The sequence below is a fragment of the Magallana gigas genome, chromosome 4, assembly GCF_963853765.1.
Source record: "Magallana gigas chromosome 4, xbMagGiga1.1, whole genome shotgun sequence".
Lineage (NCBI taxonomy): Eukaryota > Metazoa > Mollusca > Bivalvia > Ostreida > Ostreidae > Magallana > Magallana gigas.
In genome coordinates this window covers 18,828,732-18,939,022 of record NC_088856.1, presented here as the reverse complement: position 1 = coordinate 18,939,022, position 110,291 = coordinate 18,828,732, and the positions used below count along the sequence as shown (strand labels likewise).

Below are 110,291 nucleotides of genomic sequence, written 5' to 3'. Positions count from 1 at the left end.
TAAAAAGTTATTAAGCATTGTACGAAGCCCTATTCTATTCTTACTTTCTAACTCTCATTGTCTCTCTCCGTCTCTGTCTCACACAAAATTTACTGATATGTTAAAACTGAAGAATTTCTTGTCATCAATACCATAAATATAAAAACTTATGATTTTTACTATGACAACACGGTAAAGAGAAATCTCAATAATTTTGGAGACATGGTGATATTGTAGAAGTTCATTTTCAAAGCAAACATTGAATCCTAAGGGAAGTCAGAAGATAGCTTAATGCGAACATTGACTTTTAGGGAAACCATTCAACAGCAAATCCTTTTATAAGATAGTTGCAACATGTCTCTAGACTATTTACATTGTGCAAGAAATCATTGAACAGATCAGGTTCGTTTGTCCAATCATATCCCATGGGACAGTTTGAATAATACTCTGTTACAGCGATATGAATTCTACATATTCCGAATCTTCTCAAACAATATCAAATGGGTAAAAATCTGCATTAAGAAACTGTATGTATATAAAAGGAAAAAAAAGCCAAATGTCTTTTGAAACGTTGATCTCTGATTAAATAAAAATATAACAGAAAAAAAAATCAGACTTTTTTTATTCTGTTTTCGGTTTTTGTGATTCACGTAAACTTGCTTCATGCAAGATAGCTTTCTCTGATTTATACATGGATGATGAACAGCACTGTTTCTGCAAAATCATCAACAAGGAACAATGGAAAGGCATTTTTAACTAATTGTAATACCAAAAAAGGCATTCTGTATAACTTCAGCACTGTATGTTTAAGTAATTAACAAATGGTTCGGTCATCACATTTTCTTTTTACTCTTAAATTAGTTATTAAGTTATGAAAAAGAATATTTTTAATCTATGAAGAAAATCGTAGAAGTGAAATGTTCGACGTTTGTTCCGTAAAGACTCGTGAAGATGCAATTCAATATATTTCTAATATGGAACTCCGTAATACCATAACATTTCATTATATGATGATACTTTTTCTGAAGTGCTGATTATCCTGACATTATTCAAACATTGTTTCTATTTAGTTTTTAAAACATCCAGATCTGTATATTTGACTGAGAAGAAAACGTTGTTTAAGCACGCGTGTAAGGTTAGCACCAAAAAATGGCTCATCATAATATCAGGTAAGACGAATTTTAATACCCATCGGTCAACCTGGAAAATGTAGAACTCTTAATAACTATTAGAATTTTTGATCCCTCGAAGTTTTTCCTCGGTCCCTAGGACTTCGAGCCATCGAGAGTCACCTGTATTTCATTAATTAAGGATACTTTAACATGGCTCTTTAGCATGATTCTTTTCTTTTATAGGTTGTTGCTTTGGTATTAATTACTCATATAAAAAATTGGCAATTGTAAACGGAGTTTAAGAATGTGGTCCACAAAACTTCTTACTATAACATGTGGAATATTTGAAGCATTTCTTAATTTAATGTACGTATAAACACTACATCAACAAAATTTAAAAGTGATTCATACATATCTATAGAAAAGTAGAAATATATTAAACCACTTAAATATTTTAGCAGGACCTTCAGCATTCACTTTTAAATCTTGTGCATATACATGAAAATTAACACACTTGGATCAATGATGGACAGACTTTCAGACAGCAAACTGTTGTTGAATGAATTCCAAATAATTAGTACAATATCTACATTGGAATCTAATTCTTGATGTCTTGCCATCAACGAAAAGAGTGAATTCAAACAGTGTTTTAAATACTAGAACAGTAGCATGGGTAATGTCTTAAAAGTCGACACTCATAAACATCTAGAACAAATTTATCTAAACTAATGAAGCAATGATGTAATATGATGCAATTTCGAATTGCTCAGCAAACGTAAATTTCGATTCCAAACTTAAGAATTTAATGTACGTTAAATTCTATTGCAAAGTTCATTATCCGGTGCAATGATAGTTCGGCGGCAAGCAAATGCTCCCTACATATACACAATTTACATTATTTCAACAACCGCAATCACTGTTTATTGTAATACACATAACGAGGCAAAGTGTCGAGTCAATAAGATAATAGACAATTTGCTCGCACAAATGATGGTGGGTTGGTTCGATCAATCTGGCTTATTCATGGTGGCCAACATTTTGGTTCCATGAAAGATTTGATCTGATTTGCTCGACTGATTTGAAATTTTGCTTTGATAAATCAAATCTAAATTTTCTTTGTTTACCATTAAATATTAGGATATTTTGAACTTTTGTTATAATGCGTATTCATATCTAGTGTGTATATTATTGTTTCTTTAACAAGCTTAAGGTTTCTTCTAAAAATGACAATTTTTACTAAAAATGTCGGATAATAATTTTATTCTTAAAGGGAAATATTTTGCCTAATTGTTAGTTTAAAAATTTCAAGTTTTTGACTACTGCATATATGAAAGACAGACGATAATGTATATGCACTTTAGAAATAATATTTTAGAAATTCTTAGAATATTTTTTTTTCATTTTGCCTACATTCCATTTTCATGTTTTCTTAGAATATAGTTCGGGCACTTTTTAACTGACAAATGTTCAAAACAGACCATGTTTATGTAAGGTAACATCAAAGTATGAACAATACAAAATGCAAAATGTAAATGTTACATTCATGATAACAGTGTTAACGTTTCATACACGTATATACCTGTAATGGAAATTAATTTTTCTGAATTTGCTCTTCCTGCAACAATGTTTATATAGATACATTTATGTCAAAAATTCTTTTTACTATTAGATCATTTATCAAACCATAAAACTGTCGAAGATCTAGAGTCAACCATAAGTCAGTTGATATTCTTCCTGCACAAACTCTAACGTCTTTCTAATCACTATAAACGCTGCTAAAAGAATTTGCCATAAAGACTACTGTACCATTAATCAATCAATTCTATCTCCCTGCGGTATCTCGGATAACTGTTTCAGAGAATACATTCTCCTTTACATTACCTACAGGTGAGGGTAACGGGACGGTAATGAATGGCGAAGAAACAATGCAACAGAATTCGAAATCCCACATCTAGCTGCAATTGACATCTGTTTCAACAGCGATTGTCTCGCGCTAATCATCATTAAAGTTTAATAAAACTGGTATTCTCGTCGACTGCTTTGGAGATTGGTTAAACCCGAAGCAACAACACGCGCTACGTATCAGTCAGAATTTGGACCAATTCAAGGATTGTCACATGCTTTGGGATTTGTTACCAAGGATTTTATTTATTCACCTTCTGGGAAGGACCGGAGTCTGATATTTATTTCGTTCTGAGAAAGGAGATAAACAAATGCCATTGATTGGTTTCAAACTAATTAAAACATCTCAGTAGTTTTTTTTTTTCAAGTATGTATTTTTACGAGTAAAGTAGTGTCATTTGCTCTGATACAAAGCGTGTCGGTTTACTTTGTTTGCAATAGACGTTGATTGGGAAACTTTGGCAGAGTTTGATTAAAAGGTAAGATAAAGAGTACTTTGAATTGCTAATGATTACGTTCGTTTTAATTGAGGCATTAATTATATACCATTTACGATATTCAAAGAATTAGCAAAAGACTAACACCGCATATGTAGTACAGAGAAATTATCTCTCGGCAATATTGAACATTTGCACCTTTTAAAACATCTTTTTCAATGAAATATTTAACAAATAACATTTTGCTAGTAAAAAAAATTATGTTAGATAGGCTTTAAATGATTTAAAACAATTTTAGCGAACTAGAGTTTAAATGATTTTTTAAGGTTTAATTTATTATTTTCAGCATTTAGTGTAAAAATGTCTTTTCGCAAAAGACGAAATAGGCAGTGGACGAAGATTCTCCGCTGGAATACTATTGATGACACTGTGTTTGCCTCCCTGCCGACACAAAAGCGCGTAAGTACCACCGGTTGAGCTTTGATCTGCACTGTACCGTAAAGAATAATCTTGGATTAGAACAATTTCAATAAGGTTCCTTGTTGAAGTAATGATCTTCACTGGTCACTGATGTGCGTAGATCTTGGCTTTTAAAATCCATGATTTGCTTTTATTTAATGTGTTGAATAGCAGTGTCATAACTATCTGTGCTGATATCTTGCAAATGTAATTAAGAAATAAGTTTTGCATCCTTTATTTTGAAACCGTTTAAAGTACTATTTAATATAAAAATACGTGTGAAAAAGATGTAAGGAAGGTTTGGTTAAAACCATATTCCATAGTTAATTTGCACTTTTATTTTTAGCTATAATCAATACGAAACTTTCTCCGTTTTATAAATACTGTCAATAACGATATAAAAAAACAACTGATAGCATAATATGTAAAAATTTCAATATTTTATGGGGATACTTTTTTCCCCGATTACGACAAAGAGCACACGGCTGGTGTGACCGGTCAGCAGAAGATGCTCACTCCTCCTAGGCACCTGATCTTACATGTACCTCTATCTTTTTAGAGGTCCGTGTTGCCTATGCTCTGCTTTGCTTTTGCATATTTTTTATTGTTTTATAAAATGGTTGACTGTTTGTTATTGTCATTTTTCCTTATAAAACAATAAACTCTTTTATAACGACAGATAAAGACCTACAAAACAAAGCTGCATCTCTGACTGTCAGAACAAAAGATAGGTCAAATTAAAAAGAAACCTGGATAGTAACAACAAAAAATATGAAGATTTCTTTGCAATGAATGACTTGAAAACCCCCAGATCATTATTATGTTAATGACGACTGAAGTGTCCCTCTCAAAACTGTAAGTTCTGGATTATATGTTTATGTATCATAACAGACTCCTTTGCCGTTAATGGCGACTTTCATTAAAAGTCCTCCAATTATAACATCGCCGAATATATACCGGGGGTATATAACATGAATTTGATAAAAATAAGTAAAAGGTAATGAATAATATTTATATAATACAAAACTGTATCAGATTTAAGAATAATTTGATATAAATGATGCGAACAATATAACTCTGCTGTTTTGAAATCGACCTCTTTGATTGTTGCGGCTGGTGTTGTTCAGCTTTGGGCCGACACAAGCTGATCGCACTAATACTTAGCCTGAGAACAAAACAGCAGTGTAATGTTAAATATGTTTCACACTACAATAAAATCAGAATTAATTCATACAATGCTTTTGACATGACGTTTGATTTTTTGCGTCCAGCGCATATTATAAAAAGGCAAACCAGATAAAGCCTGGTAAACAAGGGCAATTGCAATCGGGGAGGTCAATTGGATTTCCGAAAATCTGTCAAATCAATCAATAAATGAAATGTGTATATTTCATTTTAGAAGACAGACTATGTGTTCTTTTTATTTTTCAAAAGTTTCATATCCGAACTTTGGCTGAATTTTTTGATGGTGTTGCATGTATACAATGATTTTTCTTATTTCAATTTTTTTAATTTCAGTTTAGTCTTCATTCAAAATTTTATTAAATTGTTTAATCAATCATAACTTGCTTGCTTCATTTTTATTGTATTCATTTTAAAGATCTCATTTACCTTTGATTCGGTTCATTAAGACAATATTATATATTAAATATATGTATATGAAATGATAGTCAGCTAGTCAGCGTAGATGACAGGTATCATTTTACATGATGTATGAAACACAAATAACCAACAGGATTAAGATTAAGATTTTATCCATAGTATTTAAAGAAGAATAACAAATTTGACTTTCAGAAATTTTTTTTTGTTACAATTTTTGAAACTTCAGCATATTGGCACTCTTTGACATGTATTCATAATTATTTTATACATCAATTGAGATGAACAAAATGACAATAACAAACCATGAACCATCTCAAAAACCCAATAAACGAAATACAAATTCAAAGCAGAGCAACACGGAACTCCAAAAAGATAGAAGTTGGATCAGGTGCCTAGGAGGAGTGAGCATCCTCTACTGACCGGTCACACCCGCCGTGTGCTCTTTGTCGTATTCGGGGGAAAAATCGGAAAAGTCCGTAGACAATTAGCTGGTTATTATGGTCTAACAATTCGTATGAAAAATGTCGGTCAGCATTCGACCCAGTAAAAGATTGTATTTACTGACAAGGTCGTTGTATCGACCATAGAACTTACGAAAAGAGATGACTTCAAACGAGACTGTTGATAGTCCTGTTTTATCAACTTGTTTGTCAGTAGCTTGCTTCGTCTTAGAAACTGTTCATATGAAGAGCATGCTCTTGTGCATCAAATCAACTGAGAGACAAAAAAACACCATATGCAGGTAATATGACCAAGTTTTAAGCTCTAAAATACCTTGTTTACCGTCAAAACATTTTCCCATTTCCTTGGAGAAATACAAGAGAAATTCATATAAAATGATTGAAAGCCGATATTGGTCTCTGTTTCATGAAATTATATTTCAAAAAAGATGCTTTATCAATCCATCAATTAAATTTAAAGGTCTAGGAACCGTAATACTTTCACTTTCATCCCTTCTTCTAAAATCAACATACAATAATTTGAAAACAACTCTATCAACGAAGATGTACATGTACCTGCAGTCAATCTCTGTCTTCCGTGACAATAACCCCTTCTGTGTATAAGAATATAGCAGTCACGGGTACCGTTTTCTGGTTATTGTCCGCACGATTAGTCAACAGCAGACGAATTAATGACCAATTTGCTTTTGTCTGCACGGCATCTTGTCCATCCAAAAGCTACGTACAATGTACCGATACCACCCTGCGTTTCCACAGGTGCTGTGAAGCTGTCAATTTCCTCGGCGCTCTAGAGCCGTTCCGATGATTTACACGAAACATAACTCAGACTGGATACTTGAGCAGGAACACGTATCAATAACAATATTTACCGGCGCTGAGATGCCTCGGCAGTCGATCTCGTTCTTTTGTAGCTCAGACACTGTTTATAGTAGCCTTTCTTTCATAAACAATATCCGTCGTCTCTTTGTTTATTGTTTCATCGTTTGAATCAAAACAAAGGTTTACTGCAGGCCGCGTCGTTTCATATCACCAGTTATCATATTAGATGCTACTGTCTATCTTTGTTATTGCTTGCTTATAACCCCATCAATAGAATGTTGACATTAATTAAGGTAAGAACTTACTATATAATTTAGAAACACGTTTCTGGAGTCAATAATTCACACATATCTAATCATATTAACGTGAGAAATTAACATTTCGATTAATAAACTTCCAAAAACCTGCAACCCTCCCCCCATTAGGAAATAGATATAATAATAATTTGTCTTTGATCTATCATTAACGTGACTGCATAAAATGTATTCTTCATTCACATTTACCAATATAATTTTTGAAACCATTTTTACGAAAACTATTGTTAATATTTGGTTTTATTTTTATATTTTGATGAGATTGTATTTTTGTTATATAATTATGAAAACAGTAATTTCAAACATGAGTGATATAAATTAAGAAATTTCATATCAATTGAAAGCAGTTTCTAAGGTGTTAGTGAAGATGCCATGGTTATTTTATATTTTATTTAATACACAAAATACAAAAGGGATATGTGTCTTTATAGATTTTTTCACTTATGTAAATAATTAAATATCTTTTTATGCGCTCACTTGCATTAAAAAATAGAAGTATTTACGGATACAGACTTCTATTCGTTTTCGATTCCTTGGGTGACATTTTTTTAAGTTTTTCTAAATCAATTTTCATTGAAAGCAATAAGGCAAAATATCCTTTGAACATTATGATAAATTGACTAGAGAAGTATTATTAACCATAATCATTATTAAAAATCGATTTTCTTTGAATGATCTGCGACAGTGCTGTACAATGTTTCAGTGAGATGGTGGCATTTTTGTACCCTTCTTTGATCAGTGTCCTAAAATGCATTGAATGTTTTATGACAGACCATTCTCTTGGGAGTTTTCTACCACTTTACATTGTCTCAAAGCTGAGACAAAATAGATGATTAAATGAAAAAAAAAATCCCTAGAGGAAACATAATTCCTAAAGAAATACTAGTAAATGAGTATTAAAATGCATTACATTCATATGTTTATTAATTTTTACTGAAAGACTGGGTTTCGAGAACACCTGTTACTATACTAAACTCGTACACATTAAACAGTATTTGTCCAAAACTTGTTAATGCTGAAATGAAATGCGAAGTCATTTAACTTTTCCCATGAAAAACGAATATAAAAATACTTGCGTTTCTTTAGATTATATAACGTTACAAAACAGCATAACATTTCCATGGTTAAATTTAATTTCGTTCAAAATGAATCTGACAAGAAAACAAGCATCTTCCGTTTTTATCTCTTAGACTAATGTAATCAGTCTCGGGTTACAGTAGATACTTACGCATAAAGAATACACTGGGAAAATATCTAAAAGCAAAAGATCAATATTTGGAAACTGTATATTTGGAAATATTTGCCCTCGTTTTATTTTTACCCTCTTTGCACTCGCTATCAACAGGCGAATTTATCACTAAGCGAATTCCAATGTCTCATATTATCTCTCTTTAAACACAGCTGTGTCTTGGCAAATTCTAAAGGGAATGAAACCATTTTCAAGTGTAGAAGGGCAAAAACTACACGGGGCGAAAATAACCCACAGTACACGGGGCAAAAATAACCCACAGTACACATTAGTGACTTATAAAAAGGGATCTATACAGGACAAAAGTCAAAACAGTAAAGGCCATAAGAAAAAAAAGGTGCTATACATTATTTGAGAAAAGTTATTTAAATAATCCTCAGAATACTGTGTCATTAATGTACGCAACAGAGTAACATGCAGCAGCTCAAGTGTGCACCTAACCTTAAGATATGATCTCTACTTGAAAGCGAGTTATATATCTATTATGCAGCATCTCAAGAAGAGTGATATTGAAAGTCGAATAATGTTTGCTAATTGGATGAATAAAAATTAATTCAAAACGTTAGCTGAGATAATAACAAGAGATCGTTTAAAAACTTTTTTAAACCAATGATACACATCGTATGTATTAATGTATCAATTGCATAATGTATTAAACATACGATGTTTTTAAAATTTGAGATAAATACACACTGGAACTGTACAATATATACTACCATAACTATTTGTATGATTATCTGCATTCAAGATTTTGTAGAATTATGAAACACATTTTCCTTTGAATGCAATGTAAATAAAATAACATTTAAAAGTGTCAGTTGTACTTATAAGAACCCTGCCCCGGGTGTTTTACATAAAATCATCGTGTATGTTATATCAGTGAAACATTTACCTAATTAGTGGTTAGGCTACATGTATCAAATAGTAACAGCTATATGTATTTTGATGCGTTTAATTTCTGGGTATTCCATGAATTCATGCATATAGATTGCGATACACTCGTGATGTATTTGTAAGCATTTAAGATTGTTACAAAAGTTATTTCTATCATCATTGTTTACCTTTTTTGATATTTTGAAGAAGCATAAATATCAATAAAAATTTAATAAGATAAATAAAAAGACAAGCTATTATTGAAGGTGAATAGTGTATTTAAATTCATAAATCACAAACTGTTGCAGTAAAGAGAAGTGGTTATAATAATGGTAAGTGAAGAACCTTATCGAAATTGATCTCTGAATTGTGCCGTTCCATTGACTATAAACAATGCACTGCACAAACAAAATGAGGTCGCCTGATTGAGACCTAGCTATCATTTATCAAGCTTCGTCGTAATTGCCCGCATTAAACCATATAGATTGAATTCAGAGTGTGGTTATTATTTCTAAAAGCACCAAGCATCTACGAGAAGCCATGGTGCACAGCCCATCATAAATAAGCAATGATGTGTAACGTTGCTCCATTAAGGGAAATGGAAGAATAGGGTAGTGTCTTTTAACGATTGAACTTAGACGTTCGTAACTGTGAAAAATTGTGGCGGTCCCATCACATAATGGGGACAATCTAATCAAGTGTAACTTAAAACAAGAAAATAAGGTGCGGTTACCGACGCAATGTAAATGACAATTTACGCGTTATTCTCTTTCTCACGAAACATCAGGATTGGATACGGAATAAAGTGTCATTGAAACCTTATTCATCTGGCGTATATTTCGGAGATGCGATAGACTAACCCTACATGAAAGAAAACTTCTGATTAGTTCGCAAAAAGACATCATCGGATTTGATAAGGAGGAAAAACAGACAAAAAAAATGGTCACTGGATATTTGGTCCGTTTGGCTCCAAAGTTCCATCTAATCAATTAGGGAGGTATTTGATGGAGAAGAAGAAGAGAAATTATATTGGACCTTGACACGGCGAGAGTATGAAATTGGATTAAGCGGTTTCCGTGCATGTCGACGAAACACCTCAATCTTATTCGATTAAAGTCATAGCTGGTTACAAGCAGATAGAGGTTAGCATCGCAGAGAAGACATTTCTTTGGCAAGGTTCTGTGGATACACTTTGTTATAAGCAAAGGGTGCTGAAAGATAGGTATCTCCTGCGTACCGGCAATTTGAATCATCCCTGATGAGTACTTTAATAAGACTTAGAAAGAAGAAAGACGAATTTTCAGGACAAGGAGTTAATCAACACGAAGAGTCGGAAGAGTTATGTTCTGACGATGGAAAGGTAAGACTCTTGTTAGGACAGTCAATATTAATATTGACTATAATCCGTACCTGCAACGTGCTTTTTTTTTAATTATTATAATACGTTGTTTACAAATAAATCTTCAGAATTCTATATTTTTAGATGGTTATCTATAATGATATCGATCATAAAGGTTGTAACATTTTTTTTTGGAAAGAAAATATCAAAAAGGCATTCTATAGTTAACAGTTTTAATGTTAATACTGTTACCTCTGTTGGCTACCAGATGCTTCCTGTGTTTGTGTACAATTTGTTTTGTTCAATATATTTGACACCTTCTTTAAGAAAATGAATCCAGACGCTGTATAAACATACTTGCATTGTTTACATACATGGTAGTAATGCATTCGTTGGAATACTGCATCCGACGAAAACACCTTTGTATTTAGTTTAAATATAATTGTAATTGTTTAGCACTCAAACAGCAACGTAAATGTTTGGTGGCAATCGGTTTTTAACAAGTTAACCATGATTTGATTTAGGTTATTTTTTAATCTATATATTCAAACACGAATATATTTATAATATTTTACTATGTACTTGAATTGGCGGAAACTAAATTTGTCCCAAAAAATCAGTGGAACACAATACGATACAGTATGTTTATCATGCTTTAAAAAGATTAAAGAACACAATATACTGCTTTGGCATCGCTTAAAAATGTAAGATATATTTCATAGTTTGAGTTAAAACAAATAAATAAATAGAACAATCTTTGTTTTTTTTTATTAGATATATTACCTTTGGTGTGGACTTAGTAATTAAGAACCAATAAACATTTTTATGACTTTACAGTTTTTATAATACAGGCAGCAACAGCCGTTTAAAAAGAGATTAATCCCTATTTTGGGAAACTTCATCCGTCAAATTATTGATTGAATGTAGTACAATATTGCACTACATTAATGCTATTTAAATTATTCCAATTCAAAAGTGGCTAATAATCCATTAAATCAAAATGCAAAATTTTCCGTCCAATTAAGCCATTCAATGATATATTGCAGAACAAAATGATCGCTGAAAGCAAGGTCGTTTGTTATCATCTAATGATCTAGAATTTCATTGTTTGAATATAACAAATCAAAATATATGACGACAGATTTAAAGTTCTGTATTGAAGGGAACTGCTAAATACTGCATTTTTCTGAGTGTCAAGAGTGGTAAAATATGAACCAAATCGCAAAGCAAATGGAAATTGACAAAGTCATTAATATTTTATATAGGATTATTATTGACACTATTGTTAATCAGATAATTAAGAGGGGGGGGGCATTCAGGTGCATTATGTGTATTTTTTGTAACACATAGCTTGGATTATCTATATCATGCAAAGCATTCTAGAACAAGCATTCTGGGAGTATTAAAAAAGCAATATACATGTATGTACCCTACTGGCTTTGTTTTGAGAAATTCGATGAAAGATTTTTTTCAAATAAACTAGATTAGAAAGAAAACGAGTTGTTTAGAATCAATTTATTCATCTTTCAAACTTCATCTGTAATTTCGCAATATCTGTACAGAAGTTTCACTACTATTTTCGAAACCGTAGCGAAAAAAATCCTACTTCAAAACCAAAATGGGACACTATGGAACCTATAGCGAAAGAGACAATATCACCCTCCGGTATTGCAAGTAGGGGACTGATAAAATCAAACGGATGTAGTTTTGTATTTCAATGATGTATATGTTTGTACCCCAGCCATGTTTTGAACTTAAAGGGGCATGGTCACGATTTTGATCAATAAATATTTTTCCGATTTTAATGTTAACAATCCTTCAGTGAGGCATTATTAATAGGCAACCAAAATTTGAGTGTCATTTGTTGAGTGATAAGCGAGTTATAGAGCTTACAATTCTCTGCCATGTAAACAAAGCTTTTGTTTAAAATTTAAATGTTGAAGTGAAATTTTTAATTCTAGACCTAAAATGAATGTGTTAAACGTTAGAAACTGTTTATCTATGCTTAAAAAAATAAAAAGATAAAAAAATAAATCAGCTTGAAAAAGGGTTTCTATTGGTACATTGAACCTATGTAAAAAAAAAAAAACAACAACCAGGGCACGAGCCTTGTTTACATGACAGAGATTTGTGAGCTCTGTATCTTGCTTAAAACTTAAAGATTGACTCTCAATTTTCATTTGATCTTTAGATATGCATTTCTAAAGCATTGTAAATAATAAAAACAGAAAAATAGAATTTGACAAAAATCGTGACCATGCCACTTTAAGATCATATAACCCATTTTCCTAGTAGTTCTCACCTATCGCGAACCCCTCGCCGTAGCACAAAAAAACCACTTGAATACGGACATAATCTAAACACCTGTTACACACTTCATGGTTTTTGAAGTAATGAATATAAGTAAAATAAGTTTAAACTTTAGATTGTAAAAATATACATTGCATTAGAATATAATATAATATAATATAATATAATAAAGTACAGGTATTACAATAACTCCCAAACGAAACTCTGAAAACTGACGGTTGAAGCTACGATATAGGGAACTGTCGTCGTGTTATGTGTCTTATGTCTTCACTATGGGATGTCAATTGTTCATTTTAGGGTTGTATCAATCTTTGAGTTTTATGATATGCATATCCATATGCTCTGTTTATTGAAAAAAAAAATATACCGTGCAGCGATAATCAAAATCATGTTCCGTGAAAAAGCATATTAATTTGGTCGTCATACCCTAAGGGGTTTTTGGTTTTAAAATTTGAAATCTATTTAATGGAAAATTATAGGAAATTGTACGTTACGTCTTTTATAGATATTGTTAAGATGATTATCCAAATTATTGGTTAAAATGTAATAATGTCTTTTAAAAAAACAAAATTAAAATCTTATAATAGAAACGATTTAAATGTTACTGTAAATTACAATTTGTGATGTTTATGGTTCAATTTGTTACATCGTATTTTCATGTCTTGCAGTGTTAGAGTCCTGTTGTTTTTGTTTTTGTTTTTTTACTCTTAAGGTTTTTTTTAAAACAGAAAACAATGTGGTTCAATTGACATAGTTTATGCAAACGAATATATGTCAAAAATATTTGATACCTAATAGCATTTAATATTTTGGGTATTCGATTTTATTTAAAAAAATTCTGTTGGCTTAAAGTTTAAATCCAAGAATTGCTGCATACGTTCTTAATTGTCAAACATTTATTGTACATGCATTTTCTGTACAAAATGTTAAGAAGAGTGATACATGGATACGGTAACATTTAGAGCGGATTCATAATAAAATTTTCCAAAGATGTGCTAATTTGTAGATATTTTTTTTCTCCAAAACTGCAACTGTAAATAGACCTTCAAATATATTTGAGCAACATGTATTTTAAAACTGAATTCGATGATTCAATTTTAATTGTTTACTGGGTTATCGTATTGGTTGTCAAATTAACACATGTACAGGAAAGGAATTTTTCATTTAATATTTAGTTTTTATAAGTTATTACATCTCTTATGAATTCATTAACATTATGAAGTTAGGCATTACAATATTTCGTTTTATCTTTAGCTTACAATCTTTTATGCTGAGTAAAACAATGCAATAATGTATAACAATGCGAATTCAATTACAGTTTATCCATTACATTGCAACTGTAAGCTCATTAAAAACTCCGAAATTTCCCACTTCAAGTATTGGAATTCACGCAACAAGGCCGTTATCATGAATGAATATAGATAGAAGATTCCCTTTTCTTCACACGTAAACAAAATCCAGCCAAATGTGTGTTCGCTCAACTTCTTTACAACAGATTTCTTTTGTCACGAATATTTGATAATGCTATAATTGTTTATTTAGTACGTAGTATTTGACGTTTTAAATATACATGGACGCTTAACAATATGAAAAGATCAACCAGCGGTTGGATTATATAACATGTACGCCAGAAGAGCACAAGGAATGGTAAAAACTATATGTCAATGAACAAAGCAAATTTTCCGACCTTTCCTGTAGATGTACTTATTCAATATTTATCCGTTTAGCACCGATCAACTTGGAAAGTATTAAGGAAACCATTAAAACTCTCACGGACAGTCTATATCCATTTGACTGCTTTATGTGTTTCTGAACGTCTAGGAAAGAAATCGATTGAAGACGAAAGTTATGTTCTCTCTAGAGACTTCTTTTTTCCATTTTCACTTTAGATCTTTCTGAGGTATCATGACCGATGTGATAAACAATCTTGTGAGCAGATATGTCCTCTAGATACAAAAAGAGAAAAAATGGAAAGTGGTTTTTCTTCCTGCATTAAATTTCCTCTTTCAGGGTACTACACATCATATATATAACAGTTATCTGCACAACCGGTTAATTGCTTTTATACTGTCACTAAGACTCAGTTACCTAGGTAATAATAACTGTAAACATTGCTATGTGAAGCAAGACTTCAATTTATGCACAATTGAATAGGTTTCAAAGTTAAACCATTTAATTAGAGCATTGGAAATGACGGATATTGAAACATATAATGAAAATAAGGAGTTGAGAATGGCAATTGATTATTTGCAATTGACGTAAACGAACAACTTTTACATATTATGCGTTAACAAATAAGATAGATTAATATGCAGGTGGACTTTTCACGTGTCTAAATTACAGCTTAAATATCCAAAAATACCATACTTCATACGAAGTACAAAATACATTAAATGTAAGTACCTCATATGAACCAAGGGAATTTTTTTCTTGTTTTATCATTCCATATGTCAATAAGAGACAAGATAAACAATTTTTAGTGTTTATTTTGGCTTAATTAACAGAGAAAAATATTGTATTCAAATGATAAGTAAGGAATTACCAAATCTATGACAAATATAGAACGGACAAACAAGACAATTTTTGTTATTCGTTAAGAACTGTAAGAAAAGATAGACCTTTAAAATTCTTTAAAACTAAACTTGTACTCATATACCCATAAGTAAGCAAATCTGGATAGTTTCATAGTTTTGTTTATAAAAAGGAAGAGTTCCTTCCTCTATAACTTGTTTCTACATGAACTTAACCAAGAGATCCTATTGACGCAAACGTCAAATGGGCCGCAAAAAATATAACTGTTGTATGAATCATTATTCGTTGTTTGCATAAAAACACACCACATAGAAGAAAATAACGAGTTTGTTTTACTAATTTTTATGGTAAATTTTAATGTATTTTCTGCAACATATTTTGAAGTTTAACATTTAATTATTATTATTAAGAATAGAGTTCGTTACCTTAAACGTTTCTAACAGTAATTGTATGATCATTGCTATAGTATGAAGTAATGGAGAACATTAAAGTTAGATACAGGGCTCACAATACTCTGTCATGTAAACAAGGCTCGTGCCCTGTTTTAGTTTACATAAGTTCAATATACCAGTAAAAAATCTTTTTCAAACTGTTTTGTCTATCTTCTTATTCATTTTAAGCATAAACAAACAGTTCCTAACGTTTAACACGTTATTTTTGGTCTAAAACTGTAATTTTCACTTCAACATTCAAACTGTGATACTTTAAATTCTGAGTTTACAGTGGCACACACAGACATTTTTATCACAAAAGCAAAGTTGTTGCCCTTAGATCGATATTTTTATGGTTTAATACAATTGTACAATCATTTGCTCCTGTAACATACATGTACATATTAAGTGGTTTTTTTAGTACAAAGGTCGATCCTATTCTCTACATCTTGCCAATGAAAATACAGACTGAGACTTTAACTAACCTGCTGGCGAGGTTATCTAAGTGAAGTAAATCATGATTCTCTATTCTTTAATTATGAAGTGGAATCCGAAATTTTGGAAAAACAGAATAAAACAAACACATTTATTTTCATCATTCTTCATCTCCTGAATCTTGTTTTTGAGCAACATCTACTATCAATTAGTTACTAGTAATTTTGCACAATCATGTAAGTATTAAAATTCCCTTCTACATAAATCCTAAGCAATGCTGTAACAATGCGACCGTCAACGCCTTTGGACACTCTCTTTACACTACTGAATTCAAAATCCACTGATATTCCCAAATATTGACTGACATTGTCTGACATCTACTGTATAACCACTGTACCCTACTGTAAATCCACTGTACACCCACTGTACAGAGCTACTGTACCACACTGTATCCCACTGTACCCCACTGTACAGAGCCACTGTACTCCACTGTACTCCACTGGACAGCACTGTACCTACCCACTGACTAGCACTGTACCTCACTGTACACCACTGTACGGGGCACTGACCAGCACTGTACCCCACTGTACACCACTGTACAGGGTACTGACAAATACTGTACACCACTGTAACCCACTGTACCTAGTATGTTTTTATAAGTTATTATGTTTAAACAATGAATTGAATATTTACTTTATTTGAGACCAAAATCTGGATTTGTTTTGATTCTTTCCTACTGCTTACAAGAGAGAAAATGGGCTTCTATTTCTTTAAGTTCATATATAATTACATGCGCGGTCAGAATTCTTTCCAGGGAAAGGGCAGGGATACTTGTTTTCTGGGGGAGCTTAGACATATTTTGGATAGTTGTACTATGTAAGTTTAAAAAAAAATTAAATAATCCTCTGACCCCCCCCCCCTAATCCTCCGATCCACGCATGTATTTATCTAAAAACTCGGAATCCAATTATCATACAAAATATAGCAACTTATTCAATAAAAAGGGAAAAATATGTTTATATATTTCAAAATCAATGTTTTAGTAACTAAATATCTAGTTGATTTTTTTTTACAATGAATTTCATTTAATCAATATCGTCAAATAAATATTAGTATATATGTTACATTAAAGAGAATTTAAAACTATGAATTACAATTTATAGATAGTTTTAGATTATCTGAATTTTTTAACGATAAAAAAAATTCCACCATATTGCTCAACATACTGACTTTTTTTTCAAAAGAGAGAAGATAACTGGTCTGGACTTTAAAATGTCTTTGAAGTTTTACTTCACAGGAAGATCAGTGAGTCAGTATCTGTGTATAGTATACATACTTTCAGTAGATCAAAAGGTGTGAATGTCCCAATATTCAACCTTGTAAATTGTCAGTCTGACACCTTGTTCATGATATTATGTAATTCCCTTATAAGGGAATTTGTGGTCTTTAGATTATTAAATCCATTTGAAATATATTTTTTAAAAAACATAACATGTATGAATAAACGAGACACTCTTTATATTAATCATTTTAGATGCGTTTTTTATTACTTAAATCAAGTCGGATATTATACATTTTAAACATTTATAAATCCTCACCCCCCCCCCCCCCCCCCCACCAGTCGCTGATATCAAAATAAGTATTGTGTTAAATTAAAAATGAAATATGGTGATAACGAACAGTGTTCAAATAATATTTCACCCTATTACCGTAACAGTACGTTTAATTATACACTTTTGAATTTGAACACTGTTCATTATCAACACATGTAATACATCTACATGTATCTTCTCTTGCACAGCTAAGAATGTTGCCATGATATACATTTAGTAACAGTTTTAATAAGAAAAAATATACCCCCTCCTTCCCTCCCTCCCCCCTCTCTCTCTCTCTCTCTCTCTCTCATGTTGTAACTATTCTCCTCCAAAGTCAGGAAGGCATGCATAAGCCCCCCCCCCCCCCCCGGCGCGCAATATTTTTGCTGCATTACAATTTAATTTTAGCACCTCTTCAATTGTAAGCGACACCTTAATTAATAGCCAAACATGTTTATTTTCTTTTTCCGTAATAAGTGAATTGTGTAAGGGTCGGATAAATGAGAAAAATAGTTTAATTTATTATTCAGTAATTGAAAATACGCAATTTATTTTTGAATCATGTTGAATGTATATGACCTAATAAATTTCACGACGATGACTGAGCATGCAGCCCAAAACATGCATACAAAATTTTCTTTTTTAAAACAAACTCATGAGCTATTAAAGCTGTATTTACTGATTATACACTCAATTGGAACTTGTTGCACGAAAACGTCACTCAATGGAAAACGAACTCCATTAGTAGTCATCGTATAATGGCTGCCTTTACATTCAAGTGAATATTTTTACTGATCGTATGGTTTTCTTATACAGGCACGTAGCAGCGGGGGAGGGGGGGGCAGGGGGGGCCTGCTTGTCAAGATTTTTTGGATGAGTCTGCCCCCCCCCCCCCCCCCACTTTCAAAATCGATGCTACGTGCCTGTTATACAATTATAATTGTTAAAATTAACGTCTTAAAAAATGTCAAGTGCTAAACACAATGAACTGAGTTAAATCTTTAAAGCAGAATTAGTTTACTGAATTTTTTTAATTGTGCTTTTCACACGTGCTCTGACGACATTTCCGTATAAAATCGCTTCGTATGGTCATTATAACAAAAAGATATTTAAACTATGACGAATTCTGACTATTTTTTATATCTTGTGTAATATTTGCTTCCTGTGTATAGTGATTAGCAGCGTTCACGATCGCAGGTAGACTTCCAGCCCCGGAGGCTTTCACACCTCTAGAAATTAAGCCCCGCCCTCACCTGAGATTTACCACCCGGTAAGAAAGTTCGGCCTTTAAAACGATCTTTCGTTTTTTCTTCTGTTTTTTTCTTCATTTATTGAAACCAGTATATTGTATCATAGCAAACATTTCAAATCTTCTATAAAATCTCTCTCTCTCTCTCTCCATGCTAACGTACGAATATTTTAGTATTTAAATAAGGTACTACCGGTAACATGTAGTAATGTTGACAGCGGCTAAATCTACATATTGGCATTAAAAAAATTAAAGTATGTATTTATCTTTAGTTTCGGGATAATGTCCATGGATTCAAATGATTTGAAGTTCGTGATTCAATGATTGTCTTAAAAATTCTTAATGATTGAAAGTCAACGCTAAAAAGTTATATTTTATATCGACAGTGTACTGTCTCCTTCTTTGTGTATGTCGACAGAAAAATTCTTTTGTCTGTCTGGGAACAACGAAAAACCCGGAACTAACAGAAAAGCTCAGACTATACACACGGCCGGGTGACTGTTTCAAGGTGTGAAAACTGACCACCTGTGTATATGTGTTGGGGCCTAGGAATAAATAGATGTAAACGTCGGGGAAATACATTGTTAAAACAAAAAATCTGAATTTTTACATTTGATTAAAAAATAATCATAATGGTTGTCGGGTGCATTGGGATCATAGTCATTTAAAATATGTCTTAAAAGATTATTATAATTTATTTACATGTAGGACTAGTTTTATGTAATGTTTGCACAAAAGTGGGATTTATTATATCTATTTAATAGTGATTAAAAAAAATGCATTAATTTTTTTAACCGATTGCTTAACATGAATCGTTTTGACATAACACAGTACTGCAAGGGGTATCAAGTGGATTCGGGAAGAAAAAAAAAGGGGGGGGGGTTGATATTATCCATATAATTACATTTCATTTTTCGACTTAAAGTTTGCAGATATTTTTCTAAAACCATGGAGTTGGTTGGCAAAAATAAACGTAAGACATAAAGAAAAATAATCAATATGTAAAAGAAGCAGATTAATAGACAATCAATTTCTTATTATTCTAATCGATTTCTGATAAATGGATCTCTCTCTCTCTCTCTCTCTCTCTCTCTCTCTCTCTCTCTCTCTCTCTCTCTCATGAATTTTCTAGTGCTAAAACTTGAGGCCCCGAGTCAGAAAGGCATAAACACGTTAAAATGCCTTGTCCAACAAATATTTTATTGTGAACATTTCTACGCTTGCAAATGACACCAATACAATATTGTCAGAAAGTGATATACCTGTAATCTCTCTCTCTCTCTCTCTCATGAATTTTCTATTGCTAAAACTTGAGGCCCCGAGTGAGAAAGGTATAAGCACGTTAAAATCACCTTACGGCATCACAACCGACACTTCCAACATAGATTTTATTGTGACATTTCTACGCTTGCAAATGACACAAATACAATATTGTCAGAGAGTGATATAACTGTAATATCTCTCTCTCTCTCTCTCTCTCTCTCTCTCTCTCTCTCTCTCTCTCTCTCTCTCTCTCTCTTTCTCTCTCTCTCTCATTATACAAAAAAGTGTGTAGCGTAGGGCATTTTATATATCTTATTTCTTAAACATTTAAAAGTAAATCATATATTAAGAAAACTGTACAGCTACGCATATTACAACATGTTAAAACCTTCCTTGATTTAAATCCTTCCTTTTATTTCTTGCTGAAATTAATGATACAGTTAATTACCGCTTAATATGTCACTGATTATGTTTAAAATGTATAATGTATTCTGCAGTAGGTGTTATTTTGTAAAATTAAAACCCGACATTTGCAATGCATATTCAAATATTATAATCAAAAGAAATCAATTAACAAATGAGCTAGAAACTCGCACGCTACCTTCAAAATGTACCTGTGTAGTCGGGCGGGCAGTCATGATATTTGGACATGTGTACAAAAAAAAAACAAGCATGGATATATTTTGTGGATTCTGTGTTTAATTGACTGTTTTTAGTGGCTAAAACACAGCATATGAGACACAGAGAATTAAAGAAATGATTATGTATCCTTGATTGTGGGGGGAAGGGGGGGGGGGGGTATTTTTGAATGACTGGCAGAATGAACATAATGACATGTACTTTTTTAATAATCAGATTCAACATGTAAAATTCAATACTTTCACCTTATAGCTAGAGAAATTATCAAAATTTTATGATCGTAACATTCAATAACAATAGACATTTATTACTAAAGAAAACGTATTAAATAAATTTAACGACCTGTTGCATTCTTCTGTCAAGTTATCTGTATACATAATGATAATGCTATATACAGCATAATAAAAATAAATATCGAAGAAAAAAAATATACTGAAGATTTAAAAATCTGATTTTTTTCTCAAATTAATAGTACAGTGCCGTACAGTGGGGTACAGTGATGGTCAGTGCCCGGTACAGTGCCGTACAGTGGGGTACAGTGATGGTCAGTGCCCGGTACAGTGGCGTACAGTGGGGTACAGTGCTGGTCAGTGCCCTGTACAGAGGCGTACAGTGGGGTACAGTGAAAGTCAGTAGGACTGTACAGTGGTGTACAGTGGGATACAGTGCTGTTCAGTAGAAATGTACAGTGGGGTACAGTGGAATACAGTGGAAGTCAATGAAATGTACAGTGAGGTACAGTGAATGTACAGTGGATGTCAGACAATGTCAGTCAATATTTGGGAATATCAGTGGATTTTGAATTCAGTAGTGTTATCGTAATAACCTAATTTAGCAATATCCACGCAAAATATACACCCACAATACCTGCAGTAAACTTCAAATATACGATTGCTGATAAAAGTATAGTGCATATTAATGATAACTTATACTGTGTATAACTATTGATAAACATTTAAAGGGGCGTGGTCGTGATTTTGATCAAACATTATTTTCCCGATTTTAATGTTTATAGTGTTGCAGTAAGATATTTTAAATAGACATCCAAAATTTGAATGCCATTTGTTGAGTTAAAAGCGAGTTACAGAGCTTACTATTTTTTACTATGTAATCACTTGACAGCTTTTGTTTACAAGAATGTTGGAGTGAAAATTACATTTTTAGACCTAATATAAATGTGTTAAACGTTAGGAACTATTTGTCTATGCTTAAAATATATAAAAAGATAGACAATCTAGCTTGAAAACGATTTTTACTGGTTTATTGAAATTATGTAAACAAAAACGGAGCACGAGCCTTGTTTACGTGACAAAGTATTGTGAGCCCTGTATCTTACTTATAACTACGACTGACTCTCAAATTTTATTTGATCATTAGAAATGCATTCTTAAAGCATTGTAACGAATAAAAACAAAACAATAGAATATGACCAAAATCGTGACTATTCCCCTTTAAAGGATATATTGATATTTTTAAAGTGGTTGGAATGGCTAATATGATGCAGCAAGTCAAGAAATAGCTACAAACTATATTCTAACTTATTGAATACCAATTAGGTTGATATATTTCTTTAGACATTTCAACATTAAAGTCGTCAAATGACATTATGTTAGGTAATTTTGAGGCTAATTAAGTACTAAAAAGAACAACTGCAACAATTTTATTTGACTCTATTACGTTAAAAGCATGATAAATTTAGAAAATTAGCATGTGTTTCCAAGCTAGCAAAGTAATTAATGAGATTTATGACAGCGGAAAATGGAAATCTCAGAGAAAATTACTTATCGATCACTGTCCTACGAAAGAAAAGAAGAATATATAAACTCTATATTTTGTCCATTGTAAACTCAGTTTGGTTTTTAATAGACGTATGTCATGACGTATTCGTTTTGTGGTTTTTTTAAGCTATTCATTCTTTATTTGTACGGTTATAGAAGTGCGATATTATGAATAAAGTACAATATGATTTCTTAATATCCTGATAACACAAAATGCATGCATTTGTTTATATTAAACATTGAAGAGGAGAAAATGATAACGCATTGTAGCAGCAGTTTAGAACATGCAGCTCAAAGTATTTTTTAAAGTCTTTAAGGTACCTACCGTACTACACCTAGACTTAAACACTACGTCATAAGACGGCGACTTAAACGTTTTGTCAAACTGTTTATATATATATCGCTCGGTTAGGTTGTATAACGTCGTAGCTCAATGGTTAAAGAATTGGGCTTTTTAACCGAAGATCTTTTGTTCATGTTTACGGAATTAAATTTTCAAGAATGTAATTTTCATCCAAAATTGCACATTTATTTTGCCTATTGGACTGAAATACTTCTTATCCATTATGATATCTATCTTAATCAAGTAATTTTCTGCTAATCTGAGAAAATATTTCAAGGTGTAATGAGCCACCTTAAGTTTTACATTGTTTTAGAGCTGGTCAGTTATATAACTTCAATGTTTAATGGATGAGAGTTTTTTTAATTCAACTTTAGATTGTTGGATCTGTATAGTTGTCATATCATTATCGTAAATTTATATTTTGATGATAATTGTGTCATTTGGGCAACCTTTTATTTACAAAACTATCTAATTGATAATACTATGGGTTTTTATAAATTTATGATCAAGTATTTAAATTTGTTTTAAAAAATCATGCTGATGTAGCCATCAAAGTGAGGAAATGGCGATCCTTTTCGATGATGACTTTAACTAATATACAATATTAGCAAACAATTTTTTAATATCTAAGCCTCATACAAAGACTTATAGATATATCAGCAAAAATTAGCTCCCCATATCCCTTAGTCAGATGTAGTTTGTCACGTTGTATTCGTACCTTTCTTCCACGGCTATGTTATTGGATGTAAGCCGACAAGGCTGTTTGAAATACCCCTAGGGAACCACAAATTACGGTATAATTATATTATTACATCTCTTTCTTTACCGAAGAATTTAAAAGATAGTCGACTTGGCATCGATAATGTTCGATAACATTGTGACTTAAACTTTATGAATATTTTATCTGATTCTTACAACGCACACAATGACAGTCTTATTTAAGCGTTTGAGCAATGACACAAAAGAAATTATATTTGTTTCAGATTTTTTTTTCATTAAACGTTGAATCTTATTTAGTCTTTTATAAAGAGAAGATATCAAATTATTGTATTGATATGAAGGTTTGCAATGATAGAGTTAAAATACCAAAATCAACTGGTGAATTATTCATGGCAATACAATACGTAGAACGCTGAATCAGAAACTCAGCTGCACGTATCCTATCATTGTAAAGCCTGGTAATTGTGAGCTAGTTTCTTATCTGAAATCGAATATTGGGTGAATATAATTGTGTATACCATTGACCTGGAAACTGTAAAAGTCAATGTCTATATGACACCTATATCTGTACTTGGAATTCTTGTACTTTTCGCTTCAGCTGGAACACCGACTTAGTTCATCGAGCCTGACCTCGGCTTCCTCTGACAGCGACCCGGAGTCTCCCTCCCCAACACAGCTTCGGCGGGAAAGACGGCCGGCCATTTACGACGCACAGGTTAGAACGATCTTGATGTTCTTAAATGTTACTGAGACTGCTGGCATAAAAGGTTTTTTAAGACAACTGTCGTGAAAGTTTTTTTTTTGGAAAAGTACGAGGAGGGAAAGAGGTGGACTAAAATCGGGTAAGGACTTATATTTTCTGTCTTTTAATGTTGTGAAATCTAGAACAATTTTGACACAACCATTGTAAGAAAAAAAGATTGTCACAGCTTTTCACAGCTTTTTACAAGAAATGTGCTCATCATCTTTCTTAAGACACAGATGCTTTTTAATGCTAAAACAAAACAAATAAATACCTGGTTTTCGTTATAATTGAATTCTTTTAAGAGTATGAATGATCGATTCAGTATCGATTAGCTATGAATATTGAGGAAGCAGTTTTACTTTTTAGCAAATCAAGGTAATAAATAATCTTCAAAGACATATTCAATTCAGCAGTTAGTGCGATTTGTATATCGATGTTCAGTAGTTAAACTCAATCAAACTTCATATAAACTCTTAACTTATCAGTCTGTTTATATCATATAATGGAACAAGGGCTCAACGCCTCCAAAATTAAAGGAGACTGAATGGTCAACAAATTAACCATAAGATCAAACGTAAACTTTTGAATATGATAGTTTTGGCCTTACATTTTTTTATGTAAAGAAAAAATCTAAATATTTTAGCTTGAACATTTGAACAGTTACCTTATCTTCATACAAAGCTCTTTGTTTGGAGGAGATAAATATAGCTTTAAAATGACCACGACCGTCCAGCGTTCTTAAAGACAATTAGTCTCATGTCGTGTGGTTTTTTTAAAGACCGATGTCTTCTGTAAGTGTGTTTAATGATAATCATTTGGCAAAATGTAAGAAAGTCCCGAGAGATGGAACATCGACCGCTAATGATTACATTGTTTTCAAGACATTGTCTTCAAAGATTGATATAAGACTTGCTTCATGAACGAAGACGGGATCCGTCTGACAATCTGTATGCTTACAAATTACAAATCTGGCATTTGTAGGCAGAGAATATAAATGCCATATACGCAAAAAGATGTAATAGGATTAACTCAAGGATTTTCCCTCAGAGGTCTATGCATAGAATCTCACTATTTTATGGTTTCTTAGAAAGCAGTCAATATACTGAATAACGTTTGGAAGAATGCAAAAATAATATTCTAAAATATGATATGTGCATAATACATTTTGTCGTATGGTTTATAATCCACTTTTAAAGCGGTTATTAGTTCGAAGAAGACATTGTTTTACAGGTAATAAAAATTGGTTTCTTGGATCAGTTAAAAACACTTATACATTTCAATTGATAATGTAAAAAAAATTATTTCTATTACCTTGTAGATTTGTTAAACAATAATTTAAGAATGGTTTAACTAGTTCTTTTTTTATCAACTCGAATGATTTGTGTTGCCATTTTTTTAGGCACGATAGTCAGACAATCGATTATTTTTGGATTTTTACCTTGTCGTTGGAAACATCAATCGTCGGTGTTGTCTCCGATTGCGTAGGAAGATTCGTGAGGAGTTCTTGAAAATGTGACGTGGGGATTTCTCTCTGTTAAATGGAATCGGAGGTCTCATAATAAAGGATATACGATATTCTAGGTTTAGGATCTAAAAATGTACATTTCCGATATCATTGAAAAACAATTATTGGTGAAAACCAAGATATTAATAACTTTTTTATACGTATTTTATACATGTTATAAAAATGACTGCAATAAAAACGATACGCAATTACACAAATCGCAATTTTATTATAGTTACTGAATATATTTTTAATTACATATGTGTATTAATTAAGGGTTGTTGTATGTCACCTTGGGTTTAAAACAAAAGACATTTTAAAGAGATCTATTGGGTTCAAAGTTCTGTTTAACCCAAACTTTCAAATAATTCTTTTGATTGATTTGGCTGCAGATGTATTACTTTTGTTGGTAGATTACAAAATATTGATGTCTCTTTCTAATAAAAAGTTTATAAGGCAGGCGTGTTGTGCTCTTACAAAGATATAAGGTCGGTATACCCTAACAAAAAGAGGTGTAAAACGTTGCTTAGGACGTGGTGATATGAGTAACGGTTATGTTATTTCTCATAGGTCACATTTATTGTCTATTTCATTCCAACGGGAGCTATCAAATCAAATTGGATATTTTCACCATGGACCACAGTGCAATAGATCAATAAGATCTCTTGAACAGTTGGTGTTTTTATATTTTATATTCAGCTTTTGGGGATATTATATGGGTCAGAATAGATAGGTTAGCATTTTATCGTTATAGATCATCGCACTATTTTTTTTTATTATTTTAAAAAAAATTCTCTTAATAGTAAAGGATATTTTTGAAGGCAGAACCGTTAACAAACTTGTTTTGCAAGATATATAATTATGATAATAGATGAATATTCCTTTGTTAACAGTTTTACAATAGTAGACTGAAAAGCAATTTTATAATATTAAAGATTACTTAATTTATCTATGTAAAAAAAAAAAATGCATGTAACACGTGTTAAAACAGTTTTTAAAATGTTCAATCCAATACAATCACAAGTAAGTTCTTTCTATAACGGTAAATAAGATTAAATATCGATACATTTTGGCTGAACATTGCGTGCTTTGTAAGTAATAAAGATGAATTTAAATCCAACATAACTATTGCCACAAGATCGATAGATTTGTTGTTTTCGCTCAGAATGTGGGCAACCTGAGATGCCAGTCTCCAGACCTGACGCCTTCCAATTCTTTTGAAGAACCAGATCTGCTTAAGTAAGTTCATTTTCTACATACAATAAATATAAGATGGAAATTTGATTAATTGTAATAATTATCTAATATCAAAGGCAAATATATTACTTTTATACTTTAAAAAAGTATGTTACCACCAGAGTTCATTGATATCCTTAATTAATATTAAGTGTCGAACATTTAAGAAAATAAATGTTCTCTTTAACAAAATATAAATATATGTCGATTGTTTAATTTTCAGACGCTGAAGTCATGGTCTGATTTTTATATAAGTCATTGTATTATAAATTGTAGATACATACATGTATGTACTTAAATCAAGTTGTGGAAAGAACTCGTATACAGGTGAACTTTCCTTAATGACATATTTTTACAACCAGCTCAAGATATTTTAATTAGACGAGTATAGATATTATTTCCTTTAAATTGTAGTTTCCAGACAAGGAACTGCTTGTCTTATTTTTTATCAGACCAAGTTTAATGTATTTATACATTTAGGTGTCGAACATTTTCTTCATTTTAAGGTCCACTTAATTTTAGTTTACGCCGTTTTCTTAACCAAGAAAACTATCCCTGTCAAAGATAAATTGTCAATTATGTATGTATGCCATGCTACATTTCCCCTCCGTCGATGGTTAAAACTACCTAATGACGTCATTGCAAATCCTTGTATCCGATTTCCTAATGATATACCGTAAGTTGCCTATTGATCCAACTCCGTTTAACTTATGATTGTATTATCTGATCACGGATCTATGCAGCTGCCACAAAAAGATGAATAATTCAGTTTTCTAAGATTTCTTACTAAACATGTATTTTCAAAAGTTTTCCTTAGTATGTCAAATCAAGCTACATGTATAATACTTTTGACTGTACCCATTTATTGCAATTAAGAATGTTTTAATTTTAGCTCAATAAAGATTCAAATAATTACTTCATTATAACAGTCTTTAGAAACATTCTATTAATTTTGTTACAAACTTGCCTTTGTTTTAGCGATGCATCAATTATTTAATTAGTATATAAATGTTATTTAAAAATAGTCTATTCTATTGAGTATCGTGTGAATTATATTTTTTTCCGTTCTGGAGAAGCATTACAATTATCGTTCACAAATAATCAATGCCAAGTTATAAAGATAACTTTGTTTTTATAAAGAAATTAAACAATATTTAATTGAAAACGTAGAGCTTGAGTGTGTTTTAAAATTAGTGATTTATGGTATTCGTTTTCGACCTAGATCCTAAATTATAACCAACCGATATTTGGGATTCAGTGTAAGATTCAAAAAAGAATATTGTTTTTCGATGACATTCGTATTTGCTTTATTTGATATCTCGAAAAAAATTTGACTTTGAAATTTGAAAGATTTTTCGTGATTTCATTCAGTTCTTTATAAAAGCAAAACATAAAACATTCGTTTTCTTGAACAGATGCAACTTGCGTATATATATATATATATTCAGTAGTATATTCTCACTAAATAACTCTTTATAGACGAATAGTCAATAATTGTAATATTAGCTCGTCCGAAAAATATTGACCGGTCAATATTTTTTGATTTTGACCGGCTAGGAATAATATCTAGAGAACATTCCCTCTATTTCAAAATACGCCTCTGGTTTGTTGATTCGTAAACGATGACGTAAATAACTCTTCGCGACTCCAAAACAAGGTGACGTCATAATAGACAGTCAGCCAAGGAAAGTAAACAACGGACGCGCAATGCAACGGTTTGCTGTCATAACGGATATAAGGATTTGCGAATTACTCTGAAGTAAAATCAGGTAGAACATCTCTATGTTAATTCTTAAGGTCGGCGGAATATCACCAGTGACCGTTTGATGTTAAGGATATTTTGGAAATGAACTTTGCACAAAATTGAATTGATTTCGGAAAAGAGTCTTGTTAGCAAAATATATATATTTATTGATTTGTTCTATTCCAAACAATGGCGATAATGATAAGATATGAAGCACTACTTATCTGCAGGTAGGCCATAATTACAGGTTATTGGTTCAAATTTGATTATTTAGGCATAAACAAGAAATATTTATGAAACCTTATTTGGATATCAAAAAGCCTACCACTACTGGAACACCTTATGGTAATGGATCACCTTAAAAAAAATGAAAATAAATCCATTACGTCTACACATAATTAAATTTTCAAAGCATTATTAATGTTTTTAAACATTTGATTGCACTGAGGATTAAACTAAATGATCTTGCGATGCATGTCTTAATGGAAAATTCACATATTTTATTTTTTCATTGAAATATGCCAGTATTTGAAATAAAAGGGGCTGCCTTTAAATTGTGAAGGAGGTAAATGGTTTTTAGATTCCTAGAGTCAATAAAATTGTGTTTTCACCTACTTGTGACAAAAAGAACAATTTAGATTAATTTTTTAGCATCTGGATCATATATCGCACTTTACAACATCTAGGAAATCATGAACTCTTTGACCGAACAATTTCTATCCGTGCACCGATCAATTCCTTTGACCGATAAAAAAACCATCCAAATAATAATATCAATTACCACATTTTTAGCAAATTAATTGAAAGGAAAAAACAACATGCTTACCAAGCATGCAATAATATGATCTATTTTCACCCAAATATGTTATTTTGTCGCATGGAAAGGATCGACCGTTTTAGCTTGCTGTATCAAGATCGTCCACAAAATATCAGCTTTTCTCTCTCGGTATACTGCAACGAGGCAGATGCATTCTAAAATTGTTCAAGAAAGAAAAAGAAAGGAATGATTTATTAATTCACTACTTTGCTGCAAAGAAAACGATCTGTGAGGTTCTTCTTCACTTTTTTTTCTTGGTAACCATGGTATCAAAGTGACAACGACCCATTTCCCCTTGTCGGTATGTCAAAGCGCAGCTGGTTGACAGAGTGCCATTCAAACCTGTTTTCTTTTAGGGGAATGATAGCTCTGAAACGCCGTGATTCTGTCGACCTGGAAACCACTACTTACCAAGTGGACAGAGCTTTGAGGGATCGGAGAAAGAAACTTGTCAAAAGAAACACAATCGCCGATTTTTACAAACATGATGTAAACTCGGACTCCGGAACAAATGGTGAGTGAAAGTTATTTTGTAAATGGTTTTAACCTTGTTTGAAAGTTAGCTTTATCTGACTTTAAAGTATATACTACGTAGCATTTTTGAAAATATTGTACTGGGTTAAAAAGTTTCAAATATATTTTTCAGCAGAGTATAGAAGAGGAAAACAGACATTTCCTTTTTCGTTTAACAAACTTGTGAGTAAAACCATTCTCAGTTAGATGAGCATACGTCTTGTAATATCGACAAGTATAAATTTTAAACATATTCAATGATGGATATACATATATTTTAAACTTCATAATTAGTTATGATAAAAGTAAATGCGACATAAAATTGTAAAGTTCCAAATATGCATTTGTCTGGCCGTAAACACATGTGGTGGCTACTTTATTATGTTATATCAGATTCGAACTCGAAGCAAGGATGAAATCACTAAACTAAGCGAAGCTCTAGCTACTCTCACACCATCAAAGTTCTCAGACAACGATCTATCAGGATATAAGGTATTGTATTATTTTAGAACGGGGGTATCATGAATAAATCATTTCAAAGGGAAAGTTATAGCTTTCCGTTTAGATTAACCATTTTACAATATGAAGTGTTCAAAAATTTTAATTTGAGCAAGATATTTTTTTAAACCTGGTTTATGCAGTGGCTTCTTTCAATGCTCTCAGTAGTAGATGCATTCATCAAATACATTAAAAACTTAAGTGTTTGTAATGTTTTACTTTAACAATAAGAGATCAGGCACCCTTAATACTGTTTTGGGGTCATCAAACAAAACTTATTAGAGGAGATCTCGGGGAAAGGTTATTTGTTGTTTTTTATGCTTTGCATTTACACAAAATTCTAATAAACGTTTTTCTTGTAAGCAAAATTTGTACAGTTCATACTATGTAATCACGTTTTTCCACACACTCACTCTTTCATCCTAGATATTTGTTGTCATTCTTTGTTATTTGAAAACCAACTTTTGAGAATGTGTTTTGTCTTCCTTTTCTTTTAAAACAAAATCAATGTCTGCTTAGTTATCTAAAAGACAGACCTTTTAATCTGTTACATGTATATCGCTCTTCATTAGATTAAATCATATGGAAAGTTGGCATAACTCTTAAATGAAAACTCGTTTGACGGAAAGACAAGAATACAGGCGGTTAATTTTAGTTCTTTAATTTGAGAAGCTTTCGCCAACACGTATGGATCGAACATTAATTTTGCGGTTAATTTTAGTTCTAGTGGATCTAACAGTCAGAATTCTTTACGTCATGATAACATGTTATGCACCCTTTAATGACTGGAATGGCGACAAAACTTTGAAATGTAAATCAAAAAATTGAATTGTTCAGCATACAGTCTTTTAGCTTGCAAAAAGCTTGTCTCTGTTTTAGGTATCATTTTTGATGGTTGTTTAAATGAAGGATCATGAGATGAAACAGAAAGAAAATATTTTAGACACAAGTAGCACATGATAAAAATATTGACATCCATCAATGGAAGACAATATGCGTCAGAATAACTAATGCAATAAAATACGAAAACCAAAGATTCAACCATCGTAAAGGCACAAAGCATTAAAATGAAATGTTTTACTACTAGTAATTTTTAAAATCTTCTATATTTTTACAGTGTATCATTAATAACTTTAAAAACTTATTTTGCTTATTAAATAGCGCAACTCATGGTCCCAAACTGTATTTTTCCCAAGTTTGACACAAATGTCGTTGATTAATCAACTATACCACTTTATGTAAGAAGTACATGTATAAGACATTAATAATACATTTGCTGTACTTTTTGTTTTTACATTCAACCATTTTTTACAGATTTACACACTGGTTATTTGTTGTAGTGAAATATGCCACATTCTATAAATAAAATGGTATTATTAGCATCGATATTCTATGCATTCCTTTTCTAGTTCATGTTTGATTTCGTGAAAACTTTAAATAAAGTAAAATTTTCTTATAAAGTTCTAAGGGCATAGATATTAGTTCTTTCAAACCAATCTCTCTTATATTCATAAAAGATGGCTTTAGAATTTTAAACAAGTTTATTCAATCATGGAAATTATGGATAGTGTATCAGATTTCTTAGTTTTCATCAGAAAGTGTTTTTTTTATTTCCAGTCATATACACTACGCAAAAGAATGTTTCAAATGTAAAAGAGTATATATAGTTTTTTAACTTTGTGGCTTTATTTGATTAAATTCGTTGGAAATGTGTATTATTCTCGTTCATGGTTTTTGAAATATAATCATTGTTTTTATTGTTAAAACAATTGAATTTGATCAATATGGATGTGAGTATCTTTGACATTGAATTCGATAATAAAGAATAATTATCCTTATATATTCTAGTCATTCCATTGGTCTGACCTTATCGCCAGAACAGAGAATGACGAAAAACCCCTTAAACTTCCAGACACAGAGAGGAAAAGACGGGAGGCTATCTGGGAACTATTCACCAGTGAATGCGTTTTTCTTATAGACCACTTGATGGTCTTAAAACATGTAAGTTCTGTCCTTCCTATGATGGGAAAAACTAACTGCAACTAAGACATATGAAATATTTGTTATCAAAACTTTGCCTAAGATAAATCAAAATGATACTGCTTTGATCAGAGTCATTCATTTTCTTTGTGTTTTCAATGATTGTTTTCTCTAGTGCTTTATGGAACCTTTGAAGAGGCTACAAGTTGACGGGTATTTGATGTTTGCAGAACCAAACGAAATTTTCAGTAATCTGGATGAGTTGTGCTATGTAAGAATAGTAACAGTAACTGCTGTCTATGTTCATATATAATTGGAAGCTGGTTCAGTTTGTTTAATTGTAGGTTTTGAAGTGTTTTAATAAAATAGTCATATGACTAACAGGGTGAAAACAGAAATATTGTTGAGTTTCCCAAAATACAACTAAACCTTTTTATACATTCATTTACAAAACCATTTTTTTAAAAATAAGATATATTAATTTAAAAATGAACACTCACGGTTTTGAAAAACAATCTTGTTTTACTAAAAGCACAGACGGACATTTTCTTTTTTACATAGGTAAGCTATACATTCTGTAAAGAACTATTAACGGTTTTACTAAAGAACATGAAATCCGAGGAAATCTGGCCGGCGTCGTCACTGATAGAGGCGTTAGATAAGGTAACGTTCTTAATACAATGCATTGAAGGTATTTATGCAGTCTAGTTAATAATGATATATTTAAAGCAGTACATAGCAGGTGTTTTGAAATTAAAGAAAGGTATATTCTTAAAAATTGATTACTTTATACTTTTAGTTTTCTAAACTGTCAGATGATGGGAATGTCTACCACACATATTGCATATCTTATTCTAAATGTCTGGAATATGTGGAGAAACTCAGAAAAAACGAGAACTTTGTTGAGTTTGAAAAGGTAAGGTACCTATACACAGTAAAAGATTTACGCATTTTTTCTATCTTTTTATCTTTATTTTCCATTTTATATTTTTCTTAATATTTCAGTGGTGCTCCCAAGATCCTCGATGTCGGAGATTGCAGTTAAATGATTTCTTAGTCGCGCCCATGCAACACTGTACAAAACTTCCTTTGTTGCTTGCAAATATTCGCAAATATACATCATCAGATTATGACAAAAACATATTGGCTTTGACAATAGGAAAAGTCGAAATTTCATTGCGTAAGTTACATGTCACTTGTTGGTTCATGTTAAATACTGTCATGTTCTTTATGGATAAAATAAACATGACAAAGTGTGTATTCATATTTAAACATACCAGTATTTGGGTTTCAAAAAATGCTAACAACTTGAACAGTTTTAAAACTTTCATTGAAAATAATATGACAATATTCCGAACTCAATAACCATTTAACCGTCCATGCGAAAATATTATTTGTTGTTCATTGCAGAGTGTCTGGATGATAAAATGAGAAGAGAAAGGAATACAAAGCGATTACAAGAACTGCAGCAACAGATTATCTGGCCAACAGTCACTGATCTCGACCCAAGGACGTACATTCCAGAGGTGTGGCCTTAATGTCAGTCGGTTAATTTGTATATAAACATGTGATAGAAATAATGACATGATAAATAGTAAATTGCTTCTATAAATGTAACATTTGTATTTACGTAATTATCGGTGATTGTTTGGATGACACACCACTGGTATTTTTATCTTGTCATTCTAAGTTCTGGGTTGAGTATTAGAAATAAGTTAATCTCCTTTTTTCTACTGTAAAAAGTACCAATTGCAAGTAAAAAAACGTGCAGTTAACGTTTAATCCAATTGCCTTTCAATAAAAGATACAATGTACAAATTGCAATTAGTGAATTGTATTATTCCTGTTTTATTTTCTGATAATTATATTTTGACAGTGCTTACGTGCATCTTTTTCGTCTCAACCTTGCTCCTCGCTCCTATCTTGTCCTCATCGGCTCCTCTTACACGAAGGACCACTTACTTTAGTCCGTACGTAATGCATGTGGCAAATCGTACATGTATTTCATATTCCACCTATAGTGAAACCCACTGTATTAATACGTTTTTGCCTTTTACTGATGCCCATGATATGAATATATTTGATGTTTTTCTATATTTCAGAAACAACGAAAAACATTGATGTTTACCTGTTTTTATTTGATGATATGATTCTTATTACCAAAACAAAGCGAGGGCGAAAGGTGAGTAATTGGTGCCCACTGACATCAGAGCAGATCTCACTCGTGAAACCTTTAGACACCTTTAGACAATGGTGGTTTGTATGAAATAGCTGAAATACGATGGAACATTCCCAACCTCCCGAAATACGTATCTTTTTTAATAATAGGATAAAAGTTCTGATCTTTCTATGAATGACCACATTTTAGAAGCCGTCCGATCTTGGACAGTTGGATTGCCGATGTTTCTACGTTGTATACAGGCAGCCTATAGAACTCCACCATCTGAAGGTCCACGATGTTGACACCTACGATACGTCAGGTATGATATCGAACTATATGACATTGATTAATGCTTAAGCATCAAGTCCATGATGTTAGATATAAGTCATGTATGATATAAAGCCTAATATTCTAATACAGCTTATATACACTGATATATCGAAGGCAATGGATATATGTCGAAGTGATTTGTAAGTCCCAACCACCTATTTTTTAAGTATTTTACCCTCGATATCTTGAATATTTGGATATCTCAAAGTTTTTAAACAGTCCCATGTAGTTCGATTTAACGAAGTCTGACTGTATAATATTGCTATGGATGTTTGATTTATTTGATATCTAAGTTTACAATGTTAAAAACATGTGATAAGTCATGCATTATATCAATTCCTTGACGTTAAAACATATATTTTATATGTTATGTTGTATTTAATTATGAGTTTCAAATTCAAAAAATTTATTTTAATTTTGAACAAGCAATTGTTTAAATAAAAATTGCAATGGCAGGATACTCTGTGCGTAAATCTGAACAATTTTGATTGCATTTCCGATTGTATAACATTTAGGTGGTAACATAAAGAACGCTTTGGTTTTGGTGCAAGTGACGTCATTCCAACAAGTGATAGGACTATACACTCTTCAGTGTCAGTCGGAATTTACGAAAGTAAGTCATGGCAGGCGTTCTTGATCCAGCTATTTCCATATCGATGTTTGTGGAACGGGTTGTATTTTGTTTAAATCGATGAAAGGAAATATCAGAATACCAGAAACGGGGGCGGAAAAATTGACAATGTATCAATGTTTATGTTACGTACTTTTGACTGAAACTTCCTCATGCCAAGTTCCATTTGCGAGTTTAATTGTACTCAACACTACAAAGTCCAAATATTATTTAAAAATGTCCTCTCTTTCTTTACATTTTCTGGTCGTTTTGTTTGTTCAAGGGCGAAACTATCAAATGGCAGCGAAGTAAAGGAATTAATGACAAACATACTCTTACGCAAAATTATATTTTTCCCCTTTCCAAACAAAAATTTAGCTGAGATCATATTAAACCCTATGATTATCTAAAATAAAAGCAAAATTATTTCTGTAAAAATGCTAGTATACAATATATATTGATAATTTTGAATTTATAAGCAATCGTTAGCTGTTGACAAATTATGTTAATATTGGTCTCTATTTTTCCTCTCATCGTTCACAAGGATATGTGGATCTCAAAGCTGACTGACGCCATGTCAAAATGCCACTTAGTGAGAACTGATCCGTGTCTCAGCAACGCAGCGCCGGAAACGTTTCCTGTGAAAGAACAGTCCCCCAAAACGAGGCGAAGGATACGCATGCTCAAGAATCACAAAAAGAAGTCGATGTCTATGGACACTCTGTTCACATGTAGTGAATGAATGATGCTATTTATTCCACTTATGGAAGTTCAGGTAGATTGTGTTCATTATCAATCTCCGTCAATAATACTCGGTGAAAGTATAATAAAATTAAGGTGGAATAACACACCTGGAAAAGGTCACTCAAATTAACAGTGCATCATTTGATTATGAAACATATAATGATGAATAAACTATTAAACTGTACATATGTCAAATAAGCGAAAAATTTGCAGTTTTGGGATTAAATATGAATGTCTAAAAAAAAAATACAATTCAGTAAGTAACAGCAAAAGTCCCTGCGGGATTCGAACTCGGGATGTACGGCTCACAAGCCCGACACTTTATCTGATCGGCTATAGAGTAAGTTATATGTTGCTATCGATAAAATCCATTTAATAAAACAAAATGTCGTTTCGATCAGAGGTTAGACATTTTGTGACGATGTGTTATTCCACCTTATAAAGAGCAATTTTTCGAATTAAACCTTATTTTTTAGTTTTTTTTTTTTTTTTTTTTTTTTTTTTTTTTTACAAAATTTTTAATCAGTCGGTGCTGTTAATTTTTGTTACTAAAACATGAAATTAATGTTTTTGGATTTATCATTCATGGTTTTATTTTGAATTCCGATACAATTTTAATTCTTTTTTTAAGGATTTTATTTTTTTGTAAAGATTACGTGCTATTTTTATTGATTTTTCAGCTATAACATGGTTTGAACAATTTGATGCTCGTTTGTCATTTAGTTTTTTTTTCACAAATCTTTATAAATGTGCGATATTTTTTTATTGACTCTCATGTGATAGTTTTGCCGGATAAACGTTGTTTTGAGGTGTATCGATAATCATATGACATGCTTTTATGTGAATTTGTTTCATATTGTTTTAACTATTACTTGTGTAACATATTAATTATTAAGTTTAATATTCATTTCATATTGAATAGTTGTAAGGAAATCCCTTTTTATATTGTATGTTGTTATTATGGCTGTTTGTTACTAATGAAAACAATAAAGGTTTTAAAATCCGATTACAGAGACTTCACATTTATCATAAAGATAGACGTAAGCTGAAATGGAATCAAAATAGCTGTGTTCGTTCGCTCATGCGAAATAGCTTTTTCCGTTATTCACATTTTACATGAAAATTATTACTTAAATTTTATTCAATCGATTTGAAAAATCAACATTTACAAACTTAATATTTCTATTCCCAGCCCGAAATCGTATTTTTTGCAATACAATGAAATCTTTATTCAGCAATTCTCTCAAAATATCTTGATATTGTTGTGCTTTGATCAAAATAACTGTCCTCTCAGCACCAAACTATAAACTTTTCCTTAAAATATAAAGTTGAGTTGATCCACTATATATTAAACATATCAGTGCTTTTGTCTGTAATAACACTACAAATTATTTGTATAGTTCAATACAGTTCATCAGTGACGTAGATGACGAAATATTTGCATAATAATGAAAATATATTAATATTTTATCGTGCTAAAAGTTATACAAATGATGAGGAATCATACATTGGTTTTATTGAAATGATAAATATGTTCGGATGTGAATAAATCTATTGAAAAGCCTTAATATCATTGCACTACATGTACAAATAGTTTGAATTTAGAAATTAAATCAAAACAAGTGAAAAGCTGTCAATGTGACAGTAAACCGGGTTTCCTTTTAATTGAACTGTACACATAATCCATGTACAATGTAAACCCTAAATTGATAAACACTACCTACCGTATCCAGTGAAATGGAGAACCCTATATGCAATATTTTGTCGCAAAATGACTTAGTTCAAAAGCTGGTATTTTTTCATAAATTATCAGAAATCAAAATCCTAGCAATATGCACACTTCTAATATATGTACAATTGATCTGCAAAAGAACAACTTACTATCTTGAAAACTGTAGGAGGAGTTATCCGTACAATGTGGATACCCTTTAAGCAATAGTTTGCCAAAAAGCTGGTATTTTTCATAAGTTTTCAGAAATCAAAATCCTAGCAATATGCACACTTCTAATATATGTACAATTGATCTGCAAAAGAACAACTTACTATCTTGAAAACTGTAGAAGGAGTTATCCGTACAATGTGGGTACCCTTTAAGCAATAGTTTGCCAAAAAGCTGGTATTTTTTCATACATTTTCAGAAATCAAAATCCTAGCAATATGCACACTTCTAATATATGTACTATTGATCTGCAAAAGAACAACTTACTATGATAGTAAGATAATATTGAAAACTATAGGAGGAGTTATCCGTACAATGTGGGTACCCTTTAAGCAATAGTTTGCCAAAAAGCTGGTATTTTTCATAAATTTTCAGAAATCAAAATCCTAGCAATATGCACACTTCTAATATATGTACAACTGATCTGCAAAAGAACAACTTACTATCTTGAAAACTGTAGGAGGAGTTATCCGTACAATAAGGGTATCCTTTATGCAGTATTTTGCCTTAATATGACCAAGTTCAAAAGCTGGCTTTTTTTCCCATAAATTGTCAGAAATCAAATCCTAGCAATAGGCACACCTCTTATATATGTACAAAAAAAAGAACAACTTACTATCTTGAAAACTGTAGAAGTTATCCGTACAATGAGGGTACCCTTTTGGCAGCCGCCCGCCCGCCCGCCATTTTCACCATTTTAATAACAGGATTTTTTCGTTGGAAAACCCGGTTAAAAAAAATAAAATTAAAAGTAATTGATGGCTGTCTAATGTGCATCATTCCCATGCATAAAGAAAACAATTCAGGAGAGACGCCAAACCTACCTCTTATACTCTCGTCATTTTTACATCCCTATTTTAATACGATAACATATTAAGCATAAATACATTTTGTTTTATTTTTATCGATTCAATGGGTTATCAATTTGAAAGCTTTCAGGGTGTCTTAATATATATTTTTAAAACAAAAATTATTGTAGCATTTATCTGGCCTTTGTCTGTATTTTGCAGAATAGCTGTATGTACGTGTAGCCATAATCCAGTGTTATTATCGCAACGCACGTCGTGTATCTTTGACGATAAGTTGTATATATGTTTAACAAAAAAGTATATATGAGCACTATTTTCACGTATGATGTTCTTGTTATAAAAGAGAAAAACAATAGCCTTTAAACAAATCATTTTATTTTGCATCCTTTTTTAGCATATCGTCAATTCTTACATATTCATATAGTTGTAAATCTGGATTTCAAAGCCACTATCTTTACATCGACACAAACAAACTAATCTGTCATCAATATCGATACAAAAACCAAGCAGAGAACTCTTCTTCAGTTGTATCTTGCAAACGTTCCCGAAATCTTTGCCAGTGATTTGAATCATCGATCTTTGTTTATCGTAAATAATAGTGTTACCGAATTTGTCGCAAAGTATGAGATTTGGCAAAAACTCCGGCGCGTTTTCCGCGTAATGTGCGCAGTAACTTTGCTCTTCTCGCCCTGATGCGTTCAGAACAAGAACATTTCCATTACTTTTGTCCAGCACTGACATATCCCCATTTATTCGCTCCTGGATTTTAAACGGATAATAAAGGGACTCGGTAACAAAGTCAATCTCTTGTAGAATGTTACCATTCAAATCGCATCTCGTTACACGGTAGTCTTGCTGATGAGACTGTAACTGTTTGCCTTCTTCAATGACAAGCAGAAATCCCGAAAACGTGCAAGTCATGTCAACGTATTTCCATTTATCCTGCTTTCGGATTGTTTTTATGGATTTTTCCATCAGATTTATCTCCATTAGCACATCCGATGCTGCAAGGAGATGCCTTCTGTCTGACGTGGAAGCTACCACACAGTGTAGGGATCCTCTCTGTGTTATTGTTTCAGTTACGGCATCAAAGACAACTTCACCATGAGCATTTTGAAACACGATGCCATGCATTCGTGAATTACCACCATGTGCAAAAGCTAGCACCGTAATTACAAGGACGGGGCCGTTATTACCAACGACAAAATGCGAGCTGTTGTTATACACATCATCTATCGCCTCTTCTTTTTCTGATCTACCAAGTGGACTAACCGTTTCCGGTTTTGGCGGAGGGAGACGTTTAGGGTGATGTTTGGCGTTCTTTGCCCTATAGGTGGCACTAAGTACACTCTTTACTTCTTCAAAAAAATCTGAATCGCTCAGTTTTGTCAAGATTAGACAACGTTTACTACGAAGGCGCGACTTTTGTAGAAATCTGTGGTTCATTAGACGTTTTGCAAGTTTTTCAAGCATTCGATCGATGATATGTTTTCGTAAAGCGACCCGAAACGAAATAAATATTAACTCAGGAGGTAGCATAGAACCAACTCTTCTTAAATAAGCTTCTATTTCATCCAAAATATGGTTTGGGGATTTACGGCATTCATAGAGAAATAAACGAGAATGAGATTGAAGATTTAAGGAACGCGCTAAAATATATGGCACCATATTGATTTTCCTGGTTTGTGCTTCAATTATTGAATCAATTGCTTCTATTATCGCATCATATTTAGGTGTTAAATCTCTCAATAAAATTTGCATATCATCCTGTACTTGCTTTAGATTCTGTCGCATTAGAGCTTGAATGCTCATTGTCGTATGACGTAATTCATCATTTAAGCACTCAAAACAAACTTTCTTGAAACAGGAAATGCAGAAATAGTCGCAGATGTTTGCAGCATGTTTCCTGCAGTATTTCCCGATTGATTTAGATGACATCCTATCTCGGTAGAAACATACATAATGTCCTCTGTCAGTTTCAGTTCCAAGATGCCTCGCCAAACACGAGGAACATAGCCCACTGTCACAAATTGTGCAATACAATCTCAGTGGATTGGGACAGTACTTACATAGCTTGACCACCACACCCTCTGAGCTGGACATCTGGAAATCAACAATTAAAAAAATATGCGTAACATGATTTTATTGTATTAAATTATGTAAACTATACATCAATAATTAAATAAAATATGAGCATGTGTACAACGAACATGCATGTGCAAGCATAAAGCTTAACATTATCACATTGACTTTCTTAACATTATCACATTGACTTTCTTAACTCACCGTGAAATTTGCAAAAATGAATCTGGCGACCTCTTATGAAAATCATCTCAACCTGCACATTGCTAAAATAAGCATTCTTCAACGATAAATATTCTTCCTTGTCATGCACATCCGGTTCTTTAGAAATGTGGTAAACATAATTTACTTTTACTTTCATTTTGCAGCATAAATGGGTGTTGCTAAAACGCGGAACAGAAAACGAAACGGAAAGCAGAACGGAAAAATACTATGTTTAGGGTAAATATTGTATGGACTCAAACTAGTTACTTCGTAACATTTATCAATATTTTATGAATGATTATTATCAAAAGGTCGCTTAATTGTTTTTTGTATTATTCTTACGAATGTCTATTAACTAAATCACTGTATTCAATTTGCTTAATAAAGTACGAAGCTGAAAAATGAAATGTACAGATAATGTAATTAGATAAGCTATTAAAATAACTTTTAAATTATTTTCCTTTTGTAGTATTGTTGGAATAATAGTGTAGGGCAGTTAGTTGAAGCGTTTGGATGTGTTTTTCATCTTCGAAACTTGCTTGGGATTTTAATATTTTAAAAAATAAAACATGATGTACTCCAATCCACATTAAATATTTAGTGATCCTTACTTTTTCAAAAATAAACTTGAATATGGATAACAGTACTAGTTTTATCAATATTAAGAATTTCATAAAGTATATCGTTTTTACATCTACATGTATAAAGTAAATACCATTTTCTGTATTCCATACCGTTCCATTTTCCGTTCCGCGTTTTATCAACACCCTGCATGAATTACGCCAGGCAATGATCGATATGAGCAACAGAAGCAGCCAGTCATAACTTTATAGCCTACAAACAAAATAAAGTTTGATTAGTGATCGTGAAGAAAAACCCACCCAAAACAGGCACGATCATCGCTTTTCAAACTGTGTGTACATGTATGTGCCTGTGTATAGGGGAAGGGGATATTAAAAAAATTAGATAATACTATATTGCCTAATTAATTAATTGGCATAGGCGTCGGAACAGGGGTGAGCCCCCCCCCCCCCTTCCCCCCCCCCCCCGCCCCCCATTTTTTTTTACATTAAGTAAGACTTAACCATAACAATTTTCTATTTCTTATTGCTCGTCAAGATCTTTTTTTATAAGGCTAGCCCCCCCCCCCCCCCTTGCGCACGTTCAATTTGCCACTGTTTGGTATACGAATATCGTCAATGCTATCCAAGTTGCATTAATTTCAACAAAGATTTATGTGAAATAATTAGAGTCGCATAATAGTTAATTATTATATCATACATACTAAAGACGGAAGTATAATTTTATGCACATACTTACGTTGGATTGTTATCAGGGACAGCTGAGGTGGTAAATAAGCAATCAAGGTTAAAAAGGCAGATTTGTTTGTGTTTGTACTTTAAGTCTATAAATTATCTAATTAAATGATGGCACGTCAATGACAATTATGAAATAATGTAATTATTCCTTTTCAGTGCCATCAAAGTGTATTGATAAATTCATTTAGAGAACATTTTTGTAGCATACAGTATCAACTTATTCTGTTTAAAATTAGTGCGTGATCAGTAGAATCTAGCTTCACTTAGAACGGTTATGAGCTGTCATTAATATAAACATTTGTTATATCCTTAAAATATTTTTCGATAAGTTGTAACCAAGTTCAAGCTCAGTTTATTTACTCAAACAAAATAATTTGGTACATATACAAGAGGAACACATGTACATGTACAAAAAAAACCCCATAAATACAAATCGTTATAAGTATGGTTGTATACATAGCCATGAAGGATAAGACATTAAAAATTGAAGAACAGTGTGTGACAGAAATCATGTTTATGTAACACTTTGGTAAAAAGGATAAGATCAGGAAAACAAGAAAGGGGGACAGACAACATCGAAAATATTTAAAAAAAACATAATTTTCTCAGAGATGTAGAATTATGATTTGACATCTTTTAAAGTATTTCATGTTAAGATTTTTCCACATTTCTTCGGATCCCCAATTTCTAAAATATTATGAAACACTTCACTGATAAGTCCTTTGTTACCCAGTTAACAAAAACTCCCTTTTAGAGGTGTACCATACCACCTGCCTGTCTCTACATGATTTGATGTACAAAATTGTATCATTTTTTTTAATTTTGCTGGTAAAAATGTCAAAATACTTAATATCATGCCGTTTTAATACTCCCTCGTCGTTGGAGAAATGTTTGGTAATTTGATACTATTTTTAATTAATTAGATAAAATTGCAGGATGAACTAGCTCTTAATGTTACTGCATGGACGTATCTATAGACAGAGATAGTTTATACTTCCTTGTTTTTAAATAGAGACCAGTGCAATTAGAATGTTTGCAGTAGATATCATTATCTCCGTAAATGTGTACACTTAACTTTGTGAAGAGCAAAAGTCATTTAATTGCGCTGAAATTCATTTTATTTAACCTTGCTGTTTTGAAGTGTAAGAAGGTCCTTTAGAAAAAGCAAAGCACATCGTGCCCGTATTTAAATGGTCTTTGAATATGAAACGAAAAAAATGAAAATAGTTGAACTTGTAACAGGTTGATCGCTGAACGATGGAATGTGCTGCCATGTTCTGAGTAATGGATACTCGTGTTGCTGACGTTTGATTTAAAATGTGTACAAATAAATAAAAAGACCAACCCTTGATGCTGAAGTAAAAAGAAAAGGATTAGGATTAGGAGAGCGTAATTGGCCAGTTCCGGTGTCAAGTGTTTTTCCACATTTTTCATGCAGACGTGCGAGCGCGTGTGTGCTGTTGTGTACAGTGAGCTGACAGTAGATGTGCCTGACTAAGTGTGTTTTTATCAACAGTGTCAATCAAGCGAAGCTCTATCCACGCAGGTACACACAGGTGTCTCTGAAACTTACAGGTGATAGCGTGATACACACCTGAAATATACGTATCCATTATAACATCCCGGTCTCAAAGTGAATTTTGTACAAAATGGAAACTTAACTAAGTCCGGAGTTCATTATTTTGATTCGTCTTTGAATCCACGGCGTGTTTTACGGATTCTTAACAGGAACATGGGGAAGGAAGAGGAACTGTTAAAAATAGTTCACAACAACGATGAGAAAAAACTACAGGTAAACTCGGACCCGGAAGTGGGGGGACCAGATTACTCGGTGAACCGATTACTCATTGTATGCATTGAATAGATTTCGGTGTATGTTAAGTTAATTTTTTTTCAATTTTTTTAAACTGTGTTTCAAATGTAAACATGAAATTTTATTTTTTTTGGATTTTATTTGGTATTTTGAACAATTGATATAAGTATCATTAATATTAGATTACAGCTTGTTTGGTTTTTAGCAAAAACTAAAATCAAATATGAAAATCGTTGAAATCTTGGTGTGGGAAAATATCATGCACACAAGGTTACCTAAGTTCATACGCAACTATTATTTCATGTTTATTTATAAACTCGATTTAACGTAAACATAAATAAGGAAAGAGTACTGAAAAAATACGAAAGTGGATACTTGAAGAAAAGTGGTTACTATTCAATGATTTGAAGATTTTCAACAGAATAAAAATCATTCGTCTACAAGTCGTTACAAATGAGCGATTCAAAAAACACAGCAGACAGTTTTAGATACACGAGAGGAAGGTGTATGTTTCTAGTCACCGTACATGTATTTTAATAGTTATTTTCACAATATGTCAGAGAAACAGAAATATCACCAATGTACCTTTAGTTATTTTAAAATTGCGTAATGGTTGTCATTACTTATAAAAGATATACCATGTGGTTGCCATAAAATTCATGACTGTATTCAGTGCTATGACAAGACAATTCTAACTTCCTGGAAAAGAGGATGCCTGAGTGTGATGAAATATAGAAAATATTCAAAATAAACGAAGTTTTATTGGTATAATTTGTTGATTTTCATCATTACAAATATTGTTATAAGGCTAGTAAATTTTAAACTATTTCTCTTAACAGTACAGCCTTATTTAGAAGTAGGATTTACGATAAAAGCAATGTTTTTTGAAATCCAACAGAAATATATTGTCAACATAATTAAATGATTCATGAATTTATAATATTTGTTTGTTTATGTTCTCAGCTTCTACTTACTTGTATTAGAAGTATTATAGTTTTATTTCTCTTAATGATAAATATAATTTATCTATTGATTAACTCATTAACCTCAATAGAAACTACTACTTCCCGAAAAAGAATTCCAGATCCGGAAGGTGGATGTACCTACTTCCGGTACCTTGGGAGGCCGGATTCGGATGCAGGTTGTCCACGTGGACATAAACTGCCAAGAAAACGACACCGGATATACGCCACTTATAATCTCCGTCCTAAATGGTACCCTTACTTTGATTTTTTTGCGATGAATTATTAATTCTCGTTATAATAAAAAAAAAGAATACTATGCACTAATAATCATTTTTCAATTATATGGCGAAACTATATTTTGCAGGCAATAAAGAAATCATGGAAACCTTGCTTTTCTACTCTGCCAATGTCAATCTTGCCGACAGTAAAGGGTGAGTATGATTATTTTGAACGTCACTTTGGTAAGTTTTCCATTCCAAATCATGTTTAATTCTTCTGCAATTTTATTCTAATTCATACATATATCTTGAATGGTATTTGTTTTACTTTTTGTAGAAATAGCCCTCTGCACTTAGCTGCATTTATGGGAAGACTAGATATTGTTTACTTACTCTTGCGTCACGGTGCAAAGGTAAGTTGTACTTTCTTTCTTTTTTCTGTTTGTTTAATACCTCTATCCCTTTCTCTCTCTGCCAATACAGGACATTAAATAAATAGATAAATCATAACGTATAGAAACAAACAACATATGATTATTCATTTAAATTTCATTTATGATTTCCCATGTCTGTTCTTTCAAAATATCATTTTTATGTGTATAAACAGTTTAAGGCTGAATTGGTTTCTCTTTTACTTGTACGCTTAGGTGAACACTCAAAACAGTGACGGCAATACGCCAATGCACGTGATTTGTCAAAGTCGAGCAGACGACAGTGTTCAACTCATGTCAACCTTATCAAAAGTAGGTCACGCAATTATATCATTTTCTTTTTTTAGCAGAGTTTGTCTGTTTGCAATATTATAATGGGATGTTAGTTATCATATATGTAATCTAATTGATGCTACATATTCATTTTACTTCAAATTCACTTTTTTTTTCTAGCTTTATGAAATGTAGCATTCTATTTGTAATCGTTGTATATCTACTGTGACTTATTCATTTTTTGAACTGGATTATAATTAAATTAATTTGCGCATGCGTTAGAGACGTTTAGGCAATCGAAAATCAAAATCTGCATCAATATACAATTTTGACAATGCTATTACGTATAATTATTGGTCTCATCGAAAAAATTCTCAAAAATGAAAAATAATTATGCGCTCTTTGATTCTACCCAGATGAAAAGCAAAAGCATAACTCAAAAAAACCCCAAAACTATTAACAAAAATTCAGAATATTATAACACATTCCTCAAAACGGCCAAAAACAAAACAAAACAAAACACGACCCCCCCCCCAAAAAAAAAAACAAAAACAAAAACAAAAACAAAAACAAAAAAAAAACACCCAAAACTAAAACGCCATAGTTACTTCTGTACGTGAACTATATTCATTAGGATTTAGTAGTTCATCAACTTCTGTGAACATTACATACTTACCAAACTTAATGTTAAATCATCCTGTATCAGATTCAAATCACACCATTACAAGAATCCATCAAGTCTAAAAAAAAATGATACAATCACCCAGTTAGTTTTGTGTCATATGATTCAATTATCCATATTACAATAACTTTCTGGTATTAAAAAATAATCTCAGTTGAATGAATTATATAAAGTTTATATTAAATCATCCATTTAAAATGTCACACAGCAGCTTTGTGTTAGAAGATTTAATTATTCAATCTAGCTGTACATGTGTAATAGATAATTTAATCTGTATAGAAATCAAATTCATATAAAAAGTTCTAGAAAACCATCTATTTAGTTCTGTGTTAATTGAATAATTTATCTTACTCGTATTAGATTTCAAATCATCCTGAAAGTTCCATGTTTTATTATACAGTCATCCATATGATTAAATTGAGCATCTAGTTTGATGTTAGATGCATTAAGCTTTAATTGTTTCCTGTATTGGATAATTTATTAATCTATGAAGCTTTGTAACATGAGACAACAGTCCTTTTATATTGATATGTGTTATACATGTTCATAATATCAAATTGATCATGAATGCAATTTTCCAAAATGTTAGTTCTTTAAAAGAGTTTGAATCAGCCACGAGGTTCTGCATAAATTAAGTGTATAAAACTCTCCATAAAAACAATAAAAGATTACATAATCATCTATCAAGTTTTGTTTAACAAGGACATACTCGTAACAATCATTCATTACATTCGGTTTTAGATTTTGAAGTTATGACAGATTGAAACAAAACAGTCATGCTAATTTTGTGTAATATATAGTATAAAACTGTAGAACTAATCATCGGGGTTTCAGGCACGTAGCATCGTTTTTGAAAGTGGGGGGGGGGGGGGGGGCAGACCCATCCAAAAAATCTTGACAGGCAAAAAAAAAAAAGGGAAATTTAAAGTTTTCCAAAAATCTTCAAAATCCTAATACGTGTGTGTGTGTGGGGGGGGGGGGGGGGGGTAATTGATTCTCATTTCCCAATTTCATATCAATTTTTTACTAACTTCCAAAAGGTTGGGGGGCCAACTCCATTATAATTCATTTTTTTATATGTAAATTTTAAACATTTTGTTGCTGCGATAAAAAGTGGGGGGGGGGGGGGGGGGGCAGGCCCCCCCTGCCCCCCCCCCCCCCCTTATGCTACGTGCCTGGGTTTTTTTTAAAAAGAAGAGCAGCTATAGGGAGGAAATCACCGACATATGTATTGTGTATGCGTTTGCATTGCATTTCTATTTGAAATCTCGCTAAATCATATGATTTTTCTCTTACGTTTTGGCGCCAAGTGATACATACTTGAATACATAACCTTGAAGGGTTAATAATTGTGCTTTGTGCAAAGTGTGTGTGACAGGAAACAGAAGTAAAGATGCACATGTTTTAACTAGAAGGGATAGTCCCAAATACATATTATATATATATTTCCATGTAATTATCAAAGTTAAGAATACGCAACTAAGTACTTTCCATTGCAATGAAATGCATTAATTTTGCAACTTGTCTGAAAGCTAGAAAGGGAATTTTATATTATATCTGGTCAATCGTTACTTGTATACTTGTATACAGAACTTTTTCTTATGAATTGTGTCAGGTTTTTAGTTGTTACAGAATAACTAGAGCTTTATCATCATGAGAATAGTTACCGACTTTGTGATTCGAGTGAATATGTTACGCACAATTTCATCTTAAACAGAATAAGAGTTTACTCATACATGTACTTGCAAACACAGTGACTGTCGTGAACCACGGTTCTTAGCAAAACACCTAATGGTTATTATGGTGATTTTATCCCTTCATACCCATAGGAAATTTACATACAAAAAGAACGCAATAATATTACATGACAAGTTATGAAATCCAACATGTGCTATGTTTATATTAGCCATTTTCTGGCAATACATTGACCAGCAACAACTGTTTCCAATCATTATTTCCCTTTTAAAACAACACCTAAGTATTGATTTTATTTTTTTTTTAATCAAGGAAATCCAAAGCCATTTTTATTTTGTTCTTCTTTTTAATAAGAAATATATACACTGTAATGATATAGTGATTTCAAAATTGTGTCCATCTTTGCGTTTAGTTCTTTCCTTAAAGTACTTTTTTATTAATTTGTCAAAATTATATTTAGGCAGGTGCTGATTCTACCCTGCAGAACAAAAAAGGGGAACTACCGCTAGACGTAGCAGCCATGTACAACAGGAAAGGTAAGAATAATCTTAACCATTATAATAGTCATGCATTTGTTTTTGACACCTCTAAATTGTTAAATTTTTTTTGGATCATTTTTTTTCCAATTCAGCAGATCTTTGGGTTTTTTCTTCGAAAAGTTCCTCCCAGTTAGAACCATTTTAACAAGAGCTTAGACGTTGGGTAGTTGTGACAAATAGCACTGTGATATAGGACTGTCATCGTTGGCAACTCAGTCATGGCTCATTGAAATCAACAAGATTTGTCTGGCTTTCGAGCTAAGACTACGGAATAGGTGCATATTTCGCTTAAAACAAGCATCGTTTTAATTGTTTTGACGCAAGAAATAGAGAGTCACATCCTACTGAAAGTCCAAGCTCATGTAAAAATGATTCTAAGTTGAGAATCTTGCATTGTATCATCTTTAATATTTAGAGCTTGTGTCCTGTCTGATGGACGGTGAAACAAGAATGGCCGGAAATACGTCGGCCATCATTGAGGCCGCTATTAGAGGTCATTCCGAGATAGTGCGCCTGCTTCTGGATTTTGGAGTCAATCCGAATTGCCTCAACAGAGAACGTAATACATGCGCCCTACACGAGGCAACCCGTTTTCTAAGGTACCGTAGTTAATGTCTACTAATCCTTAAAACCACATATTTAGTAAAATTTATTTTATCAAATGGTTGCGCACTATATTTTGTTCCATTTAGAACTTAATAACTTTAGATATACCTGTACGTACATGTACATCGATTTCAAAATTTAAATTTCATATGATTTAAATAACTACAGTAGTTGGCCATGAATGAGTTCGCAAAATGGCGGCGGCGTAAACAAATATTGTCCGCTTGGAAAGTTGAGAGTAAAACTTTACCGTAAATCATGAACGTATCGAGTTCAATTTTATCCGAATTAATAGTTTCATAATTTTTGGATTGTTTTGTTTTATTTTCTGGATTATTCCCCTTTGGTAAACAATTTATCGTCTGCATAGAAACAATGGCTCGCCACGGGAAAGAATTGACAAAAGAACAAAAAGAAATCATTTTATCTTTATCAAATAAAGGTTTTTCAAGCTATAAAATTCAGGAATTCACTAATATAAACAGCAGAACAATTCAGAAATTTTTGAAAAGGGTGAACGAGAGAGGAACTACAGAAAACAAGCGGCGAAGTGGGGGTAAGAAAAAAACAACACCTCGAGATGAGCGAGTTTTATTTAGACGTGTGAAAGGCAACAGACGACAAACATTAAAAGATCTTACAAGTAGGTTTAATAACATAACAGGTTGTAATATATCTGAAAGAACTGTAAGAAGAAGACTATGTGACGATGGATATAGGAGGCGTGTGGTTTCAAAGCGAATTACTATCTCGCACGTAAATCGAGAGCGACGGAAACGCTTTTGTAGACAGAAATTAACATGGACTGTCCGTGAAAATTGGTCTCGAGTCATCTTTAGTGATGAGACGAAAATTATGTTGGGTAACAACAATAAAATATACGTCTGGAGGAAGCCTGACGAGCGTCTACGACCCGAGTGCTTGGGTGAATTTGGAGACAGGGAGCGCACCTGCAAGGCATCTGTTATGTTTTGGGGGTGCATATCATACCATGGCGTAGGAACCCTTTCACCAGTTGACGGCAACATGAACACTGATAAATATATTTCTATCCTTGATGATTATTTATGGCCTGTGGTCGCACAACATTTCCCGAACCGACCCTGGATCTTCCAGGAAGACAACGCCCCTTGTCATGTGTCTGCTAGGGCCAATGCTTGGAAAATCACCAACAATATAAGCACATTACCATGGCCAGCCCAAAGTCCAGATCTGAACATAATTGAAAATGTCTGGAAAACCTTGAAAACTCGCATACAGCGACGAACATCTGAAATTAAAAACGCCGAAGACTTGAAACGCATAACGCTGGAAACGTGGACTGCATTGCCTCTTCACTACATTCGCAGCTTGTACGACAGCATTCCACGCAGAATTAGAAGTGTAATACGCACAAAAGGGCAGATAACTAAATACTAAACAAGAAGGTAAATGATTTATAATTTTAAGATCAAATATCGGAGTTTGATTTTTGCAGACGAAGTTTGTTTACATCGACGACGCCGCCATTTTGCGAACTCATTCATGGCCAACTACTGTACATGTAAGAAGATTATTGTTTAAAGTTATCAAATCACGTGTATATTTAATCTAACAATTTACATTGATAAAAAAAATGATATTAACACAGTTATCAAATTTCAAAACTAGTAATTATTTTGGATACAATATTTTAACATTCATCTCATGATTTAAGAAATAAACAACGTTATTTAGTGAACATGGCGTTATGAATAGCAATTGCTCTGTTGGCATATTCCATGATGCGCGCTAGCGCATCATGGAAAATATGCCAGCAGAGCAGTTGCTATTCATAATGCCATGTTCACTAAATAATCGTTGTTTATTACTTATATTTGCATTTTACCACTCGCAAATACCCTGTATTAGCCTAGACCTTGACATTTAGCTATTACATCAAAAGTAAACATTCAGACTGTAATATATCTTTTTAATTCACATAGATTTGTTAACAGAATCAATGATATGTTATAACGGCAATTCCTTTAAAATGTTATCCAAAACATGTTTTAATATTACATGTAAATGCGTCAATTGAAATGGAGTTGGAGAAAAACACATGATGTATCGTATATTGGTTTAAATCTATAACGTCATGGAAAAGTATATAATAACGTTACACCTTTATGACGTCATAGTATACTGACAGAGCAATTGCGATTATAGAGAAATAATTGCAGCTCCTCCGTATGGGCTTATAGTGGGAAATAACAATGGAAATGCAAATATTTCAGAATAAAAGCAGCCGAAGAACTAATAAAGTATGGGGCCGATCCAGACAAGGAAACCTCCAACCACGAGGTAGTTATGAAAAAACTAGACTGCAATACTATGTACCTCTAATTCATTCGGCAAACCTCGGCCGATTCCGTAATTTACATCAAAGTTAGATGAGATACGAATCGGCCGAGGTGTGCCGAGTGCCTCTTATTTTGATCAGTAGCTGTCTATCGTGTTGTTTTCTAACACTACAGACTTAATAGTAATATTTTTTTTTTATTTTAGACTCCTTATAACATAGCATCGCAACTTCCCCCAGTAAAATCCAAAGAATTCCTCCAAATGTTTGATGGTATATAGTTTTGATTTGATGTTTCTATGTATTCATGGACACTAGTTTTGATTTTTAAATTTTTTTTACTAGGTATTAAGAATAAAGATAAACGTTTCATATTGATAAAATTTTGAATATTTTCAGAATACAAGACCAAAGGACAAACAGAAATGCCAAAATTTGTGATGGTGTCCTCCAGAAAACCTAGTGTAGATGTTAAAGGTAAAAATAAAATTTCGACGCATTATTAAAAAAATCTGATATGTATAAATTTACATGTATTATCGAATCACTATACTACAAATATATATATCTTGTGTGTTGCTAAGAAAACAAGAAGCTTTATTTGATTTGTAGAGCAATACAGGAAAAGTGGAATATGTTTTAGAGGACTTCATTTTTTGTTTTCGAAATCTTGAAATTTTCTTTTCGAACATATATATTTGAAATATGATGTACTTGTACTCTTAAAACAATTAATCGTATCGGATACCACCGGAATGAATATTTTACTGAAGAAGTATGTATCTGTGTTTCAGACTACCCTCTCATTGATACCGACCCATCCTGGACGAAGAATAGTCCCGACTACTGCAACGCCTGCACGGCAAACAGTCCCAACACCAACTTACTGGACGGTACGGGCGCTTGTCAGTCTGTTCCATGTATTTCCTGCTCATTGATCTTGATATAATCTGCATTTATCGCCATTTGTCGAACACTAAATGTTGTGGATTTTGTTGTTGATGTGATTCACGAAATCAAATATATTTTTAAGAAATCATACATCAATCTCTATTACATTGATACTAGAGGCGCTTCTTTCTGGAATAAAAGTTTACTTTTTAGGGTGATAAAACTAGGTACTAATCTCCGAGTTACGTGGAGATCCTCGTCCCCCATTCATGAGTTGAGGAAGATTGCAATTCACGTAAGGGGGGAAGGGCACTTGACTTTGTAAAAACCTGAGTATGGTGTTTTTATTTGGCAAAAATACTTTACTTTTCCTATATTTCCGATTACAATATTCACAACTTAACAACCAATTAAGATTCAACTTCTAGTAATAAGTTTTTACTTCAATATGTTATGAAGAGGTTTTGTAAATATTTCAAATATTGCATCTTCAAATAGAAACGTGTCTTTGATGAGATGCGTGTAATAGAATCAATAGCACGTGGATATACATGTATACGGAAATATCTTTTCAAAAAATACTCTGATAAAAACTTTAAAAAAAATATTTTTATAAACTTAGCAATTATAGAAATACTAATTTATGTTGACACAAATACATGTGACATTTGTAACATAGATCGTTGTTGACGGAAGTTCCTCGATTTAATTGAGGTTATGCAATCAGTTAAAATGTTCTTGGTGATAAGTGTTCTTAATTTTTTTTGAGAACTTTCCGCCTTATATTTTTTTTTGCGCAAGTTATATGTCACACTTAGGCAATTTAATTAACCAACTCATATTTTTCCCTGATTAAATGGACTAAAGTTTTGTTCAACATTTTTAATGCGTAAATTTTATTGGAAGCATTTTATAGGACTTTCCAAAGTCTTCATTATGACATTATGTGTAAATTACCGTGATTTGTGAATTAGCAAAAAATCTCTTTAAAGTAATAAATTAATTAAAATTGCTAGTCATTCCAAAATACGTTCTCCACAAAATGTCTCTTAATCAGAGAAAGTAAACTTTCCTTTTGAGTTTTTAAGAAAATTTATTTTTTAATCATTATTTTGCTTTGAGAATCCGCTAAGACTTTGTTTTCTTACTAGGGACATTTTCCCCTATGATTTTCATTCTGGATCTTTGTATAATTTATCGTTTTCTACAACATAGTGCCCCTGTTGAATTAGTTTTTTTTTTATTGTAGTACCTATTTCTCTAACATTTGTTATAATCAAACGTTTCACAGAGTTATTTAATGTGTCAAAACAAAAGGTTTTACTCATGCTACATGTAGCATGTCCACGTGTGGACTTCTTTACATTGGGAATATTGGGTTTACTCTAAACTGTCACAGAAAAAAGCGACTGTGTTTGTATACGTGTCTATAACTATATAAGCATAACTAACCCCGAAGCTTTATGTCGACAGGAAACCTCCGTACGTTCTGGGTCATACCGGCCATCACAGAAGCTTGGACCGTCTTTGATCTTCACAGTATTCACACCTTGACCGGTGTATTTATTTACGGATGGTAAATTAGAATGTTATTTTCTAATCAATTTACTAATGTCTTTTCGTTTCATAAATATTTGTGCAAATAGATTAGAATACGTTGAACATCTGTTGATATTTCAAAATTAAAAATATAGTTTGAAAAAGGTCGTAATTGAAAATCCTTCGTATATTTAAGGCTAGTACTCCATTGACCATTCAACAAGATGTAGACTTACACTGGAGTTTTTCTTTTCATTTGAAAATCGTAGTTTAATTCATCTGGATGGATTACTATTCAGTAAAATGTTATTTTGTCTTAATCATTAGGTCAAATCCCCAGATGGTGAAAACATTTGAGTTACAAACAGCAGATGATATCAGGTGAGCTTGAAACAGTGATGTTTTAACATTTGGATGCATTTTGGTTTCTAATCTTTCAAGTTTTCTCAAGTCAGTCACGTGATACACACATAAATCAAGACCGCAACGCCTTTCAGTAGTTTCATGACTTTGATTTTTATTGTTACAGGGGACCTTGGACAACTGTTGGTGTTTTCACGTGTTCTCTAAAAGGAAGTCAAAATGCTAAAGATCCAGGTACTGATTGTTTGACCCTTTCTTGTACAAAACTCATTAATTTTGATTATGAAGATATTGAAAACAAAATCATATCAAAGCAAACACAAGGTGCCTTATAGCCAGTCATGAATGGCAAATGTCTGTGAATAATTTACCTATGCGTTTGGATACAAACATAAAATCGCAAGCAGAAAAAAATCGTTGTGTTAATTTTGATTTAGGTACAGAGACAGAAACCGAGGTACAGAAACCGAGGTTCTAGCTCATACTTGTGTATGTGTGTAAAATACTGTATATACCAATATTTTCATTCCATAAATTGTTTCATACTCTAAATATATTGACTCTTAATAAATCATATCATATATTGTATACATGTTATATAGACAATGCCCCTATGTAATAGAACCATTATAACTAGACCTTGGACTTATGGAAGGACGTAACTATCTTTTTGTATGTCAAAACAAGTTAAGATGACACTGGTTTCAAGTGAAATATACACAGTCATAGCTCAAAAGCCAGACACGTCTTGATTTGATGGCTGAGTGGCCAGCAATGAAATAGACAGGCCTACTTCACATTGCGGTTTGACACCCAACGTCCAAGCTCCTGTTAAATGGTTCTTTTTTCGACATATAACTGACGGAACGCTTAGAAAAAATAATTGCTATTCAGAGTTCTCTTTCTTTGCTTTTAAAAGTAGTACTACATATTTATTATGATCTTGAAGGGTCGCGGCATAACTAGACTGAATCCTGTCAATTTTTTATCTTTAAATCTTGAATGTTTGTATGTGTGGTTTTTCATAAGTATTTTGTATGCTTAACTAACCAAATTGATCGTCAATTGAAAACTCTTTTTGCATGTCAAATCATCGACTTTATAAATGTGCCATTACTAGATTTATATATGATGTTCAAAGTTTCTAGAACAAAATACCCCAAACTGTTTCAACCAAGCCTTATCTTTCTTGCAGGAGTTCCTCAGAAGTTTACTGGCTTTACATCAAAATCTCAATTTTGGAGAATGAACATTATATCGAACCATGGCGGCCAATGCACGTGTTTTCAGGCCCTTGAGTTCAATGGCACCGACCACCGCATTATAGAGTTATTCGAACAACTAAACCTACAGAAATACTCAGATTCTGTGATAAAGTCTGTAAGTATTCTCTCTCCAATGAACAATAATGTTATGAATACCCCCCCCCCCCTCAATAACATATCTAAAGCCCCAATCTTAAAATATGATTAAAAAAAATTCTAACCCATCCCCCCCCCCCCCAAAAAAAAAATACAGATACATATATATGACATTTTAAACTATGACATTTATCATAAGAATATGTATCACTAATATACATTGTATCGATTTTACACACATGGATCAATACATCTTTTTTTTTTATTTTCAGGGATATAACAATTATCGAAAATTTCTTCTAATAGAGGAAGCAATTCTACGTAATCTGGTGAGATTTTCGTCAAAAAATATCAAGACAATAATATTTCCCTCTTAGAAAACTCTGAATGTTAAAATGTCACTTGTATTTCTCTTTTAATCATGAAACTTACATTGGTGTTTTGAACACTCACACAAATATTCGAGAATCTTTTTATGTTTACTTTTATAAATTACTTATATACTTATATTATTTAAATCTTATAAACAAGTTTATTAATTCCCATAGTTGTAGTTATTTTTTCTTTTACTTGCTTTAATTTAACAATAATTTATTTTTTAACACAGTTATATGTACTACACTTTTCTCTCTTATAGATAACAGATGAAAATGATTTCGATAAAATATTCCAAGAAATCAAAAAGTCAAGGAAGAAAGGTCCTTTTTCAAAAATAGTTTTTTCACTTGCATCAAGACTGTCAACTTTTTTGCAAATCACAGAGATGACTTTGGAAACATTTTTAGACAAGAGTTTTCATTTTATTTGTAGAATTTTCATTGACAACCTTGAAATGGGAAAAACTACCTGTCAGATGTCTCGACGTTGGAGAGACGCTACCAAGTATTGTTGTCAGGGCTGACACTGGTTGTACTGAACTCGTAGAGGTCTTCGTCAAAGGTTTGGAATCTGTTGATTTTCTTCCCAACTTTAAACATGTTTACTTCAAGCCGGAAAATTCTAACTTATAAAATAGATACAATGGCGAGGTCCAAATTTTTCACTTTGCCTTCCCACACTCTGGGAGATTTTAGAAAGTAATTGCAGGTTATATTTTGACAACTTATTTAGCTCTTACATTGTTTAAATTAAGGACATGCTATCTAGATTTAGCAATGTCCATTGCATTTACATGTAGTTACAGAATTTATTAAAGTAACTATAACTAATTAGTCTACTAAATATAATTATTCATTGTTGAATGATAACTATTTGCTACTTTTGAATAACTTAGTTGCAGAACTATTGTTCTGCAAGAAACTTCGGGTTGACAAGACGCTGTGCTACATGTTCTTACATGAAAAACCTTTGTATTTTTGATGAACAAAGTATGACCTTTGTTAAAGACATACCTACCTAAATTCTGTGGAAAGTTGGAAGATTTAAAAAATTAAATATCGTTATTTCCATAGAATGGATATTAGTTTAATATGATCAATACCTGTACACGTATTTGGTCACTCTGAATTGCAGGATATATGAAACTGTAGTTAAATGGCTTTTCCTTTGTAGCTTTGATTCTGCAGCTAAGGTTTAAATGAACCATTGCTACATGTAGTGAAACAATGGCTCCATGACTGCCTTACGACTTCCCAATAGTTTGATTTGTTCTATCAAATGGAGAATAAGTTTTCTGCATAAGCACTTTTAATAAATAATGATGATATAGATAATGTTGATTTAAGAAATTCAAAGAAAAAAGAAAAATGTATATACATGTATATACTATGAAATGCTTTCTGTTGTAGTTTATTAAGACTAATATAAAGGTAATAATCATTGCAGTCAACAAACTCACTTACACATGAGTGATGTATTTTTCCTGCAATATTTGCTACCTTCTTTATACCTTAGTGAAACTAGCAAGGAAAGTATTTTGTTTATTGAATATCAATAAACATATTTGCACGTATATTTTGTATTTGCCTTGACAGATAGTAAGGCTGAACTAAATGGAGAGGCACGGGTTCAGCTGTGTTCGAATGGAAACTCTTCTCCCCAGTATTCCACGGCTGTATTCAAAGACATGTCATTTAATTCCGGTAATGACAAGATAAAAAAATGAGGAAAGATTAGTTCCGTAATTAGGAAAAAAAATCATGTATTCTAAAATAGTTCTGTTTTAGCCGTTTGTGTTTTTATAATTTATATATTTTTCCGAGATTTCTTTTTATCATATTTCGATATCTTTATTTTAGTTGGAACATACACGGTTTGTGTGAAGGGAGTAGAACACCCGGATGTTAGTATATCCTGTCCTCACGCATTAGAAATAAGTAGGTTTTATTTTTGTCTTATAAAAGTATTGCGAGTGAATTAAAACCGTCAAATATTAAAGCTGTGAAAATTCCTTGGTCAGCATTAAAGGAATTTAACGGTGCTTATTCATCATTCATTATATACTTTAAAATTACTATAATCAATCGACGCTTCAATTCTTTAATATGCATAGCTTAATTACGTTGTTTTAAAATTAATTAATCATTAATAAAAGACTTTTAAATTCATCGACATATGTATAAACGTGTTTATTATTTAAACACATAACTATAATATAGAACTTTTAATGTACAAAAAGGAAAATGTTTTTCTGTTCTTTTTTCAGAGCCAAAAAATAAATTAACAAAAGAAGTGGAGAAATCTTTTCAGGATATTGAAAGCATGTTAGAGGGTCTACAGGATTTATGACCCACCAGACAATACGACAAACGAGTTCTGCCTGATTAACTACCTACTAGCATATAACTGATAATAAAAGTAATTAAGTTACCTTTGTCATATCATGAATATTAATAAATGGTATCTAAGGTAAACGTTAACTTTGATTTCAGTTGCCAAGTCATGAACTCAAGAAATATAATTATAACAAAACAACATTAGGCCTACAGCTGTTTTGAGTGTCTCACCTTTATCGATAGCGTTGCCTCGGTATGAAAGCATGTGAACTTGTCCGAAAATCGGATAGAATTTCTTTAAACTGTGACACATATGTTCTAAACAGGTTGTGCAATGAATTATTCATCATTTATGTCAACATATTTCATTCATGAACAAGTTGTTTCTTTATGATTTCATTTGCAAATCTACATAATTAGATTCATATGATACCAAATTGGGAATTAAACATTTTATTAATGGTATAAATCACATACTGTTGTGATCCAATGTGTGCGTATTCGTTGATTGACATACAATAAAGGATAATAATGTCTGAGTTTTTTTTTATAATTATTAATGTATGTTATGTTAATTGGAACCTTTAAAGACCAAATATTAATTTTCAGTAACATAAAAATTGATCTCTACATTTTATCAAATTATCAATACAACATATTTAAAAGTTGAAAGGAGTCGAGGGCGTTTATTTCCTTTTAAACTACTACAGTCCTTTATCGTGAATATTAACTTTATTATAAAAGCAATTTTTACTAGCACATATTTTAAAGAAATTTCGACAACTTTAGTTGTGTTTGCAAATAATTCTGCACACAAGCTTTAATTTCTTTCTCAACTTCTGTTCACCTTTCTGTTCAATAAAAATGGTTATCTTGTTGATGACAAACCCATTGTAGATCTCGCACATCTCATTCAAGTTGCCATATTTTTTTCTAATTCAATTAAAGTTGCGATACTTGGTTTCTATTAACATATAAAACGAACTTAACCCCCTTGTGTTCAAATAATCAGTAAAATATATAAATAAATAGCCTCTTCTGTCTTCTAGGTCAATAAATTCAGAAAAAAATTATCACATATTTGTTATATTTAAGATTTTGTTGACTGTAAAAAAAATCAAACTTGATTTCGATAACTGGTCTTGCGAAAAAAAATTTGTAGGTCAAATAAAACGCCTTCACGAAGTAAAGTAAAAAAAAAAAAAGCTTTGAAAAAAGAAATAAATAGACTTACAAAGTCAGGGACTCTATTTTGGAAAAAAATGATCACAAGGACGACACGGTGATTTAACTTCGTAATTCAGCTCGTTTTATAATTGTGGGCCAGTGAATTGGACACCCGCTTCACTAAAGTTAATCATGCAACAATCTTACAAAAGAGTCTAATCTATTGTAACAATGTTTGGAATAATTAGAACAACAGTAAATTCAGTTTCTTTAGACGATTGATGTGTCAACATTTCGTAGTTCACCTTATTTTATCTATAAATACAAGTTCTTTTACATTTTGGAGACACGATTTTAAAAATTGTGTTGTTATTTTACGACTGTCAAAAAAAAAGAGGGCAAAACTTTTCTTTGTTGTAAAGAACTTTTCCTTTTAATTGTATCGAAATAAGTCTAGCAGAGAGTCACGAAGAGTTTAAAGAATTTAACACTTGTCCATGATTACCGTTTGCAAATTGCTCGATTTACGTTGTAAATACATTATTTAAAAAGTGGAGAAAATTGAACACATCTAAACCATACCTTATAGATATATTTATTAATAATCAGAAATTTAAGAATCATAAAAACTGTGGCATATTTACACTAGTACGCGCGAACATATAATTATATTGGTTTTTTTCTGATGGCGTTCAAATGTTTTTCCATTTTCAAATTATCACATGTTATCAGATTAAGAATTGATCTACATCATACCAAATAAACACATATAACAAGAGCCAATTGCACGATAAATGTTAAACATTACCGGTTATTTTTCTGTATCTTATTCAAAGCTAAAACGGATGCAGACAACTTGATTAGAATGTAATGATGTTTGTTTCCTTTACATTACAACTACATCAACAGATATTGAGTTCTCTCGATTTTTGAAACCAAACAAAAACTCTCCATGATATTATTGACTTCATTATAAAAAAAGGTATGTGTTTTGAGTATGTGGTGCTGTAAGAATTTATGATCAGCTAAAAATGATCCCTTCGCAAAATATTCAGGTTTTGGTTTGTTTAGCACAAAGCACAAAGTCGACTTAGCGCAGTTCTTTATGAACACATGATTTAAATCCGCCCAGTATTCGTGAGAACAAGGATCTTTGACTTAAAGGTCCTCACAATATTGACTCAAAAAGCACAATGTTTAAGACATTTAACATCAACAGGTGGGAAAATATTGAGAGATTTAATGGTCAGCACTTCACTAATACCCTCTCATAGAGTTGTCGAGAGTGTCAATAATATCATAGGCAAAAACAATGACCGCCGGTCATGTATAACGAGGGCTCCTGAAGAATAAATGATCAATATGAAAAGACCTTGGGAAAATTCTGGACAATGGACATGTACAGATATATTCAATTAGCCAATTGTGTTAGTACGTTAAATTGTGATGCAGTTTAAATCATTTTTATGAATTTTTTAATGTTGCAAATTAAAACAATCAAAGTAATGATAATTTTAAATGTAATTTAAGCATTCTTGATAAATATGATTTGAACAATATATTGTTGTACATACAAGATTCATTGTATAAAAGGAAAAATTTTAGTACCGTCTATGGTATTAATCTCATGATTGCAAAACAATGCAGCGTCTATTCAAAACGAGTCTTCAAAATTTTCCGATTTCAAAAATGCACTTAATATAGCTTAAAGTATCTTTTTTTTTAACTAACACATTCATTTTTTTCGTCAAAATGAGATGACGACAACAGAAAAGGAACAAAATAATAGCTGAATAGTTGAATGAGTGTTGCTAAATCCAAATCATTTCACTCACCACAGCAATATTGTTTCCCCTTTCTTCATGAACAAACAAAGCTAGACAAACAATTAAATAAAGTACAGGAATCCAGTATGATATTGCGCCTATCGGACAACCACAATTTTGTTTATTTTTTATAAAGATCTTTCAAGTCAATTTCTAAATTAATGCAGTTTTCCGACTAAATTTTGTAAACTTTATCAACTTCATTTTATTTTATTCTTTGTGGTGTAGTTTTTGCGTTGTAACTATTATTAATTAGTAGTCCTAATCCAGTAGTAGACCTATTAACAATAAAATAAGAAAAAATTAACGATTTGAACTTAATTTGGGCTTTATTTCAATTAGTGTAGTGTATTTTAGTGGGTTTTTTTTTAAAAAAATTCAAAATGCTTTCGCATTTATTTGCTTGGAGAAGTCCAAAACTGTTACAGTCTTACTTTTATGCGGCGCTGGTAAAAGGAATAAAGAACAATAACATCTTGATAAATATAATAACATTATAACAGACACATGCATTAATTAATGGCTTTAAATAATTCATAAAATTTTTAAAATGATAAAAATGGTAACCTGAGCTGAAAGCTCAAGTGAGCTTTTCTGATCACATTTTGTCTGTCGTCGGTCTGTCCGTTTCACATTTTCAACATCTCTAGAACCACTGGACTAATTTTAACCAAAATTGGTAAAGCACCCTTAGGTAAAAGGGATTCAAAAATTAAGGACCACACTCTTTTTCAAAGAGAGATTATTATGAATTCTTGAACATTTTTGAGAAAGTTTAAAAAATCTTCTTCTCAAGAACTACATGTTTTTGTCCAAGAAAGCTGGAAGCATACTCCAGTAGTGTAGGTTCATAGTTTTGAAAATCAAGACCAATGGGGGTAGGGTGGGGCCATAATGGGGATGATAGGAATAAATAGGGTAAATCTTAAAAAATCTTCTTCTCATAACTAGTCAGCCATAAAGCTGAAACATGTGTGGAAGCATCATCAGATTAAATACATTCAAAGTTGTTAAAATCATGACCCCCGATGGGGACTTATTCATAGGAATATTAATATATGGGGGAAATCATTTAAAATCTTCTCAAAATCTAACCAGCCAGGAAAGCTGAAAATTAGATGCAAGCATCCACAAGTAGTGTAGATTCAAAGTTGTGAAAATCGTGACCCATGGGAGTAGAGTGGGCCACAATTGTGGTTAAACTTTTACATATGATTATATCTATTAGGATATATCTTTAGAAATCTTCTCTTTAGAAAATAATCAGCCAAGAAAGCTGAAACATGTGTGGAAGCATCCTCAGATAGACTTTATTCAAAGTTGTTGAAATCATGACCTCTGGTGTTAGGTTCGGGTCACAATGGAGGCTAAACTTTTACATAGGAATATGTGGAGAAAATCTCTAAAAATCTTTTTCTCATAACTTATCAGTCAGGAAAGCTGACACTAGTGTGGAAGCATCCTCAAGTAGTGTAGATTCAAAGTTGTTAAACTCATGACCCCTGGGGTATGGGTCGGGTCATAAAGGAGGGGGGGGGGGGGGAGGCATCAAACTTTTACATTGAAATATGCATGGTAAATCTTTAAAATCTTCTATTCAAAAACTAATCAGCCATATAACCTGAAAAATGTTCGGAAGCATCCTCTGATAGGATGAATTCAAAAAATGATCCACAGGGGTAGGATGGGGTCAGAACGTTCGGGGAGGGGCGTTGGGAACAAAGTTTACATAAGATCATATATGGAAAATCTTTTAATTAATAATCTTCTTGTAAAAAAAAAAATCCATTTGCGTAGAAAAGCTGTAAATTTAGTGAAAGCAACCTCAGATAATGTAGATTCAAATTTGTTCAATTCAAAATCTTGAAAAGGGTGGGGCCACGTTGGTGATCCAGAGCATGACGCACATGACCAATCCTCTTCACTTCCTATCAGTGTTTTCCACAGAAATATCATCCTTCCTGTCATTTCTATATGGTCGTTGTTAGATACTACCCTTGGCCATCTGATCTAAAATAGGAACGTTATGCATCAATTAACGAACACTCTCAGTTTCGTTGAGAAGTCCTTCCGGAGCTTCTAGCATTCTGATCCATATAGTTATACTGATTTTACAGTTTTGTTGAAGATCCTGAACTTTATTTTATTGATTATATAGTAGGTACCAAACTGGTTTTAAGATAGCAAACACATAACGGACTGATTTGATTTTTAATGTAATGTCCTCATCAGTATCTCCTGATATTGTTTTAATGCTCCCGAGGTATGAAAAGGTTTTTACATCTTCTAAACGCTCTCTATTTTTGCACGGAGTTCGGTATTAATTTCATTCTAAGTAAATCCCTAACAAACTGTGGCAGATGATAATAAAGAGCATTTCTCATAAAGATTGTTAATCTGTTTAGTACAAATTTCATCAATGAAAAAACTACAAAATGTGTCCATTTGTTACAAAAAGCTATGATATTCAAATTGTTTTATGCAGTTTTACCTCTTTTAGAGGACAGAGAGAACATGTGCTTAAAAACATTTTGAAATATTTGTATCAACGATTATGTTATTTGAAAATTTAGATTCGTAATTATAGTTTTTATTTCTAATCGGCTGTTTTTATAGTACAAGTTTTCAAGACATATTATTTACATAATTGAAACATATGATGTTAATTATTGCATTCGTGTTGGATAGAATTGTTTTTATATGCTATGGACTGCCGTAATTTATGAATGTCTATTATAAATATCCATATATATAAAAACGTTTCGTTTCAGTTATATAAATAATTTCCTTTCAGTAATATTACTAGTATTCATGAGTTTGAGCAAACAATGTGCTTTATTAATTTGAGGGACATAATTATACCCGCACTTTCTAAAGAAAGTTCGGGTATATTGTTGTTACCCTGTTCCGTCCGTCCGTCCGTCCGTCCGTCTGTCCGTCCGTCCGTCCGTCCGTCTGTCACGTTTTACTTTCTCAAACTGCTCTTACATCTTATAAACCAGCAAACTGAACTCTTGGAGTTTGATTTGGGGTATCATGTTGTTTTGTAAAAAGGTTTCAAAAATTCTCTGTTAGTCCTGGGGGTCAAATAATTGGTAAAAAATGACGTTTTTTCACAAAAAACCTTCTTCCTCGAACTCCTCCTACATTTTCAACAGTAGACAAATCATCTTTTGGAATATGTTTTAGGGTATCCTATAGATGCGCAATAAGGTTTCGGAATTTTCAATTTTGTCCTGGGGGTCATTTAATGGCTGAAAAATGACGTTTTTTTACAAAAAAACTGGTTTCAAAAACGTCACTTTTTTTTGGCAGTAGCCAAATGATCTTCTAGAATATGATTGGGGGTGTCATATTGAGGCGTGATCAGGTTCCAGAATTTTTTTTTTATTAAGGGGATCAGTGGGCAACAAAAAATGACGTTTTTTGGCCAAAAAAATATGGTTCCCAGAACTCCTCTTACAACTTTTGGAGTAGCTACGTCATCTCTTGGGATATAATTGGGGCTGTCCTATAGATGTGCAATAAGGTTTTCAAAATTTTAATTTCATCCAGGGAGTCAAATAGTAGCAGAAAATTGGCGTTTATTACTAAAAAACAAAACATTGATCCAAGAGCTCCTCTTATGATTTAATGGATAGACAATCATATCTTGGGATACGATAGGGACTGTTATATAGATGTGCAGTAAGGTTTTAAAAATTTAAATTTCATCCAGGGAGTCAAAAAGTAGCAGAAAATTGACGTTTATCACTTAAAAAAAACATAGATCATGGAAATCCTTTTATGATTTAATGGATAGACACATCATATCTTGGGATATGATAGGAACTGTTCCATACATGCGCGGATCTAGAGGGGGGGTCGGGGGGGGTCCCGACCCCCCCTGGAAAATGAAAATTTATTAAATTTACATAGTAAAATTATCGCGAAAATATGCCTCGGACCCCCCCTGGCAAACACAATTATCCTTCGGACCTCCCCCTGGAAAAAATTTCTGGATCCGCGCATGCCATAGATGTGCATTACGGTTTTGAAAAATTAAATTTAACCCTGAGGCCCATTACCTACCGGTACATACCTTTTGATGCCCTTTATGGATCAAGAATATATATGGTTTAGGGGTGGGGATCTCAACCGTTTTCGAGATATTCGTGCACTTCCTGTTCAAGGGGGGTCATGACCACCCCCAGGGCCCATGACCTACATACCGTTTGATGCCCCTTGACACAAGGAACAAGAATATATATGGTTTAAGGGTGGGGATCTCATCTGTTTTGAAGATATTAAGGGACTTGCTGTTTGAGGGGATCAGAACCACCCACAGGGCCCATGACCTACATAACATTTGATGCCCCTTGACATCAGAAACATGAATATATATGGTTTAGGGGTCATGATCATAACAGTTTCTGAGATATATAGTAATTTCAAATTCCTGGGGGGTGGGGATGACCCCAGGGGTCAGATCTAATAAACCCTATATATTGCCAGTAACAGCCAATATATGATTATGAAAACCCTATATTATTATCTTTGTCCGTTTTCAAGTTACCATTTACAATAGAGTCTACGATTCTTCCTACAAGGTTCAATGTTAGACCCCACACCCTTTTGACACCCCCCTCCCCCGAAAAGTGGTTGTCTAACCCAAAATGAGAAAAATCAAACCAGGGTGCATAACTAGATATGCAGGCCTATCAAGTCCTAGAGTTTTGTACAATTCTGTTCAGCCATCTCTAAGAAACAAGTTCAGAGCAGGAAAGAAGAAAAAGAAGATAAAGAATAATAATACATGTATTAAGAACCGTACAAAAACAATAAGTCTTCAAATTTCATTCAGGAGACTTAATAATAAAGATTAAATAGAGATAGGATCATCAAACATCAATAATTCAAAGATAATTGACAATTTCTGATTCTAAGGGGGTCAGGATGACCCCTTAGGGTCATGACTTACATGCCATAATGATCTGATGCGCCTGCATGACCTAAGGAGGAATAATATCTTTGGATTAAGGTGGGGATGGTTTTTATGATATTTAATAATTTCAGGAAGAGCATTTGGGATCATGACCTACATACCATCTTAAATGCCTTGAACAAAGAAACAATAATATAATATGTACATGATATATGATCGATCAATTTAAGAACACAGATATAGATCAATCATCTGTTTTGTAATACTTCCTATGTATATATACATGTATATGTATTAGTTTTTGTTTTGTTCTGTATGACTTGGAACCCCCACTCCCAAACAAACTCAAATATAAACTGTTCTCCCCCCCCCCCCCCCCCTTGTCGAATGATCAATCAAAATCAAAATATAATTGGGGTGTCTAAAAACTTACATAAACTGGTAAAAAATGTTATTCTTAAAAAAATTATGTTACACCTTGCATAAATGACAAATGATCTATTGAGATATGATCAGAGGTCATATTTCTACCTTGGGATCAATAAGTAGTATTCATTGACAAGTTAAAATTAATAACAATAAATTATTCAAATTATAAAAAATGTTTATATCCACATTCACCCCCCCCCCCCCCCCCCCAATCTAATCTGGTTAAAAAGATTCAGTCTTCTTAATACATTCTTACATGTGTACAGAAGCACATTTTAAATCATTTCTTGATTGCTTTTTCTCTTGTGATTAACATTTTGGATTAACAAAATGTTATATGCATCACTTCCATGTGTATAAATCGCCTATTTGGGGCAATTGTAAAGTTTCCTAAACAAAGCAGTGACATATCATTAGGCTAGGAATTACCCGGCACATGGATCAAACACTACTGTATAACATATGAATAAGATAAAATACATTATTATGGGGGTTGGGGGGTTAAAGACAATACCTGGGGGTCATTAATGTACTTTACACCATTTGATGCATCATGCATGCATAATGACATTAGAAGATATTTTGTATTTTCCTGTTTCGTGGGGTCAGAACAGTCCCATAAGGTCATGACCTACATTGTATTTGATGCATTATAATACATTAGGAAAGAAATACTCCTTCCTTCCTTTTATAACTCATATAAAAATGATAAGTGTCTACACCTACTTACATGTAATACACAAATTTAATAAGAAATTGTTTATACAGGGTCAATATGGGGTCAACTCAATAGTGCATGATCATGCAGTCTGACAAATGAAAAAAATAACTTTTGCAACTAAATGACAGAAACTTTACAAATGCGATAGGATAGGTAACAATGATAAGCTTATCTAAGTATTAAAAGATGATGATACAGTATGCTGTCAAAGGGAGATCACATTTAGAAAGTGAAAGTAGAACTTATATATGCATGCTGGCATCTCATTATATTGCGCTACTGCTACTACATGTATTATGCTTACCTAAATTGGTCAACATCATAATGATAATCCAATTAAAACACAATAATGAATTCCTTTAGCTGATCTTAACTAGGGGCCTAATCCTTTTCTGCATACGGAAAACACAGACATGTATGTATGGGTGTTGCTAAAACGTGGAACGAAAAGCGGAACGGAAAGCGGAACGGAATGGAAAATAGCATCACGTTTATCGCTTAAAAAGGGTATAGACTGGCCAGAAACGATTTACTTTGTATCTTTTATTTATATCTAATGAATGATTATCAACATGTTGTTATTTTATTAATATTCATATGAATGTCTATCAATTATAGCATTGTATTCATTCGGCTTTAGTTGAGTACGAAACGGAAAAATCAAATGTATACATTTTTATATTTCAAATATGATGATGTACATGTATATACTTACATCAAAATTGAATTGTCGGTGTTGTAGACGATCTTTTATCATACAGACGATACAGTATCATTGAGATGGAAGAAAAAAAACCGTAGGACTGAGGACATTAAAAATTAAAATACAGAAAACATTAAAATATACCCGGTAATTTGTGAAACTAGTAATTTGTGAAACTAGTATTTTTAGCAATGCAATTTTGTTTACGGTACGTTTGCATTACTAAGCAGTTGTTTATTCCAGCAGCTATAAACATATGATCTGAATAGAGAGCTCTAGACGTTGCCTAATTTGATTTTAAGATTATATATTGGGACTATAGTATGTCGATCCCAAAACATTCATGCAGCACATTTGGACGATTTATAATGGAAAATGTTGACATCTTTTCTCCATTTGGAAGTCACTCAGAAGACCTTGCACAATTTTTCAACACTATAATCCGGGTCTGTTGAAATGCAAAACCCCGTAGACTTCTTTGTTTTTAGCCGTGTATTTATACCAGCTGATAAGCTAGAGAGGACTTTTTAAAGAAAGAATAATGAGAATGTGTAATGCTTCTAAAAGAGAATCGCTTAAACCCTGAGGTATATATAAATATACAGCAAAAAGTGAATCGAGGATATTTTGGGACAGAATATAGTGGTCAATGCATGTACTGTTAATTTTGAGGTAATAAATATTCTTGAATAAATAATCTAATATTGCTAATCTTTCAAAAAAAAAATTAAAAGGTACATAAAGTATATCGTTTTAGCATGATTAACAAATCTATGAGGTAAATAACATTAGATAAGATTTTCCATTTTCCCTTCCGTTCCGCTTTCCGTTCCGTTTTCCGTTCCGCGTTTTAGCAACACCCATGTATGTGTACACGTGAACCCATCTTATCGAAGAGCTGGGTAAAACTAGTACCCGCTAATGAGACATGCAGACCTGTGTTGTGTACGTAACTTCAGACAAAGATCATTCATTTGTAACATGCATGTATTTTTATGACCTATTCTTCAAATCCACTTGCACTATTTTATTAGGTAAATAACAGCTTTAAGGTGGTGCAGGACACCTGCATATTGTGATGTACATGTATACTTTCTATTGAGATAAACAATAAAGTATATCAAATATTGATTAAATATTTACCCCCCAAATAATGTTACCTAACATTGAAGCGCAATGGGTTTGAGCGTTTACATGTCTGTAAGAGCATTGGGGTCCAAGGTGTATTTTTGGTACTTTTACAATTGATATAAATGAATTTTCATGGGGAGGGGGGGTGGGTCTGGACCCCTCACTCCCACCCCTTCTCTAAATCTGTGCACACGATGATGTTCATGTAGGCACACAGAAGCAAATCTAAAACCGGCAACCGCCACGGGGAGGGGGCATAATTTAATTTTCAATTTTGTTTGTAATAATTATATAGACCATTATACTTTCTATGACATAAAATGTTAAGATTATTGATTTACTGAAAATTCAATGCAAACAGTTCTACCCCATATTGCACATAAAGTGCTGCTCATGTCACGATGTGTATTATCATATGAAAATTATAAATTTTAATTGTATTACCGGAGCTTGCATACAGCCTTCATTTTTAATTAAACTGGTACAAAACAGTGTTATTTAGGGGCAAACACATGGTGCGGGTATTACTGTCTAATGACAGCATCTAGTTATTATATTATCTTATTTTATTACATTCTATTTGTAGTCCGTTACTTAAATTTCAAGAAAAAACCCAAAGATGTTATAATAACTTTAAACAGAAAAAAAAGAAAAGCAATACATTATTATATGCAATAATATGATCTTTAACCTATCAAAATTAACAAAAACGAGCATTTAGGTTATGGTGGACTGCTCGAAATAATTGAACCAATTGAACTTGGTAATAATGTATGGGAAGTAATCGTTAATCTTGTGCCACAGAGATGATCTTATCTATAGATTCACAATTGAACAAATTGCATGATGGGTCATTCACTTTCTTGCCTTAAATCCTTCATCGGTCTTGGTCTTTCCTAATTCAAATATTTTAATTGTAGTAATTTTGTCAAACAATACTACATGTCGGAGCTTAAAGAAATGGCTGTGATCAAAAGCACAAATGAATTCTACGTCAGAACATATTTTTTGAAGAATCGTTGTTAAAAAAAGTTCTAATCTCGATGCAAATCTCATATTTGTCTACCCGTGTTTCAAAACCCATTGTCTGTGCAAGTATACGGTCAAATTTTCTCATCATTCTAACAAAAACTTACAAGAACAATATTTCAACGGACGACTCATAAACATTTAGATTCAATGGAATCCTCCTTAAGGCGATTAACGTGGTCACGATTTCTAGCGCCCTGTCCAGTATATAAAGGGCGCAGGCCTTAACTGAGATTGTAGAAACAAGATGAAGGCTACCCTCCTCTGCCTAGCGGTTTTGTGCGGGTGTCTGCTCGTGCAGGCAAGACCGGTAAGTTTTTTCATTGAAAGTAAATACGAGATTTTTTTTTCTGGAAATGGATTTTATGTTATTTTAGTTTTTCTCTTATTTTTTTTATATCCAAATAGTGTTGATGCATTTTATGGGTTTTTTAAAAATCGTATTCTTTACTTCTGTTAATTTAATAACAACTGCATATAAAGAAAGAAAATAAACCATCTATCAAAATTTTAAATTTTAAATCACTCATTTAGTGTATAGGGTGGGGTTCTTAATGCAGGGTATGGCCAAAATGGCCATTTAGTGTTAATTTATATAATGTTCGAAAAACGTCTACCGACGTTTAATAAAAACTGAGTGCATATTTAAAAAAAAAGCTGTCATCTTCGATAATACATTATTATAGAAGTGAGTAATACAATATAGTTTTTCAAACTTGTTTGTTTAAATGCCCATAGGAAGATAATCTGTCTGTCCATGGGGATGGGGGATAGCGGATTGGTGGTTGTTTAAAGTATACATGTATACTAATATTTATGTTGAAAGTTAAACAATATGGGGAAACTATTTTCTATCAGAGTGTTTCCCCTTTTATATATCAGGTATATTTCTTTTTTACGATCTTTAAGTTTTTTGCTAAAATGATTGGCTTAATAGTCCTTTTTAAAAAAATTACAGGAAGATAATCTGTCTGTCCATGGGGATGGGGGATAGCGGATTGGTGGTTGTTTAAAGTATACATGTATACTAATATTTATGTTGAAAGTTAAACAATATGGGGAAACTATTTTCTATCAGAGTGTTTCCCCTTTTATATATCAGGTATATTTCTTTTTTATGATCTTTAAGTTTTTTGCTAAAATGATTGGCTTAATAGTCCTTTTTAAAAAAATTACAGGCAGGGAGGTGGTCGTCTTCCCAATATAATAATTATTCTTCTCCAGAATGAAGCCTAAAAAAATGCATATAAGAGACTCCTCGACAAGTTTGTGTATGGGCTATGTTACTCAGCTGACAATTAAGGCCTATCGGCCTCTTTTTTTTTATTTCCAAATCTCCTTTTGTAAATATTTTTTTAAAATGATATACTATAAGAATTGTTTTGAAAACAAAAATTATATATATTAATTAATCATTATGCTTGAATTTTAACAGAGACCAAAGAATGGAGAAGGAAAAGGTAAAATATGACATAACTATTTCTTGGTTTTCATTTGGTTTTAAACCAAATAATGATAAATGTTAGACAGAACTGTAATATATTAATCAGTTGAGGTTCAGTGATGGTTAAACATTGTCCTTTTAATTAATCGCTTCATATACGTATGTTTTTGTAGATGCATTAGATCGTCTTGAACGTCTCCTAGAAAATCTAGAAGAGCGAGGTAACTTATATATGCTTGTTTTACTCTTTCAAAGACATTTTAGTACATTCATTTATCTATTCATTAATTCATGTATTCTTTCAATGTCCTTCATTTTTGTAAACAATGATAAAACTACCTAAAAGAAAAAGTGTTAAGAAAATAAATCCTCCGTCATTATTTCAAGTTGCGACAATTGATTTGTTTTGAAAATTTAGCAAAGCGGCAAAATAAAAAAAAAGCAAAAAATAGAATGAGTTTTAGATTTATCCCAAAATATTAAACGAGTGTAATAGTAGAACAACAAAATGAGAATTTTTCGGAAGAAATGATTTATATTAGTTTTGAATTTGAATATTTTTGTTATATTCTTCATACTTTTATATATAGCTTTTCTTTCTAAAGAGATTAGTATAGTCTAGAAATGGCCTAGACCATGGCGCCATTTTAATCAATCAAAAGGAAAATATTTATTAAAAACAAAATAGCGATTAAAATTTGTAAATCTATTGACAATTTTTGATATGTCTTCATTTAGGCATTGCGGATAACGAAAAGGGAGAGAGACGAAGACCCCCACCACGTGATGGTGATAATGAAGATGGTCAACGTCGACGACCCCCACCACGTGACGAACGTGAAAATGAAAGTGGTGATAGACGAAGACCACCACCACGTGATGGCGATAATGAAGATGGTCAACGTCGACGACCCCCACCCTGCGATGCTGATGATGAAGACTGCCAACAGCGAAGACCCCCACAACGTGATAGCGATAATAAAGATGGTCAACGCCAAAGACCCCCACCACGTGACGAACGTGAAAATGAAAGTGGTGATAGACGAAGACCCCCACCTCGTGATGGCGATAATGAAGATGGTCAACGTCGACGACCCCCACCATGCGATGCTGATGATGAAGACTGTCAACAGCGAAGACCCCCACCACGTGATGGCGATAATGAAGATGGTCAACGGCGAAGACCCCCACCACGTGACGAACGAGAAAATGAGAAAAGTGGTGATAGAAGAAGACCCCCACCACGTGATGAAAGAGAAAACGAGAATGGTCAACGTCGAAGACCCCCACCACGTGACGAACGAGAAAATGAGGAAAGTGGAGACAGAAGAAGACCCCCACCACGTAATGGCGATGATGAAGATGGTCAACGCCGACGACCCCCACCACGTGACGAACGAGAACATGAGGAAAGTGGTGATAGAAGAAGACCCCCCCCACCACGTGATGGCGATAATGAAGATGGCCAACGTCGAAGACCCCCACCACGTGACGAACGAGAAAATGAGGAAAGTGGTGATAGAAGAAGACCCCCGCCACGTGATGGCGATAATGAAGATGGTCAACGTCGACGACCCCCACCATGCGATGCTGATGATGAAGACTGTCAACAGCGAAGACCCCCACCACGTGATGGCGATAATGAAGATGGTCAACGGCGAAGACCCCCACCACGTGACGAACGAGAAAATGAGAAAAGTGGTGATAGAAGAAGACCCCCACCACGTGATGAAAGAGAAAACGAGAATGGTCAACGTCGAAGACCCCCACCACGTGACGAACGAGAAAATGAGGAAAGTGGAGACAGAAGAAGACCCCCACCACGTAATGGCGATGATGAAGATGGTCAACGCCGACGACCCCCACCACGTGACGAACGAGAAGATGAGGAAAGTGGTGATAGAAGAAGACCCCCACCACGTGATGGCGATAATGAAGATGGCCAACGTCGAAGACCCCCACCACGTGACGAACGAGAAAATGAGGAAAGTGGTGCTAGAAGAAGACCCCCACAACGTAATGGCGATAATGAAGATGGTCAACGTCGACGACCCCCACCATGTGATGCTGATGATGCAGATTGCCAACGGCGAAGACCCCCACCACGTGACGAACGTGAAAATGAAGAAAGTGGCGATCGACGAAGACCCCCACCACGTGATGGCGATAATGAAGATGGTCAACGTCAACGACCTCCACCACGTGGTCAACGTCGACCACCTCCACCATGCGATGCTGATGATGAAGATTGCAACCGACGACGACCTCCACCCAAAGATAACCAAGAGAGCAGCGATTAAAAGATTTTTGAAATCGAAATCAATTGACTTTTTTTAACGTACATGTACAAACTTTTTTTTATATTAAAAAAAAATTGCATTTACACGTTGTACCTTGTTAAAAATGTAAAAACAAATCATGTTATGCGTGGAAGCAATTTTAAGGTGGGTCGCGGGTTTACTTTCGTCATCAAATTCTGTACTAAATTTAGACAACTCGACTGGCTGTTTTGTGCACATTTGTTTATGACGTCATAAAGGTGATATCTCAAGGATTCCCGCTTCACATTTTCTAACATTAAATGCTCTTAGTTATAATGAAGTAATTCGATTTAGCTCTATAGTGTAAATTCAAAAGTAGTAATTCATATCAAGTCTGAGTTTTGCAGACGTGAAATTGTACATAAAAGCTAAGTTATGACAGTCATGTAGTCTCTAACGTGAGAGAGAGAGAGAGAGAGAGAGAGAGAGGGAGAGAGAGAGAGAGAGAGAGAGAGAGAGAGAGAGAGAGAGAGAGAGATGTATCTGTAAAATAGTTTGGGTCCGTAATAATCCTTCAAAAGAAAAAAAATTACAAGCATTAATAGTAAGTATATCGTAACTATTTTGACCGAAAAAAGGTAGGAGCAAAACCAGGAAATTAAATTTTCTAAATTAGTTGTGTAAATTTGTATTACCAAAAAAATAAAATTCCACATCTTACAAATATCATCCGTTTTCCAGATTTGAAACTATTTGTATATACATGTATTGACATTAACATTTAACATAACATTGACAAAGAGAATGTGGAAATTGGGAACCTACTTAAAAATTTGGTACCACCTTTTCCTCTAAATTTTAGATATGAAATAAAACTATGCTCTGCATTCTCTGATTTAGAATAAGAAGGCAAAAGTGGGCTTTTTTATTTAATATTCTTAATAGCAACTAAACAAATCTTTTTAATTCTATAAAAAGGAAGTCTTTATAAAAAGCAAAATTAAGAATTATTGTTTTTACAGGCCAATGCTAACCGAGGGTACACGGGAGGCCTTATAACTTCATATTTATAATAAAATATGCTCTCTTTTTATCTCCGTATTATTTTCATACTCTCCAAAAATGCTTTTTCAGAAATGTTAGCGTCTAGATTAAACTTAAGAATTCTAAATTTGATTTCTAAATAAGTGAAACAGGTTAAAAATAAATGACGTCGTACTCACGTCAAATACGAAAATACGGCAATTTTCGTTAAAATTATCAAAAATAAAGATAAAATAGCAAAAAAATCTAGCGAGAACACATATCTATTTTTTTATATAAATTTATTTTAAATCGCTTATTCTTTTGACTCAGAAACAGTTGATAAATTTGTATAAGCTGTTTAAAAGTTACTTGCAATTTCTCAAAATAACTCCATCTCGAAATATGCTCATTTTCCTATGTATTTATCAGAAAAGCGTCAAAACAGCACCATCAACAACACCAAGTTCAAAAAGGTATTGCATAAAAACAGCGTAGACAAATTTGATAAATATTTTACATAATGAACTGTAAATCCTACAGAACGATTTGACAAATTTTCAGGGTATGTTATCTCGTGAGATTTTTTATGGAGTAAACCCGCGACCCACCTTAAAAGCAGTCAGAATTCTGCTGTTCTATCGCATATAAATTCATTTACATATATCAATATAGGTTGGAAACAAAAGGACGTTTAATGTAAATTTTAAAAAAAGAATAAAGTCCGCTCACAACCCCTTGACAACCCCTTGACCGCGCATTAAATTCCTTTTACTTTAAATTTTGTATATACATGTATATATTTCTTAGTAAGAATGCGCTTTACAAAATGCATGGATTGGTAAAAGGTAGTTGTTTCGCATTGTATTCTTAGGGTAGGTTAAGGCAACTCTGAGTTTAATGACAGTCAAAAAACTGTTTAATTTTATGAAAACAGTGCTGGATATTAATACCAAGTGAATGTTCACCGAGATTTTATTTTTCTATTTCGGAATCGACTCAATCTTTGAAGCTGTCGTGCCTTGGTTTTCACGTAACAGTTAAAAATAGATCACTTTTTTACCTTAAAAAATCAAAAAATGTAACACTACCCCGAAGTTCATTTGTATATATGATACAATAATTCGATCGGCAATTAGTTCATGTTTATCAGTATTACTGCTAGAATCCCATTGATAATTGCATAGAATAAAATATTGTAAAAACCCCCTCAACTTCTTCAATTTCATTGAAAATACTAAGTATTTTTCATTTACAGTAACGAAGCAGCACTTTTTAAAGTATTTTAGGTCGGATACTTTTGATATTTACCAAATCCATCTTTTATAATATTCGGGGTATTGTTAAATTTTTGCCTTTTTGTACACACTGACAGAGGAAAGGCTGATCAAACGATATAAATATCTATCTGATTACCTTATAACACTCGCTGATAAAATAAAATAACTATGCCTGATTATATCCCAACTTACACTCACTGTATTGAATAAATATTTTTTCGGCATTGTTTACACTTCATTGCGATGATTTGTCTCCCGACATTGATCTTCTCTACGAAACATGCTTGTGACGTCATCACTGATAATTATACGCAAAACAGAGAAATCGAATATATATTCAGTTAATAGAGTTTCTAGTGATCGTTTACGCCTTTAGTTTTATAATTTAAACCAGAGATACAGTTAAAATTGACATGTGTCTGAGTAAAATATGACATCATGCTGCCTATTGTGACGTCACATCGATCAGAGGAATTTTTACTCAATCGATCGCTGAGAGTTGCCTTATCATGCCCGCGTTTATATTTTATTCTATAATCTGTTGTCTAACGTTCATAACTCTATGTCTCCATCAGTACATGTACGTCTGTCAGTAAATCTGTATACCCTTAATTTTTCTAACTTAGTTTTATGAACCAAGGGGATCAATAGAAACTGAACTTGGCACAAAGTATCCTTATATAAAGGAGATTCAAGATTGCGCAAATACCATTTTGAAAGTAAAACATAGTAAAATATAGGAACAAAAACATCTGCATTAGAAAAATCCCAAAGCATCTTAATAAGAAAAATTCAAATTATTCAAACTGTGACTCTAGAACTATAGCAGGGCTATAGAAAGATTCAAACATTAAAATTGGAATAAAAAAAGGAAAACTTTTAAAATATCCCGACACGATAAACAATGCGTACAAAGCACTTACTAGATACGGTAATATTTTTCAATTTTAAGTACCAAAGAGTATGGTATTATTCAGCACAGGAGTGTTTTAAGTCTGTTACCAAAATTCAAAGAAAAAAATCCCCCCAAAATATAATTCTCAAACTTTAAACAGAAAATAAGAAAAGTGAGGCATATGAAGCACAATAATATTGCCTTCAACAAATTGAGTTTAACAATGAGCATTTTATTAAGAATGAACTGATTGGGTTAATTTAATCCACTGTATGGTGATAGTGGGTGATTAGTTATTGTTAATCCTGTGTCATAGAGATATCTTGTATAACGATCACAATTGAACAAACTGGTGTGTCTTTCACTCTCTAGTTTTAAATCGTTCACTGAACCATGTTCTTTTCTATTTCTAATATTTTAATTTGTTTTTAAAATTGCAGTAACCAAAAAGGCCTTGTTCCCAATGTCGAATTCGGGAATATGATTTCAAAGAAATATCCGAGATAAAAAGAACAAATACATTCTATGTCATTGCATAATATTTGCCTGATTGTTCACGTCTTATTGTTAAAAGAATTCTTATCTCGAAGCAATTCTCAAATTTGTCTACCTGTGTATCAAAATGCATTGTCTGAGCAGGTAAAGAGTTATTTATCCTAATAAATCTTTCAAGAACAATATTTCAACGGACGACTCATAAATATTTAAAATCAAAGGAATCCCCAGTATGACGATTTAACGTCATAACCCTGTCCTGTATTATACAGAGTTGAAGCCTTCATCGAGAGCATAGAAACAAGATGAGGCCTACCCTTGTCTGCTTGACTTTTTTGTGCGGGTGTCTGCTCGTACGAGCAAGATCATCGGTATGTTTTTTTTTAGTTATTTTCTAATTAAAAGTTATTTTTTAGTCTCGAGATTTTTAGTTATTCTCTTTTAATTTTCGGAAATGAATGAAACAAAATATGGTTTGTAATGATTAAATTTTGTAACCCAGTCGTTAACACTTTAAGATGTTTTCCTTTTAAACAGTATTTTTTTTTAAAATCTCCAAATCGGTTTTACATGTTGTTTATAACTTGATTATTATAGAAAAAACATTAAATGTCTTTGATGTTTAGAATTTCAAACAAGTTGATCATTCTGCTTCTTTTTTTAACAGACACCAAAGAATGGAGAGGAAAAAGGTGAAATATAACTTAACGTTCTCTTGTATTCTATGTTTTCAATAGTTTTAAACCAAATAATGATGAATATTAGACAACAGTGTTATATATTAGTGACTTGAGGTTTAGACACGTGGGTAAATATTGTCATTTGAATCACTCCGTTAATACGTCTATGTATTTGTAGATGCATTGAATCGTCTTGAGCGTGTCCTCAAAAATCTAGAAAAGCAAGGTAACCTTTGTATATTTGTTCCTTATTTGTCTTTCATTTGTCAAAAACAGTAGATAAAAACAAAACCTAGTGAGAAAATTTTAACAATATTTATCCTTCTTCAGTAATTAAAGTTGTCAAGTATTAAAGGGGCATGGTCACGATTTTGGCCCAATTTTATTTTTATGTTTTTATTATTTATAATGCTTTAGAAATGCATTCCTAATGATCAAATTAGTTTGAGTCATTCGTAGAGTTATAAGCAAGATACAGAGCTCACAATTCTTTGTCATGAAAACAAGGCTCGTGTCCTTTTTTATTTACATAAGTTCCATATACCAGTAAAAAATCTTTTTCCAGCTTATTTTTCTATCTTTTTATTTATTTTAAGCATTGATTTTAATTCCAAAAGTTTAACACATTCGTTTTAGGTTTAAAACTGAAATTTTTAATTCAACGTTCAAAATGTTAACAAACGCTGTGTTTACATAGCGTAGAATTTCAAGCTCTGTAACTCACTTGTAACTCAACAAATGAGACTCAAATTTCGGTTGTCTATTAAAAATGCCTTTCTGAAGCATTGTTGATATTAAAATCGGAAAAATATGTTTTGACCAAAATCGTGACCATGCCCCTTTAAATGTTTTGCAAAATTTCGCAAAGCAGCAAACTAAAAAGGAATAAATGATAGACTGAGCATCGATTTAACCTTAATAATCAAATGATTGTAAAACTGAAAAATCAGGTTGAGATTTTTTTGTTACAATTTTTTTTTATGCCAACAAGTCTACGCTTGTAGAATACCTTAGTCAGTCTCTGTGCTAAAACCATTATGCTTGAAACAGCCAAGCTAAAAGTAAAACAAACTTAAATAAAAAAAAACCATTCAAATGATCGAAATTTGTAAATTAATAGAAAATATTTTTTTATTATTCTAAAATAAGGCGTTGGGGATAACAAAAAGTTTGAACGACGAGAACACCCGCTTCGTGACGGTGACAATGAAAATGTTGATCGTCGACGACCCCCACCATGCGTTGCTGATGATGAAGATTGCGAACGACGACAACTCCCACGTGATGAACGTCAAAGCGATCGAGATGAACCTAGACGCAGGCCCCTTCCTCGAGCTCTTGGCCAACGTGAAATTGAACAAAGAAACAATCGACAAAAACCTCCACAACGTGATGAACGTCAAAGCGCTAAATACATGTATGACCCTAGACGCAGGCCTCCTTTTCGTGGCCAACGTAAAAGTGAAGTAAATAGCGAACGACGACAACTCCTACAACGTGAGGATCTCCAAAACAATCCAGGTGGACCTGAACGCAGGCCTCCTTCTCATGGCGAACATGAAATTGAAGAAAGTGGCAATCGACGAAGACCTCCACAACGTGATGAACGTCAAACGGATCGAGATGAACTTAGTGAGAAAATTTATTAAAGTTGTCACGTCTTAAAGGGGAATGGTCACGATTTTGGTCGAATTTTATTTTTATGTTTTTATTATTTACTATGCATTAGATATGCATTCCTAATGATCAAATTCAATTTGAGAGTCATTCGTAGAGTTATAAGCAAGATACAGAGCTCACAATTCTTTGTCATGAAATCAAGGCTCGTGCCCTTTTTTTATATACATAGTTTCCATATACCAGTAAAAATCTTTTTTCAGCTTATTTTTCTATCTTTTTATTTATTTTAAGCATTGATTTACAATTCCTAAAGCTTAACACATTCGTTTTAGGTTTAAAACTGAAATTTTTAATTCAACGTTCAAAATGTTAACAAACGCTGTGTTTACATAGCGTAGAATTTCAAGCTCTGTAACTCACTTGTAACTCAACAAATGAGACTCAAATTTCGGTTGTCTATTAAAAATGCCTTTCTGAAGCATTGTTGATATTAAAATCGGAAAAATATGTTTTGACCAAAATCGTGACCTTGCCCCTTTAAATGTTTTGCAAAATTTCGCAAAGCAGCAAACTAAAAAGGAATAAATGATAGACTGAGCATCGATTTAACCTTAATAATCAAATGATTGTAAAACTGAAAAATCAGGTTGAGATTTTTTTGTTACAAATCTTTTGTTATGCCAAAAAGTCTAGGCTTGTAGAATACCTTAGTCAGTCTCTGTGCTAAAACCATTATGCTTGAAACAGCCAAGTTAAAAGTAATACTTAAATTTAAAAAAAAACATTCAAATGATCGAAATTTGTAAATAAAAAGAATTTTTTTTTTTATTATTCTTAAATTAGGCGTTGGGGATAACAAAGAGTTTGAACGACGAGAACACCCGCTTCGTGACGGTGACAATGAAAATGGTGATCGTCGACGACCCCCACCATGCGTTGCTGATGATGAAGATTGCGAACGACGACAACCCCCACGTGATGAACGTCAAAGCGATCGAGATGAACCTAGACGCAGGCCTCCTCCTCGAGCTCTTGGCCAACGTGAAATTAAACAAAGTAGCAATCGACAAAAACCTCCACAACGTGATGAACGTCAAAGCGCTAAATACATGTATGACCCTGGACGCAGACCTCCTTTTCATGGCCAACGTAAAAGTGAAGTAAATAGCGAACGACGACAACTCCTACAACATGAGGAACGCCAAAACAATCCAGGTGGACCTAAACGCAGGCCTCCTTCTCGTGGCGAACATGAAATTGAAGAAAGTGGCAATCGACGAAGACCTCCACAACGTGATGAACGTCAAAGCGATCGAGATGAACCTAGACGAAGGCCTCCTTCTCAAGGCGAACGTCAAACTAGGGAGTGACGATCGGCAAAGAAACCCCCTCAACTTCTTCAATTTCATTGAAAATACTACGTATTTTTAACTTACAGTAACAAAGCATAGGATTCTAGCAGCTTTTTTAAGTATTTTAGGTCTTATACTTTTGATATTTACCAAATTCAGTTTTCATAATTTTCGGGGTATTGTTAAACGTTTGCCTTTTTGTACACACTGACAGAGGAAAGGCGGGTCGAACCATATAAATATCTATCTGTTTACCTTATACCACTCGCTGATAAAGCAAAATATCTATGTCGTATTATTCTGATTATATCCTTACTTACACTCATTTTAATCTGTAACTGTATTGAATAAATATTTTTTTCGGCATTGTTTACACTTCATTGCGATGATTTGTCTCCCGACATTGATCTTCTCTGTGAAACATGCTTGTGACGTCATCAATGATTATTATACCCAAAACAGAGAAATCGAATATATATTCAGTTAATAGAGTTCCTAGTGACCCTTTACGCCTGTAGTTTTATAATTTAAACCAGAGATAAATTTAAAATTGACATGTGGTGTCTGAGTAAAATATGACATCATGTTGCCTATTGTGACGTCATATCGATCAGAAGAATTTTTACTCAATCGATCGCTGAGAGTTGCCTTATCATACCCGCGTTTATATTTAAGGTCTTCCGTTTCCAACGGAAGACCTTATTGTTTTTCTTCGGTTTCTACTTCCCTATTATTATTATTTTTGGGTTTTTTTCTTACAAATTTTGTGCACGCTAGTTCTCGGAAATGGCTCGGCCAATTTTCATGAAACTTTCAGATCTGATAGATATTGATCTTAACCTTATTGGAAATTTTTTGGTTAAATGACGTCATTTCCGTTTCAGAGATATTAACATTTAAGCGATTTTTAGAGCGTCAGCTTGTCAGTTATACTCCTCCTAAATGACATAAGAAATATCAAATTCAAATTTTCAGGAATTGTTGCCGAAGCTCGCCAGGACCCGAAAATTGAGATGTAAAAAATGTAGTGATTTTTCTTGGTTTTCTTTATGTATCTTTTTTATCGAAAATATTTTGTTAAGACATGTAGAACAATTAAAATTTATTTTTAAAAGATCTTTCAGTGGACATCAAGAAAAACGGGCTGGCCTCTCAATTTAGGGGCCAAAACGTCTCTGAAGTCTTTCTTCCATAGCACTTTCCTGAGAAATATTTTGTAAGATATTTAAGAAGTAAAAATGTTCATCTTACACATATACAACTAAACATTATAAAAGTTTTATCATGCGTTACGTAATTAGGGGTTTTAAGGGGCCAGAAGTCCGAAACTTCGATCAATTATATCTCAAAAAGGACAAACATTTTAAGAAGCAATATAGAATAAACTAGAGCAAAGCTCGTTGCAAAGCAACGAGTGGGTCTTCCGTTAATGTCGGAAGTAAAGCTGGAAGTTCCTGTAAGAAGCAGACCAATAACAAGAGTAACTAAAATAAAAAGATGAAAAAAATCGAATTATTCCTGGTACGACTTAACAAAATCCGAATGATTTTAAGTACGACTTAACAAAAACCTTTCCGATTTCAAAAACGACTTAACAAAAAAAAAATCCGAATGTGTTCAAGTACGACTTGACAATTTTTTTGGTACGAGTTAATTTCACTTTGAACATAACGCTATTTTTTAAACCAAGGACGTGGAATCAAAATTTCCGGAAAAATCAATTTTTAAACCCCAATATCTCTGTAATGCATCGTCCGATTCAAAAACGGATTTCAGTTTTGAACTCAGCATGACAATTACTGTAAGATACGTACGTAAAATTTTTAAAATTGAAAAACATGAAAATTCAAAAAAAAATGTTTTGCTTCAGGTTTCGACCGGAAGTGTCCGAATTGAATTTCCAGCCTTATGTCATAAGTAAAACGATAGTTCTACCTCCTCTGTAAATCTCATAGCTTTATCTTAAATCAAAAATAAGAAAAGCTCCGGACAAAATCACTTTTTAAAACTTGAAAAACGTCAATATCTGATGAAATTGATGACGTCATCAAATAATTTTTTCATATCATAGAGATCTTTTAGATACACATTAAATCTGTTAATTTCAAAACAATCGATGCAAGCGTTTTTGAAATATTTGAGTTGGAAAAAAAATAAAAAGAATAATAATAATAAGAACTAGAGCAAAGCTCGTTGCAAAGCAACGAGTGGGTCTTCCGTTAATGTCGGAAGTAAAGCTGGAAGTTCCTGTAAGAAGCAGAGCTCTTAAACCAATAACAAGAGTACCTTAAATAAAAAGATGAAAAAATCGAATTATTCCTGGTACAACTTAACAAAAACCGAATATTTTTACGTACGACTTAACAAAAACCTTTCTGATTTCAAGAACGACTTAACAAAAAAATCCGAATGTGTTACAGTACGACTTAACTATTAATTTTTAGGTACAAGTTAATTTAACCAAGAACTTGATACTAATTTCTTAACCAAAAACGCGGAATCAAATTTTCCGGAAAAATCATTTTTGGAACTCGTATATCTCTGTAATGCATCGTCCGATTTTCAAACAGCTTTCAGTGTTAGATTAAGCTTAATAAGCTCTATTAAACACATATTCATTTTTGATTTGATCAGAAATTTTTTTTTGTTTTTGAAAAATTTGATTCCCTTCCGGTTTCGACCGGAAGTGACAGATTTTCATTTCCAGCCTTATTACAGAGGTAAATCGATTAAATCATAACCATTTAAAATTTCAAGCCTCTATCTTAAAGCGTTTTTGAGAAACGCCGCGAACAAAATGACTTTTTGAAAATTTTAAAAATGACGTAACGTAAAAACGGTAGTGACGTTGTCATAAATACTTTAAAATCTTTGAGGGAAAATATTTTCACATTGTCTCTGAAAATTTCATCAAAATCGGTTGGAAACTTTTTGAGTTATAAAGCCGAGAAGGAGTCAGAAAAAAAAAGAAAAAGTATAATAACTAGAGCAAAGCTCGTTGCAAAGCAACGAGTGGGTCTTCCGTAAATGTCGGAAGTAAAGCTGGAAGTTCCTGTAAGAAGCAGAGCTCTTAAACCAATAACAAGAGTAATTAAAATAAAAAGATGAAAAAAATCGAATTATTCCTGGTACGACTTAACAAAATCCGAATGATTTTAAGTACGACTAAACAAAAAATTTCCGTTTTCAAGAACGACTTAACAAAAAAAATCCGAATGTGTTCAAGTACGACTTAACAATTATTTTTGGTACGAGTTAATTTTACTTTAACATTACGCTATTTTTTAAACCAAGGCCGCGGAATCAAAATTTCCGGAAAAATCAATTTTTAAACCCCGATATCTCTTTAATGCATCGTCCGATTACAAAACAACTTTAAGTGTTAGATTCAGTTTAATAAGCTCTACAAAACACATATTCTTTTTTGATTTGATCAGAAAATTCATTTTTTCGAAAAATTTGTTTTACTTCCGGTTTCGACCGGAAGTGACAGATTTTCATTTCGAACCTTATTACAGAGGTAAATCGACCAAATCATAATCATTGAAAATTTCAAGCCTCTATCCTAAAGCGTTTTTGAGAAACGCCGCGGACAAAATGACTTTTTGAAAATTTTAAAACTGATGTAACGTAAAAACGGAATTGACGTTCTCAAGAAAACTTTAACATCTTTGAGGGATAATAGTTTCACATTATCTCCGAAAATTTCATCAAAATCGGTTAGAAACTTTTTGAGTTATAAAGCCGAGAAGGAGTCAGAAAAAAAAAGAAAAAGTATAATAATAATAAAAAGAAACCGAAGAATAACAAGAGGGTCTTCCGTTGAAAACGGAAGACCCTAATAAGAAAAAAAAGAAACCGTAGAAAAACAAAAGGGTCTTCCGTTGGAAACGGAAGACCCTAAATATGCTTAGAATGATGTTTTAAACAATATTCAATTATGAAAGTTTCGTTATCTGGCCCCAATAAGGAGATATGGGGTCAGCCCCTAAAATGTCCTATCCCAGACAGCTAAAAAACGGTAACGAATTTCTAAATGCTTGTTGAATAAAATATGTTTAATATCAAAAGACCTTTCATATAATGTCAGGAAAAAGGGGCTGGCCCTTTATTCAAGGGGCCAAAAAGGCTCTAAAGTCTTTCTTCCATAGCAATTTACTGAGAAATATTTTGTGATATGTTTAAGAAGCAAAAATGTTCATCTTACACATGTTGAACTATCCATTATAAAAAGCTTTATCATGCGTTACGTAATTAGGGGTTTAAAGGGGCCAGAAGTCCAAAACTTTGATCAATTATATCTCGAAGAGGGCAAATATTTTGAAAAGCAATATGGAATAATAAATGCTTAGAATGATGCTCTAGTCAATATTCAACCATCGAAATTTTGTTATATGGCCCCAATAAGGAGATAAGGGTCAGCCCCTAAAACAGTCTTTACAAAAGACCGGTAACAAAATTTTAAACAATTGTTGAACAAAATAGGGCCAGTCCCTCAAACTAGGGGCCAAAAGAGTTCTAAAGGATTTAATCTATAGAACTTTACTGAGAAATATTTTGTTATATGTTTAGGAAGCAAAAATGTTTATCTCACATTTATTTAACAATAAATTATAATTATTTTATCATGCGTTCCTTAATTAGGGGTTTTAAGGGATCAGAAATCCAAAACCTTGATAACATATCATAAACAGAACAAATATTTTAAAAAGCATTATTTTGAAAATCGATATAGAATTAAAAAAAAATGCTGAAAATGATATTCCCACAATATTCAACCATCAAATTTTTGTTATGTTGCCCCGATAAGAACATAAAGGTTTTAATATTAAAGTCAAGTTCATATAACCTTTAAAAAAATCGCACGAAAGACCTCCTCGTTGCTCGCAACGAGATCCTGTCTAGTTTATTCTATAATCTGTTGTCTAACGTTCATAACTCTATGTCTCTATCAGTGCATGTACGTCTGTCAGTAAATATGTATACCCTTAATTTTTCTAACTTAGTTTTATGAACCAAGGGGATCAATAGGAACTGAACTTGGCACAAAGTATCCTTATATAAAGGAGATTCAAGATTGCGCAAATACCATTTTGTAAGTAAAACATAGTAAAATATAGGAACAAAAACATCTGCATTAGAAAAATCCCAAAGCATCTTAATAAGAAAAAATTCAAATTATTCAAACTGTGACTCTAGAACTATAGCGGGGCTCTAGAAAGGGTTCAAACATTAAAATTGGAATTTAAAAAAAAGGAAAACTTTTAAAATATCCCGACATGATATACAATGCGTACAAAGCACTTACTAGATACGGTAATATTTTTCAATTTTAAGTACCAAAGAGTACAGGAGTGTTCTAAGTCAAAGAAAAAAAGGCCAAAAAAAAATAATTCTCAAACTTTAAACAGAAAATGAGAAAAGTGAGGCATATGAGGCACAATAATATTGCCTTCAACAAATTGAGTTTAACAATGAGCATTTTATTACGAATGAACTGATTGGGTTATTTAATCCACTGTATGGTAATAGTGGGTGATTAGTAATTGTTAATCCTGTGTCATAGAAATATCTTGTATAACGATCACAATTGAACAAACTGGCGTGTCTTTCACTCTCTAGTTTTAAATCGTTCACTGAACCATGTTCTTTTCTATTTCTAATATTTTAATTTGTTTTTAAAATTGCAGTAATCCAAATGACCTTGTTCCCAATGTCGGATTCGGGAATTTGATTTCAAAGAAATATCCGAGATAAAAAGAACAAATACATTCTATGTCATTGCATAATATTTGTCTGGTTGTTCACTTCTTATTGTTAAAAGAATTCTTATCTCGAAGCAATTCTCAAATTTGTCTACCTGTGTATCAAAATGCATTGTCTGAGCAGGTAAAGAGTTATTTATACTAACAAATCTTTCAAGAACAATATTTCAACGGACGACTCATAGATATTTAAAATCAATGGAATCCCCAGTATGACGATTTAACGTGGTCACAATTTTTATAACCCTGTCCTGTATTATACAGAGTTGAAGCCTTCATCGAGATCATAGAAACAAGATGAGGCCTACCCTTGTCTGCTTGACTGTTTTGTGCGGGTGTCTGCTCGTGCAGGCAAGATCATTGGTATGTTTTTTTTAAGTTATTTTCAAATTAAAAGTTATTTTTTAGTCTCGAGATTTTTAGTTATTCTCTTTTAATTTTCGGAAATGGATGAAATAAAATATGGTTTGTAATGATTAAATTTTGTAACCCAGTCGTTAACACTTTAAGATGTTTTCCTTTTAAACACTTTATTATTTTAAAAATCTCCAAATCGTTTTTACATGTTGTTTATAACTTGATTATTATATAAAAACATTAAATGTCTTTGATATTTAGAATTTTAAATAAGTTTATCATTCTGCTTGTTTTTATAACAGACACCAAAGTATGGAGAGGAAAAAGGTGAAAAATAACTTAACGTTCTCTTGTATTTTATAGTTTCATTAGTTTTAAACCAAATAATGATGAATATTAGACAACAGTGTTATATATTAGTGACTTGAGATTAGATACGTGGGTAAATATTGTCATTTGAATCACTCCGTTAATACGTCTATGTATTTGTAGATGCATTGAATCGTCTTGAGCGTGTCCTCAAAAATCTAGAAAAGCAAGGTAACCTTTGTTTATTTGTTCCTTATTTGTCTTTCATTTGTCAAAAACAGTAGATAAAAACAAAACCTAGTGAGAAAATTTTAACAATATTTATCCTTCTTCAATAATTAAAGTTGTCAAGTCTTAAAGGGGCATGGTCACGATTTTGGTCCAATTTTATTTTTATGTTTTTATTATTTATAATGATTTAGAAATGCATTCCTAATGATCAAATTAATTTGAGTCATTCGTAGAGTTATAAACAAGATACAGAGCTCACAATTCTTTGTCATGAAAACAAGGCTCGTGCCCTATTTTTATTTACATAGGTTCCATATTCCAGTAAAAATCTTTTTCCAGCTTATTTTTCTATCTTTTTATCTATTTTAATCATTGATTTACAATTCCAAAAGTTTAACACATTCGTTTTAGGTTAAAAACTGAAATTTTTACTCTGTTTACATAGCATAGAATGTCAAGCTCTGTAACTCGCTTATAACTCAACAAATGAGACTCAAATTCCGGTTGCCTATTAAGAATGCCTTTCTGAAGCATTGTTGATATTAAAACCGGAAAAATATTTTTTGACCAAAATCGTGACCATGCCCCTTTAAAATATTTCGCAAAATTTCGCAAAGCAGCAAACTAAAAAGGAATAAATGATAGACTGAGCTTCGATTTAACCTTAATAATCAAATGATTGTAAAACTGAAAAATCAGGTTGAGATTTTTTTGTTACAAATCTTTTGTTATGCCAAAAATCTAGGCTTGTAGATTACCTTAGTCAGTCTGTTTGCTAAAACCCTTATGCTTGAAACAGCCAAGTTAAAAGTAAAACTTAAATTAAAAAAAAACCATTCAAATGATCGAAATTTGTAAATAAATAGAAAATATTTTTTTATTATTCTTAAATAAGGCGTTGGGGATAACAAAGAGTTTGAACGACGAGAACACCCGCTTCGTGACGGTGACAATGAAAATGATGAGCGTCTACGACCCCCACCATGCGTTGCTGATGATGAAGATTGCGAACGACGACAACCCCCACGTGATGAACGTCAAAGCGATCGAGATGAACCTAGACGCAGGCCTTCTCCTCGAGCTCTTGGCCAACGTGAAATTGAACAAAGTAGCAATCGACAAAAACCTCCACAACGTGATGACCGTCAAAGCGCTATATACATGTATGACCCTAGACGCAGGCCTCCTTTTCGAGGCCAACGTATACGTGAAGAAAATAGCGAACGACGGCAACCCCTACAACGTGAGGAACGCCTAAACAATCAAGATGGACCTAAACGCAGGCCTCCTTCTCGTGGCGAACATGAAATTGAAGAAAGCGCCAATCGACAAAAACTTCCACAACGTGATGAGCGTCAAAGCGATCGAGATGAACCTAGACGCCGGCCTCCTACTCAAGACGAACGTCAAAATAGCGATAGTGGCGATCGGCAAAGACTTCAACCACGTGTTGGTTACGTTGAAGATGGCGACAAACGACGACCTCCACCACGTGATGACAACAATGGAAATGGAGAACAGCGACAACCCCCACAACGTGATGAACGCCAAAACGATCAAAATGAACCTAAACGCAAGCCTCCTACTCAAGACGATCGTCAAAATGTAGATACTGTCGATCGGCAAAAACTTAAACCACCTATGGGCCACGTTGAATATGGCGACAAACGACGACCTCTCCCACGTGATGAACGTCAAAGCGAGCAAGATGGAACCAAGCGTAGACCTTCTCCTCGTGCCGAACGTGAAAATGAAGAAAGTGGCGATCGACGAAGACCCCCGCCTAATGATGACAAGAATGAAGATGGTAAACGTCGTAGCCTCTCCATCATACAATGTTAATGATAAGAATGTCAGACAATGACGACCCCCACCCAAAGATAATCTAGAGGACAGAGTTTAAAAGAATTTTGAAATCTATAGCAATTGACTCCTCTTAACTCATTTTAGACATGTACTGAAAACTTTTTATAATTAAATAAATGTTCCATTAACACGTTGGGCTTAGTTATAAATGTAGAAAATCTTGGAAACAACTTAAGTTAATGGGGGTTTAATGTAAAAAATATATATTAATGAAATGAGGTCCGCTCACAAAAATCCGTTTGACCGCGCACACATAAAATTCCTTAGCAATACATCAGGTAGGGCAGTTTCACTTCAAACAATTATAACATTAGATTTGAACATTTAAAGTTTTAATGCGTGTCTTTTAGTATATCAAGATCATGGTGCTTTTTCATTTGAATATAATTGATGTGGTTATTATCATTATACAATTTATAGTGCTTTTGCTTGATATTATTTTTAAAATATATTTTAATGATGACGTTTACTCAGAATGAAAAAAAAAATCCACTGATGATAATGAAAAACCATCTACTAGTATTGATGTAATAGACCTTTGATTGTTGTTTTATTTTTCACTTTTAAAACAGTAGGTTAGTTACCTACTTTTTTAGTTAATAGCCATTGAACATTTGTTGAAAAATCAAGAAAAATCCCACAAAATTTTACAATACAATTGAATTTTTTTCAATTGTAAAAATATTACAAACAAATAAACACTTTAAAGAATGAAATACAGTTGATAAATGGAAGGGGCACTAAATAGATACAAAACTTTAAGATTTCAGCGACAATTTTTAAAAACATTCCAGTCCGAATTTCCTCTATCATTTTTCAAATTACTTCCCATTTTTTTTATCTAATTTTACAAAAATTTGAATGATGATAAAATAAAAACATTTTTAATATTAAACTTCTTATATTGACCTTATTCTGTTGGTATAAAATTTATATGAGTTCATGATCAAAATTTTGAGATATGGTGTCTTTTATCGTTTTTATGCATTTTTCAATATTTTTACAATTCTTGTCATTTTACTGATTTAATAATTAAGTGAAGTTAAACCATCAGAAAATATGCAAAATTATATAGACTAAAATATAGAATCTTAACTTTTAATATTTAAAGTACTGCCAAAAATGTTTAAGGGGGTTGTTTACTCAGGGTTTGAGTTCTCAAATTCGGATTGTTATAAAGTTCAATGTAATGAGTAAAATTTGTTCTAAACAAAAAAATTCTAATGAAATGAATTATCATTCTGCAAAATTTAGTCCGAATTTCCTCTGTTTGGCTAATAGTCTATTTTTGTTTGAGCCTAATTCCATAATAAAGTAAAAATTTCGAATGTTATGTCAATAATTCATTTCATAAATACTTTTTGTGTTTAGAACAAGTTTTACTCATGACATTGAACTTTATGAAAATCCGAATTTGAGAAGTCAAACCCTGAGTAAAAAACACCTTTAAGTAAGAATAGATTGGATTGTTGTAAATTATTTTCATTTTTTATTCTTTTTAATTCTATAACCCATTATTTGACGTGCATAGTTATGTGTACGTTGTCAGTACATCCTTCAAACTCTAAGCATTCCAACTTAATCTTTTTAACCGTGTTGGTTTATAGCAACCAAACTTGACACAAAGAATCCTTTGGTAAAGGAAATTCTAGACTGTGCAAAAACCATTTCGAAGGCAAAGAATAGCAATATGGAGATCTGCATACACTACGAAAGAGTATATAATATTCAATATTAGCTATTATCCGTTGCAAGCGCGGAAAATACCATTTTTCCCAATACTGCTTTGTATTTCTGAATTTTTAGCAAATTTTTAATTGAAATGAAATAGAAAGAACAAACGAACAAACAAATATCTTAGGCTACTAACTGGATGTTTCTAGAAAACAGGGTGTAAAATCTAAACTGAAATTGGCAAAGGCACGCAGCATTATTTTTTAATGTGGGGGCCAGACCCATCCCAAAAATCTTGAGACAAGCAACAAAAAAAAGAAAAAAAATGAATTTGTATTATTTTCCTAACTTTAATTTCACTCCTAATTTCCTTAATTTCAGTCCAATTTTTCATACTCCCCAAAAAGTGGGGGGGGGGTTAATCTATGATAATTCAATTTTTTATATGTAAATTTTAAATGTAAATATAAAACAATTCGTTGCTCTGAGAAAAAGTAGGGGGGCAGTGAAAATCACAGTTTCAAGGAGATGTAAATTCGTGGCCAATGACCTCAGTAATACAAAATGTTAATAAAAATTGCATTTCAATAAACATTTAATTTCGTGTATCAACTTAAAAACGAAATCCACGAAAATTGATATTCAACGAATATTGATGAAACCACAGTAGTGATAGAACTTCTTCAAATTGGAATTGCAGTGCAACTGCATCATATGTTTGGGTCCAGGTTTCTAATAGATACCCTAAACAGTATGGGTTTTTTTCATCATACTCTGAAGTCAAGAAATTCGAATCATCTGCTGTCATTTCATCAAAGCAAGACACATGCCCTTTAGACGAATCCCATTGTCTACAATTTGTAGCTGATAATGTAGACCATAACATCAACACCATTGATGGAAATAACACCTTTCATGGTATGGGGATTATATCTTGTTTGTCTCCCGGGTTAGAGAAAAACCCTCTAGGCATTCAACGCTTGGATGTTACTACTGATGACTTAATTGCATCTGGCCATATCAGCTCATTTTACTTCAATGCGGAAAAACACAAAAAGTTCACGAAACTTAAATTCCAAGAGCTGAGACCTCTTAAAAGCATGAACTTTTCTTTGAAGATCGACACCTTGAGAAATGTTCTATGACCTTTAAGATCACCTCTGCCTGGTTGGTCTGGGATGATGCAAATGGTTCAAGAAAGCAATAATCAAGGGGTTTCAGATATAACTTTTTTGCCCATGATTGATTTGAACTCAAGTGATTTGAATTGCATCTTTTCAACGTTGATGTTTGTTTCCAAAGAAGTTTCACGATATAATCGAACTCCAATCATAACGTTTGATCAACCCTTATACTGGAAAGCAGTTATGATGACAAGTAGTGAGGAATGTAGCAACGTTGTCGTACGTCTGGGAGCTTTCCACGCAGATATGAGTTTTATTGGCGGCATCGGTAAAATTATGTCAGACTTTGGGCTTAGAGAAATACTAGAACTCATATATGCCCCAAATGCTGTTAGTCATATGTTAAGCGGGAAGGCAGTTTCCCGGCAGTTCGAGCAATGATGCTTTTGGACACTGCGATGCAATGCATGCTTAACGGACATATATTCGATATGAATCAGTGTGATGAAGTTGAAAGTGACTTTGAGGAGGCAAATCCCGTTTTGGACAAAGCAGATGAGTTATACAGTCGCCTGTATTCGAGAGACATTTCTGTTAAGCAGGCTATTGATGGTCCTGTTTTCACTGCATTGGAGAAGTGCATTCGAGACAAAACAAATGAAATCAAACAATCTCGAACAGCACAATTATGGCATTTATTTAGTGAGATGGTTGCCATTTTGAAACGCTTCTTGGTTGTAGAAAGGACAGGGGATTGGCAGCTTCATCTTTTCACATTGCAGGAAATGTTGCCATATTATGCAGCTGCAGTTCACAATCTGTATGCTAAATCTGTGTATTTGTATCTATCTCAAATGCAGGACCTAGACAGAGTCCACCCAGAGGTATATAACCATTTTATGAAGGGAAATCATGTTTTACGCAGAACCGATCGGCGTTGGTCAGGTTTGTCTACTGATTGGATTATAGAGCAGGTATTGATGAGGAGCGTGAAATCTACAGGCGGATTAACACGTGGAAGAGGAATGGGGGAAGCTCAGAGGGCGCAATTGCTTTTGTTTATGCCAACATTAGCAGAATATAATCAGGCGATCCAAACATTTACTGACACAGAATACCAAACAAGTGATCAGCATGTCGATATGTCCAGATTAAGAATGGAAAAGACAACAAAGATGTAAATGTATTGCGCGACTTCTTGAAAGATAGGGACCCATTTGTCTTACATGACAAGACTTTGCGTAACATTGAAACCGGAATGATTGCGGACAACGACGCAAATGCAGATGCTGCAAAGAGTATAGGCGAAAAAAATATACAGTCTATGGCTGGACAATTGGTATCAGAAATTTCATTTAAAAGGAAAGATCAAGTGGTTCTTCTTGATATAAAAGGAACATCGAACAGTAATGTCACACAATTCTTGCAAATTGATCCTCAGCTCATGTTTCAGAGGTTGACAGCTGTTGGATCAGAAACACTGAACACAACAGCTGAGTTGTTTCAATATGAACTTTCAAGCTTTCCGTCATCAGTGTTTGAAGCAAATGGTCTTTTAAAGCAGGCAGCAAAAGCCACGCTTGCTGAAGCTATATGGAGTACAGGTGACTGCCATGCTGAAGAACTCCCAACAACAAATCTATTAAATGTAATCAATGGAGGATCTCTACTGCATCGAATACCATGGTCCAAAGGCGAGACATTTTCCTAGATTTGCTCAAAATATGCTGATCATGTCAAAGGGCGCTTTCAAAATCCCATCGTTGTAATGGATGGTTACATCGGTACGTACATCAACTTAAGATATGACTCACATGAGGCGCAGTAAAGGAATTCAAACAAACACAATCACTTTTACTGAGAATATGCCACTGAGAATAAAGAAGAAAACTTCTTCTGAATGTATCAAACAAGCAAAGCTTTGCTAAACTGAAAGAGAGCAATATCGAAGCTATACAAAATGAGGGTGATGTAGCTTTGTTGATATGTCAGACAGCTGTTACTAAGGCAGACGATCACACAATGGTTGTGTATGGAGAAGACACTGATTTGCTAGTTCTGCTGTGCCATTACGCAAAAGAAGGCAGACAAATATTTTTCACCACTGACAAACAAACGTCAATGAAAAACCACAGAGTTTTGGATATATCAAAAGCAAAGTCAGTTCTTGGAAGTGATAGTTGTCGTCAACTCCTGTTTATTCATGCTTTAACAGGTCGAGACCACTATATTTTGTGACGTCGGCATAAATTTGCATACTTAATTAGCCATCTGTTTACTTTTATCGACTAACCAATCAATTGAATGAGTTGCAAGGCATTGTGGGCTACTACAAGTTTCAGTGTATACAAAGCGTATTGAAAATATATACCATTTTGAATTGTCCTTTGGAAATTCATTTTGAATGATTTTTCAGAATTTATGAAATTAATATGGACAATTATGTCTGAACTTCAATTTCTATGCTCACATTTAAAAAACATTGCATATAAGGACTTATATCAACCTATTAAAATGCCCCATTGGCAATGTTCAAAAGAGATGTACGTCCTATTGAATTAGAAGCAGTGAGTACCATTTTTTCACGTGATAGCCCATATTTGGGATAACATTAGTAGAATGCGCTTTGATATTTTCTTCAGGGACATTCATCAGAATGCTTAACAGACAAAATACTATATATATGCTGCATAGCTTGCGCTTCTGCATTTGTATATCTGTGCATTTCTACTACCGTGACTATTCATATATGTTAAAAATGTACAGTTACCTGTATTTATTTCTAGTGTACACTGATAAAGTCACCAAAACACAACTGGCGGTTTTTCTTACCAAAATCTGTTTGTACCTTTCTGCGTATGTTTGTCAGTCGCTTGATACTTATCATTTTTTGAAGCAACAATTGATCAACTAAAACAACGGTATTTTTCAATGTGATCATGGAACAAAGTTAATGGTACGTAATCTTTCCTTTTTTACATTCTAAAGTAAAAATCAAGATGTACAAACATTCCGGCAAGCAATTAAATATTGTGAATAAAACGGACAAAAACCACGTGCGTTTGTTGAATCGTAAACACGTTGTAAACCGTCATGCATTGCAACTCATTCACTGGATTGGAGAATCTGTTTAAGGTATATACTGTCAAGTGTTAAATAATGCTATCCATATAAGGTATTGTACCCGACCTGTTTAACAGGGTGTGACACAACTAGTCGTTTGCGTGGCATTGGAAAACCTGCTGCCTTGAAAAAGATAATGACTGACATTTATCTAAAATCACAAGGAGCTGTATTTTTGCAAGAAAATTATAGCAAAGAAGATATAATAAAGGCGGGAGAAGAAGCATTAGTAAAATTGTAGGGTGGGGTACCACTAGAGGGTTTAGACATTCTCAGATAGAGAAAGTTCACGACAAAAACTAAAAGGAATGCTGTGGTCCAAGTGCAGCCACTTCCACCAACATCTGATACTGCCATATTTCATTCAATGCGAGTTTACTTACAGTGTCAGTACTGGAAAGGCAAATCAGTGGCAGATCTTGATCCTACAGAATAGGGTTGGACGCTTAAAACTGGTAAACTTCTACATATTGAAATGTCCAAACCACCTGCACCCGACTTCCTATTGAAAATCATCCACTGCAATTGTAAAACCAACTGCGACAATAAGAAATGTAGCTGTCGAAAAAATGACATAGCGTGTTCAGGTGGATGTGGAGAATGTAGAGGAATCAACTGTTTCAATTCAAGAAATACTCCAGAATCTGATGACGAGAGTGAAAACGAAATTTAAAATTAGAAAACTGTTATATTCCTTTACAATAAAAAGATGTTAATTCCATTTCCATTTTATTTTTCATGGTTGTGATGTAAACAATTTGCATCAATTGTACATATCCAATCTTGTTATCAGGTTATAAAATAAGCTGATACCATATTGATTTGATTTGGTTATTAATTATTTCTTTATTACCATGATTCAAAAAAAAAAATTAAAAAAAATAAAAATTTAAAAAATTAAAAAAAAATGCCATAAATTTGACCTGTGTTTCATGTTATGTTTTTATTTCAATTGTTCAAATACAGTAACTATTCTGTAATTTGGAGAGAAGATAAGTCGTTACAAATAGATTTGATATTTGTGCAGTAACAAGCTTCAGACTTGAGTTGTTTTATTGCCTCCTCGGAGAGGGTGAGAAACTACAAAAGTTACATCATTTATAAGTACATGTACAGACATCAACATGACAGTCCACATTTCACATTATGCCAAATTTAGAAAAATCGAGCGTGACTCATGTACATAATGTTAGCTGTAAAATTTAACAATCATAACATGTCAAATTTACTTCTAAAGAGTTCAGGTAAGTTATCGAGACAGCAAATTGTAAAATATCTGGAATAAAATCACGTTAGAGAAATAATGAGATAGTCCGATCTATGTTTTACTTAATGCTAACGTCCTGCCAATACACAAATCTCTATTTCTGCTGTAAATATGATGTGACATGTAAAAATAACTGATGCACCTAAAATGTAACGTAATTATTCGACACTTTTAGCAATGCAAAGACATGACACTTACAGTTTATAAACATCCAAGCCCTGTTTAGTCGGTTAACAGAAAACCATGATATATGGCGCGAAGCCTTTCTCATTATAAAAATATCCCTCCGGATATTAGATAAACCTAAACAATCTCAGACCGGATAAAATTGAAAAATTATCAAAACAAGTAACAACACACTCCCCTTCTGATTTTGACTAGAAATCAACATTTAAGCAAACTATATCAATATGTGAAAATATAATCAAATTTGACAAAATATTCTGATACTAAACTGGTACCGATATCATGTAAAAGTACATAATACAATAAATCCGATCCCACACATGAATACAAACGTTGTCATATTTTGGTGGCACACTCACTTAACCTCTAGGAGCTTCACAAGTTGGGTGATCGGACGAACATAGGAAGTGGACGTATCCCCTCGCATTACCCGCACTTTGACCTTGCGAACGAGTTCATCTTCGCTTTTGAAGGCCTCTTCGATTACTCCCATCGGCCAATGGTTTCTGGGGGATTCACTGTCTTTCAGAAGCACAATGTCACCTTTATTGAAGTGGATTCCTGGCGATTCCCATTTTGGTCGGGTCTGAAGAAGGTGAAGGTACTCCAAGCGCCAGCGGGTCCAAAAGTTGTCGGCAAGATACTGTACTCTCTTCCACTGGTTTTTGATAGCATCTTTCTGGTCGCAGCTCGGTAAGTCAAAATCATCCAAAGGATTCTTTTGAGTAAGCAGCTGACAAGGTGATAATACCTCTGGTTTATCTGGGTCCGTTGATACTGGCACTAAAGGTCGTGCATTTAGAATGGCACAAACTTCAAGCATAAACGTTGATAGGACTTCGTGTGTTAGATCATGTTTGTTTTGTAGTAACAAGGCATCTAGGATCCGTCTACAACAACCAATCATACATTCCCAAATTCCTCCGAAGTGCGAGGCATGGGGTGGGTTGAAGATCCAAGAAATTCTGTTATTCTTCAAGTAATTGGCTACAGGGCCTTTTTCAATAAATTGGGCATCCAACTCTAGCTCTTTCACACCACCAACAAAATTGGTGCCTCTGTCCGACCTGAATTGTTTAACAGGTCCACGAATGGCCATAAATCTGCGAAGAGCATTGATGAAGGAAGGACTGCTTAACTCCTCAATGAGTTCGACGTGGACAGCTCTGGACACCATGCATGTGAATAGAATGGCCCAGCGGTTATGGTTTCTTTGCATGCCTCGTGTCTTCCTGTAAACAATAGGCCAGGGTCCAAAGGTGTCGATTCCAACAAATGTGAATGGTGGCCCGGTCTCTAAACGGTCTCTAGGTAAGTCTGCCATTTTTGTCCAGCCAAAGCTGCCTCTAAGTTTTTTGCATGTGACGCAACTTCTAAGCACAGAAATGATTAGTCGCTTTCCACCCACAAGCCAAAAGCCAGCTGCTCGTATAGCACATTCTGTTAAGTGACGTCCTTGATGTTGTATGTTACTGTGAAAATGACGTACTAGGAGAAGTGCAATATGATGGCCTTTGGGTATGATGATTGGATGATGATGGTCTTCATATGGTCGATTAGTGGAGATGTGCTGCAGCCGTCCTCCAACTCGAAGGATTCCGTTTGGATCTAAGACAGGATTTAGGGAAAGAAGTGAGCTGTTTTTAGGTGGTTTACTCCCCTTCATGATTGATCGCACCTCTTCTTGATACACTTCATGTTGGACTTCCTTTATGATGAACTGCTCTACAGGTAAGTGATGATTTTGTTTTTCTCTTTGGAAGCGCACAGCAATCTTCCTTAAGTTTGTGATAGCTCTCTTGAGACTATTCCAAGATGAGAATTTCGTAAATCTGGCAGTCAAGGATAATACTTTTTCTGGAGGATCTGATGTCTCAGTCTTCAGGTTCACAACTTCTTTCCTGATTTCTACATCGTCATCCGCCTCGACTACAGGGAAATACTCGTTCACATGAACATATTCATTGACAAAAAATTCTGGTCCTTGTAGCCATACACTATGCGGAAGACTGGAAGTCTTAAAACTTCTGGTGGCGATATCAGCTGGGTTGGATTCAGTAGATATGTAGCCCCACTGCTCAGGTCCACAAAAGGATCTTATGCGACTCACACGATTGCACACATAGACATGAAATCGTCTCGCCTCAGCTGAGATGTAGCCTAGAACTACTCTGCTGTCTGAATAAAAGCGGAATGCACTCTTTGCAATGTCCAATTCTTCTTTTACAGTTTCTGCTAATTCAGTAGCAAGGACTCCCGCGCATAACTCCAAACGGGGAATGGTGTGACCGTGTGTTGGAGCCACCTTTGCCTTTCCCACTAAAAATCCTACATCTGTAACATTGCCTCTGACTCTAAGATAGGCTACGGCTGCAATGGCTTCCTTTGAAGCATCGCAGAAGATATGGACACTGACATCGTCTGCTGAAGTCACTGAGGTCTTGCCATACATGCGGGGAATTCTGATGTCCTCTAAACACTGAAGCGAGTTTACCCAGTTTTCCCAACGGATGAGGAAGTTTTCTTGAAGTGGTTCATCCCAACCTACTTGTTTCACTGTTGACATTACCTCCCGAAGAAAAAGCTTTCCTTGCAATGTGACAGGAGCCGTGAATCCTATCGGGTCAAACAGACTGTTGATTGTCGACAGTACCCCTCTGCGGGTAAAGGGTTTCAGGTCCTTTGAAACTTGGAATATGATAGAATCGGTTTCAGTGTCCCAGGAAACTCCTAGACTTCTCTGGACTGGTAGTGTGTCACATCCGAAATCAAGGTGTTTCAGGTCTTTGGAGAGATCATCGTTAACAAACTGCTGCAAAACGGCTTTTGAGTTGGAAGCAATCTTATGCAGTCGAAGTCGTCCTCCTATGCTAAGCGCCTGTTGTGTTCTCCTCATCAGACTGATGGCCTCTTCTTCGCTGGTACAGCTCGTCAGACCGTCGTCAACATAAAAGTTCCTGTTGACAAAATCTTGTACATCTGTGTCTGCATGTTGAACAGCCTTGTGTAGTCCATACGTCGCAATCGAGGGAGAAGGTGTATTTCCAAATACGTGTACAGTCATTCTGTATTCCTTGAGCGGTGTATCAAGATCACCATCAGGGTGCCAAAGGAATCTCAAAAAGTCTCTGTCTTTCTCTGTAACCTTGAAATTATAGAACATCTGCTCTATGTCTCCAGTGATGGCTATCTCATCCTTGCGGAACCGCAGAAGAACTCCTAAGAGATTGTTGGTTAGGTCTGGCCCCTTGAACAGAACATCATTCAATGCTAATCCCTCATGCCTGGCCGAAGAATCGAAGACCATACGTATGGAGTCAGGCTTTTTAGGGTGGTATACCCCAAACAATGGTAGGTACCAGCATTCAGAATCCATTGAAATCGGTGGTGCTATCTCGGCATGCCCGTGGTCAAAGATTTAAAGATTTTCTGCATGAAATCTTGAGCATGACGATGCTTCGTTGGGTTACGTCGAAAGCTGTTGTCTAACATCAGAGCTCGTTTAAGGGCTTGAGTTTTGTTATTGGGTAGAATGGGTCTATTCTCCTTAAAAGGCAGGGGTGCAGTCCATCGCCCATCTGCATCTTTCTTGAAGGAAGAATTCATAATTTCAATGAACTTTTGATCGTCTATGGATGGTCCAAGTTTTTCATCGTGTTCTGTTTTCTGGAAAACACTGCTGACTACAAATAGCTGATTTTCACAAGGCTCAAAAAGGGTAGGCCTTCCGTTTGAGAGTACAAAGGTCTTGTTTGTGTTAACGACTTCTCACAGGATGAATCTCTGCCATTCAGTCAATTGAAAGTTGACTGAAAGGTTACTGAAATGTGACTGAATGGCATATGTGTGCCATTCAGTCACCTTTCCAGACCATTCAGTTATCATTCAGTTGACTGAATGGCAGAGATTCATCCTGTGTCTGAGACATGCGTGTTATTTAAGCATACTCTGCCAAGTATAACCCATCCTAGTGGAAGCTTCTGTGCAAATGGTAAGGAAACTTTTCCTATTTTCTGTTCCATCACGTGGTGGACCTCCAAAAGATCTCTGCCGATCAACAGTTCTATCTGCACTTTGTTGTCTATCCGTGGTATACAAGACGCAATATCTTGCAGGTGAGTGAATTGACGTGCTATCTGGGGGGTCGGAATTTCATCCCTGTTGTTTGGAATTTCATCACATTCCAGAAGGGTAGGAAGTTCAAATGAGCAAGTCTGGTCCATAGATTGCACAATATATCCTACACCTTGTCGACCAAATACAGGTTTCTTCCCGGCACATGACACTAAAATGTAGTTATGTTCTGGGCCTCTTTCATGGAAAAAGTCAAAGAGTGTAGAAGTTGCCAGAGTTTGATTACTCTGATCATCCACTATGGCATAAACAATCCGAACTTCCTCCGGTTTGTTTTTAGGGTGTACACGAACCTTCAGTATCTTGGCGCATGATCTGTTGGTGGAACGGGTAGTTCCACATATCTGTGTACAGGATGTTGATACCTTGGAAGCGCTCGACTCCCCTTCATCCTGGATCAAGTTGGGGTGTAATGCTGTGGGATGTGAATAAGCATTACAGATGCTGCATTGCACCTTGGATTTGCAGTTTTTGGCAAGGTGACGCTGGTCTGCACAACACTTAAAACAAATCTGTTTCATGCGAATGAACTTCATCCTTTCTTCTAGAGGTTTCTGTCGAAAGGCTCTGCATTCATTTAGGGAGTGGTTTTTTCCATGCAATGGACAGATTGTCACATCTGACTGACACACAGCTACTTCTGTCTTTCTAGTTGACACATTTCTTGGAGGGGGGTTTCTTTGGTATACACTTCGTCCACCACTTCTCTGCGTTTGCTTCTGATTATCTGACTCGTATACAAATCCTGGGTCATTTTTCATTTTTGCAATATTTTGAAGGAAAGAAGTGAAGTAAGTAAATGGTGGAAACTGTCCGTTATGGTGCAATTTATAGTCACTTGCTTTATGAGTCCATTTTTCTTGTAGATTGAATGGCAGTTTAGACACAAGTTTGTTTACACCATAGGAAGAGTCAAAATAGGCTAGTGTGATTGCGTTCTGATCATCACTCTTGATTCCTTCAATTTCAGTTGCAAGATCTGCTAGATCAAAGAATTCTTTCCTCTGGTGATTTTGAAGTTTTGGAAAATCTAAGATCCTTTGTTGAAGTGTGTGTTGAATTATTTCTGGACTTCCAAAACGTGTGTCAAGGCGTTCCCATGCAAGTTTTAATGCCTTTTCTGGGTCCTGTACGTTCGCTGAGCGGATGCTTTGTACTTGCTTGGTGGAATCTGGTCCCAGCCATCTGACGAGCAAATCAAGATGCTCTAGAGGTGATGCCTGTACTTCTGTGACTATGTTTTGGAATGTCGCTTTCCATGATGAGTAGTGGGTTGGATTATCATCATAAGTAGAAAAACGTGAAGATATCAGGTCCTTTTTGGCAATATACCTCGTGAGGTGATCGAACCCATATGGGGAGAATGGCTTGGCTGATGGGTTCAGATTGGATGTAAGGTCCTGATTCTTCTCACACGGTGTGGAATGTTTTGGGTTACAAAAGTTCTTGAAGCTTCTTATGGACGAAACACTAACCTGGTCTTCCCGATTTTCTTTCAAGTTACGTACGTACTGTTTTGTCCGTTCTAAGGTGTCTTGTTGACACTGCTCCTTCTCTGCACACTCTTCGAGGATATCTCCTTTTTCTGTGTCATTAGCGAGTGTTTCTAATGCTTCAAATGTAGTCTGGGCTACAGCAACTGCTTTGCGACTTTCCAGAATCTTTCGCTCTGCTTCGATGGCTGCTTGCTTCCTTAGGAGCGCCGCTTCCTCTTCTGCAAACTTCAGGTCCAATTTTGCAGTTTGCAGGCCCACTTTAGCTGCTTGGCGTTGGATGATAGTGCTGAGGTTTGAGCCAGTTGTTGAAGGGACTTGAGATGTGACGCTATGCCTACGATTTCCTACAGATGATTTTTTGTTGAGAGAAGAATAACTCAAGTTTCTCACCACTTCTTCTTTAACACGGAGTGGTAATCCTTCAGTTTGACCGTTACTTTCTGCAAATTGTGTGTAGGATGGCACATTATCCGTAAGTCTACTTTCAATCTCAGTTATCATGTAGTCAACTTTACCACGAACTGATGATGCAACTAGCCTGTGTGAGGCCTCTTCCCTTAAGCTAGCTGCTGTTCTTGTTCCTTTTAAGTATGACACATATTCATTGGACAGACTGTTGTACTGATTAGCAAAGTGGATAAGGTCAGACTTCATAGCTCGTAGAACATTTTCCTCCGTTGGACGGACATCTTCAAATTCTAGAATCACCGTTTCAATGTCTCTTCTTACATCTCGGAGTCTGTCATTATATTTCTCTACTTTGTCCTCGAACAGCATTAGGGCTTGTTGAGTAAGCGTCCTCACTGATCGTAGATATCGATCTGGTAGACTGCATGTACCGATATCCATGGCGTATGAATGTGTAGTACTAAACTTTTCTCACTCTGCAGTAACAAGCTTCAGACTTGAGTTGTTTTATTGCCTCCTCGGAGAGGGTGAGAAACTACAAAAGTTACAACATTTATAAGTACATGTGCAGACATCAACATGACAATCCACATTTCACATTATGCCAAATTTAGAAAAATCGAGCGTGACTCATGTACGTAATGTTAGCTGTAAAATTTAACAATCATAACATGTCAAATTTACTTCTAAAGAGTTCAGGTAAGTTATCGAGACAGCAAATTGTAAAATATCTGGAATAAAATCACGTTAGAGAAATAATGAGATAGTCCGATCTATGTTTTACTTAATGCTAACGTCCTGCCAATACACAAATCTCTATTTCTGCTGTAAATATGATATGACATGTAAAAATAACTGATGCACCTAAAATGTAACGTAATTATTCGACACTTTTAGCAATGCAAAGACATGACACTTACAGTTTATAAACATCCAAGCCCTGTTTAGTCGGTTAACAGAAAACCATGATGTATGGCGCGAAGCCTTTCTCATTATAAAAATATCCCTCCGGATATTAGATAAACCTAAACAATCTCAGACCGGATAAAATTGAAAAATTATCAAAACAAGTAACAACACAATATTGTTTTTACTTTTTCCCACATTTCCACAATTTTTAATTACAATACATAAAAAAGCAATATTTGACCCAAAAGAATCTTAAATATTTCTCGTGAAAGTGTTTTACATGTATAACTCGGACAAAATAAAACTTAAAATGGAGTTTAGAACTAGAGCAGAGCTCGTGGCAAAGCCACGAGTAGGTCTTCCGTTGTTGCTGCGGGTTGAAAATATGTGATATGGTGTCAAACGATCATAATGACTAAACTTGCAGTTCTGCTTTTGTTATAAAAACGTGTTGTGATTGAAAGCCTGTATATAAAACATGCTTTGAAAAAGAAAGGAAGAAAATGTTTTAGAAAAACTATTTGTCAAACACAGTTTGTGTAATCGTTTCAAAAATTCTTTAAAATCTTTGAGATGTTAAATGGCGAGTTAAATTTTCAAAGGGTAGCAAGCATTGTTATAAATTGTATGTAATCATGTTTCATGTCAGGAATTGTATATTTAAAAAAAAACCGAACACGCCTACAAAACACGTGACCTTTTCTCTAAGATAACTTCTTTATTTAAATCTTTCTAAATTTTTGAAGACTATGTGCAAGTTTAGAATTGTTACGTGCTGACAAAATTTAGTAATTAGTCAAAATTGATGGCATCTCTGAGCTTTTCTGTAGGGAAATGTGTGTCGTCTGATATCATTTAATGATACGAGTAGACTTGGACATTCAAAATAATATATAATCAGCAAAAAAAAAGATCAGCGGGAGAATTTATGCAAAAGCGAGCATCTAAATTTTACACCAGATGGTGCTGTCATAGAGACACCGCTATGTAACGTGAATTAAATAGCCTTATTTACAGAAATGAATATTACCTCTCTCAACGATGTAATAATATGCAACATCCTTATTTCTATGTCAGTGGGTTGATTTATAAAATTGATAAAAACTTGGAATTCTGGGAAGGAATTAGACAGTCCGTGTTAGAGAAATTCGAAGAAGTTATGAAACTGGTCAGTTTCTAGATCAAACTGCGCATTGATGTATTAAAAGACTATCATGTGTATCGTCTGTAGCCACGGTCCAGAATCCGTATGTGCAGTCATACATTGTATGTATATCGATACACCTTTACCTCCTCACCTACAGTTATACAAATGAGGGTGCAACCTTCATATACACATGCATAGTATTATAGTTCTGGAAACTATTTATCTTGTATTTTAATATATTGGGTATTCATTGTTCACCTAAAATTAGTATTCCACTAGCTGGCTGTAGCTAACATTGTAAGTAAATAAAGTTGCATTACAACCTCATAATACACAACTTCAATTAAAAGGTTATAACATTTTCTCCTCAACGTTTCAAAGTTTGACTTCCAACTTTCAATTATAATATATTATGAATTATTCTGTTCATAACTATAGAAGTTTAGCGTGGTCAACAGGTTGATTTATTAGCCACATTCTCAGGTAAGGATTTCACATCTTTAATGTGAAGATGATTGACTTCGAATAATAGTCTTATTGTTAATAAAAGCACCTTCCAACTGTTACTCAATTGCAAGTGTTCTGAGTTGTGTGCGCTAAAGCGACACAGAATTTTCGGTCGCACGTGGCGATTGAATTAACACAGACTGACCGAATAAACAAACGGGTGGGAAAGTGAAACATGTTGAGGAGAAAATGTTACACATAAGAAGAAGTCGCAAAAAATGATTTTCGACATATCTGGATATCTTTTCGCCAATTTAAAAAAAATCCAGCGCGAGCACTTGTCAGCGGGGCGGGAGTAGGGGGGGGGGGGGGGGCGCGCAGCAATGAGTTCGCTTCCACACTCAAACGAACGACCATGTATTAGAAAAACTACAGAGTGATTAATATGTGATCGATAGAATCTAATCTTAAGTTGTTTAAATCTCAATTGAATATTCTTTCAAATAATCATTAAATGCCTCAATTCAGGACAATTCAGGACAATTCAGGACATTCTTTTATCGTGCTTATAAGCACCTACCGCAAACATGTAACATGGAACTTTGATTATAATTTGAGTTGATTTTTAAACTACCTTGTACTCTATCGTATAATTAAATCAATGCTTAATCAGCGGTACAAGTAAAATGAATTTATTTTTCATCTTAAACCTAAATAATAGTTAAAACATAATAAATATAGTTCTGTCCGTGCAAAATATGAAACATGAACGCGTGGTAAGGTACATGTAGAAGAACACGAGCCGACCGCGGATCACTTGTCCACTCGCGCTATATCTCCTCGGCCATGTTCGAGGGATGATCATCATTTAATATTTCGGGGGGGGGGGGTTAAACATTTTTAGATATACAAACCAACCATTAATTTATTTCTGACGATGTTTCCGATTTGGAGTAATACCGTTCATTAATATTCATTTTCAATCAAATGTTTAATTAAATAAATACAAGATGAACAAACTTTTATAACATAAAATTAAAACAGTTCTTGTATTTACGACTATATAAACTCAAACACGTTCATATTCAACTAAGTGTGCGTCGCGGTGTGCGAATCTTGTGTATGAGATAACCGCTTACCGCTAGGTAGTGCAGCCGTGGCTGATCTCCTCGGCCGTGGACGAAGAATAGATTACGTAAAGGTACAACGCACAGACACGCACAGCTCGGAACCCAGGGCGATTTGTAAAGTTTGCAGTATAATGACCATATTCTATCAAATAAAAGTTCTTTATTTTAAACTTAAAACCCACAATTGATCTATGTCTGATATTGCTTTAGATTGAGTATGACATTGCTTTAAATTTATTAATTAACTGAACAATTTCTTAATTGACACCGAATCGTTTAGTCCATAAACTTTTATGTGTAAACAAAACTAAAACAATTCTTGAGTTCGCGGCTAAATAAACTCGTATATGAGAGACGCAACTCTCGTGTATTAGATAACCGCTGACCGCTAGGTAGCCCAGCCGCGACCATGGTGACCGATTTTCTCGGCTGCGGGTGAGGGAGAGTTTCGTTAACTTGGCCAATTGCCGCGAGTACTGGTCAACACATATTACTTTTTCCCTCACATTATGCAATACCCGAACACAAAAACAGTTTAATGAGATCAATAAAGTCACAAACAACATTTTTTGCAGCGACGCCCATATCGAAAAATTTACCGTTTTAGAGTTATGAAGCAAAGACTTTTAAGGGCTCTAGATCCCTCATTTTAGGGGCTAGCCCCTTTGTTATGGTATCAAATGAAAGCTCTTAATATTCTGCACACATTTTGTTCTATATGTGTCTAGAAAAAATTTACAACTAAAAAGTAATTGAGCAAAGATATGTGCAAAATTTAACACTTTTTGAAACATAAATTTCGATTTAATTTTTTAAGGAGTATACGTGGGTTAATCAAACATGTAAAACTAGGAGGACAACGTTCAAGATGTCTACATTAAAGATTTGTAAATTAAAACTACTTGCTATGGATCAACTCGGAGCCTTTGCAGGTACTAGAGACCCACTAAAAAATATTCAAAGGGGAATAACTCAAAACCGGAAGTAGCGATTTCACAACATTTTGTGCTATAGTAAGCTATTGTCATTTCCAATAAACCCTGAAAATTTGAATAAAATCTAATGACAAACAAGCGAGATATTACAGTTTAAAGAAACGTCTAGAAGAAAAAGAAGAAGAACTAGAGCAGAGCTCGTGGCAAAGCCACGAGTAGGTCTTCCGTTGTTGCTGCGGGTTGGAAATATATGTTATTACATTGTCGAGAGAAGTAATATTCATTTCTGTAAATAAGGTTATTTAACTCACGTTACATAGCGGTGTCTCTATGAAACAGCACCATCTGGTGTAAAATTTAGATGCTCGCTTTTGCATAAATTCTCCCGCTGATCTATTTTTTTAGCTGATTATATATTATTTTGAATGTCCAAGTCTACTTGTATCATTGAATAATATCAGACGACACACATTTCCCGGCAGAAAAGTTCATCAATTTTGGCTAATTACTAAATTTTGTCAGCACGTAATAATTCTAAACTTGCACATAGTTTTCAAAAATTTAGAAAGATTTAAATAAAGAAGTTATCCCATAGAAAAGGTTACGTGTTTTGTAGGCGTGTTCGGTTTTAAAAAAATACAAATCCTGATATGAATCATGAGTACATACTGTTTATAACAATGCTTGCTACCCTTTGAAAATTTAACTTGCCATTAAATATCTCATTTTTTAAAGAATTTTTGAAACGATTACACAAACTGTGTTCGACAAATAGTTTTTCTTAAACATTTTCTTCCTTTCCAAAAAATAAAAAAACTTTTTATATACAGGCTTTCAATCACAACACGTTTTTATAACAAAAGAAGAACTGAAAGTTTAGTCATTATAATCGTTTGACACCATATCATATGCAAAATCAGTGGGTTTACTAATTAGATTGAAAAAAAAACTTCAATTGCGTTTGCGTAAATTGGAATTATGGGAAGGAATTAGACAGTCCGTGTTAGAGAAATTCGAAGAAGTTTTGAAACTGGCCAGTTTCTAGATCAAACTGCGCATTGATGTATTAAAGGACTATCATGGATATCGTCTGTACCCACGGTCCGGAATCCGTATGTGCAGTCATACATTGTATGTACATCCCCACCTACAGCCATACAAATCAGGGTGAAACCTTCATATACACATGCATAGTATTATAGTTCTGGAAACTATTTATCTTGTATTTTAATATATTGGGTATTCATTGTTCAGCTAAAATTAGTATTCCACTGGCTGTAGCTAACCTTGTAAGTAAATTAAGTTGCATTACAACCT

The 110,291-nt window shown here is 33.5% G+C and overlaps 8 protein-coding genes across 19 annotated transcripts; 5 read left to right on the top strand and 3 right to left on the bottom strand.

The window, feature by feature from the left end:
* The first annotated feature begins 2,968 nt into the window (after nt 1-2,968).
* On the top strand, nt 2,969-41,574 carry LOC105331637 (pleckstrin homology domain-containing family G member 7). Of its 8 annotated transcripts, none has more exons than XM_020068664.3 (18): nt 2,969-3,472; nt 3,777-3,889; nt 24,440-24,556; nt 27,256-27,329; nt 30,244-30,401; nt 30,534-30,583; nt 30,794-30,892; nt 32,747-32,899; nt 33,054-33,149; nt 33,440-33,541; nt 33,678-33,794; nt 33,884-34,058; nt 34,289-34,404; nt 34,755-34,848; nt 34,981-35,060; nt 35,247-35,358; nt 35,885-35,982; nt 36,524-37,224. In XM_020068664.3, exons 2-18 carry the CDS (start codon nt 3,791-3,793, stop codon nt 36,719-36,721), a joined length of 1,938 nt encoding a protein of 645 aa, XP_019924223.2. In that variant the 5' UTR covers nt 2,969-3,472; nt 3,777-3,790; the 3' UTR covers nt 36,722-37,224. The 8 variants fall into 8 exon arrangements, with proteins under 8 accessions (XP_019924223.2, XP_011432216.2, XP_065937615.1 ...); XM_066081543.1 differs by lacking the exons at nt 2,969-3,472; nt 3,777-3,889 and adding exons at nt 9,763-10,567; nt 41,448-41,574 and having other exon boundaries at nt 36,524-36,754; XM_011433914.4 differs by lacking the exons at nt 2,969-3,472; nt 3,777-3,889 and adding an exon at nt 9,761-10,567 and having other exon boundaries at nt 30,537-30,583.
* On the bottom strand, nt 39,825-42,606 carry LOC105331639 (uncharacterized). 4 transcript variants are annotated; one of them, XM_066081550.1, is made up of 3 exons: nt 42,473-42,602; nt 41,758-41,819; nt 39,825-41,574 (listed from the first exon to the last, which is right to left on the bottom strand). In XM_066081550.1, exon 3 carries the CDS (start codon nt 41,572-41,574, stop codon nt 39,880-39,882), a length of 1,695 nt encoding a protein of 564 aa, XP_065937622.1. In that variant the 5' UTR covers nt 41,758-41,819; nt 42,473-42,602; the 3' UTR covers nt 39,825-39,879. The 4 variants fall into 4 exon arrangements, with proteins under 4 accessions (XP_065937622.1, XP_065937621.1, XP_034304503.2 ...); XM_066081549.1 differs by having other exon boundaries at nt 41,758-41,874; nt 42,473-42,491; XM_034448612.2 differs by lacking the exon at nt 41,758-41,819 and having other exon boundaries at nt 42,473-42,606.
* Nucleotides 41,971-60,023, top strand: LOC105331640 (uncharacterized). 2 transcript variants are annotated; one of them, XM_066081542.1, is made up of 21 exons: nt 41,971-41,994; nt 45,944-46,103; nt 46,219-46,285; nt 46,410-46,485; nt 46,720-46,815; nt 49,614-49,689; nt 50,108-50,291; nt 52,554-52,620; nt 52,825-52,891; nt 53,018-53,095; nt 53,413-53,511; nt 54,983-55,085; nt 55,376-55,429; nt 55,578-55,645; nt 56,607-56,791; nt 57,045-57,101; nt 57,410-57,470; nt 57,583-57,711; nt 58,746-58,853; nt 59,010-59,087; nt 59,417-60,023. In XM_066081542.1, exons 1-21 carry the CDS (start codon nt 41,986-41,988, stop codon nt 59,497-59,499), a joined length of 1,905 nt encoding a protein of 634 aa, XP_065937614.1. In that variant the 5' UTR covers nt 41,971-41,985; the 3' UTR covers nt 59,500-60,023. The 2 variants fall into 2 exon arrangements, with proteins under 2 accessions (XP_065937614.1, XP_034304504.2); XM_034448613.2 differs by lacking the exon at nt 41,971-41,994 and adding an exon at nt 44,150-44,868.
* An 11,590-nt stretch (nt 60,024-71,613) lies between these two features.
* Nucleotides 71,614-75,243, top strand: LOC117681980 (eukaryotic translation initiation factor 3 subunit A). The gene is made up of 4 exons (XM_034448614.2): nt 71,614-71,726; nt 72,852-72,876; nt 73,034-73,081; nt 73,599-75,243. Exons 1-4 carry the CDS (start codon nt 71,664-71,666, stop codon nt 75,158-75,160), a joined length of 1,698 nt encoding a protein of 565 aa, XP_034304505.2. The 5' UTR covers nt 71,614-71,663; the 3' UTR covers nt 75,161-75,243.
* A 3,748-nt stretch (nt 75,244-78,991) lies between these two features.
* Nucleotides 78,992-82,832, top strand: LOC105332746 (balbiani ring protein 6). Its single transcript, XM_066081540.1, has 5 exons — nt 78,992-79,185; nt 79,482-79,506; nt 79,673-79,720; nt 80,644-81,126; nt 81,958-82,832. The coding sequence occupies exons 1-5, from the start codon at nt 79,120-79,122 to the stop codon at nt 82,482-82,484; spliced, it is 1,149 nt and encodes a 382-aa protein (XP_065937612.1). The 5' UTR covers nt 78,992-79,119; the 3' UTR covers nt 82,485-82,832.
* A 5,457-nt stretch (nt 82,833-88,289) lies between these two features.
* Nucleotides 88,290-91,080, top strand: LOC136269484 (balbiani ring protein 6-like). The gene is made up of 4 exons (XM_011435436.4): nt 88,290-88,594; nt 88,891-88,915; nt 89,081-89,128; nt 90,024-91,080. Exons 1-4 carry the CDS (start codon nt 88,529-88,531, stop codon nt 90,968-90,970), a joined length of 1,086 nt encoding a protein of 361 aa, XP_011433738.3. The 5' UTR covers nt 88,290-88,528; the 3' UTR covers nt 90,971-91,080.
* Nucleotides 91,081-97,935: 6,855 nt separating this feature from the next.
* Nucleotides 97,936-101,782, bottom strand: LOC117685580 (uncharacterized). Its single transcript, XM_034460006.2, has 2 exons — nt 98,381-101,782; nt 97,936-97,995 (listed from the first exon to the last, which is right to left on the bottom strand). The coding sequence occupies exon 1, from the start codon at nt 101,742-101,744 to the stop codon at nt 98,724-98,726; it is 3,021 nt and encodes a 1,006-aa protein (XP_034315897.2). The 5' UTR covers nt 101,745-101,782; the 3' UTR covers nt 97,936-97,995; nt 98,381-98,723.
* Nucleotides 101,783-102,276: 494 nt separating this feature from the next.
* On the bottom strand, nt 102,277-105,474 carry LOC117692446 (uncharacterized). Its single transcript, XM_034480232.2, has 2 exons — nt 105,327-105,474; nt 102,277-104,941 (listed from the first exon to the last, which is right to left on the bottom strand). The coding sequence occupies exon 2, from the start codon at nt 104,845-104,847 to the stop codon at nt 102,277-102,279; it is 2,571 nt and encodes an 856-aa protein (XP_034336123.2). The 5' UTR covers nt 104,848-104,941; nt 105,327-105,474.
* Nucleotides 105,475-110,291: the final 4,817 nt, after the last annotated feature.

Coding starts and splice junctions, on each gene's coding strand:
- LOC105331640 (XM_034448613.2), top strand. CDS start 44,809: ATGGGGAAGGAAGAGGAACTGTTAAAAATAGTTCACAACAACGATGAG. Junction 49,690..50,107: donor AGCCATGTACAACAGGAAAG/GTAAGAATAATC, acceptor TTTAATATTTAG/AGCTTGTGTCCTGTCTGATG. Junction 52,621..52,824: donor AGGAAACCTCCAACCACGAG/GTAGTTATGAAA, acceptor TTTTTATTTTAG/ACTCCTTATAACATAGCATC.
- LOC136269484 (XM_011435436.4), top strand. CDS start 88,529: ATGAGGCCTACCCTTGTCTGCTTGACTGTTTTGTGCGGGTGTCTGCTC. Junction 88,916..89,080: donor AAAGTATGGAGAGGAAAAAG/GTGAAAAATAAC, acceptor ATGTATTTGTAG/ATGCATTGAATCGTCTTGAG. Junction 89,129..90,023: donor CAAAAATCTAGAAAAGCAAG/GTAACCTTTGTT, acceptor TTCTTAAATAAG/GCGTTGGGGATAACAAAGAG.
- LOC117692446 (XM_034480232.2), bottom strand. CDS start 104,847: ATGGATATCGGTACATGCAGTCTACCAGATCGATATCTACGATCAGTG.
- LOC117681980 (XM_034448614.2), top strand. CDS start 71,664: ATGAAGGCTACCCTCCTCTGCCTAGCGGTTTTGTGCGGGTGTCTGCTC. Junction 71,727..72,851: donor TGCTCGTGCAGGCAAGACCG/GTAAGTTTTTTC, acceptor GAATTTTAACAG/AGACCAAAGAATGGAGAAGG. Junction 72,877..73,033: donor AAAGAATGGAGAAGGAAAAG/GTAAAATATGAC, acceptor ATGTTTTTGTAG/ATGCATTAGATCGTCTTGAA.
- LOC105332746 (XM_066081540.1), top strand. CDS start 79,120: ATGAGGCCTACCCTTGTCTGCTTGACTTTTTTGTGCGGGTGTCTGCTC. Junction 79,186..79,481: donor TCGTACGAGCAAGATCATCG/GTATGTTTTTTT, acceptor TTTTTTTAACAG/ACACCAAAGAATGGAGAGGA. Junction 79,721..80,643: donor CAAAAATCTAGAAAAGCAAG/GTAACCTTTGTA, acceptor TTCTAAAATAAG/GCGTTGGGGATAACAAAAAG.
- LOC117685580 (XM_034460006.2), bottom strand. CDS start 101,744: ATGGATTCTGAATGCTGGTACCTACCATTGTTTGGGGTATACCACCCT.
- LOC105331637 (XM_066081543.1), top strand. CDS start 10,466: ATGAGTACTTTAATAAGACTTAGAAAGAAGAAAGACGAATTTTCAGGA. Junction 24,557..27,255: donor CGGCCATTTACGACGCACAG/GTTAGAACGATC, acceptor GTTTTCGCTCAG/AATGTGGGCAACCTGAGATG. Junction 30,402..30,533: donor CTCGGACTCCGGAACAAATG/GTGAGTGAAAGT, acceptor TATATTTTTCAG/CAGAGTATAGAAGAGGAAAA.
- LOC105331639 (XM_034448612.2), bottom strand. CDS start 42,499: ATGGAACGGTATGGAATACAGAAAATG. Junction 41,575..42,472: donor GGTATGGAATACAGAAAATG/GTATTTACTTTA, acceptor GTTGATTTCCAG/ATGTCCAGCTCAGAGGGTGT.